The sequence below is a fragment of the Vigna unguiculata genome, chromosome 7, assembly GCF_004118075.2.
Source record: "Vigna unguiculata cultivar IT97K-499-35 chromosome 7, ASM411807v1, whole genome shotgun sequence".
NCBI lineage: Eukaryota > Viridiplantae > Streptophyta > Magnoliopsida > Fabales > Fabaceae > Vigna > Vigna unguiculata.
In genome coordinates, this window is record NC_040285.1 from 35,046,174 (window position 1) to 35,180,340 (window position 134,167).

At 30.4% G+C, this 134,167-nt stretch overlaps 13 protein-coding genes and 1 non-coding gene across 19 annotated transcripts; 4 read left to right on the forward strand and 10 right to left on the reverse strand.

Moving 5' to 3' along the window:
• Positions 1–4,889: 4,889 nt before the first annotated feature.
• On the reverse strand, positions 4,890–11,054 carry LOC114189797 (homeobox-leucine zipper protein ANTHOCYANINLESS 2-like). Of its 4 annotated transcripts, XM_028078489.1 has the most exons (10): positions 9,569–10,516; positions 9,221–9,438; positions 8,985–9,102; positions 8,196–8,885; positions 7,859–7,960; positions 7,568–7,780; positions 6,266–6,440; positions 5,806–6,173; positions 5,305–5,706; positions 4,890–5,208 (listed from the first exon to the last, which is right to left on the reverse strand). In XM_028078489.1, the coding sequence occupies exons 1-9, from the start codon at positions 9,599–9,601 to the stop codon at positions 5,320–5,322; spliced, it is 2,304 nt and encodes a 767-aa protein (XP_027934290.1). In that variant the 5' UTR covers positions 9,602–10,516; the 3' UTR covers positions 4,890–5,208; positions 5,305–5,319. The 4 variants fall into 4 exon arrangements, with proteins under 4 accessions (XP_027934290.1, XP_027934291.1, XP_027934292.1 ...); XM_028078490.1 differs by lacking the exon at positions 9,569–10,516 and adding an exon at positions 10,873–11,054 and having other exon boundaries at positions 4,890–5,706; XM_028078491.1 differs by lacking the exon at positions 9,569–10,516 and adding an exon at positions 10,546–10,590 and having other exon boundaries at positions 4,890–5,706.
• Positions 11,055–21,995: 10,941 nt separating this feature from the next.
• LOC114189597 (RHOMBOID-like protein 2) lies at positions 21,996–25,205 on the forward strand. Its single transcript, XM_028078206.1, has 5 exons — positions 21,996–22,448; positions 23,587–23,750; positions 23,912–24,075; positions 24,234–24,484; positions 24,838–25,205. Exons 1-5 carry the CDS (start codon positions 22,159–22,161, stop codon positions 24,953–24,955), a joined length of 987 nt encoding a protein of 328 aa, XP_027934007.1. The 5' UTR covers positions 21,996–22,158; the 3' UTR covers positions 24,956–25,205.
• Positions 25,206–25,657: 452 nt separating this feature from the next.
• TRNAV-AAC lies at positions 25,658–25,731 on the reverse strand. The gene has a single exon. It is a non-coding gene; the product is annotated as a tRNA-Val (tRNA).
• A 210-nt stretch (positions 25,732–25,941) lies between these two features.
• On the forward strand, positions 25,942–26,564 carry LOC114192814 (putative non-specific lipid-transfer protein 14). The gene has a single exon (XM_028082635.1). The coding sequence runs from the start codon at positions 25,981–25,983 to the stop codon at positions 26,341–26,343; it is 363 nt and encodes a 120-aa protein (XP_027938436.1). The 5' UTR covers positions 25,942–25,980; the 3' UTR covers positions 26,344–26,564.
• A 1,299-nt stretch (positions 26,565–27,863) lies between these two features.
• Positions 27,864–32,542, reverse strand: LOC114190953 (protein IQ-DOMAIN 14). Of its 2 annotated transcripts, XM_028080048.1 has the most exons (4): positions 31,914–32,539; positions 29,709–29,906; positions 29,303–29,371; positions 27,864–28,836 (listed from the first exon to the last, which is right to left on the reverse strand). In XM_028080048.1, the coding sequence occupies exons 1-4, from the start codon at positions 32,307–32,309 to the stop codon at positions 28,111–28,113; spliced, it is 1,389 nt and encodes a 462-aa protein (XP_027935849.1). In that variant the 5' UTR covers positions 32,310–32,539; the 3' UTR covers positions 27,864–28,110. The 2 variants fall into 2 exon arrangements, with proteins under 2 accessions (XP_027935849.1, XP_027935850.1); XM_028080049.1 differs by lacking the exon at positions 29,709–29,906 and having other exon boundaries at positions 31,914–32,542.
• Positions 32,543–40,118: 7,576 nt separating this feature from the next.
• On the reverse strand, positions 40,119–44,201 carry LOC114192087 (protein FAR1-RELATED SEQUENCE 5-like). Its single transcript, XM_028081666.1, has 5 exons — positions 43,822–44,201; positions 41,052–43,416; positions 40,715–40,867; positions 40,566–40,625; positions 40,119–40,443 (listed from the first exon to the last, which is right to left on the reverse strand). Exons 2-5 carry the CDS (start codon positions 43,407–43,409, stop codon positions 40,360–40,362), a joined length of 2,655 nt encoding a protein of 884 aa, XP_027937467.1. The 5' UTR covers positions 43,410–43,416; positions 43,822–44,201; the 3' UTR covers positions 40,119–40,359.
• A 2,427-nt stretch (positions 44,202–46,628) lies between these two features.
• On the reverse strand, positions 46,629–50,352 carry LOC114192438 (probable methyltransferase PMT16). Its single transcript, XM_028082156.1, has 6 exons — positions 49,756–50,352; positions 48,178–48,388; positions 47,795–48,083; positions 47,305–47,694; positions 47,137–47,214; positions 46,629–47,053 (listed from the first exon to the last, which is right to left on the reverse strand). Exons 1-6 carry the CDS (start codon positions 50,347–50,349, stop codon positions 46,819–46,821), a joined length of 1,797 nt encoding a protein of 598 aa, XP_027937957.1. The 5' UTR covers positions 50,350–50,352; the 3' UTR covers positions 46,629–46,818.
• A 4,517-nt stretch (positions 50,353–54,869) lies between these two features.
• LOC114190629 (DNA-directed RNA polymerases II, IV and V subunit 6A-like) lies at positions 54,870–57,302 on the forward strand. The gene is made up of 6 exons (XM_028079589.1): positions 54,870–55,023; positions 55,370–55,403; positions 55,490–55,656; positions 55,736–55,787; positions 56,744–56,811; positions 56,888–57,302. Exons 1-6 carry the CDS (start codon positions 54,989–54,991, stop codon positions 56,955–56,957), a joined length of 426 nt encoding a protein of 141 aa, XP_027935390.1. The 5' UTR covers positions 54,870–54,988; the 3' UTR covers positions 56,958–57,302.
• Positions 57,303–66,982: 9,680 nt separating this feature from the next.
• Positions 66,983–70,050, forward strand: LOC114192065 (F-box protein PP2-A13-like). Its single transcript, XM_028081636.1, has 3 exons — positions 66,983–67,605; positions 67,716–67,834; positions 69,390–70,050. The coding sequence occupies exons 1-3, from the start codon at positions 67,276–67,278 to the stop codon at positions 69,808–69,810; spliced, it is 870 nt and encodes a 289-aa protein (XP_027937437.1). The 5' UTR covers positions 66,983–67,275; the 3' UTR covers positions 69,811–70,050.
• Positions 70,051–70,478: 428 nt separating this feature from the next.
• LOC114192064 (dihydrodipicolinate reductase-like protein CRR1, chloroplastic) lies at positions 70,479–72,767 on the reverse strand. Its single transcript, XM_028081635.1, has 10 exons — positions 72,580–72,767; positions 72,383–72,505; positions 72,215–72,289; positions 72,063–72,128; positions 71,766–71,861; positions 71,453–71,569; positions 71,217–71,309; positions 71,031–71,129; positions 70,849–70,935; positions 70,479–70,759 (listed from the first exon to the last, which is right to left on the reverse strand). Exons 1-10 carry the CDS (start codon positions 72,697–72,699, stop codon positions 70,727–70,729), a joined length of 909 nt encoding a protein of 302 aa, XP_027937436.1. The 5' UTR covers positions 72,700–72,767; the 3' UTR covers positions 70,479–70,726.
• A 17,399-nt stretch (positions 72,768–90,166) lies between these two features.
• Positions 90,167–92,392, reverse strand: LOC114190111 (protein DETOXIFICATION 49-like). Its single transcript, XM_028078881.1, has one exon. It carries the CDS (start codon positions 91,974–91,976, stop codon positions 90,366–90,368), a length of 1,611 nt encoding a protein of 536 aa, XP_027934682.1. The 5' UTR covers positions 91,977–92,392; the 3' UTR covers positions 90,167–90,365.
• A 10,752-nt stretch (positions 92,393–103,144) lies between these two features.
• On the reverse strand, positions 103,145–103,642 carry LOC114191411 (accumulation-associated protein-like). Its single transcript, XM_028080582.1, has one exon. The coding sequence runs from the start codon at positions 103,640–103,642 to the stop codon at positions 103,145–103,147; it is 498 nt and encodes a 165-aa protein (XP_027936383.1).
• Positions 103,643–108,772: 5,130 nt separating this feature from the next.
• Positions 108,773–112,679, reverse strand: LOC114191098 (serine/arginine-rich splicing factor RS40-like). Of its 2 annotated transcripts, XM_028080269.1 has the most exons (8): positions 112,529–112,679; positions 112,313–112,426; positions 111,858–111,968; positions 110,750–111,080; positions 110,417–110,529; positions 110,098–110,333; positions 109,217–109,846; positions 108,773–109,122 (listed from the first exon to the last, which is right to left on the reverse strand). In XM_028080269.1, exons 5-8 carry the CDS (start codon positions 110,510–110,512, stop codon positions 109,098–109,100), a joined length of 987 nt encoding a protein of 328 aa, XP_027936070.1. In that variant the 5' UTR covers positions 110,513–110,529; positions 110,750–111,080; positions 111,858–111,968; positions 112,313–112,426; positions 112,529–112,679; the 3' UTR covers positions 108,773–109,097. The 2 variants fall into 2 exon arrangements, with proteins under 2 accessions (XP_027936070.1, XP_027936069.1); XM_028080268.1 differs by lacking the exon at positions 110,750–111,080.
• Positions 112,680–120,267: 7,588 nt separating this feature from the next.
• On the reverse strand, positions 120,268–124,139 carry LOC114190711 (traB domain-containing protein). The gene is made up of 7 exons (XM_028079691.1): positions 123,680–124,139; positions 122,510–122,625; positions 122,350–122,438; positions 122,199–122,273; positions 121,538–121,645; positions 120,874–120,969; positions 120,268–120,686 (listed from the first exon to the last, which is right to left on the reverse strand). The coding sequence occupies exons 1-7, from the start codon at positions 124,048–124,050 to the stop codon at positions 120,432–120,434; spliced, it is 1,110 nt and encodes a 369-aa protein (XP_027935492.1). The 5' UTR covers positions 124,051–124,139; the 3' UTR covers positions 120,268–120,431.
• Between the last annotated feature and the right edge of the window lie 10,028 nt (positions 124,140–134,167).

Below are 134,167 nucleotides of genomic sequence, written 5' to 3' on the forward strand. Positions count from 1 at the left end.
CCTTTCATGAAACATATATATATATATATATATATATATATATATATATATATATTTGTTCATATTTATTAGCATTATCACTATTATCATTTTTTATACTATTAATAGAAAGAATTTGATTTATAATTATCTTTTTTTATACAAATTCCTACACCTTTATTATTTATTATTGACTATTCCTTTAAACTCAACCAATCACTCACAAAAAGAAAATATTTATAATAAAATTATAGGAATTAATAAAAATATTTTTTCTAATTACTTTTTGTGAACATATTTGAAAATTTTCAATAATACTTTTTATTATCATAAAAAAGTAAAACACATTTGCATTTATAACTATTTTTTATATACAAGCTCTTAAGCGCGTGGAGATATCTTGCAAGTGTATATGATAAAAGAAGATGAGATCTGGTACTCCAAGGACCACACAAGAAAACATGGTCTTTGGATCCCACCGAACACGCCGGTGACATGTGGGACTAAGTTGACCGAGAAAAGAGAAAGTTGAGGTGTTCAGAATTCCTTATCTGCTTTGCTTTTTAACGCACATATTAATTTAAGTGGAGCCTGTTAAAAATAATCCACCACAAAATAACAATAAGTAATTTTCACCATTTTAAATGCTAACATGGTGATAAAATAGTTTGAAATATGTCTAATAAAATGTAAACACAAGACTTTCAATACTATGTCAAAACAAATGTGAACATTTTTAATTCAATTTGATTTTAAGTTCAAACTTAAACATTTTTAATTCAGCTCTATTATTTTTGTTCCACAATAGGTATTGCTCAATTTGATAGCACTGTCACGTTCTATAATATTTTTCCCACAGAAGAACTTCTCTTCAAAGGCGTGAGTCATACCTAAAAAACCTAATCACGATATGGCCTAAATATTTAGTCATGCCTAATCATGTTAATTAATATATAATTAATTAAGCATTAAAGAAATTGAAGATATTTTAGAAATGACTGATTTTGGTGTTGTTGTTAGGTTTGGTGACCTCACCAATTTTCCAAAAGAAGATTCTTGAAAGAAAATATATGGCGTGTTGTTAAGAAAAAACATTCATTGTTTCCCATCAATGAACAAACATGTCACTCCAAACTCGTACCAATCAGATATGTGATCTCTTTTTATTTAACTATAATAGAAAAAAGAAACAGTAATAATCAAACAAACAAAACGCGTGTCCACATGTTCCAATGGTATTAGAGGATTTAATCGGTTAAATAACGACACTTGTTGGATTAGTAAAAAAGACTAATCCTCCTTAATGGCACTTCCTTACGTCTTACAAATTAATTGTGATCTGTGATGATGTTAAACAATGATTTAGAGTTATTATTAAGAGTGGCTTTTACGTTTTATAACAATTATATTAATATTTTAAAAAAGTTATTTTGTTTGATGAACTATTTAAAATAGTTTTCTTTTATTTATATTTTTTTTAATCCACAAGTAAACACAAAGGGAATCGAAATTCAATTTTAGTTTAACTGAGTGATCTTTGAAATGAATGCTGAGTTGAAACTATTTAAAAAAAATGATTTGATATGAATTATTTTAGAAAAATAATTTGAATGTGGTGAAGCTTTAGTTGGGGCAAGACTTTCGAAAAACATACCTACAGGACCCAGTAAAAAGACAAGTGTGAACTATATTCAAGTCAATCATTCACACACATCTTCACTTGGTATGAACACACTTGTGTTGTGATGTCCCTGTAAATTCCTCAACGAGTCTTTTCGTATGAACACAGTAGTTGGTATGAGGGAGTAACAATCACGGAAACGTTAATATTTCCATCCAAAGATCCTATGAACAACGTTTCATCAACGAAATCATGTTGAAACAGTAAATAGTGTCATAAAACGGACTCTAGAAAAAAGACGTAGATTATGATGTCTTAGCAGCAGTAATGTCATTACCTGATATTAAGAGTAGGCAATGAAAGATGATGATGATGATGAAGCGTAAAAGTCTTGCAATGAATTGAAAACACAAAGCACACGAGGTAGCTGGGTTTTAGATGACAGGTAAGTGCATTTAAGGATCATAATATCTCAGCGCCCCAACAAATAAAGCTATGGTTCCATCCTTTGAATGCTAACCTTCAACTTGTTGCTGATTATATGGTCCACATAAAACACATCACACCAGACTTTTCAAACCCCCCCAATAAACCACTCGAACACATTATTTGTTGCAGATGGAAACTTGAAGCCCCTTCCATGCCTTACTATTCACTTCCAACAACATGTCAGTCAGAGTGTGGGAAAACCATTAATACTCTTATCTCAAATGCCAAAAATTATTCACCATCATTGCAAACACTTCACTCTCTCATTCATCTCTCTCTAATTCCACACATTTTTATTTTCTGTACCTGTGAACCCATCTACCATAATCAAATCTTCCACACTTCAATCTCTCACGTCGTCATTGCTTGTACTTTGTTCGCCTGTGTAGTTCAATGGGACATCATCAATGTCAAATCTGCATGTCTGCATCTTTTTGTGATTCTATATCTCTTAATATATCAAGTTGTACATCACAAACACTGTTGGTGTGTTCGGTAGGAATTAAAATAGGCAGATGGTAAAAGGCAATTTATTTTAATTTTGAAGGGAATATACGATCATATTATTCATATCATTGCCATTTTCCACCTCTCGTATTTTTGGCATATACCCAACTCAACCAATATCATTCAAGAGTGTATCAGTCTGCTACTAGTGAGTTCATCAGATGACAGCTAGCTTTTTATGCTTGTTGAATCAATTTTTTGGTACCTCGGCTGGCAAAAGCAGCATGAGTTTGTGTCAACTGAAATAAATATGTCAACCTATCTGGAAGATCGATCAATTTAAACAAGAAAACTATATCTTTTGACATGACCATGTGTGGAATAAACCCTGGTTTTTCTTCACCAAAAAAGTCAATATTTTAAATTGGTTCAGTTATCACTGGGAGGGTTGGTTGTGGTACAGATTTTCCACCCAACATATTTCAGACTTACTTACCAGAGTTCAAATATTACAGATGTGTTGTGTTAAGAATATACAATAACGAGAGAGCATTGAAAAGTCAATTATAACATCTGCACTGAAGAAAAAAACCAGACAGCTACTTCTTTCTATGCCACACTGTTTGCACATTGCATATGATTGCATGAAACTAACAAAATCAAGTTTTTGAGCATTGAAATTAATTACCATTTCTTTTTGCCCAGTAATTGCATATGAATGCATCTATAAAATTTCATCTGAAGAAATATTTATGACATGACATTGGAACCATGTGGAAACAAGATTCGTACTTTGGGTTTGCTGCTAAACTTGGTCGTTGTTTACGCTCTGCAGGAATGAACGAATAATCACATAGAAGGGGGTTTTCGATAAATAAGCACAACTTATGTGCAATTATTAAATTATGTGAATTTTTGTGGTGCATTTGTAAATATATATCATGGGCTTGAGTTTTATTGTATATATTTGGAGGCCTTTGTCAACGAGTAAGAGCAAATACTTGGCCCAAATAAAATGTTGCAAAAGACTCCTATTTAATCGTTTCAAAATATACCATTTTTTGTTTTGAAAATTAATACAACGGTATTCCAATTTTAATCGACGCATCTTATGATTTTTGTTTGTCGAAACCTGAAACCTATAGATATTTATTATTTGGCAAAGAACAAAGTAAAAAGTAGATTGAATGTATAATTTTTAGAAAATTAAAAGTATTAAACACTGTTATAGGACAAGACTTTTAGAATGCATAATTTTGTAAAAAATGGATTATAGAATAATTACCGTGCTTGATTGAGGCGATATCTTGATGCAATTATTTGATTCTTCACAAATCTCCTCGTGAATACTGTTATTCCAAGTCATCGCAAGCATCGTCGTAATAAATTGTTCTAACAAATTGAATGTGAAACAAAGTGCACAAACCTATGATACAATTATATTTTGCATCTTTTCCAAATAGAATGAAGAGCTTGGTTCGAAGCATGTACGAATCTCATGAATTGTAATTTATTGAATCAAGAACAACTTAATATTAGAATTTTCTTCGAGATAAAAACAGTGTGTGCATTAAATGCTTGATCTTAAATATGGAATTCATTCATTATGAAACTAATAGAAAAAGTAAAACAAGATTAGGAAAAAACATAAAAATGAAAGAAAAAGATAGATTTAATAGTGCAACATCTAATAAAACAAAAATAACTAAAAACGTGAAGATATACGAAGTAAAACAAAATTTATTTATCCTCTATATAATGGTATTACAAAGCTTATGTAAAAAAAATAATTGCTAACTGAACAAGTAGTTAATAATATTTAGTTAAAAAAAAAAAAACCGAATATGCTAAGATATATATGTGTGTAGATTCTAATTGTTTGAGAAAGTGTCACATGGACGTCCTATTTATTATTTATTATGCCTTCCATTATTTTCAAAACCATTATGCTAAGATATATATGTGTGTAGATGCTAAGATAAAAAACCGAATAATTCTCAAAACCAAATACTTGCATTTACCTACATCATATTATTTATTATGCCTTCCATTATTTTCCTTGTTTCTCCTTTTATTCCAAGTCGGCAACACGCGTTTTGTGATGAGATCTATTATCTATTACGTAAAATCTTTTTGTAATGTTGATATTTATGATCATGGACTTTTCATACTTATTTGAGAGCATACGACGACACCTTAATATCTAAGTAACATAAAAGTCTGTTCCTGTCCAGTTGATTTTCTACTTATAATAATTCAATCAGAAATAATCTTATATATTAAGTTTATCTATTTTTACTATAATTACGGTGTAATAATTAGATGACAATGAAAAGGCAACGAGAAGCCAAAATATGGAAATGTGAAAATGCATTCCAAAGTAAAATAGATTAGTTCAGCAATTTGCAAGTGTATATGGGAGGACACTGGTAATAATGAAATAGAAACACACGCACATTTTTTTTTTTATCGAAACAAGATACTGAGACTAACTCGCAGGTCAACGAGTCAATACCCGAACCACTATGAGCAGAAAACGCAGAGCGGTTATTCCAGTGCATGCAAAAGCAGCAGAATGAAGTTCCTCCATCGCGGTTCGTTCTTGACTCGAAACCTTCCTTGCGCGACCCTTTGTGCCTCAGCCTCTTCCACTACTCTATATAATTTAAATCCTATACACCCAACCAAATATAAATAATATAACCCCTCCCTCTCCTTAGAACAAAAAAATTACCACAAAATAATAAGGTAAGGTAACGTAACTTAACTTCCTTTATGCAACTTTATGCAACTCTCAGAGCACCTTTGATCTTCTGAATGGTGCATGAAATCAGGTTATTCACAGTGTCCACCGACTCCACTGTGAGCTTTGCGGTTGGGAGACTGTTCACCAGAATTTGGAACCCCACCGTCAGAAGGCTTCCGCCGCGGTCTTCGCCTCCGCCACCCTTCTGCATTGTCCCATTGCAACTGCTGCTGTTGTTGTTGCAGTGACCATCGGGGAGAATGGCGAAGCCTGAAGGCAAGAGTGCAACGTATGCAGAATCTCCACCACTCATCACCACGTTCAGTGATTGCACGTCAACCGGCGCATATACCACCACCGAGCACGACGCGTCCATCCATGTCTCTTGCAGGATCAGCATGCTGCTATCGTTCGCATTAACAGCCTGCAAATGAGACACCATACAGTTATATCAACAACAAAAAACCAAGTGTTTAATGTTTTTGTTAAATGAAACGTGTGTGTGCATAAGAAAACAACTTACGTTGGCACGGAGAAGAGAAACACAGTTTCCGTGTCCTTGTCCTTTGGCAATATGTACCATCTCCTGCATCGGTCCACCGTTGGACAAGATGTCCCACTCACTTCTCAGCCGTTCATCACGCAGAAAATCAAACACCCTTTGCCGTGACACCGGCATCCAAACAGAAGTTGCAGCACTGAGCACGATTCCCGGAGGCTCACCAGGGTCATCCACGTTTTTTCTAGTCATCACCTTCATGTCGTCACCAAGAGTTCCAATGTGAAGCATGTCCCACTTGCGTGCAGACGACGCACAAACCCCCGAACAGAAGTTACTAGTCATGCGTTGTGCCAATTTCAACATGCTCCTCCGACCGGCCTGGCTTAATGCTGCAAAACCATAGTGCCAAAGTTTACACAATGATACTGTGACAACGTTACATGAGATGAAAGGGTGAATAAAATATGGCATGCATGTGCACCTGTGTGATCATCGCTTGAAATGGAAGAGGACATGAGGATGGCCAAGCATTCACACTGCCTCTGGAGAGTGGCGATCCATCTATGAGCACCAAATCCAACACCGGAACTAAGCAATGGGCGATAAAGTTGGTGAACACCACTCTCATCATAATCCCAATGCTCAAGCCAAGTAACCTACAAACAGTGCAACTTATCTTCTATCAAACCAAAACAAAAAAAAAATATTTCAAAACTAGCAGAGGTTCTGTCATGTAGAGATTCCCAAAGCAATGGAGTAAATGCTTGCATGCTAGTTGAGGAGCACAAAATAAAAAAATAACAATTTTTCCTTCCTTTATTTTGTGTTTTAGAATTCAGATGTGCATTGCAACTTTTATCGGAACATAACTATAAGAATCAAACAGTTTTTTGACGTGGTCATGGATAAAATTAGAAGGGTGGGTAGTTGTTGAATTTACGTAAAACTCCACATACATAAAAAATGTTTGACATAAAACCCTAGGCTAATTATAAATTAATACCTCAGGTAAGAAGTGTGTAGAGGATTATGTAAAATATAAAAGTCGGAGCAGATGTCAACGCCATTGGCGAATCCCAACAAAGTTAGCAGATCATGGAATTTTTTTAATATTATAAAACCTATATTAATATATTAAAGGGCACGGATTAACACATCACCTGCAAACATTATAATATATGACTGGATCCAGATCATCAATGTCTCGTATGCAGTAAAAAAATAGTTTGTTCTATATCAAAGGAGATAGGAATAGAAGTATCAAGTGTATTTTTTTATACGACAAGGACTGAACAATCCAAGATTTAAAATTTTCATGCACTTATAAATGGTAAAAGATGCGAAACAGAAACGAAGTTTCAAAATATTGGTAAACAATATAAACCTTGATTCACTATTCTCTAGGAGTATCACTGGACAAATTAAATACAGACAACAAGAACCCCTTCTCTGAAGTTTGGAGATTATAATACAATTTAACAAAGGAAGCATCTCCCAAATTAAAAAACTACTCAACGTGACTGATTTCGCAGGCAAAGTTCAACCTTATTCCATTTTGTATCAGTCAAAACAAAGTTCACTTGACAAAGAAGTCAAGTGAAACTTCTTGCAAAACTAGTATACATCAGATATATCCAAAACACCCCGTTCATTAAAAAAATGGACGAAGATATTATAAACTTTTTTTAAAAATACAAAAGCTAAAAAAAAAAAACAAACAGATTGAAGCACAGATTAAAGAGAAAAGAAAATAGTGTTAAAAAGAACTTAGATCAGCACTTACCTTGGAGTAACCATTGGGCATATCCTGCACAATACAGCCAGAAGGAAGCCTCCTACAGCTCATGAATGGTTGTGCATTAGCAGCATCATGACCAATATCAATAGAAACATCAACCACAGCCCATACACCTTCTGCATGCTGCTTACAGAACCGTATGAATCTCACTTGACGAACGGGGACTAGTGGTGAAAGCAATTGTACCTCAGCATGCATCTGAAATGCATAATCCTAGTCATCAGTCCCACCAACTAATAAGACAAAGTGAAGCAAATATACAGCAAAGAAACGAACCACTTGTAGAGCACCATTTCTTGTTCCACCCACGCCATTGGATATGACATCGAGGTTGATAGCTCTAGCAATCATAGAAGGAAACATCTCTGCCCATCGATTCTATTCAAAGAAATAACCAATTAAAACAAGATATTAAACATACCTGCATCAATTCTAGATTAAATAATAGTCATGGTTCATTAATTAAGATCAGAAGCACCAAATCAAAGTGTTATCCTAACAAGTAATACATTGCTCTGATCCCTGCATCATTGGCAATTCACTCACTACAGAAAAGTAAAATTGGTTAAACTTCACTGAAGCCAAGCTAGGAAGTTGATGATCATAGACATACCGCGTCCATCAAAGTTTCCACAAGGGCTAAACTGTTGATGATTACTATCCCAGTTTCTCTTGTAGCTTCAGTTACATAAGCAGTGGGTTTAGGACCAATACAAGGAGAAAACAACCTTGCATACTCCTCATGGTTAAACACTTCCTTTTCACCATCCAAACTCTTAATCCAAAGAGGGCTCTCTGCCTGAGTCATCTTTAGCAATTCCTCCATAGCAGCCAACGCAAGATCTATAAGCATAGATCTCTCAAGCTGAACTTCGTTTCCCATCAACCCCAGTGATGGTCTAATCCCAGGCATTGCAGTTTGAGTGCCCAACACTCCATCTCCCAAGTCAAGTCCCATTGGCAAGGGAGTGCCAAGAGTGCTTGAACCACCAAGCCCATTCCTTCCGATACCAAGTTCCAGACCAGAATTTGAGGTTGGTAGAGCCATGGGACCGGTCATTGATGAGATTGGCTTGCCGAGGAACTTGTTTGCTAAGGCACATATACGGTTCAACTCATCTTTTAGTCGAGCATTCTCAATTCTAATCTGGTGCTCCTCAAATGAAATTTGGCCAGGAATCGCTGGGCCACCACAGCTGTTACACACTGGATTTGACATTGCTTCCTTCATCAGACTGTTCTCAGCTCTGAGCTTATCATTCTCCTGCCTAAGCATTATGTTCTCGTGGCGTTCCAGTTGGGTCTGATTCAAGGAAAATCACTTCAATTAGCACTATATCTAAATTCAATCACCAAACTGCATTCAAGTGCAATAATTCTACATTACTGTCCTTAAATTCACCTTCATTTGGGTTCGTCGGTTCTGAAACCAGAACTTGACTTGCTTATTCTCCAACCCAAGCCTCTTACTGAGATCCAACCTTTGCTTCTCATCAGGGTGAGGACACTCCTTGAAGAAACTAAAAACCAACAAAAGCAAAACCCAAAAACCACAAACCAACAATCTTACTTAATTACAGAAGAAAATTAGCAAAAAGTAAATAAATTACAAAGCCACTAAGTTTTATAAAGTCATACGACTCAAGCTCCTGAATTTGGTGAGGAGTATGTCTGTGGTATCTTTTCTTCCTCTGTGGCTGATCATCACCACCATCCTGATCATCACCAGATACACCATCGAAGTTATCACTTCCAGAGCGGCTTTCATACTCATCGTCCCTCATCCTCCCCATCAAACCAGCATCAAAATTTTCCCCAATGAGACCCATCTCACTGGGGCCCTCCATTTTCCTTTGCTGTAGAACATAATAATAACTTCATCAGCAACGAGAAGGGGATGAACAATAAGATGCACAAATGAAATTCAATGCCAACAGAGAAATAAACAAAAAATAAGATGTCTAGAGATGGAGACCAAAACCATACATTTGAGTAGGAGAAGGAAGATGAATTTTGCATTGAAGAGGAAACGGATTGAGAAATAATTATCAGTCACAACAACTCTTGCACCCCAACAGCAAACCCTGAAGGCTCAATCCCCACAAAAGGTTTTAAAAAATTGGATTGACCCTCTCCCTTTTATCTCCCAATAAATTCTGTGCTTCTATCCCTCCCTCGCTGACTCTCATGTTCGTCTCTCCTGTTATTTCTATTTTATACCCGAAATTGTCACTATCACTTTTGTCAAGAAGCTTTTTCAGTTTTTTGACTCCTTAATACGCTTACTTTTTGACCTTTAAACCAGATTGAGCTAAGCACTGACAAGATTGAAATTTTTTTTTGTGAAAAAGTAGACAAGGCCAAAAAGTTGTTTCCTTGTCGACACCCCTTTCTCTCTCCAGCAGAAAGCTAAAAGGCTATCCTAAAAGAGATGGAAAGAGCAAGAAGACAAAGAAAAATCCCCCTTCCTTTCTGATCCAAGGTTCACACCTGCATAACATGTCTGCAACCCCAACAGCAGAAAAAACACAAAACAGTGACATGAGAAGGAGAACCCTTGTTTTCCTATATTTCACACTTGACCGATTCTTTGTCAGTATCGAGAATTTTGAAAAAGACCCCAGCAAGAAGAAAATCCAAAGAAGTCTAAGGCCAAAACGTCCCTCAGGAAAAAAAAAAAAGAATAAAAAACAAAGATTGAGAATCTTTTCACACAAATATAAAAAGGACAACAAGAAATAGAAAAACTTCTCTCATAAGTATCTTATCTCAGTCATATTCACACACCACCCTGACTTTTCAAATGCATCACACCAAATCTAAGCTAAAAAAACCGGTTGACACCACCCCCGTCATTCTCTCTCTTCTCTCTCCACCCCGTTACTGATGATATAAGTGAGAAACTGAGAAATGGAGAAAGTTAGATGGTATACAAACCAACCATGGTACGGAGAAAACGATACCTTTTAATTTGACAGTGTGCAAAGTAAAAGAGCCAAAAAAACAAACAGAGCCGCTGGGTTCCACAGCCTAGAAAGTTATGATTTCTCTTTTAAATTAAATAATCCAATTCGTGGTTGATAAATTTGACAGCAAAAACATTAAATCTTAAAAGGTAAAAATCTCTTTCTCTTACTATTTTTATTTCTTTTTTTTTTCTTAAAGATTGAAACATGCTGCGTCTATTGAGATTGGTGGAAGAGAAAGGGACAGATAAAATAAAATAAAATGGTTTATAATTATATGAAATGCTGATTGATTAACAATAAAAAAAGATGGAGCTGACTTACAGTGACTATGGGGGTAATGAGAAAGTCAATGGTTTTCTGCACTAAGATAATTGTGTTTTTCCTAAATGAAACAAACCCTTTCGGCTTTTGCTTTGAAATCGAATCCAAGTTAGATTCCAAACCCCTTTGTGCCTGTTCCTGTTAATAACATAGCTGCTTCTTCAACCAGATCTTTCTCTCTGGTTACTCTCTGCACACACTTATTATTTTTCTATCTTCAATGTATAGCATACGAGTGCGGGGTCCACGCTAGAAAGAGGGGTTCGTGATGTCCGCCACCAATCACAACTCAACATGGAGCGCGTGCACACGCGCATGCTTCCGCTATTACTGTTGTCAACTACAATCTACTCGCATTGTCCTTTTGAATGGTGTTTTTTTCCGATGTGTTCCGCTCCACCGTAAGATCCGACAACAGCCAATAAGAGTGTCTAGGTTTAAGGACTGTAATGTCAATTCAGGATATTAAGGCACTTTCTGGATCCAAGACTTAAAGGTCAGTCTATGAATGTGTTAGGATTCCTTCATTTCTCATGAAAAAAAAAAAGTAATGAATATTTGAGAGGAGTTATATATTTTTATTCTATAAATAAGAAAGGTTATCTCTCTTCCTTTGTAAAAATTTTCCATCTTCTATAAATAAGGAAATTATATTATTTCATATATAGGTTAAGAATCTTCTTTAAAATAAAGAAAAAGTATATTTTCATTACAATTAATTTATGGAAACCGGTAGATAATTGGTAATTTGAGAGATCAAAATAGAGACTATTTGTCTTCTCATTTTCATTGTTTTTACTAAATTAAATATCATAATCAATTTTTCTTATGTGTTAAAATTGTTGATGTTACTGCTGTAATTAATTTATTTCCCATGGTGACTATTTTAGATTCATAAAAAAAAAAGGAATTTGTTATATTAATTTTGAAAGGTGTTATAATAAGTTATCTTGTTAGGAAGACTTTTAATATGTGTAACTCAATTAAAGGAAAAATATTTATAATCCAATTTTTTTTTAGCTAAAAGCATATTCTCATTGGTAGTCAATGATAGAAGATCATCAATTACAAAATGTTAATTATAAATCAAAGCAACTCAACGAAAAATATTGATAAAGATTGGGAATTTTTATATTACAGAATGATTACAAAAATTAACTAATTTATTGATTGAAGGTTGTTCAGATATGTATCAATTTGTGTCATTGTATAAGATTAATTGCAAAATTTGAATATATAATTTAGAAGAATATACTTAGGAATAGAGTTCATATTGTCATAAAGTTATCAACATTAGAGGAATAAAAAGTTGGAATATGATAAAAAATGTATATAGGTTAAGAATCTTCTTTCAAATAAAGAAAAAGTATATTTTCATTACAATTTATGAAAACCGGTAGATAATTGGTAATTTGAGAGTCCAGAATAGAGACTATTTGTATTCTCATTTTCATTGTTTTTACTAAATTAAATATCATAATTAACTTTTTCTTATATGTTAAAATTGTTGATGTTACTGCTGTTATTAATTTAAACAATCTTAACATTTAAAAGATCGACAAACCGGTTGATAGAGATACAAATAAAAATTGAAGATGTTTTCCAAACATGTTTACTCCTTGGTTCTCTTCCTAAAAGGTTAAAAAAAAAATTAGTTATCACCGGTAACAATTTTTCCCATATCGACAACTTAACATCAATGTTGACATGTTATTGCATACTATTTGCTAAATGAAGGAAAAAAAAATATTCAAATAAGTAACAAGACGTTGACAAAATAAGGAATTGTAATTAAGAAACCCAAAAAGATACGTTGGAACCTTTTTCTCAGTTGATGAAATATTTTTCATGAAAAGTGATATTCCTTCGTAAAAAAAGTATCATACGTCTATAAATAGACAAGTATATTAATGAAGAATATCTCTTCATACAAAATTATGTTCCGTTCTACATAAATGATTTTTTTTATCACTTATAAATAAGCAAAACATTTAATTCCATCATGTCTAGTTAAAATCTTCTTTAAAAGAAAGAGGAAAATAAGTAAAAAAATTATACTAATCTTCTCCTAGGAAAAAAAAAGTTATATTTTTCCAACCCTTGATAACAATTGAAAAATAATTCTCTATAATGATTAGGTTATGCAATAAATTCTCTTGAAAAAAAAAATACTTATATTTATCTTTCCAAATTGTTTTACATTGAGCTTTTGCATATTAATACTACTGTTACTATTATTCTGTTCTACTCTTATTATTTTTCTTTTGTGGTATCTATTTTGCGTTAACGAATGAGGTATTATGTTCTCTTAATTCCCAACAGAATGAGATTCGTGACCGAAGGATTTAAGGATTGGATCTTGTGTATGTCACAACAAATCTAACCTTCAATCCATACTTGAAATGGATTTACCTCTTTTCGCTTTTTTCCATAGATCATAATTTAAAAAAAAAAGGACAATTGAATTAAATTGATAATATTCAGTTTGAAGATTTAGTTTGTGTAATATATACTTAGAGAATTTTTTATTTATAAAATCTTCAATATGATTTGTATATAAATAAATAAATAAAATGAATGTGAAAAAGAGAATGGGGCTATGCTTACGTGGCTATTGTTAACTTATTTATGTGGTTGCGTCAAATACAATTTTAGACAATCAGTGCATTAACAAAAATTCAATACTCGGGAATCCAGACTGTATTTATTTTTATTTTTATTTTCATTGCATTTATCCCAACTGCGTTTCTTCACGGGACCATGTCTTCAATGTAAACATAAAAATATATACATTTCTTTGCTATTTCATTTCACTAATTGCAAAATCATAAAAATATGTGAAAAAAGTAATTGAATGTACAAGAATTATATGGCGGTTTTGTATTTTTATTCTCTAAGAATATAAAATTGTTTTTCTTTATATATCGATTCACTTTTAATAAAGTCTCACGGACTCTATTTACTGTGCCAGGAAACTTTTTATGTAATTAGTATTATAGTTAATATTATAGGTGATATGAATTGTCTTATGCTTTAAATAAATTTAGGCTCTGAAATAAATAGTGACTTTAATATTTGATATCTTTTAATTTTCTATCCGGACGTTACAACGTATCTGGACAGAGTTGAAAAAATAAACATATCAAGACAAAAATAATTAAAGTATAAATATTAGAAAACTATTTCTTCTTAAAAGTATACAATATTTGTAACAACAACACATCTGGAGATGATAACAAGTCAGAATGGTTACTTACAATAACTATTATGGGTGATATCTTTGACACTTTTTTATTGTAAATTTTAAAATAAAATTATGTAACATCACTATTTAAATTATAAACTCAGATAGAAAATCTTAAATTGTTAATTAGTGCATGAAAACATATTATTATAAATAAAAATACTTTTCCAAATAAGTTCACAATTTTTCGCAAAAGCTGATTTTTTCCTTTCTAAAAAAATGTGAAAAAAGAGATATCCTAGAACCCCATGAAAATCATTTCCATGAATTTTATTTTTCTTGCGAATTAAGGTATTTTATGCCCAAGTACAAAAAAAGGCAATCTCCATAAAATATATATAAAACAAAATCACAACCAAAATCTGCATCTTTTTATTAAGTGTGTATTTTAACGAGTTTTCTTTTTTGTCTATTTACACAAAAACTTCCATTTTAACTTAAATTTTTATTTTATTCCAATAATATCTTTGAATTATTTAACTTTAAGAGCAAACAACTCATATGATCAAAACATTACATAAGAAACATGCTCATCACCCTTCTGTTTGTTTTCTTTTACTTTTTCACTTTCCAAACATATTTTCGAAATGATGTGTATGAACCAGTTGATGATTAAAAAGTTAACTAAAGAATGAGAATTTTTAGTTAGTAATTATTATTGCACTATATTTAGTGCATTATTTTAAGAGAGGGTTGCATAAGTAGATTGCAGAACTAGAAAATTATTGTCACTTTCCACATTACACAAGTGAGACAATAAGGAATTAAAGTTTGAAGAAAAGGATGCATGATGGAGTTTTTGATGATTAATTAATGGGGTTAAATGATAGATATGTGATGGTTAAATAGCTTTGATTTCACAGGTGAGATATTATTAAGAAAGTAGTACACTATATAATGTAGTTCATGACTCCACAAGACTTTTTAATTTATTTGCACAATCCAACTACAAACATATACATTAATTATTTTTATTCATACATTAATTGACTTTTTTAAAATATTTTATGGCCAACATTAGACATAAATGATTATTATATACATTATAAAAACGTCCATTTTCAGAGATATTATTATACAAATGCAATAAAATATAATTAATATAAATAATAGTTTGTTAAGAATATTGGTGCTGGAACGAGAGTTTGGCAATACCAGAATAAACACAATCTCTACCTATCTAAGATCATGTTTGGACGAGAATTTTCTTAAACAATCCAAGAAATAAATAAGTTTGACGACTTAAAAATACTTTCCTTTTACAGTAAAAAAAATTATTATGAATAATTTTTATTATATATATATATATATATATATATATATATATATATATATATATATATATATTAAATTCCCTTAGTTTAAAGATAGACCAATAGTTATTGATATCAAACAAACATTTACTTTTATTAATTAAAATTTGAGTGTATTTGAGATGATAAATCATTTAATATTCGATTATATTATAAAAATATTAATTTTTAAACTGAATATGATGTCAAATTTATTTTTTAATTTGTCAAAATGGTTCATTCAATAAGTTATGACATATATTGAAACTAAATGTTAACATCTAAAATCACCTTATAATTATAATTTTTTCAAGGAACAAATTTATGTTGGTTTTCTGTCTTCCTTCATGACTGTTATGCAATTTTCTTCAATTAGAAAACCGACTTTGGCCTATTAAGAGTTGTCAAGATTTAATGAAATATTTGCTTTCTTATTCATTGTTAATTTCGATGACAATTTATTTCAAATTATTTTTCAAAACACTTTAAAAAAAATACTGATTATTACAGTTTTGAAATAATTATATATGTTTTAAATCATACATTTATTTATGCAGTCATTTTTTTTCTTCTCTTTAAGTGCTTTTATGTTACTTTATTGGATAAGTAATTGTAATAAATGGTTCATATGTTCATGCACATAGCACTTATATTTGGCATCCACTGAGAAGCTTATAAATGAAATCGTGAAATAATTAGGTGATCTAAAGATTATCTGCGTCACATTCAGCTATGAATTTGGGCCTTCTTGATTTTGGGTCTGCTCAATTTGGGCTTTATTGATTTTGGGCCTGCTCAAATTTGGGCTTTCGGTGATATACATACTGCCTCCTGCAATTTGCATTCCCAAGTTTTTTTGTAATTTCACTTCCTTTTGTTTCTATTATTTAAAATGACATTTATACCTTTACTTTCTCCTTCTTTTATTTCATTTTATAGAAAATAAAAGCTTGTTCTAAAAATGACACTACAAGTGTAAAAAGAGAAAAAAAAAACTGTAGAAAGTACTTTTCGAAGCACTCTCTTTATATTTTGAAATGTGTTATCCAGAAAACTTTTCATTTTCACAAGTGTGCTTCCTAGAATACATTTTTATTTTTTCAAACATTTCAAAAAGCCACTATCTGAAATAGATTTTATTTTTTTAACATTTTGGAAAGTAATTTGCACACAGGAGTGGAGAATGTTAAACATAAAAAATGAAAAAAAAAACGGTTCAAATTCCAAAAGTTATTCATTTAGGCTCTCTCATTTTTTTTTTACACTTTGGTTAGAAAAAACTCTCAATAATCATTTATTAATATCGAGAATCATTTATTAATAGATAAATAAAATAAACATAAGAAAATATATAGACAACTCTCCCATACCTTTTGACTCCAAGTACACTCATATTTTTTAAAGCAAAAATTTAACTACATCTCACAACACTCTATTACAAGAGGAACTTAGATTCTTTGCTGGATTTTTTTGTGTTGTTTCTCTATTGTATCTTTATAATACACTGATTATAACTAATTTTGACGTTTTAAAATATATTAAAATATTAACAAGGTGTATTTTTAATGCTCAGCAGAGAACAACACAAAAAAAAAAGAGTAGAAAATGTGGACTCATTACAAGAGATGATAAGAAAAGTCAAACATTAACTCAAAGTGTCTTTTGGGCAAAGAATATCACAAAAAATATCACGGATTTATAACACATTATATAGTCACTAACAATCACCTCCTTGGTTATCTTAGGCGATGTGAAATTTTTTCAAGACATGTTATTTTCATCATTCCAACCTTCTTCACCCTGATTAAAATAAACACACCTTCATTGTCTATACTAGCAATCATACTTCAACATAAGGAGTATCAATTGAAATCAAGTCATCTTGATAATTTTCACTTGAAATCAAACTATCCCAAGAATTTCCACTTTGAATCAAACCATCTTAAGAATTTTTACTTGGAATCAAACTATCCCAAGAATTTCCACTCGGAATCAAACTATCCCAAAAATGTCCACTTGAAATTAAACAATTCAAAGAATTTCCACTTCGAATCAAGTCATCCCAAGAATTTCCATGCACCCTGCATCAATGTTAACCAATGTCCGTGTATAATCACCACACACCTTGCATAAATATTAGTCAATGTTCGCGCATAAACACTATACACCCTTTGTTGGAACCATGCTGCAACCTACGACGCAAAACTACCGAATATTGTGAAAAGAATTGTCCCGTGGTAGAGACCAAGTGGGTCGGGTCACATTGAATTGTGGTGCTTGAATTGTTACACACTTAAGTAAAAAAAAGTTAACTATTAACTAGTAGTAAGCGTTCGATCCTAACAATTTTAAATTATACTTTCCAGAACATTTTTCTTTTTAACTTTCCATATACATATATTGTTTTCTTAACATTTTTAGAAAGTACATTCTTGAATATAAAAATGAAAAAAAAAAGTGCGTATTTTCTCAAATGTTAAGAAAATAAAAAAACGCGTTCAAAAAACTAAGATAATACGTTTCAGGGTGTAAAGAGATAATGTTGTAAAAAATACTTCCCACGATACTCTTTCTGGTATTTACATTCTACAACTCATTTAAGTTTCTTAAAGAGTACTTCCAAAGAAAAAAAATCAATAATATTTCCTAAAAATACTTATTAAGAGAGTGATAATAGTTTACGGCATTAAAACTGTGTGATTATGGAAACGCAAAGGAAATAAAAGTGTTTTGAAAAGAAGGAAAGTATGGGTGGAGTACATAAAAGTAGAAGTGTGTACTTTTTTCTGATTGAAGGATGATGAGAATTGAGAAGGCACCAACCAAAATTGATGATTTGTGATTATGGGTTTACTATGACTTTTTGAGTTTCTACATTTATTGTTTTATAAGTTTTTGTTGAAGAACATCTGTTTTGGGCAAATGAGGTTTTTGTTTGATGACTGTTTTGGTTACATTTAAGGATTCCACTAACATATTCAATTTCTGTGTGTTTCTTTCCTTTCAGGCAAGATCCAGAAAGCCACCAGATGAGGGTTGCTTCTGCTTAGAGAATAACTTCTTAAACATTATTTTGACTTCTCAACCCCCAAAAAACAAAAAACATTATATCTTTCGTGTTATCTTTGCACACCTGAAAAAGAGGACTTCACTTTTTTAAAACAACATTTAAAGTTCTCACTTATTAGTGATAACCCCACAACGGTAAATACAAAATGTACTAAGACTATACTCTCCAATTAACCTTTTGCAACAGTTGAATACAACTAATTGAAAAGCAAAAATAAATGTTTTCTTTGAACGGTGATTTGGAGTGTGTGGTTCCGAAATCACTTATTTAAGGTTCATTATTGGTTTAATCTTAGAAGCCAATTTTAGAGCACATTTTCCCGAAAGCTTATGCGTCTAATACTTATATGAGTATAGTCGCATTCAACTTATAAACTTGGCATTTAGGCAGATGAATAAAATTAAGGCAAGTACTGAATTTATGAATGCAAGGCCAAATCCTCTTACCATTACTTTGTTTGCTTCATCACTCATTAATTTTAGTTATTTAAGTATTGCCTTTTGTTTGGTTATGGAATATTTGTTTATACATTTGTTAGGTTGTGGTATTTACAATTAAAATTTTGCAATTAAGATGTGGACTTGGACTTTGAACATAGGAGTTGGAGAATGTTAGATCCAATAATAAAAGAGTGGAATTATACTTGTGATTGTTTAATGAGGCACCAATTGCCTACACTTTTTCGGACACTCTTTACACTATAGGGGACAGGGTCCAATGACAATCATGTGGATGCTGTAACTATTATTTATCGCATTATAACAAAAAATAATTATGTTTTTTCCTTGAATAGTGAAATTTTGTAGTATTTTTAATTAGTACTTTCTATGAATTTTATTCAAATAGATATAAAAAATTTAAAAATTAAGCTAAACATTTTTTTCTCCCTCTCTAAGTTTTTGGCTTTAGATTTTGCAACTGAGAATGGTACACCATATATTTTTCAATGATTATTTTCATACTGTCTTTCTATTGTATATTTAAAATACTCTCATTTTAATATATTTTAAAACATTAAAATTTATTTTTGATGCATAAACAGTCCATTTAAAATTTATTAGATGGTTTTGGTTAACAAATATAATATTTATTTAATAAATTTTAAAAAATATATTTAATATCAAAATTTCATAAAGATTTAGGATTATCACAAACGATTTTTATTAAAAATTTATAAATACTTAATGTAAATAGTTCCAGATTAGAAATGATAAAAAAAATCTGAATATCTATAAATAAAATTTCTAATAGTTGTTAAATATATATCTTCAATAATTATAGGTAAATAAAGATACATATATTTAATTATCAAGTGGTAAATTTTATTTGAAATTTTTTTAAATTAAATAATTAAAAATAAAATTATTTGTTAAAAAAATATTAAACATAAATAGTTATTTAAAATTTAATTTGATATATTTGTATTTTTCATCTATATTTATGAAATTTAATTATTTTTTATTTTTTAATTTATATTTTAGTGTAATTCATTTAAATTTACTTTATAAATAAATTAAATTTATTTAGTGTATATGGTACGGTATATATAATATATGATATTTTCAATTGAACAAGAGGATGTCAATCAATATATACACATTGATTTCGTTCCCATTTTTATATCGAGCCCATACATATCTCATCTTTATCCTATCCCTCTTTATATTATCAAAGTACCAATAGTTTATTAAATAACAAAACATATATACTTGTATTATTCTCTTCCTCATCTATTGTAATTGTTTAAATTGTTTTATATTTACACAATTTACTTATATCTCTTATGTATTTTTTTTCTTATCATAATTTTGATTACACAAATTTTATTTTTGGTGTGGTTATGTTGAAATGTATTGTCAATTAAATAGATTTTAGGTCTCACATTTGATACATTTACTCCTTCTTAATATTTTTATTTATAGTGTTTAATAATATACGTAGATTCATTTACTATGTAATATAAAAACTAATATTTTTCATTTTCTTTTATCTTTTTCTTTTTCTGTTTGAAATTTTTTGTTTTGTAGCTCTCAATAGTTTAATTATTTGATATTAGAAAAGCTTTATGTAATCTATGAGATGTTTTTCATCTTATCATACCCCTAACATTACATTTTTTACAATTTTATTCAATAGAATATCAAATTGTTTGATCATTTTTATTTTTATTTAATATTTTTATTTGTTATTTATTTTCTTTATATAGTTATTTTTATTTTCTAAATTATTCTCATTAGTGTAATTTTACAATCGCAATCACATAAAAATATTTCATTTATTATAACTAGTGTAAACATAGGTGTTACTGTGCTTATGTATACATATTTTTTAAATATATATGATATTATATTACTAGGTGATTATATTGTAATATCACTAAAATAATATACAAAGAAAATTTATATTTTATAAAAATAAAGTGGAATAAATGAAGAAAAAAGACAAAATAATTGGTAATTAAACATATTTCCTGTGACGGTCCATGACGACCATTTTTTGGATAGTGGCGGGCAGTGATGGAACAACAACGGGATTACCTGTGTGTGGTTTGGTACTAACCCATTGGACACACTTTTTGTGTACCCTATATCAAAGACATGTATTTGGACAATTAAGTTTAATGTTAATTGTTTGCATGATTATAAACATACAAATGTTTTACACCATGTTTGTAGGTTTTTCATATGATTTAAATATATGTATGAATAATTATTTTGTACAATAGCTTGCCTTATTACGTGTTTTTGTGTCTTCTTATGTTATTTGTCTCTTCTTTTGCGAATATCACTTATTTTGTGGGAACAAATAAATTTACAAATTTAAAAATATCTATGAAGAATAAAGAGTTATCGGTTATAGTAGGTAAATTTTTTTGATAAGCTTCGGTAATGATTAATTTATATATAGAAATTGCTCGTTTAGTTTGAGTATTAAGATGATATATTTTTATTGTCCTATTTTTTATAAAATTATAATAATATATTTTATACACCAATTATCAATTTTAAATATTATAACAAAATATCCATTTTATTAATTTTAAGTTGTTAAAATGAAATATTACGGTAAGCTCGCTCGGGGATTGCTATTCCTAATTGTACCTTACACTTACCGTTCATGCCCTATTTCGTCTATATCGACATAATAGGTTATCAGCGTTTTACACAGAACTCATCCACTGCTCCCACCACCACAATATCTAAACCTATTTACCAACCAAAACCTGCCACATCATCCCAAGTCCAATCAGCGCAAAATCGCGTGGTCGTTTGACTATTTTGTTGACAATATTATAAAAATATCTTCATTACTTGTTAATATTATATTTTAAATATATTTTCTAATCTTTTATATATATATATATATATATATTTATTGTGGAATATTTCTTTTAAAGAAATTATAGAGTCATTATCTAACTAAAATAAAAAAAAAATTGGGACTGATTAGAAACTCAAATAAATAGTTTGATGTGAGTAAGGGGAAGTTCTTACAGTGGCGGTTAGCAACGAATGACAGAGTGAAATGGCTCACCCCACTAACATGTACTTTTTTTTTTTTCTCTCATTCCCCAATTTATACCCATTCACCAACTCCACTTCTTTCTTCTCTCCTATAAAGCATCCTTACAGAATAAAGTTTGAGGCTTGGAAATTGGGTTTGATTGAGAGACAGAAATTATGGCCAGGAGAGATCTTGAGAGTAGCGGTGGGAGAACCAAGAACAGCAGAACAGAGGAAAACTACACTGCGCATGAATCTTCTAATCTTTACGAAGCTGATACCCATTGGACATCATGGCTCGTTCCTATGTTTGTGGTTGCTAATATTGCTGTTTTTGTTATTGCCATGTACATCAACAATTGTCCCAAGAATAATAACCTCCAAGGTGGCTGCGTGGCCAAGTTCCTTGGAAGGTTCTCCTTCCAACCTATGCAGGAGAATCCGTTGCTTGGTCCTTCTTCTTCAACGTAAGTTCAATTGACTTGTTTTTTATTTAATACCATGTGCTATTTATTTGATTGTTTTCGTTTCTGGTTTTAATAGCTCTTATTCTTTTATTTTGGGGGAATTTTGATACGCTTTTATTGGGTGTCTCATTTTCGATAGAACCCAATTTGGGATTTTTTTTCCCGGGTGTTATTGGTTTTAGCTTCTTTGGAAAATTTTGCTCAATTTAGTCAATTGGTTGTGTCCTTTATTATGTTGTGTATGCTAAGCGATTTCTTTATGGTAATTTTTTATGTTTACTCTATGAGATGAATTTCAAATTTCAAACGACTCACTCATCGTTGCCTTTTTTCAACTGTCTGCCTTGGTCGAGATTGGTGAACTCGCATATTTTTCTTGTTTTTGCGACGAATATCCATACTTCTCATTTGATTTTTGATCTTATCGCCGATTATAAAACACTTTATGGACAGAGTAACACTTTCATGGGATATTTTATAATTACTCATGCATTTGAAGGAAAGGAAAGAAAGCCAAGTAGGGTGAAACGTAAACGTTCTTTGCGTGCTTAAGTGCCTCAACTGAACTCAGAAAGTTGGGCGCATTTTGTGACTAACAACCATTTGACTTGGATAGGACTATGTCATTTTTTAGGTCTTAAAAAATTAGCCACAATACACAACGCTATGGAATTATATTCTTTTAAATTTCATTATTTATTATTGTATGATATGGCGGCGGTATAAGTTTTTTTATACCGCTTTCTCCATCACCCTTTATAAGGGCCTAACAATGAAAAGTTCAAGGATTTCTTTAAAACTGGTTTATGTACCTGTACTTTGTTTCAGGTTGAATGCTTCATTCAGAAAAGGCTTTATTTTTCTTTCTTTCTTTTTTTCCTTTTGTATCTCAGTTTGGTTTGTTGACTGGTTTCGTGTTGTCATTCTTAAGAAATGTGAAATGGATTGTACATTATCAACATTTCAATTTTATTGGATACTTATTGAAGCTACAAAAGGGCCAAAGCAAAATATTTATCTATCCAGCAACGAGGGTGTGGGTTTTCCAGTCTTGAAATTGTAACTTGCATGCACATGATAGCCTATTTTTTTCTTGGAGAAAATCTATTGATTTGAGATGTTTCATTGACTTATGAAGATTGACCAAGATGGGAGCCCTTCGGTGGGATAATGTTGTGAACCGGCATCAAGGATGGCGACTTGTCACTTGCATTTGGTTACACGCTGGGATTATTCATTTGCTTGCTAACATGTTGAGTCTGGTATTCATTGGGATTCGTCTGGAACAGCAATTCGGGTTTGGTATGTTTTTCTTGCAGATAAGTAAAATGTCACGTACAATCAGGAAAACAGAACTTCTGAGTTTATCATTTGCGTCCTACGAAACTTAATTTAATTTCTCTTTTGGGCAAATGTTTACGTTGTAAATGGATCTAACATTTTCCTTTTCAAATTCATGGCAGTGAGGATTGGAGTTATATACCTGGTGTCTGGGTTTGGTGGAAGTGTTCTGTCATCTCTGTTTATCAGAGACCATACCTCGGTGGGTGCTTCTGGTGCCCTTTTTGGACTTCTTGGCGCAATGCTATCTGAACTTATCACAAACTGGACTATATATTCCAACAAAGTGAGTGTAGTTAATTCTTTATGGTTTTGTGTATCTTTGTTAGTTTTCTTCTTACGTCGTGGCTCATTGTCATCAATTAGTACCATTCCTTTAAATTAGATTGATATGGGAAATGTAAACTTTTGTTTTTTGACTCATTCCTGTGCATCTTTTTGTAGGCAATGGCATTACTCACCCTTCTAGTGATCATTGTGATTAACCTTGGCATTGGCATTTTGCCGCACGTGGATAACTTTGCCCACATTGGAGGATTGCTGGTGGGATTTCTCCTTGGTTTTATTTTGTTGCCTCGTCCTCAGTTTGGATGGTTAGAGCAGCGTCGACTTCCTGGCGGTGTTCGTGTGAAGTCTAAGTACAAAGCTTATCAATATGTTCTATGGGTCGTGTCTCTTGTTCTGTTGACTGCAGGGTTAGTTCCTTCCTTCCTTAAATCCTCACCAGCAATGTTGTTATTTTCATAAGGATTTTGCTAGAGTTGATAGAATAGAACTAATATATTTTTCTAATTTGGTATGTAAGTGTAGTATAGGGTCTTGTAGGCAATTTTTCTTTGTCTTTGTTACATGTTGATATAGTCTCATGAATTCCAAATAAGCTTATGCTAATGATAAACATCATTGTAAACTTTGACATTTCAGCTAAATTGACACTATATAGTCTATTAATCGTTTGTCATCAATCATGATATAATCTCGTGAATCAATGCATAAAATGTATTAAACAAATTCATGCTAAAATCACTGATTTTTTATTGAATGACAGGTTAACAATTGCATTGGTGATGCTATTCCGGGGTGAGAAAGGGTATGATCGCTGCCATTGGTGTCGCTACCTAACATGTGTTCCGACCTCTAAATGGGAATGCAGCAATGGCAGTTAAATGAGACTGGGAAAATGGTGTTCACTTGCAAGTTCTTTTACGTGTATAGCCATAGCTCTTAGAAACTTGGTTGTTTTGTGCATTTCCTTCTTTCTTTTTCATTTTTGCTTCAAATAATCTGTTTGCCTTTATGGATATATGCTAACTTCTTTCTTTTTTACATAGTATATGATATACAAAGAAACTTGTATATGAACTCAGTTTCCATCTTGTATATGAATATAAAGTAATCATGGACTTGGAATTTAAATTCGAGAATTCTGAAGCAGTTATCATTGTTCACATGGAAGGAGGACACAATTTTGGTACAAGCATCGTGGAATTTAAACTATGGCCAACACTCAATTTGTTATAAGAAGCAATGAGCAGAAAAATTATCCGTCAAACAGATAATGTGTTAAGAAAAAGACAAATTAGGTAGTAAAGCAATTGGTGAGAACAAATAGGTTGACATCTCACCAGAATCACCACTCATTCCTTTAACTATACCCTTTTGGGTTCACCTAATTTGTGTTTGTATTCAAAGACTATCAGCTGTTCATTACTTATACTGTACACTTGGTTGGGCTCACCCATTGCTTTGGTACAAACGGGGATTTCTTAACACCTTCAATTGGGTTCTGAAAAGCACTTATAACTTAGCCCATCCACTTTCTCCATACGTCAGAAGTATAATTAAAAAGTTAAAAAAATTAGGTAAAATGGCGTCGCCCGGACTCGAACCGGAGACCTTCAGTGTGTTAGACTGACGTGATAACCAACTACACCACGACACCGTTTCATGTTCATTGGTTGTGCAAATAAGAAATTATTATATGGCGATGACATCTTTTCAAATGGTAACGTCATGCAGGTCTCAAAGCTCATAGAAAATTCATGTAAAACCACATGCTTCACATTGCACACCAACCCATCATTTTCCTCTGATATATCATATAACTTTATAATGTAATGAAGGGACTCCACTTAACTAAATTTAAAAGTTTCTTTAAGGAAGAGAAAGCCTTCCTTAGAAGCACATTGTGATGGAACTTTGTGTGGGAAGCAACAAGGCTTTAAGGATAATTGGGTTGGCGATGTTGTTGTCCTGGGCTCCAATTGTATCTTCATTTATAGAATGCTCCATAATTACTCAGCTTTTCTCAGCATGCTCCTTGTTCATCACCCATGGCACCCCAGACCCCATTCCAGGGTCCCCTTGTTGTGATGCTATGTCTGGAGTCAACAGTATTGCTAACACCGCTGATAATAGGCAATATGTTTGTAGGTGCTTAATGGATCTCATCGACAATTTCAGTTCAAATGCCTCAGCCATAGGTATCTTACCAGGCTTATGTGGTATCTCTTTCGGATTCAATATTGATCCTAATGCAGACTGTAGTTTATAACTTTATACTTTTATACCATATTTGCTGTATAATAATCTACTTAGAGTTCAACTTTCAATAAGATAGAAGAGGGTCTTCATCTACCACCATTAATATTCACTCAACATATATGAAGATGTTCATAGCCATAGCCATGTTAGTGACCCACACCACTATGTCGGGTGGTGTGGTGGTTGTCGTTGGATATATACTTGAAGCTAAGGTCGCTCCAATGTTTTATTGCACCCATTTTTCTAGTATTTTATGTTTGAGAGTGAAATCAGTTCAACTAATTCATAATGACCGATGTCAACCATAAAACTATATATCTCTCTTGCTTTTAATTCAGGAGAATTCCGCTATCTGACCTCTTTATTGTAAAGGTTCGATTCAATTCAAAGTTGTTACTCCTTTACAACTTTTGCATCAGTGGAAAAAAGCTAATGATTTTGGCATAATGAAGGTGGTCACACTTTATAAAAGCAGGAAAAGGAAAGTGCGTAAGTAGGCATTTGATAAAAGCATCTTATAAAAGGAGTAGGGTGTCTTAGTGAGATTAGTTGTAGATTAATCATTCTCACGAATAGCTCCATATAATCGCTTGATTTCAACTGCATGGCCTAAGGTGAGCATCCAAGGACACAGTTCCAATTCGTAGTCTCATCAAAAACAAAAACTAGACCAGAACAAGATAAGGGAAAGATCCAAAGGTGTGAGTAATGCTGTCATACATGAATTATTTTGTCCTCATGTTTCTTGTCACTGTCTGACAAAATGGACCACCGAAAGACTAAACTACTGAGAAAGCATAGATCTAATCTCCGTGAGTTCACAGTGAATAAATCAAAATGGGAATACTAAGTAAAAATGACAGTTATTCTTTAAATAACCCTCAGGCAAGGTTTTGTAAAATTTATTGTTTTATGCACAATGGTATAGATAGAGAAGAAGGATACGGATTCAAAGTTGCATCCATGCAAATTAGATAGAGAAAATAAGATGGTTGTTAGTTCCATTATGATACATCATCTCATTTTGAAGGGAAGACAAAATTACACTGCAAGTTATATATATTATAAAAAGATGAAGACCTTAACAAGTTGATAGCAAAAACGGTATGTGATCTGAGCCCGTTTTCTGGAACAGAGTGATGAAATCATCAACAGGAGCAAAACCAGATTAGTGGATTTTGATAACAGCTTTAGCGTTCAAAGGAAAAAGTGCATACCCCACAGGCCAACATCTACCCCAAAATTTCTGCGGTATGATCACTTAATGCATTGCGTATAGTAGATATGTTTTAGAGTTTGAAAACTCTTTGATTTTGCAAAATTTTGCAAAATAGTAACATAAATTAAAAACAGTAAAGTTAATGAAAAAGTGTTATTATCGGAACATCAAACTGTACATTTTCCCTTTCTGAATTAAAAAAAACCGAAGTCTTTGTCGTACACATAATGATGTGCCAACTGCCAAGCATTTGTCCCTAACGATAAATGATTGCTAGGATCCATCATTAATTGTTCGCATGAAGGGACTAATTCCATGTAAGTTATGATTCAAAACATGCACTCCACTAAGCAAACAGTCAAACCAAGTCATCATTTACACATCCACACACTGAAAACGTCAACAATGAGAGAATAATGGTGTATGGACTAAATGAATACAGGTAAAATATATAATTACATTCTCAACTGCTGCCACACACAAAAAACTCAAACAAGACCAAATATGTCTCTTCATTTTATGGAAGAAAGTGAAGATTTTCTTATAAAACACTCAACGTCACCTTAAATTACTACTCCCAATTCTGTTGACAGTGTTAGAAGCAGGTAAGACTTTGTTTCTTAAATCTGAATCCTGGTCTGAATTAGGCCCCACCACATGAACAGGCCTCCTAGTGGAACTGTGTCTGTCAAACTCCAGCCTTTGTCTTGGTGCACTTTGTGATCTAACCTTAGCTTGAAAAGATTCAGTATTTGCCATGTAATTGGGGTGACCCGAATAGCCACTGAAGAAACCCCATGAGCACTCACTCCTGGTAGGTGTGAAGGGACCCCTCCTTGCACCACTTCCATTTCTAGAATTGGCTGAAAAAGCTTGTGGACTGTTGTCAGCAGTTCTTGAAGTTGCTTCTTCTTTCCCTTTTTGAAACTTGAGAGAGTTCAGCTGCAACACCTCCCTTGATGAGAAACTTTGGTTCAGAGCCTTTGCCGAACGTTTTGATGGAGACTCATTTGCCATAAAGTTATCATTGTTGTTGTCAGAACTCAAATAATAATGCGCTGTCTGAAAGGAGCTGCTACTGTGGTGAGACTTGAAGTGTGGCCTCCAAGTATCTACTTCCAGAATCTTGTCACTTTTATCATCATCTGGGCGTCCAGTTCTCACTGAAGCATCTCCAGTTTGCTTGCTCTTGTTATCTAATTCCATCCAACGGTTTAACCAATTCGAATCAAACCGGGCTCGTTCCGAGTCAACGTTCCTAAGGTTGGCATTGGAACTACATCTCTGCAAGTTTTAAACAAAGAAAATGCCATTAAAGTTGAGAGAATTAAGAGAGGAACACTTTTCTTCAAGTTATGTCAACACCTAACTGATTCCTCTTTAGGCCGGTCCAATGCGTCAATATAAGCTTAAAGCAAACTTGTTGAAAGTTTTTAATAATTTATGATGATTTTATTTTTAATTCATTTAACATTTCTTTTCGATCCTAAGGAGCATATGATGAAACTTAGTGCCTAACAAACAAAATGAAAGAGAAGAAATACATTTGTGTGTTGATTTAATACTATGAAGGAGAGAAAAATACATCTAGGTGCAAACCTTATTTTACAAATCAGTCTTGTGGGACTGACTTAGACTTAAAGTTTATCTCTTAATAAAATTCATAATAAGATAGAGGCCTTAAAATAGTATTTTCATAAAAGGTCAATATTATTTATCTATGGTGCTTAAATGGGAAAGAATCGTGCACCTTAAGGATAGAGGATCCATCAAATTTTGTATTGAGGACACGAGGTGGGTGCTCACGTTCTTCAGGGACCTACAAGTATAAATAATAATAATAATAATAAATTAATCAATCAGAGAAGTTAATGGTTGATGAGCCATACATAGCTGAGCAATAATAGTACCCAATCTTTTAAACAGATAATCCACATTTAAATGGCAATCAGAATTCAACCTAAAACAGCATACTATACTAAGCACCTTCATATTTTACAATTTCGGCGGAAAGTAATTTCGTAAAGTTAGGTTATAAAAGTGACAGAGAGGTATGAAGAAATACATAGTAGCATTGAAGTTGGTAGTTAAACCAAAAAGTTGGCCTGAGAATAAAAAAGAGTTGTGAAATGGAAAAAGAGAAAGTGTTTGCTTACAGGGTAGTGAGAAAGGGAAGACTTGAAAGAAGGCGTATTATATGACAAGTGCGCACGGCTTGCACGTGCCTGGGCCTGAAGTCTCACCAATGTCTGCATGCGCCTCAGCATATCAGCACTTTGCTTTCTCACAATGTGGCCCCTAACCAATGCTTGCAGCTTCACCAATGCTTTTAGTGCTCTCAATGCTCTCCTTGCCTTCCAATTTCATCCAAACACTTTTTTTTTCTCAAATATTTCCCATCATATTCTTATACACACCATCCTATAACTACCACATTCACCCAATCCCTACTTGAGAGGACCACTAACAAAATCAATTTCCATGAAGGAGAAAATCCAAACCCGAGAAAACATGTTTGCTACATGTTTAGTTTCGGACCTTAGCAAGGAAATCTCACATGCACAATCATTATTAAACAAACACACACCGTCAAAACCCATCCTATAATCATGTTCCTTTCTTTTCCAACAAAAATTTACGCTTGAATTCAATCTAAAGGTCTGTTTTTTTATTTTTATACATCATTTTATATTTTTTGAATTTCCTTCGTCTGAAAACCATCATTTTATATTGTTGCAGATTCATCACTACTCTTTATTCCTTGAACCTTCCTATGCTAAATTTCCCCTTGGGTTTGGTTAGCACAGCCAGCAGCAGAAAAGATAAAAATAGTTAAGTTCATTAGCCCAATGAAAATTGTAACATCATTCTCTCTCTAAATCCTTTTCAGACAAAAGAACGCATTATGGTCGGTTAGTGAGCTTAACTAGAGTTACTTGTTTCTGATTAAAGCTAGAATGAGTTTATCTTAAAGCAAGGTGAAACCCCTTTTTCTTTTCTCACAAAGGAGTGGTATTTTGCTCTTGTGATATGGCAAGACAATGACATGATCACAAATACTACCCTCATAGAAAGGCAAAAACAAGATTAGTGGTTACCAACCTGCTCTTCTCTCTCCTATTACAGTACATTAATGGCTACCCCCACCAATGAGTAGTTAGGGTCATGACCTTAGATGTGGTTGAAAATGGGCTGGCACAGGGCCACTAACCTTTGATGTTTTTTGGGAAGAGGGTCATTCTACTTTGCCTCTTGCAAAGGTAACTATCATAACTCACCATTCACCAACTATGTGGGCCACTCTTATGCTATTCACACACGTCCCATTTTCCTCTTTTCAGTCCCCCCACATACTCCTCCAATTCCCACACACTCAAATCCCAAAAATGGAACTTTTTCTTAAAAAACTTGAACCTTGCTTCCCACTTGCAAATCTTTACCCATAACAAAACTCTCTCAAACGGGTACCCAACTTCATTTCCCTTCCTATGCTATTCCTCATTATAATTTCGTTAACTTTATCTAAAGTGTCGTTCGTTTTTGTCAATCAAACTAATAAATAAGGCAAAAATATATTCAACAGAGAGCAACATTACATTCTCGAGATGTAGAACCAAGTTTATGAGATAAGCACTCAAACGCACATGGAAGATATGACTCAAAGTAATAAATCTAATTAAATGTTGCACAGCACGTGATAAGAAGATGTAATAATATTTGTTATTATTTAAGAGAAAAATCATGTCATGCGAACAGACAAGGAAAAAATGAATTTCTTCATCATATGTAAGGATATAAATTATCATTAGTCAAACATAAACTGTGCATAGAAAAGGTTAGAATAGTAAAATAAAAGGAATCTGCAATTTGAATATGATGAGATAATATATACATATAGCAAATTGTCAGCACTCAGTAGCAGTATCAACTCTGAGAGGACAGAGAGAACAAATACTTTCCAGAATCTTACTATAATAATAAAAAAAGTCATTAATTAATTATATAATAACAATGAATTCATATAGGATTTTGGAAGGAAGTAAAGGTGGGGTGTGGAGGTGGAAGGGGACCAATACCTATGTCCCCGGAACAGGTTGCTTTCAGTGCAAAAATTTATTTAAAGATTAGAAAAACATTTTAATTATTGAAAAATAAGCAATTTTGACCATCGTTTGTTCCCGAGGAAATCCATGGAAAAAATTCCATTTCAATAAAAAAAAATAGTCAAATAAATCGAGTCATATATGACCATGGAAGAATATTTTTCAAAAAAAATATAAACTGAGTCAGATAAACTTCGGAAAAAGGTATGCCCATGAAGAAAACAATTGTCTAGTCTTGGTATTTTTTTTTTAACTTACCAAGTAGCCACGGAACGCCGATTGTATATTAACGGCGGCAGTTTGCTCCGGCAACCGCAACTGGCTAACACGCGCCGCGGTGGCAGCGGGTCTTGTGCTGTTACTGGTACTTGTGGCGGCGGTGGCGCCGCTCGTGAGTCTGACAACCTCGGCTGCGGCGTGTGCAGCGGCCAGCGCGGCCTCGGCGACGGCGGCGGTGGCGGCGGCGACGGCGATGGCATGCTTGTTGGCGTCCAAAGAAGTGGAGGAATCAAAGTGGGTGTTGAAGGCAGAGGGGGGCGGTGGCGGCGGGAGTGACTTGTTCCGGGGCGTGGGCTTGAGGAAGGCCCATCTTTTCTTGGGGGGTTTGGAGTCCGAGGGTTTTTTGGCGCCGAAAATTCGACGGAGAAAGCCCATTGGTGAAGTCAAGTCATGGGTGGAGAGAGAAGTTAAGTGAGTTTAGTTAGAGAAAGAGAGGGAATGATAATGGAAGTTGCTGAAGAAGAGTGGAATACTTGGATTTTGTAGTTAGAGTGTCGGAGATTTGGACGTCTCATTTTGTTCTCCATTAACTTCACGCGCCTCTGCAACACCTTCTTCTTCACTCGCAATTCCCGTTTTGTTTTTTTCACCCACGCTCCTGTCACTGATTGTCTTATAAATTTATTAATTTCCTCGCTCAAACCTTATTGCATACTATGTAGTATACCACCAAATAAAGTTAGTAGAGTTGGTAAGAATTGAATTCTAGATATAGGTTTCGGATTAAAATTTTGTTAGTGCAATATGAGTATTCTCTTAAATTTAACTTGTGTGAATTAATTTTTCTGTATCACTAAATTTTATATTATATTGTTTCCTTTTGAGATCTTTTATGCATATAGATTGTTTGTGTAAGGCCTCCATTTTATTTCTGCTCTAAAGTTGGTGGGCTGCCCTTGTAAGTGGGCCTAAGGCCGGTCCAACGTATAAAGTCCTTAGGTCTGTCCTAATTCTACACTCACTCTCATTATTGCAAAAACTCAGCAACCGTCACCTTCTCCTTCCGCACTAGAGTTCTGCTAGGGTTCCTCCCCAAGTCTTTCGAGCTAGCTCCGAATCAGTTTCTACTCCACGTAAGTACCCTCTAGATCATCGGAGTTCCCTTTTTGCTTTCCCTTGTGTTTTTGCAGTTAGGGTTTGGTACTAATCTGCCCTGGTTCCGTGTACCTTCTGTTTTCAGCTCCTTAGTGCGTTCTAGAACTGCTGTGCTCCTCGGTTACGCGTCGAACGTCCTGTACGAACCCATTTTCAGGTACGGGAAGTTAGGGTTCCAGCTTTTGATGTTGTTTTGGTCGTTCTTGAGTTAGTTACTGATTTTATGAATGAATGCTTCGATTTGATGTGTGAGGATGCCTTGTATGCTTGGTTGGTTCACAAAACATGGTTGTTGCAGGCGAAACAGTGACGAGACCTGTTAATCTCGCCCAAGCGAGCCAGTCTCGCCTAAGCGAGACAATCAGGGATTCGCCCAAACTCCTTTTACGCGAGAGGTCGCCCAGGCGACCCGCTCAAAATTTTGAGCGAGCAGGCAACTCGCCCAGGCGAGAGGGGTCTCGCCTAAGCGAGATCCCGCGTTGTTCATGCCCCTGATCTTGTGCCCTCGCCTAGGCGGAGGGGGAACTCGCCCGAGCAAGACTTTCTCGCCTGAGCGAGACCCCTCAGCCTGAGCGAGGTGCTAAGCGAGACAGGGCTGTGTTTGGATGTCTATTGGTTCCTAAATGATTTGTTTTGGTTGAGTATGATTGTATGATGAGTGATATGTATATAATGGAGCATGAAGTATATTTGCATGATTCATGAATTTTAGATGATGGGTTGGTATGAGAATTGGCATGTGAATTAAATGAAACGGATAATATTAAAGTGGCATGATAACATGATGAGTTGGATCTTACTTACATGGATAAACTATGAGGTGTTGGAATGAGTTGGGTCTGGATCACGAAAGGCATTGGCTTCAAAGGTTGGTACGAGTGATGTATATCTATGCGTGGTAATTATTTTGGTTATATGAATGAGGTCGATCTGTGTCAGTGCATAATTCCTTGGGGTCTCTAGGTGAGACTTTCAGGGTTGCGCTTTAGTGGTCGGGACGTAATCCCATGGCCCCTGTTAGTGGGTGTCCATGGTGGTGCCCCATCTGTATAACTAGGTAAGGATTCAAGGTAAGGTTGTATCCTGACACTCTGAGGAGCCAGTTAGTCTCACCTAGAGTGGACTGACTCCTGTGGTGAGAGTAGCAGGAGGCCTGAAATCCATTAAAGGCTAACCTTGTGGTGAGGGAAATTTGATTCATCATAACACTTGTATTACATGGCTCAGGATCGAGCAGCTCGGGGTTGAGCAGAGGTATCCACCACAAGTGCAAGCATCCGCTGAATCCGCCTAAGTTATACGTATCCGGATGAGTCGAGTCGAGTTGTAGTGTATTGAATAAAGAGTCATAACATGTTTGGTTGTTATATGGATGTGAGATGATGAACATATATTTGACTGTATGATGCATATGTTGTTGGCTCTAGCTTACCCGTTTTGTTACATGGTTATGTTGTATGTGGTTGTTCTTTCTTGCGATGATCATCAACTTGGTTGATGGGAGCAGATAGGCGAGGTTCTCGTGGTCAACAAGGGAACGGCGATTCCGCTACTTAGCCATTTGGGCTGGATCTCATACTTCTTTCCTCCATGCTTTCTTTAGGGTTGTGGCCCCTGTATTCGTGGTTATTAGATTGTAAACTTTTAGATGAATCGTTATCCTGCTTTGTTGACATCGTGTTGTGCCTAGTTTTGTAGGGATGATGTTGAGAACCCTAGGACTGCGTTGTTATACTATTTTATGTGTGGTGTCTCTTTTAATTGCATTTATAAATTAAATGGGACGTTACAGTTTGGACGAATTTATTTGTAACGTCTTCTAAGAAACATATAATTTTTTTTCATAAATTGCTACTATGAACTAATTTTAATTTATAAAAGTAAATTTATTTATTTTACATTTCTATCCTATAAATTGTTAAACTCCTCTAACAATCTTCCTACGAATTGGACGTAATTACTACACTATAGGCAACATTTTCGCACCTGTATTTGTAGAAGAAAAAGATACAGATTTAAAAGAATAAGTCGATAAATAAAACGGATATTCTCAGAAATAAAATATAAGGATCAAGCTACCTCAATTTTAACTTTTACTGCATATTATAACTTTATATACAAAGGTAATTTTTTTGATTAAAATAAATTATGATTATATATATATAATGCATCAGTCTCTAGTATTTTGTTTTCCCAACTTATTAGTTTTTAATAGCGGTAAGAAATATCATAACAAAATTTGCCAAAATTATTATAGTTAAAAAATATTATAGTAAACAATAAATTAAAATTATTATAAAATTGAAACTTTAAATCAAGATAAACGATAGAAAATAGAGTTTAACCCATTATTTGATCCGATAGACTGTATATAAGAATGAATGAATGATATGAATTTAATAAACACTGTGAGACATTTATCTATATTTGTCTATTCAGAGTAGACGCGTGGAATTTAATATCTTAATAATCTGGCGAACTAATTTTGGGGTGACCGTGGAAGAAGATCAAGGATTTGACTGACACGTTGAGACTAAACTCTTTTAGCATTACAAATTAAAAATGTTTTTCAATGTATTTATATTCTTTAAGAAAAAGAAGAGAAATGGATAATAACATTTTCTATAAAAAAAATTGCATTTTTTTTTCCTTTTATCAATCTAGAGTTGCTTTCCTTTTGGTAACGAATGGAGAGAAAAGTGTTGCTATATGCTTCAGAATTTTGCAGTGTCGAACAAAACAAATAAAACATGACTCGTGCTTTGAGAAAAACTGTTGGGCCGGTTGTCAAATGAACTACACGCATTAAGTTACATGTTAAAATGATAATATGAGTCAGTACGGTTTGTTTAAGTCTCTCTGATACTTGATCTTCAAAATGCAAGTTCGATCGACTCGTTTTATTTTGAAAATGCGAACTCAAAAGTCTAACTTATCTCATATAGGTTCTGTGAGCTTACAGGTTGACTTGTTTTTATATTTTTTATTTTCTATAATAAAGTTTTCAGTGTCAATAAATGAAAATCTTCAACAATTCACAAAGTTAAACAAAGATTTTAGGAAGTTGAATAATAAATTGGTAATCCAACATTTTCATCGTATTCATATCCAAATTTTGACATACACGATAAATTCTTCAAATTTTAGCACATTCATAAATACATGACACTTGTTTTTTTCACTCATACAAGAATTTATATTGTTCATGCAAAAGTCAAGAAGGAAAGTAACCAACGTACACGACAAGTACAGTTTTTTTATGCGGGTTGCGTGCCAGTCCACCCCGTCCAGCCACTGGCCTGCGCAGACTGCGAGTTATGCAAGTCGGACTTTTGCGAGCAAACATGCTCAATATCTCGATCCAGGGCAAACTCATGGTAAAGCAAGGAAAGCACTCACTTTAAGCCTCCAAAGAAAGAAGGCCTCAAAATTTTTTTACTACTAGTATCTTTATATTAAATTAATTATAATATTATATTTAAGAAAAAAGGTCTAAAAAAGTTTTTTAGTACTAATATACCTCTATTAAATTAATTATAAAATTATGTCTAAGAAAAAAAAGGCCTAAAAAAGAAATATTGTACTACTAATATAGCTATATTAAATTAATTATAAGTCTATATTTGAGAATAAAATTTAATTAAATTATTATTAGTGTCGGTTAATTTTTATTAATAATAAATATGATATTCAATGAGTTAAAACCTTTTTTTAGTAAATTATAATTTTGTTTAAAAAAATTAATAATTAGTTATCTATAATTATCTATAATCAGTATTTATTAGTGTCGGTTAGTGTATGTTTGAGAATATTGTACTACTAATATAGCTATATTAAATTAATTATAAGTTTATGTTTGAGAATAAAATTTAATTAAATTATTATTAGTGTCGGTTAATTTTTATTAATAATAAAAATGATATTCAATGAGTTAAAACCTTTTTTTAGTAAATTATAATTTTGTTTAAAAAAAATAATAATTAGTTATCTATAATTATTTATAATCAGTATTTATTCTATTTTCTTCTATGTGACTTCTCTTGTCCTTCTTTTGCTATCTTCTAATCTAGAGTTCTTTTGTTATGATTTTGGCAAATTACAATCCTTGAATCAAATGTTGCTCGTGTTTACTAATCTTTTTCATCCTTATTTTCGGTTAGTATGATTTTTCTTTGTATTTGTGTTGCTATGTGTTTTTACTTCGTTTGTTGGATTTGTATTAGAATTAGAAATGTGTTTCTTTTGTCCAGTTTTATTTTTTTGTGTTTTTAGATTTACGAATTTCGAGTGATTTTTTGCGTATATCTTGACGAGGAATTGAAATTTTTCTACAAAACTATTAATTAGATAAGATTTAGTTTTTTTTTGTGTGGATAATAGATTAAGTTAGGAATAATTCAAAGTTGAGTTTTATGTAAAAAATAATTCAAATTTAGGAAAAAAAAAAGACTTGTTATGAGTTGAGAAGAACACTATTTTTTTAAAATTATTTTTATTAATTATTAATCTTAAAAAATGCTTCTAAAACAATTGAGACTTGAGAAGGAAAAGAGACGTGAGACTTCAAGACACTACAATTCTACTATCAAGTTCACTTTCGTAACAACCACCAGAACCAGGTTTTATTGTCTTAACTCATTCATTTTATATACTTGTCTTTAAGAGTGTTTAATATATTATAATTTTTTATTTTATATAAAAATATATACATATGTCAATTAGAAAATTTGAATCAGGCTATTCAAAATTTGAGAAGAAAAAAAAAATTGAGGCTTTAATTACATCATGAAATAATCTATGAATAAATTTATGAAAATAGATAAATAAATGAATTAGAAAATAGAGGTGAATGCTCTTTGAATGAACAGATGATAACAATATATATATAAGTGAAATCAACAATAGAAAAAAAGGAAGGAAAAAGAAGTAGTTAGTGATAAGGTTAATTATGATTCTTAAATCCATGGTAATGAGGAGGAGATTGATTATACTCTTTATAAAGATATATATGATCCAAGCAAATTGAAGAATATTTGATACATATTTGAGAGATTGGTAGAAAAGGGTTCTATTAAGATCAATCAATGATATAGATTATCTTAACGGTATATATTCTAGGAACTTTCCTTTATCAAATTATATTCAAAGGCCTCATTTTTTACATCAAAAAATGTTTGAAAAATAAATTTAAATAAAATGGCTCATTTTTTAAATTTTTTTTAGACCTCTGAAACTCTTGAGTCGTCCGTGTCTCGACCCACCCTATGTTTTTTTGACTTGTCTGCGGACTGATCTGTTGGACTAAGCGCACATTACCACCCTAGTGTTTGTTATGCTCACGTTTATATCTCACCCATTTAAGGTTTTATATTCAAAATAAGAAGAAAAAAAACTAATGTTATTTTATATTTTCTTATGTCTTGTATGTTTTAAACAATATACATGGATAAGAATTATCATTATCTTTCCTCACTCTGAATAAATATTGCCTAAAACTTATTTGTATAACGCTATCGATTGAAAAAAAAATTAAAACAGATAATCTAACCAAAATAGGAAAGGTCCATGTATTACCCTCTACCAGAATAATAAATATAAAGGTGCTTCTGTATTTTATTTTCTATTTTCTACTAGCTAAACATATGTTTTGGGCAATAATTATTCTTTCAGTTCAAGCAAGGAGAGAGGCATGGTACCATCTTGCTTCTCTAAAATTGGCCAATAATTATCATAATTTTTGTTTTATCTTTTTCAGTTCTTTATGGAAGAAAAAACATTCTTTGCAATGCCAATTCAGGCGATCGTGTGGCCCTTTTAGTCGTGATCACTTTATACAAAAAAATAACAAGACATTTTGGTTAATATGGTTGGTATGGAAGTTGAGTTTTGCAAATACCAGTTTACCGTTTAGTTCTGACGTTGGTTAAGCACAATAATGAAAAGTCGGCAAATACAAACGCTATAAAAAGACACAATAAGCAGTCAAGTCAATGAATGTGGCTTGGCTATAGGAAGATTCTGTATCTGGAAAGTCAACAAAATTAAATAAGGTAGTGTACTATATAATAGAACTGTAAAGTAGTCAAATTAGAATAACACATGCGTGGAAGCAGGAAAATACAGCACCCGAAAGGTCATGAATTGATTCGTTAAAATGATATCAAAATTCAAACCACTGTAAAATCATTAAAAAAGAATGACATTTCTATACAATATCAGTATAAAAATATATATATCAACTAATTAACCATAACTTTAAAAATAATTAATATAAAATTAATACACTTTTCATACTACAATTTATAATTAAATATCGGTACAAATTCTTTATATCGCTACACAAATTTATCGAAGAATCATGTTCAAAATACAGTTGGGGCAAACTGACACATGGAGATCCGAGACCCATCAAATTTCTAAAAGATGAAGGGGGAGGGGAGCAAATAATCTGAAAATTGGTGGTTTCCGATAACGAAATATCTCCTTACCAAATTCAGAAAGATATATAATAGACTACAGACACAACACAAGTCAATGATCTAAATGACCAATATTTGGACAGGGTCCCGAGTTTCGGCACAATGTCCCACCTTGAATTTGTATCACTTAATATAACAAAGTCATGTGCTCGTGTCACAAGCGAGAGGATCCAGATCCACTAGTAATGTAACCATATCGTGCTATAGAGTTATCCAATTAAGAACCCTGGATTAGCAAGATAAATAAGAACAAATATAAAGCTATGCAACTTTTTTAAATGATCATTTGATCACAGTTAACTTTTAATATTTTCCATGTGTATATTAATTATATAGTCTAAATTTGTATTTCTCGCATTATGAAAATAATAATTACTCTTACTATACATCAACTTAACAGTGTATGAGAAGTTTCTTAAAAGAAAAATGTATCAAGAATTTTCAGAATCATCAAGCAGAAAATCTCTAGGGCCTCCAAAACTTTTTCTCGTTCAGATTAGCAAGGAAATGTTTTGAATCGTATTCCTTGTAAAAGCAACAGAACAAAAGTAATTCATTTCAAGTAATAAGAGGATAAAAAGGAATGTATTATCTACCAAAAATATGGATGTATTTGTAGATTTTTGTTAACTTTCATTCAAAAAATTTGTGTAGCCATCGCATTCGATTATGTAATGTTCATATGAGCTACACAATATTGTATGATGAATGTTTGGTTATGTACAAAGAGGGAAGAATGATTCTGTTTCAATGCTAACGACTAGATCAATCCGCACTGTACAGAAAAACACACTGGTACAATCAGAAGAGCATTAGAGGAAAATGATTTAACCATTTTATTCCGTTGTACTTCATGCAGACTCAGAACTTCTGTATCTATGGTCATACAGCAAGAACGACGACGAATGAGGATTTTGGATGTCAAGATCCATTCCCTGCAACCAATATGCCCAGAGCAGATTTAAAAAGTTAGCTGACATGAATCTTCCTACCAAAAATCTTTCTATTTTTTCAGGGTGGGGGTGACGCTGATTGGTTTTGACCAAGAAGTGTTTACCTGCCGCATCTGATTATTGCTCGGCATGGACTCAAGATACGTGCTCTGGATTATAGGCTCCTGAGTAAAAATTTCTTAAAATGTTATATTATATACACATGGATGTTCCACGTATGATAAAAACACTGGATGACTACAAAATTGAACACCTGCAATAGTTGAGATTGACCAGGAGAATCCTGTGGGTTAGAAAAGATGTCTTGCGGTTGCATCATGGTAGAATTAGATTGACTGTCCACCATAAGATTAGTCTGCTCACACATGCAGTGCACCACTTGATTGCCTTCAAAACTGTACAAACCCTGTATCACAAATGAAAGAATCAACAAATGTCAGTCTCTTTGGCGCGTGTATGTAGTATATACACAGATATAAAAAGAGACAACTTATTATCTCATAAAGTTGAGCACCGAATATGTTGATAATTGTAAATAAATAATTGATCACAGTATAAACTGTCATATCTGATAAATGATAAAAGATGACCTGCAGAATCGGATTTGGTGCTGCAGGCTGAGATGAAACATATGTAGAGGGGGGCCTCGAAATACAGATATCGGTATTTTGCGGTGATTCTTCTACATTCAAAATCCTGTCAGAATCAGCTCCACTACATGTCACGGTTGTTAAGTGCCCCCTGCCTGACGTGGCTCTCCTGTCTTTTCCACTATTTGCGCTGGTACTTTCATCCTGATCCTCAATAACATGATCATTCGGAAAGATCTTTGCAGGCTCACTTTCTGAAGCATCTGCATCAATATTAAGTGAGGTGACAACTTCACCTTCAGCTTTCGGTGTTAAGATTTTCTCCACTCCTACCATCACTTCATCAAGTTGCCTCATAACAAATTGATAGGCCTCCTCGGATTCAGACGCTCTTGTTGACAACTTGAGCAGTCTGTGGCACAAGTCTTTGTAACAGCTAGCAACAACCCTTTTAGGACTATCTTGCATTTTACATTGCTTAATCTCTCTACGATTTCCCATCCTCGCATCTTCAGTCCATCTCTGCAAGATGTACTGAGGTGGAACTACTTTTATGTTTCTTTGATCAAGAACTTTAAGCGCGTGATCACACAGAAATCCAACACGGTCAAACTTCATACAACTGCAGACAACTGTGTCATCAGAGGAATTGAAGGTGACACTATATTGTCTATTATGCCCAAATGTATTTGCTTTGTACTGAAACAATGATCCATTTCTACTGTGTTGATTAACAATAACATTCAAAGACTTCTCATATGCTCGCTGAAATACTTCAAACGCTCTTGGTGTATAAATATTACTTGCATGCTTCAACAGAACCACATTACCCATTAGCCTTGGCAAAGACCTGCTCATTACATCACTAGCTTCTATTTCTTTATAACGTTGTTCACCTACTACCATTTCAAAATGCTTAAAAAATTGAAAGACATCAAGGTCAGGATTTAGATAACTTCTAAACTTATGAGACAAAATCTCAGCTAAATGAAAGCCTTTGATGTCTACAAAAAATGTATTCCGACCAAAGACAACAGCCCATTTCTCTCTTTCTCTATACATCCATCTCAGCCATTCATTTTGCTGCAGATTATACTTCTCTAGCATAGTTTCCCAAGAATGAGTAAATTCCTCCTCATCCTTGGGGTCATAAATACTGCTCCGCAGATCATTTGCAAAAGATTCCGCATCCTTTACAACATGGTTGAGGTGTTTCAAAGTGTTCTCATACAACTGCCATACACAAGTACAATGGTCTGTGTCAGGTAAAACTGTATTGACTGCTTCAATGATTACAGCTTCTTGTTCTGTGAGAATGGCCTTTGGCTTTTTCCCAGACATAGCATTAATGAAAGTTCGAAATAACCAAGTAAATGATTCAATGGAATCATCATATAGAAAAGCAGCAGCAAATATTAATACTTGTCTATGATGGTTAACACCTAAAAACTGTATAAATGGCCGAAAATCTTCATTTGTTTTGCAAATTGTATCCAAACAAATGACATCTCCAAAGTGATCATAATCCACGACCATACTGTCATCAGCCCAAAAAATATTGCTAACCTTGTCATCAACATCAAGCTGTATGGCATAAAAAAATGTCGGATTTTCAAAGTGCTGCCTTTGGAAGTAACCAAGCAAATGCCCTGCTTCTCCTTCCCTCATATCTCTTTCCCTTGCACAGTGAAGATAGTTGTCATAATTCACTGAAAGTATATCAAGAGATTCACGTGCACTTATTTTTTTATTCAACATATCTAATGCTGACTTTGATTTAGGTCCCAAACTATTGTTTGGTTCAGCTTCCACAGCATGAGCAACACTAAATTCATTTAGCAAGTTTACCACGTTAGCATTGTTAGGGTTTACATTGTCATGATTATGTTGTACTTCAAAATGGGTGACCTGGTACTTTCCATTTGGCTGCCGAGTGACGATCATATGTGCCAAGCAGCCAGTTCTCGTTTCCTTCCTATGCTTCTTCACATTGACATCCCTTTTGTCTTTCCTGCGGTATCCCTCTTTGGAGCAGGTAAACTTCCTAGACACCACCTGACCATGCACCTTACTCCTATTTATCCAATCTTTTCTAACATTGAAACCCACCAATCTGGCATACTTATTATAGAATCGGTATGCATGATCATCAGACTCGAATTCTGTACCAATTCCCAACACAGTATTTGTGCTGAGTACATTTTTTGATGGAGGACAAGATTGATTGTCACTAGCATGAGCAATGTTTGGACTACAATAGTTCTGCTCCACATTCAAGTCCAAGTTATTGGACATCTGAGGTCCAACATCAACACCAACTTCATGCAAAATACCCAACTCATTTCCATCCCCGTCCATTGAAAACCTTCAACCAATTGGGAGACGAGCAAATTAATGATAAACCTTTATAAAAGTCAACTAACTCACCATACTCACTCATACTGATTGAATGATAGTGTAAAAAATGCATACAGAATTTATTTTTAACTCAATTTGCCTAGCTCTTTAAAAAAATATGGATCACGAAATAAACCCAACAATTGTGAGAAGTTCATGCTAAATCAACAAATAATTGTTTCAAAATCCACTTAATTTCACTTTGCAATTTGCACAATGACGTTCCACTGTGAGAATTACAATCAAATGTAGCTTTATCCCGAGTCAAGATCAAAAGGTGGCACTGTAATTTTTTGACTGGATCAAAATTTATCATCAATCGTGCTCATCAAACATTATGCAGCTATTGTTATTCCAGTGCAAGAAACCTTACCAGTAGAGAGACGAACTAAGTAGCCGAGGAACCTAAGATGTTGTAGCACAATTAGGGTTTGAGACGGAGCAAGTGATCCAGGGAAGAAGCAAGATATCATGTAAGGAAGGCACGAGACGGTCCATGACCTTTTTGGGATATGATCGAATCAAAAATTGTTATGTGTTGAATCGAAAGAAAGACGCATTCGAATACACACAATTGCAGAAATATGTGAATTATTGGTGCTTCCATCCCCGAGAGTTGGTGATCGCGAAGAAAGACATGAAATGGCAACCCTGCAAACCCTAACAAGATGAAAATCGGAGAAGACTACTGTTGAAACCCTTCTGATTCTCTTCATAGAAAATTTACAGTTGTGACGGTGAAAATTTTTTAAGAGTAATTAGAACATCTAATGTCCTTATAGTAAATTGTTTTTTCTCTTTTATAAGATATTTTATTAGATTATTCTCCTTCTACTCTCTTCTTATATTAAATGTATATTCTATATAATATATATAATATAATTTCATTATATTTTTTTGGAATATATTTTTCATTTAAAATATATTTTAGGAATTGATTTCTACATAACTCATCAAATAAATATAATATAATATAATAACAATTATATTTTATATGTAATATATAATATAATTTAATAAGGAATTGGTTTATTTATATAAGTATTAGAATAATATAATATGCATCCAAAGAAAATAATATACTAATTCGTTAAAAATTTTGTTAAAAACTTTTTAAATAAAAAAAATATAAATTCTTTCACAGAATTACTACAAATATAATACTATTAGAAAAAAGAGGAATAGAAATGAGAGGAGGATCGGGATGAGCAGAAGATGGCAATAATGGTGCAATGGCAGTGACGACAAAAAGAATTTGTGGGTAACATATTTTATCGATGAATGATACTAACAAATAGAACTTGTGTGTAATTATTAATGATATTTATTGAAAGAAATTTATGAAGAGATTGTATTCATTTTTTAACTTTCTCTAATGATAATTTATATTTAATTAGTCAGATTGTATTCATTTTTTTTTTGGATGTGTCAATTTGATACTCGTTTTTAAAAAAAATGTAAATTGAGTTTTAATTTTTTAAAAAAATATCTATATTAGGTTCCTTTTAGAAAAAAACTAGTAACTATCATTAATGATATTGATATTTAAAATGACTTACAAAATTAAATATTTATATTTATATTAAAATTTAGTGGTAAAAATCATAAATAAAATTAACTGCCTTAATTTTTTTTTTGTTGAAAGGGATATAATTGAGAAATTTTTTCAAAGGTTGAGACTCTAGTGACACCTCTTAAAAAACATACACCGAATTGACACATCATCCGAATTAAACTTAAAATTTAATAATGATTACTTTACTCACGAATTTCTCTAATAATTGATAAATGATTTACCAACATATTTTTGTTATTATTGACAAATTGTGTTTATCAATAATATATTATTTTCTTGTAATGTTTATTAACTAATGTCGAAACAAATTTAAACTCTAAAAAAAATTTATTATAAATTTTTATTAACAATAAAAATTATTTTAAATACTATTTTTTCTTTTATAAAATTGTATTTAATTTAATTAATATAATGACTAATTATATTTATGGCTAAATTTAGTTGTTATTTAATGATTTTATTATAATAATGTGCTTTGCTATTTAGAATTTGTCACAACCAAAATTAAAATTATTACATACAATTAATAATTATTAATTACATATTAATATTAATTTTTGTTTTAATAAACACATGTGATAATTATTAATAAAACATTTAATATTTTAACTGTTATAATATTACAATGAAGTTTAAACAAAATAATCGAATTTAAAAACTATTCAAACAAAATTGACAAAATTAAAAATTTTCTACTAAGTACAAATATTTTTCTTTATCATACTAAAAATTAAATCTATCAATTCTTGTTGTATAGAATAAATTATTTATCTAATATTTTTTATTTAATAGTTGAGAATGGCATATGTAGATTTTTTTTAAAAAATATTGTCTTTCTTATTTATTTTAGCTTGAGAGTAGAATGTTTACTAAAAATAATAATAACATTATTTATATGTTAAATTATTGTAGTAAATTTAAATGTTTTCTTTTATATAACTTTTTTATGAACAAATTTGTTATGCACAAAAATTGTAATTAAATAACATTTTAATTTTGTATTGTTGGGTGAATCTTAAGATAATATATTTATAAGATCTTTTTTAAATTTTTTCATTTTTATTCAATGTGAAACTTAAACTCGCATTTCTGACAATGAAATTCTGATATACATAACATTTTTGTTTCAAATTTAATAGATCGAATGTATTATGAGTTATTAAATTTACCTTTTAAAATAAAACATATGCTTGAAATACAAATGTAGAGTTTTAGTGTATTATTATAGTTTTGTGTGTTACATTTTTTTGTTTATTTTTTAATTATTATTATTCATAAATATTAAATCATATAATATAATTATCATAAGAATATTATACCACTGTAATTTGTTCAATTATGCTCTTTGTTCGGATTTAATTATAGTGAAAAGTTTGAATAGAAGGTTTGATGTTTTTTCATGGGATTTCATTCACAACATACGAGTTGAATTAAAGACAGCTGACTCTACTACTACTACTGCTTTTTGGTTCAATAACCAAATTATAAAAATATTATCCTATTTTCATCTCATTTATTAGTTTTAAATATTTATACGGTGAATGGTCATTAAAATGTTTTTTACATTTTTCTAAAATAAAAAATAGTGAAGATAGAATTATATGTAGTCACTCAATAATTGTATAACACAACCATAACTGCAAGTTGCACTTTTCACAGTTACATTTTGCATAGTAAATAAGTAAGTGTGCTTGCATGTACCCTACCTTCCCGGAAAAAAATATAAGTAAAAAAGGAAAAATAAATAAATTTAAAAAAGGAAACTAAAAGCAAAAAATCAATTAAAAAAAATAGTTAATTTTTGTTGTCGGAAGGTGGTGGTGGAGCCGTCCAATACTTCTTGACCGCAAATAGAAGTTTCTCCCTCTTAAGATTCCCATCTTCATGGTCGACAATTATACTGTCCCATTCCAATCCATTCACAATGTTCTTTACTCTGACCAGCATGTCAACATCATCTCGTATGATAACACATCCTTCAGGTCGAACAATCCTATCCATTTCTAACAGAATGTCTTCCAACTCACATCTACAACACACAATTTTTTGTTAGTTGCATATTTTACGTTGTCAAAACCTCTTCTATGTCTTCTTAACCAACATATTAATTACCTGTTACTGTAAAGACTGAACACTGAATCAGCATGAATTAGATCATAAGTTCTAGGATAAGTAGACATTGCTTCACACCTGCACCACAACCAAACAATTCATTCGTGCATATTATATATAGAGAGACATTCATCAAACATGCGAGGAGATATTTTTTTCTGCTATTACCAGTCATGATATATTCCAATCAAGCCACGTTCGTATATTGATCCAAGTGTGTCAACCTTCGCCTGAACAGGAACCACATTCATGACCCAAACAGGGTCCTCAATTAGTGCAGCAGCAAATCCACCCAAATAAGCATTCATATCCAAAATATTACGGTATCTCCCGGTTCCTAGTAGTTTGTTCACTGTCTTGTAATACGATACCCTTTTCTTCCACAGCTCATAATTTTTTGAAAAGGTTTCTTCTGTAACCCCTTCTATGGTACCCCTGAAAATCCTGGGTGGGGTGGATTTCAATCTCTTCGGCCAATCATCCACCACCCCACCCGAAGTCTCTTCTTTGTTTGACACTTCAGGAAGACGACTCAAACATGTCTGCATATCGGTATACCTGAAGATGACCAAAATAATATTATAAAAGAAAATTCAAAAACACATGGCACCACGATCAACAACGGTAAACAGAAGACATGCAAGGAGGTTGGACTAACCAGGCTTTGTCAGGGTCATTTTGTGCAGTGCAAAAAGAGCGGTTTTGTGCGAGCTTACAATGTAAATGGTTCTTGGGTTTCTGCCAGATAGCTATATCATCCTTCTCCACTAGCTTGTTCCAGCAAAGGCTTTTGGCTACCTCCTCAATCTTGGTCTGCTCTTGGTTCAAATCCTTCTCCGTTCTTTGCCACCCTTTCCAGTATTTCTTCCAGTTGATTGGTGGCCCAGACAGAATCCAATACCCGCCAGGGCGTAGAACTCGATCCACTTCGTTCAGAAAAACTCCATCTATTTCAACAAGTCAAAAATACAACTTAACCCAAGGTCTGAACGAAACATATATCATATAGTTTGTGGTTTGATGATGTAGCATGTATAATACCATATTCAGCCCATGGGATGAGGCAGCGAGAGCAATGGGACATGTCGAAAGCTCTTGAAGGGAAAGGTAGCCTCTTAGAGGCAAGAATTGCAATGAGTGCAGGAACTCCACGCTCAAGGGCAAATTGAACTTGTGCTTCGTGGGTGTCCCTTGGTGCAATTGACAACGTTTGTATATTGCGTGAGAGAAGATACGCTCCCCAACTAGCCACCTGCGTGTACACTATTCATTAGTAAGACTGTAACATTCTCGTCTATCATTTCCAAATGTTTTTAAACAACCAAAATAGGTCAACTACAACCATTGGCTCCAACCCATTTTTTATATGCTTTAAGAAAATCACCAAGCCAAAACAAATTTTGTCCAACACATCCAATTAGTTTCGTCTTCTACTTTCTTACTTCATGGATAATGTGAAGTTTTTTACTTCATTCTTCTCCTATACCTTTATTTTATTGAAAATTACCTTTTTTAATAAAAAATTCAACACGATGACTCTTTAAGTCTTTTAATTTTTAAAAAATATAACAATGAAACTGTTTTTATAAGTTCAAAAAAACTCTTTAATTATATAGATTGTATATTGACTGTAAAATGTATTAGGTATAAATGAAAACTGTCAATGTTTATTTATTTACGATTTTATTGTTAACTAAATATTAATAATTGAAATTTTATAATAAAGTTTTTATTAATATTAAAATAAAAAAAAATCATAAAAATAAAACGGTCGATACATAATAAATATTTTGAGCTGTAACATACTAATGCAGCTTAAAAAACCGAAGTGTGGAAAGTTTGGTCGGAAATTTAGTATTAAATATAAACAGTTGAGGTAAAAGAATAGCAGTTAGAATTAGTTTTAGTTGACTCCATTCTCGAAATAACTTAGAACGTGTGAATGGAACATGCCTTAGTTTTACACAATATCCAACGCGTACTCCGCATATAAACATTAGAAGCAAATGCTATCTCACTTCTTATTTCGGAACCAACTCACTTGTGACGTACACGCTTAAACTTTTTCTTAACTTTCCAAATTATCTCTTATTTACTTTTTTTAGTATAATAATCATAACTATTTTAATATTTTAAATAAATACTCACACAAAATAAATCCTTTTATTATTAATTACATGATGCATACTGTAAAGCTATTACGCAAAAAGAGTTATTATGAGTTCATCAAATAATTATAAAAATATTTATTATTAAGCGTGTCTCTAGAAAAAAAAAATTAATATCTATTTAAACAAACAATAATTACGAAGGATACAATAAAGAAGAGTATAAATACATCCTAATCAATTAAATAGGTTGAATTGTATGACGAAGATAAATCAAATTCAAGATAGGTATTTAAGATTTGAATTGCCAAATTTCCATTAACAAATGTAACCAGTATGAATGTGTGCAACTTTTTACAATATTAAATCTATTGTCCAAAAATAAAACAGATGGCTAATAATCATTAATTTGTATAAGAGTTACTTTGAAAAGTATGAGCAAAGTTAATTTTAATTGATTAATTAAAATTAAAAATAATAAGGGAGAAAACAGTGAGAGAAGGTTTATTACCCCACAGCCAGTGTCCAGAGCAGTTCTAATGGAGCCGTCTCTAAGATTAATCAACTTTCCGATGTCCTCAATGTAAGCATCGGCACCGTTGGGGAAGGTGGTTCCGCCACCGGGAAAAACGAAGCGCTCGCCCTCGAAGCGGATCCAGTTCTGCACGGCCTTCTCCACGGTGAGCTCACGGTGGGGGACGTTAGCGAACCACGCCCGGTCTCTACTCGCGGGCCAGGGAAAGGGATTTCGATATCCGTGAGGGGCAGGAACCCTACATTTCAAGGGCTCCTCGGGGCAGTGCCTCTCTCGGTATATCATTCTGTGCCGCTTGTACCCTAGAGACCGTTGAGGATCCTCGCAGGGCGTGTACTCACTGAAGTTGGCGCTGCAGCGTGGGAACGTTCTAGAAGACTGGGCAGTGTGGTGGTTGCACGATGCGGAGAGGGAGAGGGAAGCGGTGGTGGCGGTGGTGAGGAGGGGCGCTCCTTGGTGGTACGCGGCGAGGAAGTAGGAGGCGATGCAGAGAAGAGCAATGATGATGAAGAAGGTTGGCGTTTTTCTTACGTTGAAAATGGTGGGGGAAGAAGAATCAGTGTTGGCCATGGCTATTTGGATTCTTGTAATAGAAAAGATGGTAATGATGTGCATTTATATATGCAAGCAAGCGCAGTAAAAAACAAGATTTAATTCACTCTTCCTATGTATCTTTCTTTGTAACACAAGACAACTCAGGTCATCTCCTCAGTTATTAAAATTACTTTCTTATGTTATGACTTTTTTTCATATATTCTTGACTAAATTATATACTGTTTTAAAATATATAATTTTTTTATTTTTTTATTCACAATATACCTCTCAAAAAGAAAAAAAATATATACTTTTTAGTTTTATAGCGTTTACTTTTCAATTTTCATATTTTAACTAGTTAAATATTTTTTGTTGTATTTTTCTAATCATATTTATAAAAGAAATTACTAATACCTTTAGAGATTTTTGAATGAACACTGTGTCATAAATTTTTACTTGGGACCACTTGTTTATTCATACTTGAACTGTATACAGAAGATTTATGGTTAATTGCACTAAAATAAAACATAATCAATATTATATTTATTAAAATAATGAATTTTCAAAATTTAAAATAGAAGGATCAGAATCACCGTACATATCAGAGTTTGAAGGGAATTAAAATTAAATTTAATATATATTTTGCAATTGATATTTAAAATAATAATAAAGAAAATATTTACTGAAAATTGGGTTTATTTAATAACTCTTGATTGGTAAATTCAATGGTTAATATATGGGGAGATTGGCTAATACTCTTTTAGATGATTACACAATTGGTATCGCGCTTTCAAATATACACTTTTTTTTTAAGATAGTTTTCTTTTCCAAAATATTTTTCAACAAAAAGAAAATAGAAAAGGAAGAAGAAGAAGAAAGTAATCGAATTGAACATTTATACGGCAAGACATTTTTTTATTAATAACAAATTTTGAAGTGACTAAAAGTTATTAAACAATATCATAATTGATTTAAATATTGACTTATAAAATAAAAAAAATATTATTATTTTATTATGGATAAAAAATTATAAATATTCGTTAAATTTATTATTAATTAATTAAAAATTAATTTAGAAATCAATATTTTTTATATCAATTTTATTTGATAGTTAAATCTTTTAGTTAAATTTTATAAATTAATTTAAAGATTAATTATTTTAATAACTAATAATTTTTTATTTTGTGATTTAGTATCTAAATTTGTGATTACAGTAATTAATATTTTTTAGTCACTAAAATTGATTGTTAATAAAATATTTTCTTGTAGTGTGTATAAATTTGAGTTAAAAAATGTTCTTAGGAAAAAAATTATTATTTATAATTATTCTATTAAAAAAAGTATTGTTGTTTATAAAAAATAAGTTTTTTATTACTTTACGCGTAATATTTGTTTTGGAAAGTTTTTATTTATTAAAATCGTATATATTAAATGTAACTAATTATTTTAACATAAATAAAATATTGTGTAACATCTATCTTAAATGCAAACTGGAAATGTAAATACATTTATTGCATAAGAAAATGAAAATTATTAATGCAAACTCTTACGAAAGAAAATGTACTTTTAATAATTTTGTGAAACATAATTCCAAATTAATGTTAAAGAGAAATATTTATTACTTCACAAGTATAAAAATAGTTAATCGCTTCTTTAATTTCTTTTTAAGTATAGTGTTTATTAAAAAAAATTAACTATCATTTTTTAAAAATAAATTAATTGTTTTTTGTTGATTATATATTTATCATCCACTTCATTTTTAATTAGTTTATATCTATATTATTTATTGTAAAAGTGGAGTGAAAAAAAAAAAGAATTTTACAAGATTTTGTTAACGTAAAAAGAAAAAAAGGTTTTATGTTTTTTGGTCATTACAGTAAACCTTAAACGGCTTTTTGAAAAAAGAGTGAAATGGATGCCTTCGTACTGTCACTGGAATCACTCAAACTCATTCAAGTCCAATTAAATTCAATAGTTTCGTATCAAACGCGTCAATGGCATTGTTTTATGAAAAATTAATGAATTTAATTTGTATCTATCCTCTCATTAAAACCGAACATCATAAGACTGGCTCGTTTTTACGTAAGAGTTGTGAAACGGTAATTGAAAGGGAGTAGTAGATGTTGGATCCATTAGAAAAGTTTAAATGTTGTTTAAGGAAGAAAATTGACGAATTATTACCACAAACGCCACTTTAATCATTTTGTGGATGGTTTAGAATCATATATCGTACAATTTATAGAAGGTATTAGTAGATGGGGAAATCATTTTTAAAATAATAAATAAAAAAAAATACTATCTTTAAAATGGAGAATGTCTTTGAATAAAACCTGAAGTGACCAGAGGATAAAAATGAAAACATAAAAATATATGTAGAGAGATTATTTAACTTTAATGATGAAAATATGTCAAATAATTATAACAAAAATATATTAAAATAATTTTTTCATTTGTGATTATATTTATCGCTCACTTGGTTCTTATTTCTAAATATTTATTTTCGATATACAATGAATAGTGTATCGAAGAGAACGATATGTTTAGTAATCTAAAGCATAAGGCATGTATGGTGTTTTTAAAGTTTTAATTGTTCAAAAAAAAAAAATGGCCTACAAAATCTTATATTGTATGATAGCTGTTTGAATATACTTGACAAATAGATCACAGTCAATAATGATTCTCAATTCTTAACCTGAAACTAAATACATAAATATGACTAATAATAAGTATTATCTTCCATGTGGTCATAAATATCAAAATAGTGTCATCATTATACAACTTTAATAACACAAAATTGATTTTATATATCTAAGTTCAAATATAAACTTATCAACCTTGCACCATATACTAAACCCCTAAAGAAACAATCCTTTATCACTATTTCAACCATCAAATGTTTTGACACCAAAACATAATTTTAGTCAAATTAAATAAGATTTTTGTTTTTTATCTTGATATGGTGACGATTTTATTAATTTTCTTTGACTATCTTAAATATTTACTTAATTAACATTTGTTACTTATATCACACGTTTTTTTTTATTAATTAAAAAGTTAATTTTGACTTATGACATGTCATTTATTATTTATGTCGTGACTAATATATTATAACAGTTACCATCTTTTTACTAAATAAGTTACATTGACTTTTAAAAAAAATATATATAACACATAACACAAATTCTAAATAATTTGACAATGTTGAAGAAAAAACCCATCATAATACTATAATTAAAAAATTACTTAACCTTTTAACTATAAACACATTGTCAAATTAAAAAAAATCATCATATTATTATTAAAGCCTAAGCAAATTTAAAAAAAAATAATCATCAACATAATATGACTAATATATTAAATTATTATTATTCAATTTCATCAAAAACATCACGTAATTGTAACAAAAACATTAGATAATTTAATGACCCAATTAAACCAATAAACTTCTCATTGTTGCATTTATTCCTAGCCCGCATTTGATATCAAAGCCTATTATAAATACTTTTACAAATCGAATGAAATATATCGACTGAAATAATATCATTGGATATGATTTCTCTGGTATCAAATAGAAAAAGAAAAAAACTATGTGTTCGTATTTCAAAAATATTTCTTTTAAATATTTGTAACATTCAAAATACTACATTATATTACATTTTTTATAAATAATAATTTAGTGTGTTGATTAAATATCTTTCACGTTTTTGTATTGATTATATTTCTTTTTGTTTCTCACATCAAATTATTTTAAAATTTAATTTATGTATAATATTTAAAATATTTCAATATCTTTAATATTAAAATCATTTAAGTACGAAAACTTAATTGTCATACTGATATACAGTAGTAATAAAATGTTGATGAATATTTACTATATAAAATGTATACATTACATTTATAACATTTTTTTTTTCAAAACGAATAAAGATAACACTAATAATAAATACAATTAATTCTAATAGAAAATAGAAAAACATGATAGTAAAATACTATTGCAACCTGAAGAACAAAATGCCACTGGGGTGAAAATTACACATGTAGAATAACAATTATTGAAATATAAAAAAATAAAGATAATATTACAAAAAAAATATACTTAAAGATACACCGTTTTCATATTAGAAATAAAAATAAAAATAAAGTAAATTTATCATGACTTACGGAATAGATCTTAAAATTCAAAACACCCAAAACAGAAAATAATTAGATCTTATAACATAATAACGGTAAGAAAGGAATATACATGTAATTTTTCGAGGTTAAATATGTTTTGGTTGTTTTATTTTTTTTAGTAAAAATTACAATTAACGTGTTGATTTAGTTTTTTTAATAAAATTTTATTAAATTTATTTAATATTTTAATTATATTTTATTATATTGTTTATATTATTCAACCCTCGTTTTAATAATAATAAAAAATATATTTAAAATGTTAAATAAATTTTATAAAAACATTAGTTTAAAAAATTGAATATATACTTTTCTAAAATTAAAAAATTAAATTGATTCAAAAGTTTCGTTGAAGTATAAAAACATATTTATCACTTTTTTTTATTACATCGAGACCGATAGTTGAAAGTTCTGGTACATCAGTTACTTCCTGTGAGGGTTTTAGGCAGAAAACACAGGTTTAAGCTTGGAGAAAAAGGGTAGCTTCTATTCTCTGCCTCCCGCCATGGCCGACGAAGACTATGATGACATGGACATGGGGTTCTCTCTCTTTCTCTCTACTTTAATGTCTCACTCATTTGCACTCACGGACTAACTAGGATTTTACCAAATCAATTTGTGTATTGAAATTAGGGTTTATGGAAAGCTGTAGTAGTTTTTTTTTTTTTTTTTTTGTGTGAATATTCAAGCGTGTGTTGTAACCTGCGTATTTCTATTGAATGATTTCAAATGCTCATATGTGGTGTTTGATGATCACATTTGTCTTTTTCTTCCAAGAGTCCGCCAATAAAATATGTTTCATGCTTCAATTGCAGAGATAGAGTTTGTTTTGTAACCTGTTTATTTCTATTGAATGATTTTCATTGATTAAAGTGTGCTCATACAGGTACGAGGATGAGCCACCAGAGCCTGAGATTGAGGTAAATAATTCTGTCTTGTGTCCTTGTTTTTGTTTATTCAGCTGATATATGTTGTTGGATGAATTTATGGAATTATTCATTTGCAGGAAGGTGCGGAGGAGGATTTGGAAAACAAAAATGACGAATTAACTGGAGATCCTATTGACACCGGGGATAAGGACGAGGAACAAGTGGACCGCCCTCGAAAGACGTCGAAATATATGACTAAGTATGAGCGTGCTAGGATTTTGGGCACCCGAGCTCTTCAAATCAGGTTTGGTTCAGGACTTTGTTAGCTTAAGATTTTGCTTATTAGTTATTTCTAACATGTTACCATTCTTCTGGCTGAACAGTATGAATGCACCTGTCATGGTCGAATTGGAGGGGGAAACTGATCCACTTGAGGTATTTTCTTTTTCTCTTTGCAATTGATAACTTGTTTTGGTTAAGTTATTGTTTTTGAGCTCACTGATTATTTCATTGCTAAATTTGTAGTTTTTAATTTTCAAATATACGTCAGTTTGACCTTATTTTCTTGAAATATTTCATTTAACTACTTTGGTGATCACCTGGTTCCTTGATTGAATGGGGTGTTCTTGAAATTTGGTTTAATACGGAACCCCGCAGTTGCACAGATGTGCTGCATGAATAACAGAATAAATTATGCCATTGTAATATATTCTTTGTAATTTATATTTAATAGAGATTCCTAACCTGGGAAGAACAATTTACATAGGAAATATTATAGTTATAACTTTTTAATCTGCTTGTTGATTACTTTCCCCAATTATAGCTTGCCTTTCTTTGCCTCTAGCTCCCTTTAAGAAAAAGTTATCGGTGCTGGGCATAACTGAGATTGGTTTATTATTTAATTTGACAATGACATACTCTTTTTAATATTTGGTTATTTAGTTTAATTATTTATTAAGTCTCTACCTGCACAATATCTACTTCCGGCGCTAAACTATTAACCTAAACTGACTAGTAATACGAACTGATTCAGTCTTAAAATATTGAATCAGTCATATGTTCATTTAGGATTTTACATAATCTCCTTTAGGCGAGACTGTACTGTGGCAGTGAAGTTTTTTATTCTAAAGCTCTTTGGTTCCTGAAGAGTGCATTGTGCACACCATTCCAGGAATAAGTTGATTATATAGTCTCTGATTTTTATTGACCAATAAGAACCTGTGCAATATTGTCTATTTTACGGCTTACTTATTGAGCAATTTACTTGCCATGAATATACATTGAGCTTTTTCTTTTCATGGCAATTATCCCAAATGTTTGATTCATGCGCTATACATGTTTTGTTTGTAAGCTGTTATATAACATGTAACATCGTGTTCTCCATATGTCAGATTGCTATGAAGGAACTCCGTGAGCGTAAAATACCCTTTACAATCCGGCGTTACTTGCCTGATGGAAGGTAGATACTTTCCATTATACAAGTTAGGTAGTTCCTTTTATGCCATACTTACTATTATTGTTCACAATTCCCGCAGCTACGAGGATTGGGGAGTTGATGAACTGATCGTGGAAGACTCCTGGAAGAGGCAAGTAGGTGGTGATTAATGGTTGAACTGACATGCTTAGAGAGGAGTAACGGAGACTATATTTTGTGCCCTCCTAACTTCTATATTTGATTTGTCACGTTTGATAGTTGATACTGATCTAGGATTCCGCCACCTTGAAAACTTGCTTAGTTCCTGCTACTTGTGCTTATAACGACGTATTAGTTTTGGGTTCCTGCTACTTGTGCTTTTGAGCTTAGTTCTAACTTGTATAAGGGACAGTTGTGCTATCGTGTTTTCTTGCTCTGATAAAACAGAGAAGTGTTTGTCTAATCCACTACTAGAACGATTAAGTTGTGGATTTGGATATTTCCATTAACACCTATATGATCAGAAGTAACAGATAGTTGTGCAGGAAAGAGTTTATTTTTCTTAAAGGCTAAAACAGTAATAATCTATGACAGAATATTAAATTTTAGTATGGAAAGCAAATGAGAAATGTAGGCGCTAACGCACTCTGTATGAAGCTGTATTGAGGTTATTGGGGGTAGAAACCAACAACTGATGTAGTTTATTTTGCAGAGGATTTTGGGCTTTTGGGCCGTTATTATGGACTATGCTCTGAATCAGAAATAACAATGGTATTGGCAAACAACACATTATTGTTAGAGATCTCTTCGCTTGACTGTCCTAAGAACAGTGCATGGCTTAGTTTTTCTAGCAAAACCAATGGTGTACTGTTACTCCCCATGCATGGTGCTGATGGATTAGGATGAATTCATCTTAATCCCTATTTATTTAATACACTTTTTAAGATTTTTTTTATTTATTTAGCTATGAACAGAATCTCATCAAAATTTCGATTATATGCAAGATAAGATCGAATTAATATAATTTGTTGTCGCAATATATAATTTATAACATTGCATATAACTAAATAAAAGAATTTAAGGTATCTAAATTAAAAATAAATTATATTGAAAAGAAATAGTATTAATTATAATATCTTATTATGTAATAGATTAAGAAATATTATTAGTGCGTAATTATTTTAAAGTGGATATACATAAACTAATTCTGAAACTTGAATTCATCATGATTAACTTTACACATGCATATTCCATCTTCTACAAGTGGATAGTTAAAGTATGACTACTGTTATGTGAAAATGGTGAAAGCTATGATCTATGGGCGGTAAAAATGCAAACATATCTAGAGGGGCTAGATCTATGGAAAGTTGTGGAGGAAGATGATGTTCCCTTGTCTGAAAATTCCACCATCGCTCAAATGAAAGCGCATAAAGAAAAGAAAACGAGAAAGGCAAAGGCAAAATCATGTTTGTTCGCAGGTGTTTCACAAATGATTATGACCAGGATCATGACTCTAAAGTCTCCCAAAGAAATTTGGGAATACTTGAAAGCAGAATATGAAGGGAACGAGAAGATTCGAGGCATGAAAGTTTTGAACTTGATAAGGGAGTTTGAGATGCAAAGAATGAAAGAGTCAGAGACGATTAAAGAATACTCAAACAAATTGTTGGGTATTGCCAACAAGATAAAATTGTTGGGAAAGGAGTTTTCAGATTCCAGACTCGTTGAGAAAATTCTGATGACGGTGCCGGAAAGATATGAGGCATCTATTGCTTCCTTAGAAAACACAAAAGATTTGTCTACAATCACCTTTACAGAGGTGATACATGCCTTGCAAGCACAAGAACAACGAAGATTGATGAGAGAAGATCATGAGGCGGTTGAAGGTAATTTAAATTACACGGAAGATAATGCTCTCATAGTCAAGAAAAATAGAAGGAGCAAATACAACAACACACAGGTTTTTCCATCTTGTCCCCATTGCAAGAGAAAAGGTCATCAACCCAATTGGTGTTGGTGGAGGCCAGATGTCAAATGTCACAAATGCGGTCAATTGGGACATGTGGAAAAGGTATGCAAATCTAAAGATTCTGAAGAAGATGTTCAAATTGTGGAGAATAAATCAGAGGAAGATCTACTTTTTACAACATCATGTGTTACAACCAACGAATCTTCAAAAGATTGGATTATAGATAGTGGTTGCACAAACCATATGACTCATGATAGAGAAATTTTCAAGGAGCTGAATAAATCAAATATTTCCAAGGTAAGAATTGGGAATGGAGAACAACTTGCTGTGAAAGGTACAGGAACAGTTTCAATTAAAACTCATTCAGGTATTAAATTAATTTTTGATGTCTTATATGTTCCTGAGATTACCCAGAATTTGTTAAGTGTTGCTCAATTGTTAGAGAAAGGTTATAAGGTCTCCTTTGAAAATAAAGTATGTGTGATCAAAAATACTAACAACATAGAGGTATTCAAAGTCCACATGAAAGACAACAGATTTGCGCTGGATTTTATGAAGGAGGAATTTGATAAAAAGAAAGTGAGCATGAAAGAAGGATCAAAATTAGAAGATAAATATCTTTGGAAGAAAGTAGATGTTCAAGTGAAGAAAGTAGATGGAGGTTCACATTTTAATATTCACAAAAGGTCCAATGCCACTCCAATGAAATCCACACCGAACAAAGAAAAAGAAGATGATGATGATATAAGAAGAAATATGAAGGATGATGCCAAATTGAAGAAAGATGTGATGCCATGGAAGAAGAAAAAAAACAAATATTGCAAGCACAAAAAGAGTAGAAAATCAAGCATCAAAAGATGGAGAATCAAATCTGAAGAAATAAAATAAACAAATATTAAGCAAGGAGGAATGTTGAGAATAATACTTAATATCTTTTTTATTTAAATTAGTTTTTAGAAAATATTTCAGTTTTAGAGATATGTGTCAGTTTTAGAAATTTGTTATTATTTTAGATTAGGAGTGATATATTCTGAATATTTTATACTTGATATTTGTTATATTTTGCTCTATATATAGAGTATATCAATAAAATACAAAAACATGTTCCTCCGTATAACATATTACATATATCTCTCATATATTTTATATCTCTCGTACTTTTAAAAGCCCCAAAAATCCCAACACTACTGTTATGTGAAAATGGCATACAGAGAAGGGAATTATGTAAGGTGGTCGTACACCGTCGGTGGTTCACTGTTGATAACGGCTGGATATCATGTTTGGCAAAAAATTATAAATATTAGATAAATATTAAAATAATTAATCGAGTAATTATAATGAATGAGTTGTTTAAAACTGAAGACAAACCCATGAAGAGACACGTGATAAATGTTGAAACATCTTTAATCAAAGCAAATGCTTACTGCCAGGCAACAGTGCAACAGCTATCATACTCACCACCAAAGTCTGAATTTAAGGGGGTTTTCAATTTTCTTCATATTATATTAACATTTATTGTGTATCCGCCACCTCAATATTTATGCAAACAAGAAAAGTACATTGTAATTATTGGCGTTTTAGTATATGATTTAATTTCTTTTTATATATTTAATTACTGTGTCATGCATGGCCTTGAACCTCTCTACCCACAAAGTCATTATGATAAGTCAACTGCAATAATACCCTTTCCCAGTGACAGAATTGTATACAGGGTAGGACAAGGTATAACGAACGGTCACAATTATCTTAATTTCAGTTTTTAGGAATTCAGTCATCAACCCTTTCTCTTCTGTATATGAACAGAGGTAGATATTATTTAAGATACAAAAATGAAGATCATGGAAGAGTAGGTTTTTGGCCCAGAAGCAGAATAAAACATAAGCATCATGCCGGTGAAAGAATGATACTTCAAAGGTTGGAACAATATTACAGGTTTTAGAGTGTAACATAACATTGCTTCTGAATCCAGATATTTATTGTCAGAAACATGCTGCAATGAACTGTTTCTTTAAGTTGAATCCTTTTTCTTCCACATCCTTTTTGTAAATTTTTTATGGACGCAATTTTCAAAGAAACAAATTGAAGATACAAGTTCAATATAATTAAAATTTTAAGCATATGTGTTTCGTACAAGCTATTCCAATCTTTTGATAAGTACGACTAATTAGGTATTATGACCCGATAGCTAATAATTAATAGCAACGGAAATGATATATGCTGATTTATGTTTGTTTGGCTTTTATCGGTTGAATTCGAATTTAATGTGCATCTGTGTATACATGCACTCTTCTATTAATTAAAGAAAATGCAATCCCATAATGCTCAAATGTTATTGTAGAGGAATGCTGAATTTTGAAAACGGCGCATTTTTAGTATTACCAAACCGTCGAGGTTTTGTTGATGTTTTTGTTTATTATTGCTTGAGATGACAATTAACCAGAAGAAAACGAACGAAGTCTAGTAACAGGCATTATGTTACTGTGTGTACACTTTTTTCTTTGTGGTTTGAAAATGAAAAAGAAGCCAAAGTGTCCGAACAGTTGATATTAATGTTGTATTTTGACTCACTAAAAGTGATTGATTTTGTTCATTTGATTTTTTCTAAGCAACATGTGTTACCCAAGTGGGAGTTAACAAACCTGAGTTATTGGGTTCACACGAATTTAATTAAAAAAACTAAAATAAAAGTATATTTTTATGGATTTTTAACTCATTATGTAATTTAAATATGTAACTATTACATCGAGTTTGTTATAAGAGAAAATAGAGTGAGGGACAAAAGTTGTGAGTGTCTATGATAAAAAAATAAAATAACCCATTAGATAGAGTGAAGAAAAAAAAAAGAACAACCAATTTATCCTCTTCAAGTCTCTGCAGAGAAGCTATCTTGGGAAAATGTTTTATTTCTTATGTCATATAAATGTTTCTTCTGTTGTTTATTTAAGTATTTATTGGAGTTTGTTATCCAACTTTTTGGTGAAGAGAATAATGATATGTTAATTATTGGAATCTTGGTATGCTCATTAATTATTATTAGTGGAATATTTGACTGGACTATGTCCCGTAGATTTTTCTACCATATTGATACTTGTTCATGTTAAAAGTTTTAGTGTCTGCAGGTTCCTCACTTATTTGTTTCATGCATTTTATTATTTTACATATTATTTTATATAGGAAAGATTTGATATGGATTTTATTTCAGGTTGTTTATATATTAATTTTGAGATCTTTCCAACACAAACTTCGGATAAACTTTTTTCATAAACTTTTCTGTTATAAAAATTGAGAACAACAAAGATAAATTAATTTTTTTACAAGACAGTTTTCCTTGTCATCTAAGCAGATAATAAGAATTATATGAGAAAGCTTTTTCCAATTACTTGAACAGTAGTCTATAACCTTAATTTATGAAACAATCTTTCTTTCGTCACTCAAATTTGAGAGAAATACGAATTTAGTTTCCGGAAAACCAGAGTCGTGTTTCTAGCCTGATTCTTATTCTCTCATCTATATTCCCTAAATGCATGGAAAACTTTTCTGAGGATTTTCTATTTGGATTGGATTTGCATTGCAGGGATTCTTTCAGGAAACAATTCCAAAATTATCTCTCTTTTTACTTCAAATATTAAGTACTCGATTTTATACCCTAATTATGAAAAGGATGCAACGATATATGTACGACCTACTTGTTTTACCCAAATAATCAATTCTTGTTGTTGTACACATGTTTCAATATAAAATATTTTGTTGACATTATTTTAAACAAACATTCTAATTTTATATTAATTTTATCAAAACTAATAGTCCAAACTATAAAACAAACAAATAATTTTTGTCAAAATCCATCAAACTTTGAAATATGGGAAAGTTACCGGTTGATGTGAGAGAGTAAGTGGGTTAGTGGCACTATAGCATGACAAGAACGGTTCTTTCACATTTGCTTCCGATGGTTAAACGCAGCAGTTATGATTTGGCAATGTCGATGCCAATTCCATGGCCATAGCTACAGATGGTGCTCTTTGATTTGATTAAGGAAACATAATCATCATTTGAGAATGCAAATTAGATTGTGTTGCGGTTTGTTGAAAAAAAATTATGTTTTGTTGGACACAGCTCTTTTACCTTATAAAAGGATTAATATTAAAGATTCCCACTGCGATAAAGCATGAAAAGGATGTTTTGACTCAAGCGACATTATTGATGTTTGAGTTCAATGCTGGTGTTAATTACATGTGTTAGAAAATCAAAAGGAAAATTTAACATGTTGCTCGGACCCACAGTTTCAAATTTTAGTGTATATATTCATAAATAAGTAGTTATGACCACATGTGGAAGGGTCAACATCGATGACTATTCAGTGTCCACTCTTCACTCAGGATCATACCTTGCTATCCTCTAGTTTAAGAATTAAGTGATAGTTTGCTTCCATGTGCATTTTTTATATTATTGATTTGATAACCCATTCTTCTAAATGAAGAAAATTGATGATATAAAATTTATGAAAGAAAATTATATGAATCACGTGGTGCTGGAGCCTTGTAAAATAGTCCCTAATTAGAAAATAAAATGGGTAACCACGTGATTCTCCATTTGCCAGCTACATCACGATCAACATCATCTCAACTTGTAATTTATGTTATGGACAAGACACGAAACCAAATCTTTTTTAAATTGCATAGACTTTAGAAAACAGGGTAAGTGGATCATGCTTCAATCTTTGATCTAAGATCATTAAATGGGTTTTAATATCTCCAACCACTGCACCAGAAGAAAAATTTATGTGGGTCAAGGAAAAGTATCTTGTAACCTTCGTTGGAAACTAAGGAGAGGGAAGAATGTTGTCAAGGTTTAATATTTTTGCTGTTATTCTCGAGAGGGTTTTGGAATTGGAGGTAATAAAATGAATCAGCAATCTTAACCACCATGTTTGCTTATTGACAATTTTTGAAAAGAACATTCATTACCCGAGCGCAATCAATGAAACATTTTGGGTCGGTGCATGCAAGTCTACTTCATTAGCTTTCGGTCATATCACGAGCAATAACATTAAACTTTTCTTTTCCAATGGAAAAGCTTCTAGAGCTTTAACTATCATGTATTTGAATCTTTCAAATCTTAAACCTGATACATAGCCGTAGTATCTGATTCAAGAAACTTTGTTATTTTAATATATAAGAATGCAAGAATGTAAAGAAATTTGGTTTATTGAAATATTATGGAACGTTGACATTAAATTTCATTCCATACGGTTAAAAATTAGATTTTAAGTCTAACTCTATTATATAAAATCTAACTTTTAAAGTGAAGTTTTTATCCATTTATATATATTAAATTGGTTTTATGTTTAGTTCATGTAAAACTTTCAACACATCTATCACATTAACATAGACTATAAACCAAGACTCTAATATTATATTAAAAAGTAAATTTTAAACCTAATTCAATCCTACTAAACCAACTTAAAATGGAAGTTTCTACCCATTTATATACTTTAAATTTATCTTATTCCTAATCGATGCTAAACTTACAATATATTTTATATAGAAATTTTATTTTAATTTTACTTTTTTCACTGAATTGGCGAATTTTCTAATTTTTTAAAAGTTAAGCATTTATTCTCAATCAACAACATTAATTCATTAGGTGAATTTAAATGCAAATTACACATTAACATTAAATTCCTTAGGACACGGAACATTCAATAGCCCTTCTTTGTTAGGTTTGTACTTTTTTCTTATTTTTGTATGAAATTAATCAAATCACACCTCTTCAATTTTTTTTTCTATTTTATTTTATCAACAATTAAATAATTTATTTTATTTGTTTTTTTTTATCATTTGTATAACTTTTCTCTAAATCAAGCAAATCCTTGGTTTAAGCAGAGTTTGTATGGCATAATTAATAGAGATGACAACAAGCCCTGACGCTAAATGGAAAAATATTCTTAAAGTATAATTTAAATAAAATTATATCATGAAATTAGTTTTCATAAAACCAGATTTAATAACTTGTACAATACAATATAAATCAAAATAAAGTTAATTTGTCTTTAAATAAATTTAATTTCATAAGTTCAAATAAAAATCTAAGTCCATAAAAAAAATGTAAGTTCTTTTCATCCATACGTTTATTTTAATATCTTTATTTAAAAATTAATAACAATCAATAACATAATACCTGCATGTAAGTTAATACTATAATATGTATCCATTTTATTAACAAATAAAGAATTTATATATATATATATATATATATATATATATATATATATATATTTACTATTAGCATATATTTATTAAAAACAACCCTTTAATATATCCTTACAAGTTTTATCTATAAATATCCGTAGAGACAAAATATTTATCGATCAAACGTTACCTCAAAACAATTTAGTTTTATTTCATCCATTCGTATAATTGCAAATAACATTCGTAGCCCCACTGTAGGTACCCACACACAGAGGAAAAAAAAACGTTTACAATTAGGAGAACTAATAATTAAATAAATAATAATAGTTATGCATTAATATAGAAAACGAAAGAGAGAAAAAGGGTCAAGGTTATTTTCAATGTTCATATTACTTTTAGTTTTTAATATATATATATATATAAAATTCATTTTAGGTATGCATAAGCAATTTATACATGTAATATATAATTTTATTGTGTCACATCGTTATTAAATATTTTACACTAATTTTACTCCGATAAAATAAATTCTAATAAATTTTAAACAATTCGCAATTTTATATTTTAATTTAGACTTAATTATAATAAAATTTATTGTTCCAATGATTGGAATTTTTGTTTTCTTTAAAATTGAGTTGCTTGGAAAAGAAATTGAAAAAATTTTAAAACAACTTTGTAGTGTTACATAGGACCACTGTAATGGAAGAGTGGCTTAAAACAACCCAAAAGCATCTCTCACATTACGATTTCTTTGTTTGGTTATAAAAGATTGTATAACAATCTCTCATTTTGTCCCCTTTATTCTGTTAATGTAACACCCAGGAATTATATTATTTATATATATATATTTTTTTTAAATTGTTCCTATTAGACATATAAAACTGGACATGAGGGTTAATTACAGTTTTTTTTTTCTTGTAATCAACATGGACACTTATTTTGTATCAAATGCATAAAGGACACAATAAAGTGTATTTCTAAGAAACCGTACATTCATTCATGATTGGATGCTGACATCGTTTATATTTGAATATTTTATAAAAATAAATAAAATATTTTTCCCTAAAAATAGCTTATATTTGTGCAGTTACAAAAATAAATCTTACTTTCTTAAAAAGAAGTGTCTATACCTTAAAAAAAGATAGATGCAATAGGTAAGGAAATAAAACAAGTAATAATAAAGATATGGAATGAATGATACGATAGATAAAAATAAAAGTCAAATATAAATAAAAAATATCCGATTAGATAATTATTACATAATATTTATGACTAGTATTACTAGGAATTATTGATGGAAATAATAATTAATAGTTGCGGATTGTAACATAATGAAATACTGTTTTTAAGCCACTTGTATAATTATATATGCATATGAAAGGACGAATATTTGACATTTATGGAAGATCATGCTTCATTTGTATCCATGTGAATTAGTGGAATTGAAGAGCTACGATGATGATACGATATTTTGATAAACAAGATTAGAGATATATGTGTTTGTGAGTATTTGAATATAAAATTTATTTATAGTACATAATTGGTACATGTAAATATATATTTTAATATTTACTTATAAATGAGTTAGGTGCGATATCATATCATTATATTAACAAACAAGTTAATCACATTAAAAATTAAAATTTATTTTTTATTTCATTAAATTAATTTAATTAAAATTAATATTTATTTTATATTTTATTAAATTAAATTTATTTAAAATTAAAATTTAATTTATATTTAATTTTAAAATTTTATAAAATATATTTTTTATTAAATATCGGTGATCTACAAATACTCTGCAAATTTAAGAAACTCACATAAATTTTTTTATTATAAATTAAATAATAAATAAATACAAGATTTTAAAAATACAAAAAGTGTGAAGAAAATGAAGAGTAGACGTGGAAGCAAATTATAGGCGCGTGATCCCACACGTGACAAAAAGAAGCGAGAAAATTGAAAGAAAAAAAAAAAAAAGTTGTCGAAACAATGTCCATGCACACTCTTTCCACGTCCCCTTCGTTAGAAATTCCTTTCTTAGTTGGAACGCTGAAGATTTAAGGGACACGAAGAATTTCACTTTATCCTTTTTCCTTCACACGCACACACGCGCACCATTTTTAAAAGCAGAAACCTAATGGTGCCTTTGCCACTCCCTTCTCCTTAATCCACACCATCAAAATGGAAGAATTTGCACCTTCTCCTTCATCATCATCACTCTTTTCTCCTTCAATCTCCCACCTACTTTATCTCCTCCTTCTCTACCTGTAAACAACACAACAATAAACCCTCTTCCTTTTCACTTTTTTTTTTCTTTTCAAACTTGTCTATTTATTTTCCTTTACTGTGATGGGGGCTGGTGTTTCTTCACCTAATAGAGCTGAAGATGAAGAAGGGTGTGGTTCTCAATCATCAAGACCGAGTCTTGGTGATATCCCAGAGAGTTGCATCTCCTCCTTGCTCATGAATCTTGATCCACCAGATATATGCAAATTGGCTATGGTCAATAGGGCCTTTCACCGAGCTTCCTCTGCTGATTTTGTGTGGGAATCAAAGCTGCCAACAAGTTACAACTTTCTTGCTAATAAAGTTCTTGGTGAACAAAATATTGCTGCCATCACAAAGAAAGAGATTTATGCAAAACTCACCCGACCCAATCGTTTTGATGGCGGCGCCAAAGTAAGTTGATTACTTATTAATCTCATGCTATGGATCCATATTCTTCATTAGTAACTATTACTTTTGAGTTTATCATTCTTGATGGGTTTTTGTTCTTATGATTGTTGTAGGAAGTTTGGTTGGAGAAATGTAGTGGGCTAGTTTGTTTGTTCATGTCATCCAAGTCGTTGAAGATTACAGGAATAGATGACAGAAGATACTGGAATTATATTCCGACCGAAGAATCCAGGTGAGGGATAAATGGATATTTATTTTAATTGCTTCGATGTTTCTTTGACTTTTACATGATTTTGGACCTCTTCTTTTCTCTCTCTTCTGTTTGTTCTTCATTTATGTTGAAACATGGATTGAAAATTGAGGTCTTGAAATGTTTGTGGTCAAATCGTGTGTCCTGACCCGGGCACCGTTTTAGGTTTCTGCTTTCCCCTATAATTGCTTCTGTTTTCAGAAAAATTATTAGCTCGTTGAGAAGTCTTTTGTTTATTTTGCCTGTTTAATTTAGTGGAGAAATTGGGTTTAAATATTTTGTTTCTTATTTTCATGACACGACCAAGTTTTATAGCTTCAGGAGATTTTTTTTTTTAATAAAAACAAAGCACTTACTACATTAAAATATAAATCCCAGTTAATATTTGTTTTGTTAAACCAGTCATTGATATTTCAATTATGCTAAATTCTCTTCGCAAACTAACTATGGTTAGATTAGTGTAGTTTGAAGGTATTAAGTTTATTAAGTGTGACCACTCATTATAAATAAGACGTCTTTTACTACCGTGGAAAAATAACTCTTCTGTCATAAGAAGTAAAAGTCGTTTTTGAACAAAAGAAATATCGGGGAGGAATATATCACTTTATGAAAAGTTCCTAACTAAAAAAACTTTTCTTAATTCAGAAAATCTGCTTACGACGCCACAAGAAATGTAAAGAGTAAAATATATAAAAAATATGCATAGTTAGTTGAATAATTTATTTCTAAAAATCAAGAACAATGTCAACTTATTTTAAAATAAATCCCTGAAGAAAAGTTCAACTACTTAATATTTTACGAAGGTAAATAATAATTATTTAATGTAAAACGTGTTGAAGACATTTAACCAGAAAGAAAAATCAATGCTTGGCGTGTTGAACAAGTTCTTTGTCACCGTTGTGCTTAGTTAATAATTATGCAGCTTAAAAAATTCCATAATTAGTTACAGAGATGAAATTTTGAGGAATTACGAGGGCAACAATCAGCTCATGGTTAGATTCTCTTAGATTGGAATATTTAAAGAATGGAAAAGGTTATGGGTAATGCCATATTCTTGCAGACAAAACCTTTCGTGTTCAGACATTAATATCTTATTATAGGTAATTGAAGTGAAGAAAAAATGTGGCTAAGAAAAATACTACCCTAATCACTGAAAGTGACTTGTGTTGAAGTGAAAGTGATGTTAAATAATATAGATCTATTATGTCTAAGTCAGAGAAGCAATGTGGTATTCGTCATTAGCTTCATTGCTTCAAACAAAAGCTTTCTTTTCACATTTTTATTTATTTATTTATTGCCTCAGTAGCTTTTCCTCATAAATTAAACAACTTGGGATGGGATATATGCTTGTTTTTTCATTATGCGAATTTTTGGTGGCATAGGAAACTCCACTCAGTTACATTATGCTATTCTTAAAAAACTTATATTCACTTTTACTGGAATCTATGCAAAATCTAACACGTGCTTTTTTAAACATTTTAGAAATTATTTTTTGATAAATGTAAATTAAACATGGTGATTGTGTTTGCACGTGCAGGTTCAAGAGTGTTGCATATCTACAACAAATGTGGTGGGTTGAAGTGGTGGGGGAGCTAGAGTTTGAATTCCCTGTGGGGAGTTACAGCTTAGTTTTCAGACTCCAATTGGGCAAGGCCTCAAAGAGATTGGGCCGGCGAGTCTGCAACGTTGATCAAGTTCATGGTTGGGACATCAAACCCGTTCGATTCCAACTCTCCACATCGGACGGCCAGCACTCACTCTCAGAGTGTTACTTGCATGGACCTGGGGAATGGGTCCACTATCATGTCGGAGATTTCGTGGTCGAAAAGCCCAATGAACCAACAATTATGAAGTTCTCCTTGGCCCAAATTGATTGTACTCACACCAAAGGTGGGCTCTGCGTAGATGCTGCTATCATCTGCCCAACGCGGTTGAGAGAAAGACTAGAAAAAAGTTAGTTAATTATTATAGTTATAATTTACACAGTTTAATTATACACTTGTGTAAAAGAAAAAAAAGGCATTGTTTTATTTATTTTTTAACAGAAATTTGGTATTAGATGAAAGTACTCAAGTATAGCCCTCGTTTTTAGGTGGGTTTGAGTGTTGTTTTGGAAATTACGTGTAGGAATGACTAACTAACGTGAAATAATAATGCTAACTAGTGCAGTCACAGGGACTTCCTTGTGTTAGTTGTAATACAATTTAATTTGAGTGCATTAATAGTATAACTATTTTTTTAATATTTTTATTTAGTTATTATAGGTTGTCACTGTTTATTGATTTTCTTAACAATTATTTTAAAAGTGATGTTTAATATGATTTTTGTGATTACTTGAATTCAAGTCAAATTATCGATTTAAAATTTGGACAGATTATGGATTACGAAGTATTCAATGTGAATATATTTAGTGACTTATCTCTTGAAATATTAAGTTATTCAAGAGATTCACCAAACATTTTTCTATACCCATATTTAAGATTAAAGTTCTAATCATACTCTTTAGGAATGAGATTTTACGTTAACTACGTGGATTTACAGTATTTTAGATAACTTATTTTTTATATCCGTAGGTGGGATGATTATTTATTTATTTATTTAAAAAAGTAATGCAGATTAAAATGGGTAGATCGTTTTGACATAGAAGCCATGAATACATCTGAATTATAATCGGGTGTACAAAAATATTTCCAACAGGAAAATTCATCAAATGATGTGACGGAATAATTGGGTTCCTAGAAAACAATCTGGGAACAAGGTCCTGTATCTATTTTGTTACTTATTTTCAAACCTTCTATGTGATGTTTGTGAACATGCTGGAGTGGAAGGGCCCTTGAGTTGGACCAGGTTAAGGTTTTGGCAAGGAGATTGAGTTCATATAAACTTCTCCAGACCATATACCAAATTCTGCAAGGTTCATAAAGTGACAATAAAAAAGCTTGAGCCAGATGAAGCTGAAATGATGCAAAAAATTCATGTGATTAGGTAGGTTGTACCTTGAGACGCACTACTTTTCTAATGGCTAATAGCAAGCCTGGCATGAGACACTGCACATCTGTGATATCATGCTTCACAGAGTAAACCTGCAACAACAAGGGACTTGATGGTCAAACAAATGAAAAAATAGTGCTTCATGGCCAAGATTGAATGGAATGAGTTCAATTTATATAGAACATACATCTCCTGGACCAGAAAAGTGAACTGCTGTACTAGAAGGAAGTCCTGGAAGGACCAAGCTGTGAACACGAACTCCATCTCCAAGGACTTGACCCCTTGCCTAGCCTCACAAATAAAAGTAACATGTTACCTATGTATTTGATTTTGTATAAGTTGGAGCATGAACTGAAGCTGTTTTTATCCTTACCAGAACATCTGTTGAAGAGTCTTCTCTGTTATAGATTTGACCTATGTTGGAGAGATTGTTGGCAATTTGGTTTGCATCTGCCGATGGAAGATCCTGTTCACCAAGACCAATTCAGTATACAAAAGCTTTTAAACCTTTTACAAAAAAGCACTCTTAATTACTCGTATATGCCTTGTTTTCCCACTCATACAAAAACTCAACATTGTTACAACTGTAAACATAAAAAGAAATCTTACTTTTGCATTAGCCCTGGACTCCACAATTTCCACGTTGCTGTAATGGAAAGAAGCTGAAATCGCAGCTTGTTGCAGTAATATTGATCCTATGGAAAGGGTTGGTGCAACCAAAACACCCTGACATCAAAGTTAATCATACATAACCCACATATGAACAAATGGCTTAGGAAAAAGTTTAGACTAATGCTGCAACATTTGCTATTCATCAAATACGGAGTGTGCAATAACTAAAGACATCATACAACAGAAAAGAGTAAAGAAACAATGTCAAGTAAATATAATGTTGTTCTTATATGTCTCACCCCGTGCTCACCATGGTGGCCTTCTCGCAGAGTGCAGATAATGCAGCTACCGTGTCTAATTCGATTCGAGGCACGTAAACTATGCTTTTCATGCCAAATGCTGTTGCCTAATGAAGAAGGAATCAATGTTAAGTTCAGCACTTGGCACATGTGGAGTGGAATCAGTATCAAAATATAAATTCTCATGTTACAAGTCATGACGAATTTAGCCGAAACATACCAAATAAGCATTTGGTTCACAATTTACAAAATAACACAAGCATATTTGTAAATCGAATTTAGCTTCTATAGCTAGCCACAAATCAAACCTGTTTTACGTTGTCATATACTGATGAAGGGTCAGTGAAATCAACTACAACTCCCGGTGCCTTGGACTGCAAAGTGCTAATCAAAACATAATTCAAGCAGAAGACGTAAAGGAGAAAAAAAAAGAAGGAAATGTGTTATTGCTTCACATTACCTGAGATATAGAGCCCAAAATCAAAGTAAGGTCATTTATTATAGGTATTTCAAGGGGCTCTTCCATGCCACAGACCTAGAAGAATTGAAAACTATCTAAAAAAGGTAAAAGAAAAACTCAAAAAGTTGAGTTGGTTTGGCTAATAACACCAAAGGCAAAAAAAAAAACCTTTCCAATATCTTCCCCAACATGACAAGTATCCACAGCTCCTGCAACCTCCATTCCTCGAGCCTTAGTCACTGCAACTACCGCGGCCCTTCCTATATCCTTGGTTGCTCCATTAATCACAACCTGTTACAACAGAGGGTGTGTTGCATCGAATCAAAAAGTTGAATCTTTATATTGCATTACATTTCAGCTTATACCTTAATATTGCTTTGTGTGGGCTGCGCTGAGCAAAATATGAAACGTTTCTTCTTTCTGCTATTGACATTCTTAGAATTCAACAAGTTAGTTGTATGAAAGTGGCAGTTTAAGGAGGCCATGGCTACTGAAAAGAAGATAAGAGTATATATTTGAGGAGTAGAGTATAATCATGGCAATGTTTTGATAGATAAGGTGTTTGGGTGTTTTATGACCCTTAATTGGAAGGGATATAGTGACAAATGTTTGTCAGATAGCGGGCCCATCTATGAATGAAATGAAAAATCCAAATTTCATACTATACTAGACTTTACCTTCAAAAAGAAAAACCAGATAAATATGCTCTCCCATTTTATTCATAACAGTTCATCTTTCTAATTAAATAATTTTTACCGTACTTCTAAAGTTTGATTTAAATTTTAGTAACTTAAATTTCGTTAAATTTAATGTTGCAATGTTGGGTGGCTTGATACTGGTCAATTCAATCATGGCCCACAACGACAAGGAAATACAAAATATAACATTTTTTTAAGCAAAGTTCAATAGCCTTTTTTTTTTTAAATAAATACTACTACATGTATGTTATCTTTTAATATATGTTTCTTCATAATTAATCTTTAATGTACATTTTTCTTATATTAAATTGTACAAATCACACACGAGTTTTTACTTCATCGAGATTCGGTGACATCGAAGCGCAAAAGTCCATTGAGCCCATGTTGAAAGGAAAGGGTTTTACATTTGTAAGAAAGGCCAAGACAAAAAACTCATAAATGTTTTTTTTTTCTCTTGGGCCTATTATGTTTATAAGGCAATTTATTTTTACACCTCCGTGACCTTTTCTTGCATCTGCCGGATAAATTACGTTAGAAATATTCTTAATTGTATAATTTAAAAATTTATTTTAGATTGTATAATCTAAAATTTAAAATAAATTTTTAACTACAAAATTTGAAAATATATATTAAACTGTACAATTTAAAATATATTTTCAGATTTAAAAATATTTTTTAAATTACACAATTTAGAAAGGTACTTATATTTGGATTACATAATGTAAAACTATATTTTAAAGTATAATCAAGAAATGCATTCTGCATTATATAATACAAAATATATTTCAAGATCAAGACTCAGATATGAAAAGTCATTATAAATTGTAGAATCCAAAAATTTAAATACATTTAGATTTAAAAAACTATTTTAAATTGCTTAATTCAGAATGTATATGTGGATCAAAAATATATTTCAGATTTTGCAACATGGAATATCTTTTCTACATTATTTTACTTTTCCAACACCCAGGAGAGGTGCGGAAGGAACTATCGGGTGTAAGAAGCAATCGCCTTGTTCTAAGACAAGAGCCCAAGAACATCGGTTCATGAACAAGATTTTACACATTACGAAAGCAAACTGTAGAGCTAGTGTCATAATATTTTTTTCAAAAAGGAGAACCATATAAGAATCTAACCTACAACTTTAATTTTATTTTAAACATAATTCATCTTTATCTGGAGAAGCAATATAAAAAAGAAAAAAAAAGTGACCGACTTATTTGATTTTAAGAAAAAACTTGCAGGCACTTTTCATATCTGAGTCTTCTTGATCCGATCCAAATCCATCGTGTTAACACACAAGAAAGTAGAATTGGAATTTGAAGTTCTTGAGTAGATATTTTGATTTTTAAAAAATGGTGTTGCCTTTATTCTAACATATATTGTGATCGTTGTGAACAAGTTGGTGCACGTTGATTCGATTACCATCACATCTCTTCCTTTCGGCCTCAGCACACACATATACACACTTTTTGCCGCCGGTATCGCAGACATGCATGTATCAATGGATAACTCTATGCTTCAAAGTCTTAGGACGTTATCAACAACTATTTACACGCAGCACTGCTTTAATTGAATCTTTCAAAGAAGATAAACACCGTGCATAGTTTCTCATTTGATGTCACGTACACAAGAATATATAAGATAGATAAATAAATAACTAACACATGTTATGCTGACCCATTTGACTCAAAAGGTAAAAGGGACCAAATACACGCACACACATACTGATTCATAAAGTTAAAAGATATAAAGAAGGCTAATTCAATACAACTTCCAACTGCTGATCCTTTCTCTATATAATAATGTGGATGGATATATTTATAAGAGAAGTGTGCACATGTGGAACGTGAATATTCTTAATTTTAGTCATAAAGGAAAAATATATTGCATGCATCATGTTCAGCCGACACTAAAATATAGTGAAGCTTTGGTTGAATGTGCGGGAACACTCAGCATGTTTGATAGGGAAAATACATTCCATCCACTCCACAATGCTCTCGAGTTATATATTTATTCTAATTGGAACCTTCTAATATATGTGTATGTATATGCGTGAGTAAGATCAAATTCTGCAACCATTCATTCAACCAAAAGTCTAATACATATCCTTATCTCTTATGTGTATGCATGAAATAAATTATGAAAACTATAATGTCATGATCACTGTTTCTGCTTTCTTTGCTCAGCGACTATTTTAATCATCATGCTTTTAAACCCAATAAGTTGAAGAGAAGTCAAATGAAACTTATCCTTAGTCTCACTTTCTGGCCCAAGTTTTTTGTTTCTACTACCAGTTTCTGATAACAAGAATATAGTTTATCCAATGAACTCTAATTGATGACGTTGGATCTCTATGGATAAGCATATAGTTTATCCAATAAACTCTGGTTGATGACACCACAACACATTTTTTATTACTGCTAATATAGTATTCCATGATGGTTAAAAAGGATAATCTCCGTAAGTTCAAGCTTCTACCCTTCTATTATTCTCGTATCCATAATTTCTAAGAAAAACTAAATGCAAAACTTCCAAGTATGCCTCTTCAAAAGTCATCAAAAAGATAGAGAAGGATTTTTGATTATTTTATGTATAACCTAACTTACATAAAGAAAGCAGAAAAAGGTGTTTGTTATATGTGGCTCCCTTTGAGGAGGGAAAGGGAAAGGGAAAGGGAAAGGGAAAGGGAAAGGGCATCTGTCTCACATTGAAAGGCCACTCGTTCCTTATCTTATCGACCACCATTGATAGTTGGGCATGTTGGTTCCAAGGTTCCAACCTTGTCTGCATCAAAGGAAGCCACTACCTACGTTGTTGCCACTTATCCCGTAATGCTCCTGTCTCCTTTCCGCTCCTCACAACATGCATCGTATCTTCTTCTAATTCTACAACCATCCATTCATTATTTCAACTCTCTCAAAAACTTTCCCCCAGAATCAATACTTAAATCAAACCCTACACTGCTATAACTAACTGTCTACGTTTTCTTACCAAATCACATATCACTAATGCTGCCTAAATATTTAGGTACATTTTGGCTTATTAGGTTTTAGTGCTTTTCAAATATCACTTTTTCTTTTAATACAATACGCTTCTAGATTAATACAATTAAGAAATCATAACTAGCTTGCTAAATGTAATTGTGCCTACATATTTAGGTACATTTTGGCTTATTTGGCTTTCTGCTGCCATGCACAAACTCTAACATATTACTTTTTTCTTTTCTTTTTAATCATAGAATAATTATGATTTTATCTAATTATTTTTTTAAATAAATACTAAAATAAAACGAAATAAGTTTCACCTTACCCATACATTAAAATCAGTTTATATACTCAAGCTATCTTTTCCAAATTTTTTTGAGTTCAATAGGTTAACTTAAATTATAGTAAAAACTTGATTTATTATTATTTTTTTCTCATTTTCTATAAGTTATTGAAAACCTTACGTAAACTGGATTCATATTACACATATTTGAAGGAATATGAGTGTTCAATGAGTTTAACTTCAATTTTTTATCTTCGAATTTTTTTATCATGTTCATTTTTTTAAGATTGGAATTTTTTCTTTATATTTTAGTGATTGATTAGAGAATAAGTTTTAACTCTTATGCTTTGATTTTATTTTTAATATTGTACTTTTGTTTTTATTTGAAAAATAAATATGGATGGATTTTCCCCTTTTAAGTTAAAGAAAAGTTATCTTTCGATAACTAATTCTTCACCCACATTTACTTTACGATCATTATAAAAAAATAATAGATTTATTGACAAACAAAATCGGTTGGTAATCATAAAAGTTTATCAATAAAATCAAAATAATTGACAACATACCAAAGATCAAAATTTGTCAGTATAATTTCATCGATAAATTTTTTCAACGAATAAAAGAATTCGTTGATAATTACCGATTATCAAAATTTGATGATAATTTTATATTAAAAGTAAGGTGATTGAGTCTTCTTTCTCTTCTACTACTTCTTCTCTTATTCTTCTCATTCATTTACAATTAATTTATAATAAATATTTCACTGAATTTAGTAGAAAATTTAACACTTGTTTTACTAACGAAATTAATGATGATTAAAAAAATTACAATTATAAACTAATTTATTGATGAATTAAAAAAATGAGATATCGATGAATTTTACCACGACTAAATCAAAGGTCAAAATGACAACTTTGACATCTGTTTTATCAATAAATTTTATTGATAAAAATATTCATCGATAATATATATTGTAAATTATCAACATATTTTCTAAAAGATGTTGTGTATTAACATATACATTGTTAGTGAATATTTAATAAAATTTTAATTCTCAGATCAATCTTGCCGATCAATTTGTTGCTGACAAGTATTTTTATTGATAACTAAAATTTTAAAATTTATTGGTAAAATTTGACTGGTACACCTAATAAGTTTAACCTTACTTAAGAATTGAGATCAAATACAGTTTAAATATTCTTTCCTCCTTCCACCCTCTCAGATGTCTTTTAAAGAACTTCACGTTCCAAAGCGGACAATACATCGGAAATGCAGTGTTTGTCACTATAGATTCAAGATATTTTCTGCCTTACTCAAGGTAATTAGTAAAAGATAATTATATCGATAATTTAACAATTTTTTTAGAATTAAAGTAATAATAGTAATAAAAAAAGTAAATGAAATAATACGGTAAAATGATAATTTCTAAAATTGTATAGTTCTAAGAAGAAGAAAAACGTTAAAGTATCTCTTAGTAGAAGAACTTTCACGCTTATGCTTTTTTCAGTCTAATTATGTGAATGTTACAAAAAATAGTGTGATTGACCTGAACGTTTTTAATTTGAGAGACAAAGTAAAGGGAGATCCAACACAGGATGATATAAATTACGTAAAGTACTCACACTGTTATAAAAAAAATGTAAAACTTTGTTATAATTTTGGTTAAAATATCCTTTTGGTCTCTCTATTCGTCATGAAATTTCATTTTGGTCTTAACGTTTTTCGTTGTCTTAATTTGGTCCTCATTTTCTTAAAAATGACTCAATTTGGTCCTCACCGTTAACTTTGACCAGAAGGGATTAAAGTCAATGTCACGTGTCAATTTATGGTTATTTTGAATTTTTTTAATATTTTTTGAATTTTTTTTTTGGATTTTTTTTCTTTTTAACACGTGTCACTTCACGGTTGTGCCACGTGTCAAAGTGACTCAATTTGATCCATATATTTGTTTTTAATATCAATTTAGTCCCAATTTTTGTAAAAATGAAGCAATATTGTCCTTGCTCAAATTGACACTAAATTTACTTTTTTATAAATTTTATGGTGATATTCTTACTAAAATTAACGTTTTTATTAAATATTTCTATAAATATTTTAAATTAACTTTAAATTCTACACAAAACATTCGACTTTGATTTTGTTTTGAACTTGAAATTTAGTTCCTAAATTTATGTGTGACAAGTTATTTGATTTTTAATCTTTACCAAGTTTGTATAATATGATACACTTGATGTCTTTATATATGATGACAAAATTGTTGATTTTTGAAATTAAGTTTGGGGTTTAACTTTGTTTAATAATAAAACAAAAAAAATTATTTAAAAATATTTCTATAAATATTTAATAAAAATGTCAATTTTATTAAGAATATCATCATAAGTTGTATACAAAGATTAAATTAAGTCTCAATCTAAGGAGGGACAATATTGCTCCATTTTTACAAAAATTGTAACTAAATTGAAACTAAAAACAAATATAGGGACCAAATTGAGTCACTTTGACACGTGGCACAATTGTGAAATGACATGTGTCAAAAAAAAAATTCAAAAAAAAATTCAAAAAAATCAAAAAAAAAATTCAAAAAATATTAAAAAAATTCAAAAAACCAGAAATTGACACGTGACATTGACTTTAACACCGTCTGGTCAAAGTTGACGGTGAGTAGGGATGGCAACGGGGCGGGGCGGGGACGGGTTTCGCTATCCCATACCCATCGCCGCATAAAAAATTCATCCCCATCCCCATACCCAAACCCAACGGGTATCAAACTTTTTTCCCATCCCCATCCCCACCGGGTAACGGGTATAATCTCGTACCCATACCCGTACCCGTGTTCTAACTACTTCAATATTAATTTTTATAAAAGAAAAAAAATTACAGTAAAGAAAACATAATATTATGAAATATTCAATATTAGGAGGATTTTCTTCGATGCCAAATACCTTAAAATAAATTATAATTGTTTACATTTTATATTAGAATACCAAATAAAATTTCATGTGAACCAAAACATTTATTAAATTTGCAAACTACAACATTGATGAACTTAGTTGATAAAATTAAAAAATATTTCAAAAAAATATAAAAGGAAAACAAATATTCAAATTAAAATATATTTTAAATGTTTGTTTACTTCAATTTTTTTAATTCTAATGAATCTATTTTTTATACACTAATAAAAGTTATAATATATCACTTGATCAAAATGACACAAAGAACAAATAATAAACATAATAATAAAAGGAAAACAAATATTCAAATTAAAATATATTTTAAATGTTTGTTTACTTCAATTTTTTAAATCATAATGAATCTCTTTTTTATACACTAATAAAAGTTATAATACATCACTTGATCAAAATGACACAAAGAACAAATAATAAACATAATAATAAAATTTTGACATAGATTTTGTATCTTTTGAACTTCAATATATGTTGGATAGTGACAAAAAAATATTCATAGCAATTACATTAAATTTTTATATTGTAGTAAATAAAAGTTATTTATACAATTAAAGTGAAAAAAATTATAGTATGATTAATAGTGAGTTATAAAATAACAAATAATTAGATAGAATATATCGAAATATTATTATACATGATGAAAATAAACAATAAATAAAAATATTAAAAAACTAACAAATGTGTGTTTTAGAAATAATTTGAGAGATTATCGAAAGAAATCGTACAAAGGAAATCAAATGTATAATTAAGGTATGATAAAATGAAAAATACCTTCGAGAACTAATTATTAAATTATGTTTGAAGTGGTTAAAATTAAATAGAAATATCATTAGTGACCAAAAAATTTGTCATTAAATTACAAATAAATTAGTAATTAAATTAGTCACTAAATCAAGTACCGATTCGATCATTGAATCGGTCACTAATTTAGTCATTGATTCAGACAATAAATCAACTACTACCACCAATGACGAAAAATAAAATAGTGACTGATATGGGTTACTGACTAAATCAGTCACCATTTCATGTTTTTCTTGTAGTGAATTATCATATACTATTCCTAAATATCATTATATATATATATATATATATATATATATATATATATATAATTTTAACCACTTCAAACAGAATTTAAAGTGAAAAAATTATATTATGATTAATAATAAGTTATAAAATAAAAAATAATTAGATAGAATATATCAAAATATTATTCTACATGATGAAAATAAAAACAATAAATAAAAATATTAAAAAACTAACAAATGTGTGTTTTAGAAATAATTTGAGAGACTATCCAAAAAAAACAAATCAAATGTATAACTAAGGTATAATAAGACGAAAAATATCTTAGAGAATTAAGAAAACTTTTCAAATATCAACATATATACTTAATGGTTGAAAAATAACGAAAATTATTTTAATGAAACAAAAGAGTTCTTCAAATTAAACAAAAATTAATAATAATAATAAGTAAATAATTTTTTTTATATTACCCTAAATTGAGAGTATAAACATTCTCATGTGAAAGGAAAATTTATAATAAATAAAAATATTAAAAAATAATATAAATATTCGAATGTGAAGCATAATTTTTTTTAATTAACATACATCATTTTAACATAATTACATAAAGGTTATGATAAGATAAAAAATATATTGGAGATGAGAATGAGTTTCATGACAAATGAAATAATTAAAAGAAAAAAAAATAGAAAAAAAAAAAAATATATATATATATATAGGGGTTACTTGATTAATTGTGAATATTTTAATAATTTAAACGAGAATGGAGATATGGCGGGGACGGGTATTATGGCGGGTATATGTACATCCCCATACCCATCCCCATACCCAACTGAAAAAGTCGGGGATTCCCCATACCCATACCCATACCCAGTCAATGCGGGGATTCCCCGTCAAAACGGGGACGGGTTCGGGCAATACCCACGGGGACGAGTTTATTTGCCATCTCTAACGGTGAGGACCAAATTGAGTCATTTTTAAGAAAATGAGGACCAAATTGAGACAACAAAAAACATGAGGATCAAAATAAAATTTCATGATAAATAGAGGGACCAAAAGGATAATTTAATCTATAATTTTCAATTTTTCAATTGGTTGGTTATACTGAACCTTCAATAGATATAAAACATCAATTTTTGGATCCTTTAAACATCATTTTTCGCTGAGAACTAATAAGGTTGTATGAGGTTAAGAAAATCAAATTCAAAATCCACAATTTTAGTAGTGATTGATGTTAAAAACAAAGTAACATGTAGGTTGTTACATGAACAATTGACGAAACTAAATCCTAGCACTCTTCCATCATTTATGAAAGTAATTATGAGAGTTGAAACGTAAATAATGCCATCTAACTATAATAAGTTTCTAATTAACTTAATCTTATTATTCATCGTATTTAAGAATAGTTTTATGTTTAAATTAAACATTATTTAAAATAAATGTTATTGCAGGTAGTTTAACAAATATATTTCTTAAAATTAAAAAAAAATCAATTTTCTTAATTATTGTGAAATTGTTTTTTTTATTAATTATTTGACTTCATCAAAAAGTGTACATGTGGCTCTTATTTCATGGTGGTGTGATGGAACTAGAAGACTTAGAAAGTTGTTCATATGGGGAATTCCAATATCAGTTTTTCTTCTTATTTTTAATATATATATGTGTGTACCTATATATTAGGTGCCTAAGACCTATAAAGCTATAGCACATAGCATGTGTCCCAGGAATAAAGCAGAAGCAAAAATATGATTATTATAATTCATGGTAATCAGTATTGATAACTTGATATTTGCAATCTAGTATGTGTCAATTTGGCTCATTTAATGATGATGGCTTCAATATGTTTTGCTGTAATCATATGCTTATGTTCTCCGCAAGATAAGCATGAATTCGCAAACAATTAATGTACGCAAAAGTATAAGTATTTTGCTCTAATAACCCCAATGTTCTTAAACCCTTAAACAAAAATGTGGTATTTCATAAATTAGTTTAATTTGCATTACTGTATACTACTTTTAACCATTAAGAAAAGTTATTGTTGATTGACTTTTAAATTATTCATTATGAACGGATAATTATTTGTTTTCATTATATAATAGTTTATAATTCATTATAAACTCAATGATAAAGAATTGGAGAAAGAGAGGTGGTTACAGTTGTGATAATTTAGTTTTGTGTAAAGTTTATCCGATGGATCATTATTACTTTAACATCTCAATTAGATTCACATCCATAAAACATATTTATCATTTGTTATCATGAAAATGTATTAACTTACACAATTATATAATTTCAATAATTTTTTTTCCATTCTTAACTTCTAAGTTAAATTTACAAACCTAATAAATATTAATAAATACTAATAAATTAATTTTCTCTATTTTTTCTATCCATTTTTAAAATATAATATACTTAAATATATATTAATAAATTAATTTTAAGATTTTCAATCATCAAAATTTCAAACTATACAAATAAAAATTGTTAAACATATAACACATTAAACAAAAACTAAATAGGACATTCATCTATAACTGTAATGAGTTTCCCAAAAATAATCGCAACAATTTGAACAAAACAACCTCAATAATCGGATGAAAAATTGACCCACGAAAAATTCACCACAAAAGATGAAGAAAATCTTTGTTTTGGTCAGTAATGCAACCTCCACCACGCATAGCTTTGTTGCCAAGAAAGAAAATCTACGACACAACAATTTTCTTATACATAGATAAATAAGAAGGAGGTTATCTTGAAATTTAAAAGAGATTTATGTCATATTTGTCATAATCTTATGTAAAAGAACTTTATGTCCGATGAGTATAAACTTTGATATAAAATACCTTTTTTATGTCTCACGAAATTTTTTATTTTTATTTATTAAAATAACATCATATATATATATATATATATATATATATATATATATATATATATATATATATATATATATATATATATATATATTACTTTTGGATAGAGATAATTAAGTTATGCAAATAATTATTTGCATAGTAATATCATCTAAAAGTATTTTCATTTAATTTATTAGTCATATTACTATACTTGACTTTCTTACCTTATTTAATGGCAATGCTATGACACTATTAATAAATTGATACCCAAGTTACTGACTACTTCTTTTTGTTTTATCGGAATAAAAATAGCCTAAAAATATAAAGAATTACCGACTAATTTATTTTTATTCAAATCAATCATATCAATATAAATCTTTTCATTAATTGTTTTTTTCAATTTTTTAAGTATCTTTCGCTAAATTTAAACAATGCCGTTTTTTTCTAATTTACTTTTTTATATTATTTTTATTTACTCATCCAAACAAAATAAAACACTTAAAGCTAAGTAAAAAAAATGTAATTTAAAATATAACACATATTCTACTTTTCATAGGTGTCCATATATACTACATCAGTATTAATAACTAATAAAACATATATCATTTAAATATTCAGATAATAAAATTTGTAAAATTAAATACTAATCCTAATTTTATAAAAGTATAAAATTTAGCAATAAAAGATGTAGATACGATTTTTTTTTTATTTGAACAAATTATTTCTGATTATGGTCGTGAAGAACATTGGTGACAGGTTGCTCCTTTATTTTACACATAACTGACTGACACTGTGTATGGAACAGTTAACACACCAATCAGTAATCAGCATGTGCTTGCGCACATACCTGCATTCTGCACGTGTGTTGCTTTAATGCAATAATAACTGTGAGGTGTACGGTCTCGTATAAGAAACAAAATCATAATATTATTTCCTAAATACGGGGCATTATGTTTGGGATTCCTTCACATGCACAACGTACCCCTCCATCTTTATATAATTTATCTCCACAAACTATCTCTAATTATTTATTCTTCATTCCATTATATGGCTTTTATAATTATTAATTTTAATCGATACTTAACATATTATAAGATATAGTGAAATATTTTATAATTTCAACCGTACAAATAGTAATGCTTAAAATAATTTTAAAGTTAGAATTTCAAGAGTTGACTATTCAGAGTTAAGTGGTTAAATATTACTAATGAATGTAATATTAACCACATTTCGAAAACGCATAAATTCACCTTTTTTCTTTATCTTAAAGACAAATGTTTACCCCATATTTTTTTACAGAATAGATTCACTTATGCAAAATGGTGAAAGGATAAAGAAATGACCATTTGTATGAGAAACATAATGAAAGCTCAAGATAATAGTAAAGGGATTCTAAGATGAGAGACAGAAATAAAAGAGATGAAGGGACAGTGGTGTTGTGTTGTGTCTAGCTAGCAGGGACACATCCACCATATGACGAGGAACTACAATTTAAACTCTGTTTTTTTCTTTTTTATGTTTGACAATAAGGAAGTTATGTCGAAAAATTGAGAGATGAGAGAGTAATTTGGAGATTATATATAGATACAAATGTTGGCTTTTGATGAGTACCAAGAGGTCGAAGTTGACAATGCAATTGCGGCTATTCGAGGTGTCAAAAAGAAGTCAAAACATCACGTTTTGTTTTCAGCTTTAAAGGGTACCCACAGATCCTCATCTACGTACACATTTGCGTCTTCTACCACTTTTCACTTTATCTCTACCTCCCCAATCTTACATCCAAACAAAATAGTACATGCAAGGGTAATCAATTATGAAATCATAATTTTATTGACTTCTTATGATAATCATTAATTATAAAAGTCAATGTTTAATATGATAATTGATTAATTAATTCATCTTATAGAAACAGTCTGCAATAAAATAGGGGTCAAAGAATTAAAATTTATGGATAATTAACAATCAAGATTGCTCCTAAGTTTGTTCCGGTATTGAATTGATGACATACATAAATTGACATTAGTGCAATAATAAATTGTATTGAAAGTCAACGTTGATTGCTTATTTTCTGTTTCTGGATAATTAGAATTATTATATATTTTCTTTATAAAAAAATAAACTTTGGGCCTACATGGAGCTAATTCATTTATATATTTCTGTTTCTGAAAAAATAGAATTATTATATTTTTGTTTTGATAAAAAAATAAACTTTGGGCCTACATAGAGCTAATTCATTTATATAAGGTTAAATTATATTTTTAATCTCAATTTTCATAAAAAAATATCAATTTATTTTATTTATTTCAATTTAATTTTTATTTTAAAAAAATTTGATACAATCAAGTTTTTTTTTATTAATATTTTACAAATACCATTAAATATGTCAATTCGTACTATTAGAATAATAAACTATTAATCTCGATTTTAAATTAAACGAGAATAAACTTCTGAAATGAACATAAAAAGGAATAATAAATAATTTAATATCAATATATTGGGTCCTTTATATTTTTGTTCGTTTATCTTATGGTACAAGAGAGAGTGAAATGAAGGGAATAGGTGGATAATTTTTATGAGTCGAAATGTGAATTAATTCACTTGGATGTGATAGTAGGATTTGTACAATTGGGTGAGGTTGTACTTTTTTCTTCTTCTTTACACTGTTCTACATTTTATGCATGTTATCCGAAGGGAGTCTTCAAATTGGTACTTGTTATTTACTTTTTCATTTTTTTTAGTTTAATATTTTTCTTTAACTTTTATTTTCAAAATTCGAAAAATAGTAATTACTTTTTGTTATTTATATTGTTGTCTTTCATTCATCTTTAACTAATCTATTTAGCGATGTAAAAATAAAAATTATAAATATTTTTTTAAAATGAATTTTTTATTATATTTCCAAGTTTATGAAAAAAAAATCTCAAACTATAATAAGAATAACAAACAATCTTAAAAAATACATAAAAAAAATAAAAGGAATATTATATTATATTATATTAATTTAATGATATTTTATTTATTGGACCATTGTTAGGATGAATAAATATATTAGAGAAATGAATATAGAAACAAATGAATCTAAAGGTTGGATGTCTTATTTTTGGCAGCTGGAAAACAGCCAAAGCCGTTCTGCCGTTCATGGAAACACTAAAAAATTGCTGTTTCATCAGAATATCTTTCTCTACATATTATATATATATATATATATATATATATTAGTAGGACGGTAACAAAATAAAAATATAATATGTTATAGCTTTTATATTGTTAAATCTTCAATTTTAAATCTGTCTATTCACAACATGGTACTAAAGGATGTCATAAGTATCCGTCTTTAATTATATCTATGTATATTTATGTGTATATCATGTATGGATAATATGTGTGTTTGGAAGTTTAAAATATTTATGTGTATAATAACTATCATATAATTATATATTTAATGATTTTTAATTACCTCGCAATTATAAGCTCTACGTAGATAGTGATGAAAACTAATCTCTTGCCGTTGTCATTGACTTTGAACTGAATAAAAATTCCTTTGTCACTTCAACGACTCCAGTATGTTTTTCCCCTTACTTGAATATAGGAGTGCATAATTAGATCATCTCCGCAATGGTCAAAAACATTAAAGTACTAAATTTCTTTTGAAAGTAATTAATTGTTGCATTTCTTCAAAGAGTTACAAAAGTTGTATCCATAAAAAATATTTAAAACTTTTAGGTATGATTTTTTTTAATATTATAATTAATATGTTCGAAATATAAATATAAGTTTATAAAATTCTTTATTTATGCATGAGTTAGATTCGTATTTATTAATATTGTGTAACGATCTTTCATTAAAAGTTTTATCCTTGATATCAAAATCTCAAATAACTCTCTCTGAAAAGAATTTTTTTTTTCTTTATTAGGGTTTGGTTCATCCATTTTTTTATTATGAATGGAAGTAGTATTTGACCTTCCATTGTTGGGTTTGTTGTCAGGGTCAAAAATGAAATCTAGAATGTCACAGTACTCCTAATTTCAGTTAGAAGGCTTTTAATTTCAACACAAGCATGCTGAATGACTAAGATTATTTGTATTCATCGCCATAAAACAAATAATCCAAGAGTCAATCTGTAATTTTTCAACCACTTCGAAGCAATCATTGGACCGAATTTCTTTGTCGTTTATATCTGATAAATATATTATATAAGTCTATATTTAATTGACTCTTTTATTTACAGGCACCGCATATTATTTTTGTACCAGTAGTTATAGTATATTAAATTGGAACGAAAATAAGTCAACAAATAAACTATTTCTACGTGTTTCTTAATCTTCCCAAGCAGCAACTGGTTTCTTACACTCTAGTAGACTCTTTTCATTTATATTGTTTGTTATTAATAGTTAAATTTTGTTTTAAATCATAAAGTTAAATCTTATTTCTTACTTAATGCTTTCACTCATAATTTCTATAGCTAATAAAAAAAACACATTAACAATTTTCTGTTTCTGATAAGATTTAGGAAGTTTAAAAAATGAGAAAAATTCCACGTCATTACCTTATCAGTCTCATGTGACTGATAACCTTGTGATTAAAACAGGCTAGTGTTGTCGTTTGATGGCGGACAAAGTCCATAAATATAATATGAAAGAAAATTAATAACTGTTTTTATCGCACATGGTCCAGAACCACCACTTACACCAAACTTTAGCCAATTTACCTTACTAAAGTTTCGTTATTTATATAATTGAGATGCTTTGTAAATACTTGGTGCACAAAAAACTTTACAAAAGGGACAACAAACCAAACCGAACCAAATGATTAGGATCATATAACATGCCAATGTATATCGAAAGCATATATACTTGTCCTTTCGCATGAGCTCCGTAGAAAAGGAATTAGCATAATCGATCATCCACTACTTCAAAATCTTCAGTGTCTTTTCGAGAAAGTAACAGATAAAAGAAAGCAATTGTTAAATTTGATTCCCATATTCCAACACTACATATTATGTAGATGGCTAGATCTCCAACAACAGAAAAGGCCTCTTCATCATAGTTTTTCTGTCTTAGTTTTGCAGCAGATTTAGCTTAATTAATCTTCTATCAGAATCTGTTGCTATATATATCCACAAAGTTTGACATCTCATTTTGTGTACAATCCCTGGTTTTGTGATGCATCTTATTCTATATTTTAATAATATAAAAACAGCAAATCATGTCTATCTTATTCTATACATTAATAATAGTATAACACATGATCACACACATAAGGCACATTAACCATAGATTATAGATAGGAAAGTAAGTCATGAGAGGTCACTTTACCAGCCGGCGTCCGGCAATGGTTACCCAATTTTGTGCTTAGAATACTCTGCTGGTTGCTGACCTAACCATGAGGAAGAGTTGAATTTGAAGTTTTCTAAACATGTTCTACAAAAACAACCTTATCTTTCTCAAATGACTCTGGGAGACTAGTTGGACTTGTTAACTTGGCGACAAAAATTTTCCCCTTGAGCTTTGAAGCACACATTTTCATATTGTACTTCATTTAATGTCATTTTCATGGCGAGCCTTGAACAAATACAAAATTCTTACATCAACTGGTCAAACTCTCTGCCCCAAGACTCTACCTTGTCCGTGATCCCACTTCTGCTATGACCACCATCTTATTTTTCCCAACAAGATTCGGCAGATGAGATATTTCTGGCTGCAATGCCAAATGGCCCAAATCTGAAATCACTCACTGTATATCCCTCATAATTTATTTCACTCCCATCTCTGTTGGGTTAAAAGCAACCAATATGTCCAAATAGTATGTACAAGGAGGATATATATTCTTGTCTTTTTCGTTTTATACAAATATATTATATTAATATTTGTGGTTATTTCTTGTAATAGAAATACTTTCGGTTTTTTAATGAAGAGGTGTCAATTTTCTAATGTCTTCAAAATTCGAAGGTTAATTAATTTCCCTCAAGGAGCTTGTAAAGAATGTGCTTTGGTTTATAACCTTTATTTGAGTAATAAATCTTTGTTTTTGATTATTTTTGTGGTAGTGAACGTGAGGTACCGTATCATGTGAATTCGATGTCTATCATTTCTCTTTTGACGTGCTTTCTATGTGATTCTGTCATCAACCATGTGTTGAGGTGCAAAGTTTTCTCAGCAGTTTCTTACACGTAATAATGCACTAATCTGTATCAGCTTAAAGTTTCGTGGCATTGTGATGGTAGGACCAAAGATTTTTAGTCTGAGTTCTTATTCTTTCACACTTATCACACTCACTTTATACTTTTTCTTATCTCCTCTTTCAAAATTGTAATCACAAATCACATCGACACATTGTCATAGCTCTAATACACAGTCATTTATATAAATGAAAATGGAGTGAAACGTAGAAAGATGAAAGATTCATTTTTCCTTTAGTCTTTTGCAGAAACAAATCAGCAGTTGAATGGGTGACAAACTGAAAAAAGTGAAAAAAAAAAAAAAAGGTTGTACTTTCCATTGGTAAGATAATGTCCTATTTCATATCCTGTGACGTGCAGGGTTACCATAATGAGTGATTCATGCCTTAAAAGTGGCTGCTAGTGTTGAGAATAAATTAAAATAGAGAAACGCGTTTGCACGGTGGCGTAGATTACATGGATATAATTAATATTACTCCTTTCTTAACCTTGGATCTCCGAGTCGGAAATCAAGACTAATTCATCGAAGGAATGAACTTGAGTTTGCTCTTGACGCTACCAAACATATACAGAAAGCTGTGCTTGAGCTTGCGCTTATCAAATTGATAAAACAAGTGGAAAATTCCAAATCAGCTTTAGGGCATTAAGAAATTCCTATTGGGTGAAGCGAAAGACATATTTTAAGTATGGGTTTTGTTGAAATCTTTATTGTTGTACTTTGCTCATTAGAAAACAGAAGAGCATAGAATAGGTTGGTGAAGCAACAAGTATGTGTAGTGTACTTGTAGCTGTCAGTACAGTGCCATTTTTACCCCAAACATAGGAAAGAAGACAAAACATTTAGGAAACACCTCGAGTTAAATAAGCAATATTAGTTGTATATAACGTGCAAGTTAATTAACTGAAACAGCTGCTTGTAAGTGATTTGAATTGACGAATAAAAGAGGTAGCGACGATAATTACGTGAAAAATTTTAACATTATTGTCCCATGTGATCTAAAATTATATAAAAACAAAAAAGTCATCCTCTGTCACTAACCTCTCCTTCCCTATACAGCTAAAGACAAATCGCTTATAGATCTCTTTCTCTCTCCCTGTCTTCTTTGATTTTTCCATTTTGGTTTTTGTTTCTGTCCAAAAAACCGAGATTACTAAAAGTTAAACCCACGATTGTTTATCTTCATCTGATTCCGCTAATGATGATAAAGAATCTTCCTTGATTTCAGCTTTGGGTGGCTTCTCTGCACCAAACTTCTTGCTGTCATCATCATCGACAACAACAACACTGGTTAGTTTGTTGGCTCTTTGAGCTTCAGCATCCCAATCCGTTCGACTCAGAACCACTAACATGGTCACCGCACAAGACCCCTGAGCCGCAAGTAACCCAAGCCACAACCCTTGAAAATCAAACCCAGCAAAGAAACCAAGCCAAACGGCCACAGGCATTCCTACAAGATAGAAACAACCTAAGTTAATGTTAGCACCAACTTTAGGCCTTGCTGTGCCTCTCAGCACCCCGCACCCCGTTGTTTGAGGACAGTTTCCAAGCTCGCAAAGTCCTATAATCGGTAACACCAATGAGGTCAAAGTTATTATTTCCTTGTCTTGGGTGAACATGCTGGCCCATATGTTCCTAACCACAATGGTAAAAACCAAAGCTAAAACCCCCAACACGAAGCTGCAAGAGAGGCCAACTATGGCAGAAAGTCTCGCCTTTGAGGGCTTTTGCGCGCCCAGTTTGTTGCCAACTCTCGTAGACACGCTGAAGCTTATCGACGACGGAAAAATGTAGAGCAAGGAAGTGGTTTGGATCAAAATCCCCATGGAGGCGACGGTTGCTCTGGGATTCACGAGCAACCCGCATAACAAAATCATGATCTCATACCACCACCATTCGAGGCACACGGAAATGCAGCTCGGGATGGCCAGATTGAGAAGCGACTTCCATTGCGTGAAGCACTCCACAGAAAAACCTCCCCATGTTTTCTTATGCGTGCCGGAGAAGACTACGTAGAGAATCAAGGAAACAACTAGGTTGAGGTTGGTCCACACCCCGCTGAGAGCCACGCCTTTGATTCCCAGATTGAGGTGGAAAACGAGGAGGTAGTTGATGGGGACGTGGAGGAGAATTGAGAGAGTGGCGCAAAGGGTGAGAGGCAGAGTAATGGATTGGGTTCGAAGGTAAATTCGTAAAGGGTGAAGAAATGATTGTGTTATGAGGTCGGGGATGGAGTAGAGAAGATAGAATTGTGCTTGTGTGGCTATGTCCTCGTCCTGGCCGCACAAGAGAAGGATACGCTTCATGTAGAGCCAAAGAAGAGAGATAGGAAGAGAAGTGAAGAGGAGGAGGAGAATGGTTCTTTGAAGGCAGAGACCGAGGAGGGTGAACTTTTTGGCACCGTAAGCCTGTCCGCAAATGGGTTCCATTCCGACCGCTAGGCCGGAGAGGATTGAGTATCCGGTGATGTTTGCGAAGCCAACGGCGAGTGAGCCGCCGGCTAAGGCAAGCTCTCCGAGGTGGCCGAGGAAGAGCATGGAGATCATTGAGCGGCAATAGAGTAAGAGACCGGTGAGGATCATGGGGAGAGCAATTTTGGCTATGGAAATGACTTCTTTGAAAACATGGGTTTGCATTGGTGCCGAGTCCTTGTGGATCAAGGGGCTGGTGATCGTCATGCCCGGTTGCTCTGTCTCTTGGAGTTTCATTGAAACTAGATACTCTTGGTTTGAATTGGCTTTGCAGGGGAGGTGGGGAGTTAGATGACACATAGTATCTCCTTTTTGTGTCAAGAGAAGAGTGGTGGTTTAGGGAACACGTGAAGGTTGAATTCGATATATATATATAGAGAGAGGTTTTTGAAGGGTTGGGCAAAGGCTTCTCAGGCAGGTTTTATAGGTGATTTTCGGTGGGAAAGGGAATATATAGCTGTAGATAATTACGTACCTTTTTTTAAGAACGTAACCAGGTATTCTATTTCTATATTATTTACTTGTTTGCTGAAAAAAAGGGAAACTCATAAAAGATACCTCAACGCGCTTTTGGGGAGCGGTGTGAAGAGAGGCCATGCCCACATCAGAAGGTCAAAATCTAAAGATCATACATATGCACCTATTTTTCATTCTTGAAAGATCAAAATCAAATGCTAAAAGACATGGTGTGCATTTTTGTTGTGTTAAGGGCTAGTGTTGTTGTTCCAGACAAAGGTTGTCCTTGGACAGTTTAGTTATGCATCCTTGAGATATAAGAAATCATATCATCGTGCCTATTTTCTTTTTGTTCAACTTTCTTTTGTAAATCAAACAAACATAATTGGAGGGAGAAGGAAACCTTGGCTCAAGGTGGGAAGGTGTACAATTGATTTCCATTATCTTCAGAGGGTCCACATAATTAGAAACAGGAAAGGAAAATTTAATTTCACGTTTTGGGAATGATTTCGCCCTCAATATCTTTGCAAAAACTATTTATAATGTTTATGTAAAGTCTTCTTTAACACTTGTTTTAAATATTGTATACCAGGTTTCCTATTCCCAATTCCAGATAAGATTGCTGAGATTATATGTATATATACACATATAGCACGAAAATTAGAACAAGTGGATGAACCTAGTGGCTTTCCACAAGTAAAAGGAAGGTCTTTCTTCACAACTAATCCTCCGACCATAATCTAAGGAACAATTAATGTATGTATTAGAAAACTTTTGAAAAATTCGATAATGTTTAAAAAAGCAAATTGGATTAGCAAATAAGGTTTTCTAAGAATGACTAGGTGTTTGTTTACGTTAGTTGAAATAGTTGGCCATGATTTCAAGTGTCCCGACGCATGAGGTTGAGAGAGAAAAGCATGCATGCATCATGTTCCAATGCATGGATCAGATGTTATTTTGTATGTAAGAAGCATTCCGTTTTCTATCCCTCGGATTAATTTTACTTTTTTGGCGTTATTAGATAATACAAAAGTATAAATATGTTTACATATATATAGTATACAAAAGTATACTATACAAAATAAAAATCGTTTACATATAAACCAAAACTCCATTAATGCAGATTGGTCTTTAGCAAAGGTGAAAGAAAGCTTGTTCCCAGGTTCGGAGCTGGTTAGTAATATGCCAACCACCTTATCTATGGAAGGAAAAATAATGTCAAATGAGGTTCGTTGGTCCAGTTTTTTATTAATATCTTTACTTCAGTTTCCATGCTTGGTATATCGTTGTCAAAAATAAAAATAATATTTTATCAGAATTCTTTATTTGACTTTTAAAACTATTTTGTAACATCTATTAGAAGTGTTTTTAACTTATTACATGCTTCGCAAGGCAGGTTGTTGTCAGTGGGTATCGAACCCCAAACCTGGCCTTTAACACCCTCTCAACAAGAGAGATGTCACCAGTTGTGCTGCACTTTTTTGTAACACCCCTCTTAATCAATTGAGAGGGTGTTAAAGGTCAGGTCTGGGGTTCGACCCCGACTGGCAACAACCTACCTGGTGGTCCTTGTGTGGTCTGAGGGGTGAGGGGTTGGGGTGTATTGGGCTGCAGACCTAACATGTCCCTCTTGATTAAAAGGGGTGTTACATTATACATATCCCACAACGATAAATAAAATACATACTAACTTAATATATCTTGCAAAGATTTTTATGGATAATTTCACACTTTCAAGTCTATATATCCTAGATATAAGTCTCTCCAAAGTTGAAAGTGGGTGTACTTGAGAAGACATTTTTGACGTTCAAGTAAATAATATACATCAGTATGTAATAAATACAGTAATAATATGACACAATTAATTTAACTTTGAATGGTACTATTATTGTTATTGTGTTTGTAGACATTTACCTAGATGAATATGGTTCACATGATTCATTACTTTAACTTGTTTAGTAGTCTACTTAAGGAGTTTAATTATTACCTTAATTTAATCATGCTTAAGAGTGTTATTATGTCTTGATCGAAATATTGTCCGAATAGATGCAAACCAAAATGATCTAAGATCAAGCCACTCAAGACGTTCTCTATTATGTATAATATATATTTACTAAAAGCCTTGCAACATTCTAATTAGACCAAAGAAGAATTCAACACCTCCTTAAGTCTAAAGAAATTGCAATGTTGTTAAATTGAGAAGAAAAAGAATTCCAATATTAAATTTTGAATTTATTTTTTGATTATTTTTCTTTAAACTCTTTTATCTTTTTTTATTATTTTTAAAAAATGATAATTTTTAAAGTAAGATGTGTTCTATAGTCGTCTCAAATTCATTTTTCCGTGAACTAAATTCTGAGAGAGTTAGAAATAAACACATTATAAATAAAATAAAAGTAAAATTGTTGACAGGGTTACGATCAAAGTTGCCGATGTATTTACTGAGAATATTTATACATTAGTATTGGTTAATTTATATATATATATATATATATATATATATATATATAATTACATTAAAAATATTGACTCATATAAAACTACCCATCAATAATTAAACCAAAAATCAAGAGGCGATTCCAAATTTGTTGGAGGAATTTTTTTTTTTTTTTCATTATTAGACCTTTATGTGCGTAGATTTTTCTAAAATGTGACTTTTAGTTTACATATAAAATTATTTTGGCTTATAAAGAGTTGATATCATTATTTTAATTTTTCACATCTAAAAAATCGACATAAGTATGTAAAGAATCTTGCTTTTTGTATGATAATCTTAATTAGAGCTTAAGACGTACGTCATCGCACTTAAAAAGCTGATTGAATTCTCATATCTAAAGGATAAAGTTTAAAATGTAGTTAATTTATAGAGTTGGAAAAATAATTGAGTTTTTTTATTTCCTTTCTTTCAACCACATGTGTGAGCCATAAAATCTTATCCTTAGTGTTAAACGTTGAAAGGGGATAAAAATGAAAAGACATATCCAAGGGTTTCCTAGGAAGATGATAAACTTAACGAAAGTTTTGCCCATTATTACAAAGTTGTTGTTCACACATTTCTAATCCTCGAGAAAATCAAAGATAGAATGATATAAAAATATTAGTTGGGATCTTATATGTCACAAATTCATTGGTCGAACTAAGGGATGTTATCCAAGATTTTCACTTCTCAAAATTTCAATATTGTTATTAATAATGTTTTTATTTAATTAAGTTTTAAACTTTTTTTAAAATTTATATTTTTTTAATTAAGTTATTGTTAATCACTATTATTATTATTGAGTATTATAAATCTTATATTTAAATTTTGTTGTTTGAGAGACTAAATATTATTTTATTTTGTCATCTTATTATAATTATCATAATGGAAGGAGTATGTTACAAATCTAACACGTGAGATAAAAAAATTAAAATATATAAGTGAATAAATTAGAATATATAAATAAATATAAATATCACCTTACAATTTAATTTTATAAGATAAATTTAAATTTGAAATTCCCTTCTTAACCCTTTATATATTAAAACATTTAAAAAATACAATTTATTGATTAATATATAACTTTTGTATCATCATTATCTAGACATCCATACAATTATTATTGTCCACACTTTTGATATAGGTGATGGCAAAAATCTTAAATTAACTATTAAATTTTATATTTTTTTAATATGTAAAAATAAGTAAGTAAAATAACGAATAGAATAAAAAAATGAACTAAAGAGTTAAACCATGAAAATACATTTAAAAATATGAAATATTTAAATATCTAATAGTCTAAACAAATTTATTACACACTTCATAAAAAATAATCAAATTTACAGTAAATTTAAAACTTAATTAAAAAATTTGTTTTTACATCATTGAATTTTCTGGAGTGTAGATCTTAAAATTACATTGATTCGGTCATCATAATTAAAGGCATTTTTGTTGCCACTTTTTTGTCTCTTAGTTTCATTAGAAAAAGCCATTCCCATTTCGTTCTGAAAGGTTTGCGAGTCTGACTCAGATGTGATGTTAGGTCATCACTTCAGCAAATGTTGCGTTTGTTAGGTAAATACCATATTAAAAATTATAGATGATGGAACTATTGTAACATATGCTTCTGAAGTAGATAACGTGAGAACTTTATGGTAATTATAGAAAATAGTAGTATTAATTAGAGATTGTGAGATTATATTTACACAGTTAAGATTAAAATCTAAATATTATGGTTAATTATTGTTTATAACTAGTTATGAGTACTTGATTAACTTTGTACTACCTTTCATCGAACTTCTATTAATAAAAACTTCAATTAGTATAGAATTATGTTTTGTGTAATACCCGGTTTTATGTTCAAAATCCAATATTTAAAAATATAAGAATTAAAATTTAAGATACGTTTGATATGGGTATTTTAAAATTTTAATCACTTGTTTTTATTTATAAAACTCTATCATATCTCCAAGAAAAATTTTCTTAAATTTTGTCTAACTTTCTTAGGAGTTATGGTATCATTTTACATCATTCTCTAATAAAAGTCAAATTTAACAGATGATAGAGATTGAATCAATGTGAACCCATTAAATTATATTTTTGAGTTAGTTATTTTCTTGGAATCTGTAGAGTTTAACTCTACACTGATATGTTTTTATTGCGAATTAAAATATATAATAATGAGTTATGACAGAAGTTAATAAGTTTGATTAAATGCAATTATACTTTATTTTAGTTGTAGTAGGATTTTGGAGTTGAATTTAAATAAGATTGTTTTTGCTTTTAAAAATGTTGTTACTTTAATCCTGAAGAACGGATAATTTAATTGGATGGGATGTTATATTGAAGGTTTTAATTGAAAAAGCTTCATTGAACTATATTTTGAATGATTTAAAAAGTTGTTGATTTTTTGGTTTAAACTTGTTAATAGTAATTGGAGTTGGTGAGAAATGGCTCTGTTCAATGTTGGGCAAGTTTTATATTTGTAGCATCTTTTGGATTTTTGTCTGATTTTGACTTATATTCAAACAAAAAATTTGAATAAAAAAGAACTCTCATTTGAAATATTTTATTGAAGTGAAAGTTTGGTCTCTGAAACAAAAACCTAAATAATGCAAGATTCTCTTTTGATAGTGACTTTCTCAAGCAAATTCTTTTTACATGAATTTTAATTTTAATTAAAGGAAATTTCAGTTATGAATTATTTATATCATTAAAGTTTACATTTATTTTAGCATTGATAATACTAGTATATAGACATTCGGCTTAGATTTTGATTTTAGATTGACTTAAATTCACTCTATGTATAATCAATTTAGGTTGATTTTTGGCTTGGATCGACTTAACTTGTTCTTCTATTCAGACTGATACACCTCATCCTTCGATATGAGTTAGACCTAACATGAACGACCTATTTGACTATTTGTGACCTTTTGGGTCATGTAGACATTTTTTATCTTGACCTATATTAAAAAGTAAATTTTAAGTCTAATACAACTTCATAAAATCAATGTATAAGGTGTGATTTGCATATTATATATTGTAAACTCATCTTATCTATTCCAACACACTTCCTCACAAGGTATATATATATTGAATGTGAAACTAAACATTAATAGTGTTTCATAGTAACTCGATAATAAGTGACATGATAGGTCAAATAAATAACAAATATTTTGACAATAACGAAATAATAGTTGCAATAATAATAACAATTTTTTTAAAATACACTTTGAATGACTTTAATATCATCTTAATAAATATACTTTTAAGTGTGATATATGAGATTTCTACCGACCCATGTGAAACATAGCCAAATTTCAACCCATGTAAACAAGAGTCAAATTCCATGAAGTGAACAAAATTCCAAGTCTATGTGACGAGTGGTGGTGAGTGGCGGAAACTCACCCGATAGAAGTTGATTCCAAAAAATTGAATAAATTCCCAACTGTGAATAGTAGAATCCACCATGAATTCATGCATTAGAGAGATGACAATTTCAATCATATATTTGATTATTATTTTTACAAAAAATTAATGAGAAAAGAGATAAAAAGTTCAGAAGAAAAAATACAAAACAAATTCCAACTGAATCTGTTATATTATTTCACCATGTGAATTTGACTCTCTCTAGTAAACCTGTATATTTTGGTAAATAATATTGATAATGTTTATTTGAAAAGAAATAAATAAATGGATTTATTGAAGAAGAAAAAATTGTATTTTTGCATGGAAATATGTGGTACTTATTTTCTTTATTTCCTCCCATTCCATTGACGATATACGATGATGGACGTAAAATAAGGAGGGGGGAGCGGTTTCATGTGGCTCTTCCTTTTCGTATGCAAATACAAAACAGTGAAAAACAAAAGGAGGTGGTAGGGCTTATCCCAAATCTAGTGCAATCCATATTTTAGAATTGCATTTTTTCTCTTTCGGTAAAAGAAACAGCGACAATCACGCATAGTCGTCAACGAATTTTCAGTTACACTTTCTTTTGGGAAACCATGTTGCCAACACGTACGTGTCATAGACCCCCACTCTACACAATCCTCATCAACCAAGATCACTTTCTGCAACCACGGGAATCACAATCTAGAAGCTCTTAATTCTAAATTATTTTGAAAACCAAAAGCAAAAAAGAATCTAAAAAACTAACGTTAAACTTTCATATTTCCGCAAAGTATGGTAGAAGTGGCAGGGTCCAAATATGCGATGAAGTGGGTATCTACCATGGTGGCGTTGCTCAATACAAATCATTGCACACTTGAAATGAAAATCACTTTCATTTGTTTATTTATTTATTTTTCATTTCGCCAACTCTCTTTCCATGCAAATAATTGTTTTTGGAGAATGTCACCTTACAATGTCTTGTCAAAAATACTTTTCTTTTCTTAAAATTTAATCCACAAATATCATTCATGCATATTTTTTATAAAATATATTTTAATTATTGATAAACTTATATACATATTTTCTAAAATGTTTGTTATAAATACATTTTAATCATTTATGGGACTCAATATTTTCGGAATTCATAGTGTAAAACTAATTAAGGATCTTTAAAATTTATGATTCTCACACGATAAAACATAATAAAGCATTAATCTTGATCCAGTGAATATGCGTTCTTCAATATATTAATTGTTAAGATTTTAGCTACCAAATGAATCAATATCTAAATTGGTCACTATTAGATATAAATTTTTTTAATAGCCAAAATCTAATGTAATGACCAATTTATATATTAATTTAGAAACTATTTTAGTTATCAATAATGCTATAGTTTATAAATTGGTATATAAATTGATCACTGATTGTTAACTATTTTTTATCATTAAAATTATTCATTTATCTAAAAATTTTCTTAGATATCACAAACTTAAAAGAAGTGAAATTAATCTGATAGACATGCAAGAATGTAACTAGTATCTTTTTCACCTTAATAATTGACTTTTCACTCATCATTTCAAACTTTAAAAAGTAAACATATAGTTAGAACTTTCCCTACTTTGTTTCTGTTAACCTTTACCATTTTATGTGGTTTATTTTTCATGAGTAATCATGATTAAGCTGTATTCTCCTCATTGTTGATTTGATGGTCAATAAGATAAAATAGAATAATTATTCTGTTATGCAGTAATTAGTGGTTTGAAACACTGACATATATAATCTTTCATCAGGTTATGCAGTTATTGTGTTCATTTCTTATCCTAAGCTGAATTACAAGAACGGGCAGAGTTTCTTAGGGCTATATGCCACCACGATTTTTTTCTACTTACACACATAAATTTCTAAAGTTTTTTCTTTTGTAAACATAATATCAAAATATTCATATTTTTCTTTTATCAAATCTATCATTTATTGGAAGTAATAAAATAAAACTTCAAAATAAATCATGTTAGATATTACTATATACTCCAAGAAAACATAATAAAATAAGACATTCAATCCTCTCTTTGTACTTCTATCATTATTATTGTTATTTTTACTCCCGTATGCATTTTCTTTTCATTTTTTCCTACTGATAACCACAACTATTATATATAATTGTAAAAAAAAAAATTTATAAAAAAGTTAAACAGTTTATAATAAAAAATTGTCAAGTAAAAGTTGTTTTCAAATTTTTATATTATTATAATATTTATAACTTTGACTTTTTCTTGTATTTATAAATGTATTTTATTGCTAAAATTGAAATATAAATGCGTTAGGATATTTAACAAATATAAATATATTATAAATAAAATACAATCAATAAATAGTTTTAACTAAACAATTTATGTATATTTCTCATTTCTTAATTGGTTTTAAATATATAATATTATATTTAAATAAGATTTCTTGATCTTCAACTATTATATAATTAATGACTTGTTCATATTTTCCTTTGCGATTTTCTTTCTTTTCTGTAAAGAAAAAAAATGTAAAAAGGAAGATATTGCCTAGGGTTAGACCAACACTGAGTAATGGTTATTTATTCCATCGGAAAAATAAAATTCCTTTTCCTCTCAAATACATGTTTAAAATATACTCAAATAAAATAACAATCTGAATAAAATTAAATTCGAAAAATAATTAAAAATAAAGTCAATCTCTTAAAAATATAATTTGACGTAAATTTGGAGCATAAATTTTATAAAAATTAATCTTTATAAATCCGTTTTAATCTCACAAGTCTCTAAATAAGAATACACAAATCAGTAAAAATAACTCTAACCCAGTTCTTAAATTATTGAAATTTGCCTTGTGAACTTCACTTTGATCAATTGATCGTTGAAAAAACATAGAAAAAAAATGAAATTATTGAATTTTTCCTATGCAACAACTTCCTCTGATCAATTGATCCTTAAGAAAATGTTACAAAAAATGCTAACAATCAATATAATAATATTATTGTCAAAAACTATAATGAAATACTAAAGAATAAAATTTAGAGTTGATTTAGAGGATAATATGTGTGTTTATTTTTATATTAACAATTCACAGATTCCATAGATACGAATAATATCGTATTCATTTTCATTATTTAACAACCAGACAATAAAAATACTGATGTGCGTTGTATGACTAACATTAAATATGTTTATTTTATATAATTACAAAAGTTTTCCATAAACATCCATCTAATGGTCTCTCTTTTCCACAAGTTATTATTATTATTATTTGATCATAATCTTCCGTGCATTGGTCAGAAAAAAAAAATCATGGGTAAAAGCCGAAAACAATGGACCGTGAAGATTCATCGTGGGCCAAAGTTGACTGATCCAGATTCGTTACTACCACCATACTATGTAATTTGGAGCCCACCCAAATCCTAACCGAAAACGCCGAAATACCACAAAATAATATTTTTTTCTTATTATATGATATATCAATGTATATCGAAACTAAGCACTTTCATTATTTTTTTTTAAAGGTATAAATATAAGCTTCATGGTTAAAGAGTTTGATCTACACTTATAAAAATCGTATTTAAAATTTTCGAACGACTTCTAAAATAATTAATGTAAAGTTAACCATGATTCTTTATCAGATAATCATGTCAATTTGTTAGATTAGCATGAGTTTTTCACGTGTTCTTGACTTCTCACGATAATGATATCTCCATTTTGGTCTTGATGGGATTCATATATAACACGTCAGTTTTAAAGTTAATATTTACATCAACTTTCTGTGACAAATTTGAATACGATAAAGAAAGCAACTTTATTGCGATTCTAGTTCACATAACAACGAATCAGTTGTTAAAATAGCAGTCAACACCATAAGTTTCATACTCATACCTAAAAGTAATTTTCACATTTTCACATTGTTGAAAATAAATAATATTCTACTCCTTTAGTTTAATGTATCATGCACTATTTCAAAGATAAGTAAATAACTAATGTTCGATGATATCACATGTGAAATAAGTTAAATAACTTCATTAATATCACATGTGAAATAAGTTAAATAACTTCATTACAAGTTAATCGACCTATCAAAGAAAAAAGTATATCCCATTAAAATCAACTCAAGTAAGACATGTAACGCTTCAATTACTAAAATATTAACATAATTATATGTTAAATGTTAATATCAATCTTCTTTATAAAGTACCCGTCACAAAAGTCTACAGTCTTAACCTACTTGGGAAAAAAAAGTAATCGCTAAAAGTTTTCTATTAAAAAAATATTATAAATATCACTTTATCATGTTCACACCTAGTGGTACTCAACCCTCTACCTTTATTATTTACATATTCTCTAGAATAATTGGAAGTTTTCACAAACTTTCATTCTACCATCATGGAAAATCATCATTAGCAATCTAGTGGTAACATTTTTTCCTTGGTACTCTTATGACAGACATAATTGTTATTAGGGTAAAATGTGTCATGCAAAACTTTAAATATATTATATATGTTGGTTGGAAAGATTCATGTGTTTTAAATTAATTATAATTATTTGTTATTTACTATGTATATAGAAACTTAAACATACAACTTTTATAATTAAAAGTAATTTTACTTAAATGTATAATTTAGAATTAAAAATAATCATAGATTAATTTACATATTAATTTATTAGTAACAAAAATCTTGATAATATTACCATTACTTTACCTTGTGTTTGGATGGAGCATTTCAACAATGCTTAGAAATTGAAATGCTTTGTATTTGAATTGCTTGTAATTAAATTCCATTCATTTTTTAAATAACTTATTTGGATAAGGAAATTAAAATACTTGACATTTCAATTTCTTGTTTGAAAAAAAAATTGAATTTATTGTGAGATAAAATTTAATTTTAACAATATTTATTTTACGCTTAATTATGTTTTTAGTTCATGATAAATTTGGAAACATGCTCGACAACCCAGATGGGTCAGGCATACCCAACTACGCAACCGGATTGGTTAGACCCGATGACCCACCTGAGCTGGACCGACTGGGAAGCCCAGACAGGCTGGATGGCCCGATGATCTAGAGGCCTGACGGCCCATATTGCACGATTGTGTCGTCAAGTTCGTCAATATGGCCCGGTCCAACCCGTCTAGGTCATTGGCCCAATACTCCAAACGGGTTCGACGACCCGAACAGGCTTGACAATTAAGACGGGCCCGACGACCTGGACGAGCCCGAGACATGGACGGGCCCGACAAGCTGGACGAGCCCGATAATCCGGACGGAGCCAAATACCAGGACGGGTTTGACGACCCGGACGAGCCCGTACACCCAGACGGGCCCGAAGACCTGGACGGGTCCGACTGCTAGGATGGGCTCGAGGACCCAGACGGGCTCGACAACTCGAATGGGCCCAACGACTTGGACACATCTGACGACCCGGAAAGGCTCGACGACCTAGACGGGCCCGACGACCTGGACGGGCCCGACAATCCGGACAGGGTCGAATACTCGGACGGGTTTGACGACCCGAACGAGCCCGTACACCCAGACGGGCCCGAAGACCTGGACGGGTTCGACGGCTAGGATGGGCTCGAGGACCCGGACGGGCCCGACAACTCGGTTGGGCCCAACGACTTGGACACATCTGACGACCCGGACAGGCCCAACGACCTAGACGGACCTGACAACTCGTACGGGCCCATTCAAAACATCAGGTTCGTCCGGGTCATCGGGACTGTCCGGATAGTCTGGCCCGTACGAGTCGTCAGGACCGTTCGGGTCATCGGGCTTGTCCGAGTCATCGTTCTCGTCCGGGTCGTCGGGCCCGTCCGAGTCGTTGGGGTCGTCCGGGTTTTCTGGCCCGTTTAGGTCAGACTTGTTTGAGTCATCCGGCCCGTCTGGATCGTCGGGCCAGTTTGGGTCGTCAGACCTGTCTAGGTCATCAGGCCCATTTGGGTCGTCGGACCCGTCCGGTTCGTTGGGCCCGTCTGGGTTGTCGGGCATGTCCGGGTCGTTGGGCCCGTCCGGGTCGTCGGGCCTGTCCGGGTCGTCGGGCCCGTTCGAGTCGTCGGGTACGTCCGAGTTGTCATGCCCGTTTGGATCGTCTAGAATGTGAGGTTGAGTGAGAAGAATTTCAAATTTCACCTATTTTGAGGGTATTTGAATTTCTACTAATTTAGCTCATTGAAATCCTTCAAAAAAATGCTTGCATTTGAAATGCTTTTTAATTTCTCTATCCAAATAAAGCATTTCATTACAAAAAAATTTAAATTCTTCAAAAAAATGAATTGCTTCATTAAAATACTCTATCCAAACACACTCTTAAGGTTTTGGGTTAAGAGTGGTGTCAATCCTTATGTGTGAGTTAAATTCATATCTCATTGGTGTTGTGTCTCACAGTGATCCTTGCAAGATCCAACATTTATCAATAAATTAATTATAGATTTTATTTACAATGAAGACTATTTTAGATATGTATAATTTTTAATTTATAAAATATATCTAAATTAATAAATATAATAACTAATTATTTTAATTTTTAAAATTAGTTATTATTTAATAATTTTTAGTTGTGTATTAATAAAAATTTAAAGTCATGTGTAAATTTTGAAGAAATCTAAATAAAAGTATTTAAATTTTGAAAGAAGTAAAAGTAATATGATTTTTTAAAGATATTTTTTGTTAATTTTATCCTAATAGAGTCCATATAAAATATAGAAGTTATGAATATAATAAGTATCATGTTATGAATGAATTCACATATAAGAAACCCAACATTATTCTTTATTACAAAATCTTAAAACAATTTTTTTTTAGTTTTTTTTTATATATTACCCATTTCATGTAACACCTAATTAATTAGATTTAACTTCTCAACTACATAAGATATAAAACATATATATCCTTTTATATATTAATATATATATATAATTAAAATCCAATTTAAATCACCACAAGAAAATTTTTGAATAATTAGTATGTATAGTGACTAATTTATAAATTAAAATTTATTAGCAACTAAAATAATTTCAAAAATTTATAATTGGTCTCTAAATTGGTAACTAAGAAAGTTTCTATTATTAATTGGTAGCTAATATTTTTAGTTATCAAGATTTTTGCTTCAAAAATAAAAATATCTCTAATTAAGAAATTGATTTCTAAATTAGGCTTTAAACATATTTTTATCATTAAAATTAATCATTATTTAAGAGTTTTCTTATAGTAGATAAGCATTCAAATTTTTAATACATATGATCATTCAATTAAAACAAATACTTTGCGAGATAATAAACACAATCTAAACTCAATTTTCAGAATAACAAATATTCTAACGGAGTACACTTCACTCATGCACCTGTCATACTAATCTCTACAATGGATTCGAGCGTTATAACATTAACTCCACTTGGCTCACATGTACAATAGAGTTAATCTTATATATCCTAGTTATAATGATTATATTTCAAATTAATATGTTTCTATAAAGATTTCCTTCTATTCTTATCACCTAAACTTCGTTCTCTATATGAATTATGAATATATGAGGTTGGTATAATGACTTATACTCAAGACTCAAACTTAATACTTACACTATACTTACAATTGAAACAATTTTCCTTAGAATCACTTTGATTAATATCACAAGATAATATTCATATTTTTTATCTTAACACTTAAAAATATTACCAATATACTTATGAAAAGAAAATAAACAAGCATCAATTTTTTGCTGCATAAAAAGTAAAGGACAACAATTTGAAAGATGAGAAATAGGAAAACATTAGAAGATAATAAGAAGATGATGATTTGAAAGACGAGAAATAAGAAACATTACAAAAGTGTTGGATCGTTAATTCTTTCAGGTTTATAATGGATCTGTTAAAAAAGTATTGCAAAAGACTTGTTTAAGAAAAACAACTTATTAAAACCTAATATTGAGGGAAGTAATTATTGTGAGTTAAACTGACTCCAAAAAGGAGAATCTGGTGCAAATGCAGGTGGATACTGGTGGTTAGGAGACACAAGGGACGGTGCAACCACAAGCCGACACGTGTCCTGTTATACCGCACTTTCATCTGGCGGCTCTGTCATATCCAACCGTGGGACCAACCTGTCAATGTTACTACTCTTTACTTTTCTGTGACAGCTTTTTATATGTCTTTTCATTGCTTACATCTCACATTCAAAAACAATGGTACATTGAATTGGTCGCATTTTTACTCCATAATTTTGTAGTTTAAATCTTATACTGAATCACAAAGATTGTCTATGATCTGACTTTTCTTTTTAAGAAAAAAAAAATGTTGACCTTAAATTTGTATTTTATTGAGTAGAGGTAATTCTCATTAAATTGGTGAGAAAGTGTCCATAAATAGGGTGTAAACCCTTACGCATGTGTTGTCTATTTAGTTGCTATATGTCTGTACCATCCATGTGTTGTTGGTTTTGAATTCTCCTCCACCGCCTCTCAGCTGCTGCTAAAACAAATATTAATGGCCAGACATATATACTTTTGTGCAATATATATACATATAAGTTATACTTTATATATACTTTATTGTAGTATTCATAGATTATTTTTGGGAAGTAATGTCGGATAATATACTGATCTTTTCGACCTTAAAATCGAAAACTTTTTAGTTAACGGTCGGATAACACAGCAACATTATGTAATCTAAGACTAACAATGATACTTAACAAATAAAGACAATTATGATAATATAATTAGCGCGTTAATTATACGATCACAAAGTAATGTTTTTAATAACGATAAAGGAATAAATGAGTTTGCATGTCAAGCCAAGCCTAATAGTCTAATTATGTAAAAGCCCATGAAAGATTAGATAAATAAGCTAATAATCTCAATGCTTGGCTTTGGAAATATATATAATTTCCTCTAAGATCATAAACTCACACTCTCTCAAGACCATCAAATACTATCCCGATTCTCCAAAAATAGAATACATTAAACACTCAAAAATTAAGATATAGCAAACCCTCTTAAGATTACCGAATACTACTTGAATTATAAAGATCAAAACTAGAAAAAGAAGATGATACTTTGACAAAGTTTGACAAACTACTTATTTAAGTAAAAAAGTACTACTTTATTATTTCATTTTAATTAAAAAATAAAAAATTAATCTATTTTAATTTTGTTTATAGAAAATTTGTTAAGTTTGTCAAAAAAAAATGTCAAAAACTCATTTTTTACTAAAAATCAAGAGTATAAAATAGTTCTGAGACCACCTGAGCTGATGATAAAGTAGACGAGCTTTCATGTGAAAGATCACGTAGATGAAAGATGATAAGGTTAAAATTGTAAAACACTTTTTATATTTGTAAATCTTCACTTATGAAATCACTTGAGTTGAGATGTACTCGACCTAAATATACTCGACTAAAACGACATCATATTGGTCAAATTATTAATAGTGGAAGAATGTGAGACAATGGCTAAAGCACATTATAGTATTAGTCACTTGCATCGGGTTTAATCATGTAAAAGCCCATAAACATGATGTAATTTAACTATTTTATATTGTTTAATAATATATGACGCACTTGGTTGACTTGAGCTCAAAGTATCTTCAGTAAATATATTTCATTTGATTTTGGAGAGGCGAGTCAATTTTCTTAAAATATAATAAAATTTAAAAAAAAAGTATTTTTATTCATACACTAATATATATATATATATATATATATATATATATATATATATATATATATATATATATATATATAAACTATACGTAACAAAAATATTTAAAATATTGGAGTATTAAACAAAATTTAAGTTGTTTGTTTTTGGCATCTGTGGGTAGTAACTCTCTTCTTTTAAGCGTTTAAGTGAAAATTTATTTTGCTAAGAGAAATTTGGTAACCTAATTGGTTTTTGTTGAGCAAAAATATCACTAGATACTACTTATTAATATTGCCTACGATCCATTAGGCATATTTAAATTGCTAAGCGATTAATGCAGAAATTATGCTAGCAAAACTCAACATTATTAGTAAAAACTTGATCTTTTTCTTTCCGTTTCAAAACAGTACTAGGCTTTATTTTTAATTGAATAAAAAACAAGTTTTCTCCTAATTCAAAAAACTTTATTCTCAATATTACTCAAAATATATTTGTTTTAAATCAATTGGATTCAAACATTCAACTTGTTAAATAACAACACATGCAACTTCTTAACAGAGTGATTGCTTATTTATGTCGTTTCTAAACCATAATCTCCTGTTAAATTTGTATAAGTTCACTGGTTGTCACAATCTTCACACCAATAAATTGACAAGTCCGATTTTAAACACAATAGACTTCTCTTCGAAAATAAACAGAGACACCCAAAATAAAGAACTACCTCAATGGTTCTATGATCTACTTTGCAATTCTTATCTTACAGCGCGTTGGGATGCAAAACCGCGACATCGTTAAAGTTTGATGCTCTAATTGGGTAGAAGCACTGTATTTGTTAGTCCAAACTAGTACAGGACTTTATTCATCTCCTAAATATACAAAAGAATAAAAACTTAGTTACTCAATAATATGGACTTAAAATTGTAAGACATACCGACTCAGTTAAATACTTTCCTAAATATGTCATGGTCCCACTTAGTTATTAAAAAGATTCAGCCAAACATACCCCTGCCCCAAAACAAAATACCAGTTCTACATGTTTCTAGTCGCATCCACCATTAACTGGATTTCAGGGTGATAGCGAAGTTCGACCACCCTCAGCTGATTCAACTGAAAGAATAATACCAGGAATGAGCAATACAAAGGAATAGCAGTCAATTATTTAGGAGTGCTTGAAGGGCACACAAGGATTATAGCGACGTTACTCGCCGATGTTGTTGATCAAAGATATAGTACCATTTTTAACTGTAACCAAAGATTCTACAATACTAAGTTGATTTAGAAATATTAAACTAACCAAATAAATAAAGAACTAGGAAGTTGTCACAACAACACAAGTTTCAGAGCTTTATCACTACTGCACTAAAATAATTTGCTGAAATTAAATTTAGTCCAGCCATGAAAAGGAACTACAATCAGTTTGCCCTTCCATCAGCTTTTCCATCAAAGACTGAAATCATTCGTCCGCAGGGGGAGATTGGCTGTATTATAAAAAATGAACACATAAACGATGAAGATACCAAACAGGAGAAAATAAGCAGTAATAACAAACTCTCAGAATATATGTTTACAAACCTGCGATATCTTTCATGCATGGGACTTTCAGGACCACCATAGTTAGGACTGTCCCTAGCATCAGGCACAGCATTTGGGCTCCTTCCATAACCATTGTAAGGGCTGGCATTCCCTTTTTCATTGGGACTTCCAGAGCCATGTCCATTTTCAGGGCTAGTCTTCCCAGTATCACGAGGACTACGGCTAGAACCACGACCATTTTGAGGACTTGTCCTCCCTCTTTCTTCAGGACTATGAGAAGGAGAAATGGCATGGTCAGTTCTCCCTCGCTCTTTGTGATAAGGACTGCGGCTGGAGTCCCGAACAGGATCAGAATCCTCCCTTTCTCTTCTATATGGACTGGGGCTTCTGCGCCCATATGCAGGGCTAGCTCGCTCCCTCCTAGGGGGGCTTCTGCTACGGCTTCGGTCACGGCCATAGTCAGGGCTGCCCCTCTCTCTCTGATATGGACTGGGCCCACGACCGTAATCAGGACTACCTCTTTCTCTCCTATAAGGACTAGGGGATCGTCTTCCATCACGGCTTCTATCACGTTGACGATCACGTCCTCTCTCAGGGCTATATCCATTTCTCCTATCATCATCATCTTTTACAGCAAATTCAACAGAAATAACTCGATCCAGTAACTTACTGTTTAGAAAAAGAAAAACTTTTATTAACAATGTTAATAAGCCAATTATAAAATATACTGGGAAGTTAAAATTAACAAGATAAACATCATTTATTCGTTAAACTAACTTGCTAAAGTATACAGATAAACAGAAAGACCGAGAAAAAATGTCAAATATCTTGTCAGTAATCATGCATTCACTAGAGGCTAATGACAGATTTGAAAGCAGAATTCTGCAACAAAAATGATTTTACCAAATACATTAAATTACCTCATATTTGTAGCTTCCAGTGCTCTGCTAGCATCATCTTCCGATTCATACTGAACAAAAGCAAAATTCCTTCTGATCCTAACACTGACTATCTTACCATATGGTTCAAAGTGCCTCTCCAAGTCCCTTGTTCTGGTATGGTATGTATCAAAATTAATTACAAACAAGGTCTTTGATGGCCTCCCATTAGCTGAGGGTCTTCTTGAACTAGATGGCCTTCTAACACCACGTTCATGCTGCAATACATTATGTGAATTGGTCATGAAAACATAATGGATCAAAACAACACTCTAACCCAAAGAGACTAATTATGTGTTACCTTTGTCCATTCCACACGGAGTCTTCGTCCCTTCCGACCAAATTCCACTCTATCAAGAGCACGAATAGCAGCCTCAGCATCTCTTTCATCTTCCATATAGATAAAAGCAAATCCTACAGATCATGTAAACTTTTCTCATTTAGGTACTAAATTAAACTTATCAAAAAACTGAAATGAGACGTTTCTGTCCATTACACCAATCAACAAACACTTGACGTCTGATGTGATAAAACGGCCTTTCTGCCATGCACAATCAACACTGCTCGGAAATTAAAATTTTGGCAAACCTCCTTATTTTATAAACTAATTTGACCAATAGAATTAGCAACAGACCTTGATAAGTAAACAAATTGATGTCAAGAACAAGAACCCAAAAGTGTATGTCTCATGAGGGTCAATGGAAAATGAGTGCCTTCTCCATCATTCTGCTGCCTCTCCTGTGAGGTTGGCAATATTTCAACCTCGAAACATGTCCAAAAGAGGGCTGGGCAAAGGCACAAAAATTGAAAGGCAAATGTGACTGATGAATACGTGGAACAGGTGTGTCATTGCGGATCAAATTGAAGAATTCTTCATTAAAAGAAGATGTGCATCACAGGCAGGAAATGGATTTCGGACAAGCCCATCCATTAGCTTGGGAGAAAATGGATATGCCAAGATAATCCTGCGTCAAAGAAAACGTTGAGTATGGGGGTCGATGCTACCAAAAAAGATGATTTTTTTACTCAAAAATATCTTGATCCCCCACAAATGCTCAACCAGAAGCTGTACACCAAGGTCCAACTCCTGAAACAGAATCACCAGCAGACACCATGTAGTGTCTGAACCACAGGTTGTCAAAAGTGCTGCTCCCATGCTGCTGAGTGTCTTAAAGGTCTGATTGCAAAGGTGCAACTTGCGGATGTTTACTTACTCCCGTCTTGAACTTAATGTTAAGGTTGACAAATGATTGAGATACTTCTCCACTTGGCAAGTTAAACGTTTGAATTATAAATCAACCAATTGGTTATTATAAACATTTACTACCAGATAACAGGACAGTTTTCATTCTAGACCAAGTTACTCTTCCTGAGTTTGAATTTCTCTGGGGAATGTATAAATATAACACAATTTACGTTTAATAACTGAATTGGAAAAATATAGTTATTAATTCACTACACAGTTCCCAACCACACGAAGCCACAATCAAATCTAAAACTCACGAAAAATAAATAGCTATCACACAATAAACTCAATGTTTAAAATTGCAATCTGCTCAAAGAAAATCCGTCTTCAAAACTTTCAAGATTTTATGCTATATATACACCTAAATATTCATGTTTAACCTCAAATATTGACTCCAGGATAATCCCCATCCAATCCCAACGACAAAAAGAAATGGAAACTAATAACTCGTCCACCCTAACATATACAAAAGAGAATTAAAAAAGAAAAAACTTACCAGACTTCATATCCACCCTGTCAACCTTCCCATATCGTCTAAAAAGCCGCTCCAACTCTGACTGCCGGGCATCATATTCAAAATTTCCACAGAAAATAGGCTTCATTTTCCCTGAACGCAGGTTAAAAAAACACTCAAAGTCACCATGTGCAAACATGAATATGCATAAATAACAAAAAAACAAACAAAAATTACATGAATAATATTGTTATGCTGCAAGGGATGCAAGGCAATAATGAACCTAAACATTAGAACTTTCCACACCACCACATCCATCACTAAACCACGTGAATAATGAAAAGAAAACTTATGAAAATATAGACACATAGAAAAGAACCTTCCGAAAATTTGAAACATAGGCTATTACATCTAAAATCTAAAAAGAAAATTCAAAGGGATTAAATTTAATTAATGGAGAGAAAATGGACATACAAAGAGATAGAAAAGAAGCTTACTTTGTACAACAGAAAGGATTCAAACCCGATTGGTTGGCAAGAATCTCAAAGAACAGAGTGTAACAGTGGATCGAGAACTTGAATTTGGTTCCAGATCTCAGATCTTGGTTTTTCCTAAAAATTGAAAAAACCAAAAGAAATAACCTTGAGTGAGAGACGCAGAGGAAACATAAAAATTGGAGATGGAATCGAATGAATCGGAAAACAATGGATCACCTTGCATGAGAAAGATAAGTATTGGGCTGGAACCCTAAGCAGAGCAGAGAGTAACAGATATTTTTTTGGTTGACCAAGACAAAGATGCGGATCTCAGGAAAATACCTATATATAGAATCAATTTTTTTATTTCTGCCTAAATGCCCCTTATCTTTCTATGTTTTGCAAACTATTCCCTAATTTTACCCCTTTTATTCCCCCGACCACATAATAACTACGGGAAATTTGCAAATATTATTTTATGTCTACATAGATTAGTTTTTTAAAATTTGATAAAGAAAAACAATTTACTTTAAAATTAAAAGCATAAATTATGCATTTGTTATTAAACTCTAAAAATATATCCCTTATGAAAGAATACTATTATTAAACATGTTTACTAAAATTGATTGCTTAAATAATTAGCCAGATAGACTTTAGTATTCATACACATCTTTCATGTAATATTGATACATAGACTAGATTTTTTTACCCCAGTAGGACGGTTGTGCTTTTTAATTTCCCAAACAGCTCATTGTTCCTAATATATACCTCAATAGTATGGTTTTAATTGTAGGTGAAAATTCGGTTTCCTGGAACACGAATTTTACCTTACAAAATGTAATTTTTTTTTCTGTATCCCAGTCAGAATTCAGTCCCAAGGACCCGAATTCTGAACTGGGTTTTTTATTTTTTTTTTCATTTTCTTTAAATAAATAAGAATTAAGATTTTTGATTTTTTTGAATAAAATATTTTTAAGAGTTAATTTTTCTTTTGTGAAAAATATTACATTAGAGGTTAAAATTATTTTAAAAATAAAATATATTTAATAATGTGTTTTTAGTTATTTTAGGTATTATTTGAAACAATGAAAAAATAAATAATTTTTTTGTCTTTTTGTTTGTTGATTTTAAAATAGATTTTGTATTGTGTAGTAAGTTATTTTATGTGTAATTTGAAAATATTAAAGTAAATTTAATTTAATTTTTTTATAATTTGTGTAGTATTAATTATTTTTAATGGATGTTTATAAATATTGAAATTATAGTTATGTTTTAGTTTTGGATAATTTTTAAAATTTGTATATTATAAACATTGAAAATTTGTAAAAAATAATTTATAACCATTTCATTATTGGAATTTAAATAATTTTGTTACTTGTTTTTTGTTTATGTAAAATAAGTAACAATAAAAGATAATAAGAAAATATGTAGCATTGAATTGAATCAAGTATAAATTTATTGAACACAATTAAAAGTACAACATAAACTAAGTGGTTGATATGGATCATCTAAGTGCAGGATTATTAGGACAATGATTTCTTGTGTGTTATTCAGTTCTACAATAGGAACACTTTCTAGATTGTCTTCCTTCCTTAATGTTCATCTCAGTCCTAATTCTACTTGATTTAGGATGACCCCTCTCGCTTCTTTCTGTGGCAGGATGAGGCCAAACCTGTGACCCTTGTTTTCATATACTTTCATGACGACATCCAACCTATAATGGGGACTTATGTACAAAAGTCGTGATGTGCATGCTTGCAAGCTGCAATAACATGTGAACATGGTAGATGTATTTTTTTAAACTTTCCACAATCGCACCACCTTTCATCTAATCTGACTACAAATTTTCCTGCAGGACGTATTTCTCTAGGATTCACCATCTCCTCCACTCTGAATCTTGTGGTATTTCTATCAAATTCAACGACGTGGTGCGTGTTTGACTTGGAGTCCGCATCTTGTAGGAAGTTGGTCGCATATTCAGAGTACACATGACCAGCATTGACCATTGCAGTTATTTGCCTACCTCTTTTCGTGAAGTATGTGTTGCACTTGGTGTACGTGGCCAATACTATGGATGAAATTGGCAAATTCCTTGTCTTCTTCAGGACAAAATTTATTGCTTCCAATGAGTAGTTCCTCTAATGTAACATTTTTCACAAAAGAAAAATTAACTCTTAAAAATATTTTATTCAAAAAAATAAAAAATGTTAATTCTTATTTATTTTAAAAAATGAAAAAAAAACCTACTTTAGAACTGACCGGGATACAAAAAAAAATTACATTTTGTAAGGTAGAATTCGTGTCCCAGGAGACCGAATTTTTACCTACAAATAAAACCATGCTATTGAGGTATATATTAGGAGTGATGTCTGGGAAATTAAAAAGCAAAAGCGTACTACTGCGGTAAAAAAATCAAATAGATTATAGATTATATATATATATATATATATATATATATATGTAGTTGAAGTTTTAATAAGTTCTAAAAGATTATTAATAAATACACATATTTGCTTCTTGTATAAGCATGTAAATTAGTAGTTCACAATGAAAATCGAGTTTAAATTACACAGCTCAGTCAAATAATATTAAATATATTAATTTCAAACTTACAAAGTAAAATGAAATATATGTATCATTTTGGAATAAACATATCAAATAAGGAAAATAAATATGATAATTAATTTTAATGAAAAAATTATTCAAATTATATTTAATTTCACTGAGACTTATATTAAAACTCATAATTTAAAATTGAGTATTTAGGTTTACACAAAATATGAAATAAATTTAACAACTAAAATATTTGATGAGAATTCAAGTTTGACATGCACAATCATAATAAACTAGAATTCAATAAATTGGTTTTAAAATATAAATTGAAAGAAATATTCAATATATTGGTTTGTAATAAAAAAAAAAGAAAACAAATATTTAAACTAATTTGTATGCAAAACTCATTTCTATTGTACTTACTAACATTTATAAATAAATTAATACTTTACAACTAAATTGTTACTTATGAAATATTTTTATAATTTGTAACAACTAAAATGTTTGCATGATAAATTAAGAGCTAAAGATGAGAATTTAAATTTGTCTTTGTTACCAATAAATAACTTTAATTGTTCTGAATGAAACTCAATTTTAAACCTCCGATTTAAATAAAATTCACACTGAATTGAAAATCCAGATTCTAGCGAGCAATTATAAGATGGGAATAAAAAATGTTTTATAAGTGTAAAAATCTATATAATAATATTATAAATTATAAGATATTAAAAAAGTTATTATTAAAAATACTTAAAAATTAATAAAATTGTATGAATTTTTAGAAAATATTTAAAATTATAAGAGTTACTAAAAAATGAAAATATTTGAATAAAAATAAGTAAATTTAACATCTTAATAACTAAGTTTTAATTTAACTTCATGTATTCCTGTTTCTTACTTAGTATTTCTAGTTCTACATGTGAATTTAAAAAACAAGTTCAAAACTAAATTTTGTTTATTAGTAAACAAAATATGAAGATTCGTTTATTAATTTAACTGATTATTTGATAACACATTTATATGTTTGTTTAAATTAAAGTAAAATACCTTAAATATTCTCTTACACACAACAATTTCGTTTATCATGATTAAAATTTGTGTTTTTTATGTGATAAACAAACTCAATTAAATGTATAAAACTTTGTTGTTTATTTAGATAAATCCCATTTATCATAATAAAAGACAGTAAGATTTATTTATATAATTTAAAAGCCTAATATATCTTATTTTTCTTACAAAATTATATTTTTATGTTTTTCTACCATCTACTCTAACCTTTGTTATTTTGTTTTACTAGATTTTGAACTAAAGTGTGCGTAAATATATATCTATTTATTTTATTATTAAAAATATATAATATAATATAATTTTCCGTACAAGAAAAAATATTTTAACAAAGTTTATTTTTACATTACTCAATGATAAAATTTCTGCTGAGTTATTTTCTTAGGTCCTAATTTCCCACCCTAAATCATTATTAGAAGATGTATTTGTTGGAATTTTACGAATCTTCAAAAATGACAATAGTATTTAATGAAGTTTTTAAAACTTTTATCAAGTTGTACGACTTTAAAACTCTGATTTATTACCGTAAGTTTTGAAACTTTCTTTAACATATCACGAGTTTTAGAACATCCGTAAAATGATTACTTTTCAAACTTTCATTAACGTGTACATGCTAGAATTAATTTAAAAATAATAACTTTATAAATTTAAATATAACATTTTAAAACAATTTTATAAAAAAGTAAATAAATATTTTTATTTAAAATTAAAAAAAATAAATTTCAATGTAAAATAAAAATTTAAATAAATTTAATCTTGTTAAAAATTTCAATTTTAATAAAAATATCATAATAACATTTATATAAAATTTAAATTTGATCTCAATTTGAAAAGAGATGAAATTGTTAAAGTTTAAAAAAATAAAAAGATTGTGACTCAAGTGAGACAAAATAATAAATACAGAGACTAAATATAGATTTTTCACATGACATTTGTGTCAGCAATAACACCTAACATTGTCAGTGTCATGTCATTCTGTCTTTGCCATGTGATCGAACCTCTCATTTAATACTTGACAATTTTTAAAAACAATAAAAGAAAATCATGAAGTTTTGATACTAACACGTTACACATCAATTAATGTTGTTAGTAATATATCAACAAAAGTATCAAATTACAACACATTTTAAAATATGACTACCAAATTGAGACTAAAAATAATTTGATGACTTAATTAACATTTTTGGACAAAAAGACCAAGAGATAGTTTAAACCTTTCATTTATAATAACACAATGTCCTTTTCATTATTATCTTTTTATTTTTATTATTTATTTTTCTCTCAATGATATATATTTTTTATTTTTTTATTTACGTTTAATAATATATTAATTTTTTTATAATTACTTATACCTATATATGAGAGATTTTTTTTTCCGGTGTCATATTTGTTTTCCAATTTTATACTTTAAATACATTTTTCTTTTAAATTGAAAGAACTATTTTACCAATTTTATTATTTGAGTCTTTAATATAAATAAAAGGTTAGGGGTTTTGCTCTTTGGCTAGTGTTTGTTTTATTGTGAAATAGTACTCAGGTGATATTTCTTTTTTAATTATTTTGTTTGTAATTTTCTTGATTATATTGTAGTTCATTTAAGATGTTAAAGTGAGTTAACTTGACCTATCACTGTTTGAACTAAAAAAATGTTAGCTCAAATTGGTTCACTTTCTAGTGAGTCAAAAAATTTTAATCTAGCTCGACTCACCACGAGTTACTGGTTAGTGGGTTAACTTATTTACAAATATTTTACTTTTCAAATTTATTTATATATGAATGATTTACGTAAACTCATGAGAGCCTAGTCAACTTGGATTATAAACTCGTAAGAGTTCAATTTAGATAAATAAATATTAAAATATTTATAAAAATTACAATAATTTATTATTATATGATATCATAAATAATTTTTATATTTTTATTGAAATATTATTATTATTAGTTGATCATATTATATTTTTTTTATATTTTCTTAACTGTTTTTCTTATAATAATTTTAATTATATATATATATATATATATATATATATGTATATGCCATTCCGAAGTGATCTATTAATCTGCTAATAAGTCGTTTAATGGCAGTTTCACCTATCACTTTATTGTGAAACATTAGATTGGTCCGTTCTGCCATAAGTACCTCCCTATTCCACTCAGTGGGATTCATTCAGTTCAACAATGGATTTGAGTCAATGATTGAAAAACTGCCTTTTCTTTATCTTAATTTGTGTAGAAATTGAGAAATTAAAAAACTAAGATCCTTGTTAAATGTTAAATCATGAAGATTTGAATTTACACCAGTATCATAAATTTGTTTATCTTAGATACAACCATCTATATGATTAGATACCATATGAATAGGCTCGGCAAAAACCTTGTACAGCTTCTTCGATTTCTCGATAAAAAGAAATATGACCTACGTTGGTTCGAATGTAAATAGAACGAATTTGTTTTTTTGTACTTCTTACTACTAGATAATGCCCATAAATTTCATGATAGGTGCCTAAAGATTCATAGTGAACTTCGATAGGAACTTCTCTTGACGAAATAATGCGTAGATCTAGTCGCCAACATATAACATATAACATATTTAATATTTTACAAAAAAAATGTATAAACGTTGACATCCACAAACTAACTTTAAGGCCCAAATGGTCAGCAACATAAATCTTAAACTCAAACACAAAGACTATCTATCCTTAGTCACCGCAGTAGGAAGGCAACACATGAAGATCCATAAAACAAACCACCAACACAACAATGACGATGATTGACAGTGACATTGGCACCAAATGAGAGACAAAGACAATACAATAACGAGATGAATTCACAAAAGGCGAAGGAAGCAAAAACCAGGAAAACCAAGTTTATAACCCTAATATGATAAGTGAGCCATAACATGATTTTGTTTTATGGAAAAAACAAATCTTGTCAAAACTCACCAAATCGAAAGCAAACCCATAAGTTCAATAGATTCCACCTTCGATCCCACAATTCTATTCCAAGATTGAGTTTGCTTTCGAGTAAACTTAGAAGCATTGGGTGAACACGTAAACTTGTCCAAGTTAACGAGTTAATTCGCGAGTTTATTATACTACAATAAAAGTGGATTGACTCAATCAAGTTTTTTAGTAGTATAATCAAAGTCTTTACCAAATCAATATTCTCTAAATATTATTATAAAAATAATAGTTAAAAATTAAAGTATTAACATATATAATCAGACAAACAAGTAAATAAACATCAAAACTATTCAAAATATTATTGATTGTAGTACTTAAAAATATCAAATTGTAAATCTATATAATTAGAAGTATTAAGTATTTTTGATGAAAAACTTATAAAAATGACAAAAATACTACAAAATGTTGTTGTTGGTGGGTTATAGGTGAACATACCTTCAACCCAACTCAAATCCGTTTATGTGACGATCAAAATTAAAGGTTTTTGGAGATAATATTATTTTTTTTTTATGTGTGAATTAAAGTGGTCTCTTATTAATAATACATAGCTCCGTTAATCCTTCCTTAAAGTATCCATCACTTGCACAATAATTTGTAATTTATTTACTTATATTTAGTCTTTAAAAAAATATTCGGTTAATTAGCCCAGCTATAGTAAATTAAATGTAAATAATTATAACCATATTCTTATTTATTATGATGTAAATTTACATTGATATTTTTAATTGTTTTAATTTATGTAATAATTTTATGAGATAATCTCTGTTTCATTAATACATTCTAAATCACTTAGTTTATTATAAAAATGCCAATAAATTTATGTAACTTATTATGTTTTCAAATATTTCATATAATTGAAAAGATTTACTCCTTCACAAAATGTCTATTTGAAAAAAAAAAACAATTAATCCGACACAATCTTCCGTTTCCTTTTTTAACAAATTGGAAAAAGTTAGATAAAAAGATGCTAAAAATTGAAAAATGATGCTTTTGACAAAACTAAACAAAAGTTCAAAATGATAAATAAAAACATAATTCATTATTGAATAATTTTTAATATTATGCAGTTAAATATTTTATATACTTATAACTTTCTATTTTTTAATTTTTTTATACACTAATTTTTTTATAAATTTCAAGTAATATTTCATTGTTCACTGTAATTTAAAACAGTTATCCTTTCTAGACAAACAAATACTTATTGAAAAAAAAAACAATTGAATAATTAAAACAATAATAAATGTTGTGTAATATTAAATCAATAATTTAAAAAAACGTGTAACAATAAAAACACAATGGAAAAACTTTAAGTAATATGTTCAAAAAGTATAAGTAGACAAAAAAACACCTTATCAAACACAAATAAAATAACTTTATCAAATAATTTCATTGATAATATAAACTAACTGCTTTACCATATACGCCCATAAAAGATATGATGTACAACCATGGTCTTTTTATACCTATAGTTTTTTTTTTTTGTTTCTAAATTGTCCAAAGTGGTTTGCTTTTGAAACTTGGACAATCCAGTAAAAATGAAAAATATAAATGGGCTTGCTCTATGTTCCTCCATTTATGAATTCATATAAGGCCCATAAGAAGATACCAATGATTGTATCCCTCACTAAACTCTTGACTAGGCCACTGATCCAGTCACCAGAAGAATCTTTCCCTACAAGGTCCCTAAACCTCAAATTTCCTGTGTCGCATAACAATGCATATATCACACCCTTCATGTGACCTTTTCCTATCACACCCACAACCCTTTTACTGTTATTCACAGCTTTGCTTCTCTTCAATGACCATGCAAGATACTGCACCAAAAATAATACACCATTCATACTTGCATTTGCATATGAAAGGATACTAAAAGTGTAACATAACATCTTAGTTAAGCGCATGAAACCAATTTTTCGGATATGACATTTAAAAAACAAACATATTTATGTTAGTCTTTGAAGGAAAAAACATGCAAGTGAAACAGGAAAAAGAAACACTTACTGTATCTCGTTCGTGTATCAGAGGTGACAATAAGGAAGGATATGAAAAACTCAACTGCTCATAAAGTTGTAATTTATCATCATCCGAACTTGCTTCCTGCAACTACCATTATTTCAGTCTATAGTTTTTCAAATAATTTCTATATGGCAAACCTTGACGTATATTTGTGTGATTGAATATCATAATGAATCATGCATATTTCTCTCTTACAGACATATACATACACACTTTTTTTTTTTCTCTTTTTCCTAGTTCTGTACAATTTTTTTTTTCGCATGAATTGTACACTTCCCACTCTACAAAATCTTGCTCATAATCATCATTGCTCATATATCAATCCAATCATAAGATGAGCAATGACTCAGTTTTTCATTTAAATTGAAGAAATGAAATAATGCATAAACGATTCACCACATGTCTGTGAATCCCTCGACAAACTATAAAACCAAAATCAAAGGAATACATAGATCATTTAGACATTCCTAAAATAGCTTGTTCTTACATCAAATATTATTTCAATAAGATGGTTAGCTATCTGCAAGAACAATGTCAAAGTCCCTTTTTTTCTCCCATTCCTTAATATTCATTATATAGAAGCTAGAGATTTAGCATGGAAAAAAATAATATAAACTAAACTTGTAGTATCTTGATCAAACAAACTAACCTTTAGCTTATTTACAGAAATGTTTGATGAAAATGCTATCCCACGAAAAATTGATAACACTAAACTTAGTTTCTCATTCCATTTCATAGCCTTCCATGCTCTTTGAAGCTGCAAAACAGATAATAAACAAGGAAAAATGATTTTTTAATCATAAATTCCATCATATAAATCTGTCTAACTCCTTTTTTTTTACGTGGTTTGAAATCAATACATCAAGTTTAATTGAGGGAGAGGATGAGTGTATACACATAACACTTAGTTGTATCATTAAAGAATTATCTTTCACTAATTATCAAGTTAGCCTCATTGTGAAGATAACTTTTTGATGGGTTTATATATATTTTCATATATAATATGGTTATGGTCATAAGCATGTTTATGGATATTGAGAGATTGTGGTTCTATATGGTTATATGACATTAGTCTTACACATATAAAACCTTAGACACCACTTTTACACCAAAACCTTAAGGCAATGTTGTTATGGGTCTTTATTCTTATATAGTGTTTAACTTTGTCTATTATATCCAATGTGAGACTTTTTGACTCACACTTGGACTATTCCCAACACTTTTGCACCCAACCCAACTAACATAAATACTTATCAAGCTTTCATGTGTTAATGCAAGTTATGACCGATAGAAAATCTGAAGTTACATACCGTTATTTCAATTGGTCGATCTCCTAAAACTATTTGTGCACCAACTTCTTCGGAAACCTTTCGGGCTGCACGAAACTACATTATAGATATTACATTTATTAAAAGACTTTCTACTTCCATGTACTAGAAATCTATAGTACTTTGAAACTACCTCATCACCGAAAGGGCGATTAATATCCGAAGAAATCTTTGATGAAAAGGCAGCCAAAAGTAATCGCAACGCTAATGCAGTTTGACCACCTGATATTTAGATAAACAGTAAATAAGTTTTTTTTTATAGATATTATAAGAGATAAAAATTGTGAAGTTACCTAGGTTTATGCTACGACCAACAGCTCCAAAAAAACCGGTGCCACTCAAGGAAAACATGTTAGAACGCAATTGTTTCCTAGGCTCTTCATCGTCAGAAACATACATGATCCCAGCTCTGGAAATGAGATCTGTAACAATTGAAGTTAAGATGTGGAATAAACAATGTGGATAGTATAAGTTGAAAAAGAAAACCCTGTACATTCGATTTTGGAAAAAGATAAGAAAGGGAAAAGGAAAAATATGAGATACAATATTATATTTGTCAAGTTAAGTTTTACATCAGTACAGTTCCAGTAATAACCAATATAGTGTATACTCATGGTATCTCTGAGAAATTATTTGCAAATTCATTTGTGACCTTTTATTATTCATTTTCATTCCATCTTCTCTTTGCACTTGCAATTTTGTCATTCTTTTCTAGTACATGTAATGTTGTCACGTTTCACGTTTTCTTCCGGTTGTAGTATACATTTTCCACTCATGTTTTTGTCTTTCTTACTTCACATCCGATTCATCGATCACAATATTAGATTCTCACTCCCCAACTACTTTGAGAGGATTTATACTTCATTCATAGTTCACTCTTCATTTCTTACAAATTGATCTTTGCTTCATATGTTGTCAATCTTTTACGGATACTCTCATTATTAACTCTTAATTTTCTTAAATTTCCCTACACCATGTTTCAAGATCTAAGCCATTTTTGTGTGTTATTATTATAGAGAGTTTGATTCTCATAAATATGAACATATGTAGATACTAATTTTTCAACATAATTTCTCCATCCATGGAGAATTTAAAAAACATGATATTTTTTAAAATCTTTATTAATTGTGTTGTGATCTTTCAACTTTCGAACAGTTAACATTTTCTTTTAAAATAATGAATTTGAACATAACAATTAAAAGTTGTTACAGTGTTTAAATTAATTACATGTTATAAGATAACCAACACGCCACTATGTTATTAACTTAAAAAAACTACACACAAAACAAGACTATGATTAATTCGCCACTAGAAACGGTTCCCGGAGCTGTGGAACTACAGGCCCACAGAGTCACGCATACACCATTCCCCATCAAGAGATGCCTTAATTGTTGAGACACGATGAATGATTTCCATGAAAGATAATGAAGCAGGAATATGATAACAGCAGTGGTTGTAGTTACCTGCTTCTGCAGAGCTCTACAACAACATTATCAGGCCTCAAAGCGCGCACCACGCGTTGTACCTCCATAGCCGAATCCTTGGAAACATGGGAAGTTCCTATCAGCCAAATGAATTCAGGTTCCACGAATTCGGTCCTCCAAGAAGGGACTGGGCCAAACCTCTTCTTCTGGACCAAGACCAAGCTCCCATTGTCGGCTAAGTCCAGCAACTCGGGGTGAGATTCGGCTATGGCGGCTCTGGACTCCTCCGAAATCTCTCGCCTGTAATCAAAATCTGGGGGTGGGGGTTTCACGGAAACCTTGAAGGGTTTCAGAGGTGTTGTTGAGAGGGAAAATGGGTTGCTCCTGAAAACTGGGAAGATTGACTTCATCGCAGTTGAGGAGTGGAGTTCGTGGAAGAGAAGCAATTTCCAAGTGATGACGATAAGAGCAGCTTGTGGAGGTGAATTTCGATGAAGGCTATTGATATGTATTCCCCATTTTGCTTCTTAATTTTTTTTTTTTTACTTTAATTTATGAAATATAAAATTTTATTATTTTTGTTTTAGTTGAACAAAATTTGATATAAATTCATACACACATCATTAGAACAACATATATGATATATAACAACTTTATGTTATATACTTTTTATGTTACTTGTCATTTAAAAATAAACTTCAATATTAAGGATTAAAATGATGAAATAAATACATTATACAGATAATTTAATTATTTATTATCAAACTATTTTTATTATATTTTAAATAAGTTAGAACATTTATAAACAAGAATTTTAACAAATACATAATTTATAATTTATTAATTTATTCCGAATTATAAATTAATTAAAAATTGTAAAATTAGTTAAATTTACTTTATGGTTGATTTCATCAAATAAAGAGTTGTAGTTTTTAAATTATACTATATTGTAATTATAATATACTATGCAAAGATTTAAATATAATTTGAAGTAATAACATTAAACAAGATTGATATGATAAGATCCACTCTCTGTCTTAAAAGTTTTGGGTCTAGTTTATTAGAGGGACAAAGGTCAATCCACTTGTTTTTTCAGGACCCCTCTCAACTGTCCACATACTTCCGATTTTGTGTCATCCACCCAAACAGTTTACTTACCTTTCTCCTCTTCTGAGACATGAGTTCAGCTAGGACTTAAGTTTCTTCTTCCTCTGAACTTACTGAACGTTCTTCTTCCTCCGAGGAAGTAGAGCTCTAAATATCTATCCTTTCGTTTCTTTTCTGTTTGGTTGCTCTGGTGCCACGTGAGTCTCAATTATGGTCTCATTTTCGTCTCCCTTGGTTCTGTTTTTCAGCTCCTTAAGTTGTTCCTGGTCATGGTGCTCCTTCCGCTACGAGATTCTTTCTCTTTAAGTTGTCTTTCAGTCAAGAGCTAAGGGAAGCTAGAATTCAAAAGCTTTTACATTGGTGTTTTTGCTGATTTTTGCTTGATATTGGGTGTTGATTTATACTAAACTGATGATAGCATGGAATGAAATCAATTGCATGTTTGTTTTCCATTGGTTTTTGGGCTTTGCATGTGTTAGTGCAGGTGGGAATCTGTTGTTCTCGCCTAAGCGAGGGATTTTTTTTCCAAACGAGAAGTTTTCGCCTAAGCGAGAATAGTAGAAACTCGTCCCTGCTCTCCGCCTCGAGTTGTCGCCTAAGGGAAGGCCTTTCGCCTGAGCGAGAGTAATCTCGCCTGAGTGAGATGAGTTAGCTTAAGCGAAAACTCGTGGTGCTCTCTGTTTGCAATCTCCCCTAGACGAGAGTTTCTGACTTGAGCGAGAGACTCTTGTCGTTTGAGCGAGAGAATCTTGTCGCTTGAGTGAAATACTCTTGTCGCTTGAGCGAGGGCTCTTTAGCTTAAGCGAGATTGACAACAAAATAATTTCAATTACTTGGTTGCTTCCATGATTTTGAGTGATTTACCTTAAAGCATGAAGTACAATGCCATGTATGTTTTATGTGATATAATGGGACTGAGATTTTTATTGTGCTTGGTATGAAATAAATCATGAATTGGTTGGTTGGTTGGTTGTGCATTGGCATGAGATTTTGATGTTTTGAGATAACATGTGGATTTGGTGTGAGAAACATGGATATGGTATGAGTTAGACGTAATTCCATGAGACTCTTGGCAAGATTTCATAGTGGTGTTGTAGTATATATAATCACATAAGGATTCAAGTAAAGTTGCATCTTGAAACTCTAAAGAACCGGTCATACTCACATAGAGTAGACTAATTTAAGTGGTGAGAGTAGCAAAAGGTCCTAGTCTTTGGCAGGATAATGGCCTTACATGATTATGGACTAACCTTGTGCATGGTAGGGTGAGACCCATCGATAATGGTTTTGCAAAGCATTACAAGTCACCACAAGTACAAATATCCAATGAATCCGATCTTTTTATATTTATCCGGATAATTGAGTCAGAGGGTCTTTATTGTTTGCCATCACATCACATGTCTTGTGTGCTTACTGAAATATCTGTTTAAAATATGCTTGTTTATATATATGATGAAAAATTATTTGTATCACTAGCTTACCCTTTCTTATTGTGTTTATTTCTTGTTTGGTTTACCTTTTTGTGATGATCACCACATCTTTGGTGTGAGCAGATTTGGAAATTCCTGTTGATAACCATGGTGATGAAGAACATGTTGAGTCTATTGAAGAACATTTCTTTTTTAATTGTAATTCCTTTCTTTAGGAGCGGTTTCATGTTCAACTGTTTATGTTTAAGGTGTTTGATGACATTGTTTTGTGCCTTAGTACCCACTCCTAATTTAGTATATATGGGATAATTGTAATAACTAATCCTCTATAATTCATGTCTCGTGTTATGATTATCTATAATTGTGTGATGCTTCATCTACTATAATTATTTTATTAAACTGGGATCTCACATATATAAATGGAATTTGTAAATATTTATTATTTTCATATATTTTAGTCGAGACACATACATAAGTGCATTTTAACCACCACAAAAAATAATTAAATAACAATTAAATTTAAAAATACAAAATAATTAATCATTATGTGGACTAAATTAAATATCGTTTTATAAACTAAAAATTATTAGTATGTAAAATAATCTTTATTATTTAAAAAAATTGTAATTAGTTTGTGAATTATAATCTAAATTGATATATAATATTAGCTAAGTTTTAGTTATAACTAGTTACTTTTGTTTTTCTTATTAAAAGTGTGTTGAGTAAAGATATCATGAATTGTGGTGATGAAAATAGTTTCTTAATCATTTTACTTGATGACAATGAAATTATCGAAGAAGATGAGAAACCCTTTATTCAAAATGTTGTTAATAAAAGTAATAAAAGTCATCCATCATTTTAAATTGTCTCTAATATCATTTTGTATAAACAAAAAAACTCACATGTTTTAATTTGTGAAGACAAGTAAACAAGATGATAAGACAAAATAACATTCATGCCATCTAGTTAATAGAAGAAATAAGCAACGAAAACTCATATGAAAAATATAAACATTTTGAGTACTTAATGGACTAAAATATTTATTAAGAACTCAAATAAATATACCTAAATTTATCATATACTTAAAACTCAAATAAACCTTTTGAAAAAACTTAGATCATCCAAAATGAAAGTACTTGTTAAATACACAATACTAGTGTGTTTGGATAGCATGGCGGAAACACAATCTGCACTTATTTGCAAAGGAAGTTAGATTTTCAATGTTAAAATGCATGTAAAACAAGATGTTTTTGTTTAAAAAACATTATTCATTTTGCATGTGTACGAAGGTTTACGTTGTGTTTATTTGAAGGGATTTACTAAAGGATTAGAGAGACATGATTTGAGGGTAAGTTAGGTGGTCACTTATAAGGATTTGAGAGAGAGTGAAAGGAAAGAATAAGGGAATTTCCTTATTTTTGCATCTATACTCATGTGAGATGATTTGAGGAATATTACAACTATGCTCTCAATTCATTTCCCCTTTCCTTAATTCACTAATAATATTGCATAATTATGATAATAATATAAAAATATAGCTTTTAAAATTACGCTTACAACAATCACTATAAGAAATATTACTATAATTTAAACAAATAATTCGTAGATAATAGACAATTTTCGTAGATAATTTGATGTTATTTATGAATTACGTACGAAACAGATTTCGTAAGTAATTAACTTGTAGGTAACTTTATCTAAGAAATGTGTATTCATAGGTAATTCTATCTACGAAAATAGTTGTAGGAAATAACTCAAGTTACCTACGTAAACCTTCATAGGTAAGTTAAAGAAGTAAATATATTGTGTTTTATTACTTTTATTAAAAAAAAGTTCTTAATTTATTCATTTAAATAAGTTTTATAAAATAAATCTAACTCATTTAAACATAATTTTAGACTACTTTCAATGTCAAGGGTAATTTGGTAATCTTCCATTAAATTTAATTTTTAATCTATCAGATCAATCAAATCACTCACCAACTTTCACAAACTTTACTTTTAAATTCACTCACTTTCACATCTAAACCCCTTAAAAAGAACAATCCAAATTGCATCCTCTAATCTACTCAAATTCATCGTCTCCCTCTCTCCCAAATAAAATATTCACAAGTGAACACACCCTTATGCTATGTCTAGATTGGAGTGTGGATTTGAGGGAGTGAATTTACGTTGATTTGTAGGTAAAGATGAGATTGTTTGAACTAAGGGAGAGATAATATGATTTCAGTGGATATGAGTGAAAAGTTTATAAAAATTTGTATATTATGTGATTGATAAAATTTAATAAATTATAAATTTTAATAGAATAAATTGTATAATTACCATTTTACCCTTCAATGGAAATAGAAAAAAATGATATTAAAATAAAATTAAAAATGTTATTTAAAATTAAAAAAATATAATTTATTGATATTATAATTAATAACCTGAAATAATTTATAATATAGACTATTTAATTTATATCTCCACATTTATTTAAATTTATTTTATTTAATATAAAATGCATTTATTTGAATAATAATAATAATATTGTTATTATTATTATATAATACTAATTATTATAATTATTATTAATATTAAAAGAAATAATAATTATATATATATATATATATATATATATATATATATATATAAATTATATGTTTGACTGTTTAGCAATTATAAAAGTTAAATGTTTGTTTATCTATATATATTATCATTATTATAATCGTTATTATATATATATATATATATATATATATATATATATATTTGTATATATAAATTATACGTTTCATCAAAGGGATGAGCTTGTATGGTATTTATATACATATTTTTTCAATGGAGCATAAAAGATTTTCATATTTCATTTTCATAAATCATTGGATTGTGACTATCCACCGGTGCGAACAAAGCTTTAATCCAAACAATTTTATTTTCACTCTCTCTGATCCATTCAAATTCAGTATTTCAAATTCATCATTTCTTCAACAAAGACTACATAATCAAGAAGCCATTAGTTGAAATAACTAAATTCAAAGATACAGTTTTAGATTGAAATTTCACAAATGAAAAATACATATTAGGAGAAAAAAATATTAAATATGATCAATCAAAGTTTTCAATAAAAATTAATCATTTGTGAAAGACTCGCACTAAATAATATGTATATATTATCTAGTTTTCAAAAGACTTCGGTTCATGCATAATAGTTTGAAGAAACAAAGCCCAATGAGCACAGTGCTCTTTGCATTGGCATAACATGTGGATCCATGAAAAGTGCAAGTCTGATCCAATAGCAGTTAACGACAAAGTAAGGGAAGCGAGAGAAAGGGTTAGCCAAATATTGAGAAACATGTCATAAAACTTATTAAATGTGAGACATATCTGTACAAATAGATTTCATGAATGTGTGAGGATATTCTCTTTGAACATACCGTTTGGTTTGTAAACAAGATGAAATCTAAGTAATTTTATCTAAACATAGTTAACTTTAAATTGACCATAGATTCCGAATAAGTAATAGAATACAGACGAAGATATCGAAGTTGCAGGAATCATGGGTATCAAAACTCAACTTGTTTCAGCATAAAAATTCAGACCCATATATTAAAAATTCGATTTAAAGTATCATGGTTGCTACAAGTGAGGTTATAATATTCCATACCATATACAATATTGTTGCTGTTACTGAAAACGCATGCCTCTCTAAGCCGAAAATGCATGCATCGCTTACCCTAATCTGTAAATTCTAACACCATTTTTGTAATTTGTTGAGAAAAATCACAGAATGAATCCTCTGCTGCGACGACCTACTCTGTAATATCATTCTTTTTCTGCATTATCTAAATGTACTGTATAGCGTGTTTTTAGGCCTTAATCGTATCAACTAGGCCCATGCTGGAAATCATTGTTTTTTTTTCCTACGTCACATTCTTACACTGGAGGACACACACTTCTCAATGTTAATATTGGTTTAATATCTCTTATTAATCCGTCTTTTAAATTTTGATATCTTTTAGTTACATTAATCATATTCAAGTTGTATTAAACTTTGTTTTAGTGGTTTTACTGTGTCTTTCACACACAGAAAAATCTTCTCGCTAATCTTTCTTCGTATGTTAAGTCATTTTGTTGTTTGATTGAGTTGTGCAAATAACAGAAAAAGATCGATGTTTATATTTAGAAGAACAACAGATACCGTCCACAGTGATGATACTACAAAACTATGTGATAGACATGCTTAAGATTCGGAGGGGGTGTTGTTACATTGAACATGTTCCGATTCTATAACTATTCACATAATTTAAATATTTTACCTACCATCACATGGTTCCAGCAAAATGAGTACACAAGTTTTCCCGAAATGTGACTTTCTACCAACAACGTACTCTCTGTGCTTCCTTTTAGCATCACACGCGGACATATAGCATGTTGAAAGAAAACATAAGACAAAGCATTGGACAAGGTAGAGCAGAAACCTGGAATAAAAATAGTTTAGCTTTGAGAATCTGAGAGTGAGAAAAGAAGCAATATTTAAGAGTATTTTTCTTATCTTTTGATTGAGAATCAAAGTTTGAAAGATAGTGACTACGGTTACAGTCTTACAGATAGACAAAAGTTTATGCTTGAAAGATGATGGTCTTGGTTGTAATAATTGTTTTGAAAAGCACTATGACATGACCCAAAAAAAGAAAGAAATGCACAAAGAAAAGAATGATGTTAAAGACCGTGACAAGGACGATTATTTCCTTATTGGTTGTGCCAAAGGAAGCATCATTTCATGGTTGAAGATGTGAGGTGCTGTAACCGGTGTTTGGATTTTATGACTCCCAACTATAATTTTATGCTTCTTTTTTTGGAACTTAGCTAACTTCATATTGGTGCCATAAGCTCTATTTTTCTTTTCCAAGATAAAGGATGTTATTCATTTTGAAAGGTTCTTATTGCTTCTCTACTTTCTTCTATCTTTTTCTTATTCAGTTATGGATTCATTACTATAAGTTGTTGTATTTTCATAAAAAAATTTCTTCTGTTATGAAATTTTTGTAATTTTTTATTATTATTTTTCTTAAGAATTTCATAATTATTTTTACAAAATTATAAAATTCGTAAGTATTTTTTATAAATTTTGTTGTAAAAAAATATTATTTTAAAATTAATAGTAAATTCTTGCAAATATTTATTTATAATAAAATTTGTTAATATTTTCTTAGAAAAATTTTCAAATACTCTTATTTGTTGATTCGCATATTGTATGGTATGATATTTTAAATTTATCATCCTGATAAAATGACTTCTAACTCTGACATATAGTGTAATATTACACCATTTTTTATTTTAGATCATACTGAATTAGCTTATATGTATAAAAGTGTTATCTAAACATAAAAATGGCCACAAATATATAAGTGTGACTTAAAACTACTAAAGGCCACATTTTATAAAATGTTGATTATTTAAGCAACATTTTTTTAAAAGTTGTCCATAAAAAATATGGACAAAACAAATAAAGTGTGGTATCTTCTTTGTGTATACATTATGAATCTTCTTCATACATATAGATTAGGCAACACCATTGCGTAAAATAGGAATAATTTTTTTTATTGTTGCTTATATAATGAGTTTTATTTGCCTCAAACCTAGAGAACATACAAAAAAATGTTGTTTATTTGTTTTGAGCAATATGGTAGAAAAAGTTAATAGTTATAGACAACAATGATTAAAATGTGGATAGTTTAGATCACACTTTTAAAATTGTGATAATTTAATTTTAGATATTTTTAAATTAACATTATGTGACCTAATTAAATCATTGTAAGATGATAAGATGAATTAATTGTCTTGTGGTGGAGGGTAGTTGGGTCAAGTCTCAATCAAATCATAAATCATAACACTTTGGTTGCTATAATCTTAAGAATAAATAGTTGAACTGTAATTATTAGTTAAAGCTTTTGGTTCAATGATAAGTGCTTAATTGGTATCAAAATAAAGGTCACAAATTCAATTCTTAGTGAAAAATTGTTCAAGGAAAGATGAGAAATAAAATATATTTAAAATGAAAATATATCTATTTAAAGAACAAACACCAAAACTTTGGTAAAAGTGAATACAAAAAGCACAAAAAACTTATATAACTAATTATTAACTATATATAATGGATTATAATTTAAATAGTTTATCAAAATGTTTGCATGAGAATGAGAAAATATGATCGATTATATCACAGGTATTTTATTAATATTTATGTTAATTTTGAATTTACATAATTAATTATGAATTTTTATTATAATAGTTAATAATTATTAAAAATAGTAGATAATTTTTTTTATTTTTCATTTTCCTTCTTTTCAATTAAATAACTATATATTTTTTCCTTTTTATATCCTCTCATTCCTTATCACGTTATCCAATAAAAAAATATTACATAATTTTATTACAAAAGGAAAATAATTTCTAAGTTGTTGAAAAATATGGAATATAACATGATCATATGATAGAAAAAATGTGTAATATTATTGTTAAAATTATTGAAACCAATGTTTTTATTCTTGATGTCCTAATGCATTATGTCGACATTGTCAAATCATATTTTTGTCGATGATTTATTTTATTTGTAAATTTGATTATTCTATATATTAAATAAATCAAGTTAAATTCGATTTATATTTATAATATTTTTTTCTAACTTAACAACTTAAACTTTTGATGGCATGAGTCGTGTCATCATACATTAAGACAGTTAATAATCTCAATAAACAAGCATGACATTAAATCAAATAAGTAAATAAATGACGCTGTAAAATTCTACATGTACACAAAGTTCCCATGATTATACAGGCTTTCACAGTTACACACAGATGGCAAAGTTAATTAGAGAGATTTGTATGAGTTTTTCACTAAATAATGACCATTCAAATCAATATATATACACTATATGCGGTTACTTTTTGTTGGGTTTATATATATATATATATATATATATATATATATATATATATATATATATATATATATATATATATATATATATATATATATATATAATTTAATACTATTTTTATCCCAAAATTTGAAGATAATGTGATTTAGGGTTATTGATAATTTTAAAACAATATGATTATGGACCTTTGATTTTATATAATATTTAAATTTATCTAATCTATCCAATATGAGACTTTTGATTCACACGTAAACTATTCTCAATAATTTTAAATTTAATATAAAATATAAACTAAATTCAATTGATGAATGCACTTCTGAATTTTGTTTTTCTAAAATTATTAAACTTTTTTCAAAAGAATGTAAAACTTTTATACTAAAATATGGCAAAAGAATATAATGTGAATTATTTTTATTAATTACCAGTAAAAAATATAAATATAAATAATTTTTATAATTTTATTTTAAATGTAAATGTTTTTTATAATTTTATTGTGAATAGTTTTTATTTATTTATTTTATAATTAAAAAATGATTAAATTTTAAAAAAATTAATTAAATTTTTAAAAAAGTTAAATTATTCAAATAATTATTTTAATTTAAAAAAATATTTAAAGAGTAAAATTGGAAAATGAATGTAGATAAAAAAAAGAATTCACTTCGTATAACTGTATATATCAGCATTGATTTTTTTATTTTTTATATTTATATATAAATTACGTAATTTTATAATTAAAAGTCACAAAACAATTTTCATCTTATTTTAATAAATATAAATATATTAAAATAACATAAAATTAGACTATAAAACAATCCTACAAAAATGCAGTCCCTTCATATTTGTTAGTAATTAGTTAATTCCAAAATATATTTATATTTATATCTATATATATATATATATATATATATGGTTTTATTTGATTTGATTGAATTTTTAGTTTTAAAGCATTACTAAATAGAATTTTGAGAAACTAAAATAAAATAAAATTCTTTAGCTATTATTTTTTGAATCGGTTGTAATTAATTAACTAATTAGATCATGGTCGAGATGTGAATTTGTGTTTATT

Bases quoted from the DNA above. Each gene is read 5' to 3' on its own strand.
- LOC114192064 (XM_028081635.1), bottom strand. From the start codon at position 72,699: ATGGCCTCCTTAAACTGCCACTTTCATACAACTAACTTGTTGAATTCT. The intron at 72,129-72,214 runs GTAATGTGAAGC...AGCACTTTGCAG, and splicing joins TTTTGGGCTCTATATCTCAG to TCCAAGGCACCGGGAGTTGT. The intron at 70,760-70,848 runs GTACAACCTACC...TGAACCTTGCAG, and splicing joins GAAAAGTAGTGCGTCTCAAG to AATTTGGTATATGGTCTGGA.
- LOC114191411 (XM_028080582.1), bottom strand. From the start codon at position 103,642: ATGTGTCCAAGTCGTTGGGCCCAACCGAGTTGTCGGGCCCGTCCGGGT.
- LOC114190629 (XM_028079589.1), top strand. From the start codon at position 54,989: ATGGCCGACGAAGACTATGATGACATGGACATGGG. The intron at 55,657-55,735 runs GTTTGGTTCAGG...CTGGCTGAACAG, and splicing joins ACCCGAGCTCTTCAAATCAG to TATGAATGCACCTGTCATGG. The intron at 56,812-56,887 runs GTAGATACTTTC...CAATTCCCGCAG, and splicing joins CGTTACTTGCCTGATGGAAG to CTACGAGGATTGGGGAGTTG.
- LOC114189797 (XM_028078489.1), bottom strand. From the start codon at position 9,601: ATGCAAAATTCATCTTCCTTCTCCTACTCAAAT. The intron at 9,439-9,568 runs GTATGGTTTTGG...TATGTTCTACAG, and splicing joins CTTCCTTCTCCTACTCAAAT to CAAAGGAAAATGGAGGGCCC. The intron at 9,103-9,220 runs GTATGACTTTAT...GTTGGTTTTTAG, and splicing joins CAAATTCAGGAGCTTGAGTC to TTTCTTCAAGGAGTGTCCTC.
- LOC114190111 (XM_028078881.1), bottom strand. From the start codon at position 91,976: ATGTGTCATCTAACTCCCCACCTCCCCTGCAAAGCCAATTCAAACCAA.
- LOC114189597 (XM_028078206.1), top strand. From the start codon at position 22,159: ATGGCCAGGAGAGATCTTGAGAGTAGCGGTGGGAGAACCAAGAACAGC. The intron at 24,076-24,233 runs GTGAGTGTAGTT...ATCTTTTTGTAG, and splicing joins GGACTATATATTCCAACAAA to GCAATGGCATTACTCACCCT. The intron at 24,485-24,837 runs GTTAGTTCCTTC...ATTGAATGACAG, and splicing joins CTTGTTCTGTTGACTGCAGG to GTTAACAATTGCATTGGTGA.
- LOC114190953 (XM_028080048.1), bottom strand. From the start codon at position 32,309: ATGGGCTTTCTCCGTCGAATTTTCGGCGCCAAAAAACCCTCGGACTCC. The intron at 29,907-31,913 runs GTAAGTTAAAAA...TGAAATTGGAAG, and splicing joins CGGCGTTCCGTGGCTACTTG to GCAAGGAGAGCATTGAGAGC. The intron at 28,837-29,302 runs GTGCACGATTCT...TAAAACTTGCAG, and splicing joins ATGGATCCTCTATCCTTAAG to AGATGTAGTTCCAATGCCAA.
- LOC114192065 (XM_028081636.1), top strand. From the start codon at position 67,276: ATGGGGGCTGGTGTTTCTTCACCTAATAGAGCTGAAGATGAAGAAGGG. The intron at 67,606-67,715 runs GTAAGTTGATTA...TGATTGTTGTAG, and splicing joins GTTTTGATGGCGGCGCCAAA to GAAGTTTGGTTGGAGAAATG. The intron at 67,835-69,389 runs GTGAGGGATAAA...TTGCACGTGCAG, and splicing joins ATTCCGACCGAAGAATCCAG to GTTCAAGAGTGTTGCATATC.
- LOC114190711 (XM_028079691.1), bottom strand. From the start codon at position 124,050: ATGAAGTCAATCTTCCCAGTTTTCAGGAGCAACCCATTTTCCCTCTCA. The intron at 122,626-123,679 runs GTAACTACAACC...TCTCATTTCCAG, and splicing joins GTAGAGCTCTGCAGAAGCAG to AGCTGGGATCATGTATGTTT. The intron at 122,439-122,509 runs GTAACTTCACAA...TCTAAATATCAG, and splicing joins TGGTCGTAGCATAAACCTAG to GTGGTCAAACTGCATTAGCG.
- LOC114191098 (XM_028080268.1), bottom strand. From the start codon at position 111,963: ATGAAGCCTATTTTCTGTGGAAATTTTGAATATGATGCCCGGCAGTCA. The intron at 110,334-110,416 runs GTAACACATAAT...AATGTATTGCAG, and splicing joins TCCGTGTGGAATGGACAAAG to CATGAACGTGGTGTTAGAAG. The intron at 109,847-110,097 runs GTAATTTAATGT...TTTTCTAAACAG, and splicing joins CTGGAAGCTACAAATATGAG to TAAGTTACTGGATCGAGTTA.
- LOC114192087 (XM_028081666.1), bottom strand. From the start codon at position 43,409: ATGGACGGGGATGGAAATGAGTTGGGTATTTTGCATGAAGTTGGTGTT. The intron at 40,868-41,051 runs GTCATCTTTTAT...TTTGTGATACAG, and splicing joins CACCAAATCCGATTCTGCAG to GGTTTGTACAGTTTTGAAGG. The intron at 40,626-40,714 runs GTGTTCAATTTT...ATTTTTACTCAG, and splicing joins GTCAATCTCAACTATTGCAG to GAGCCTATAATCCAGAGCAC.
- LOC114192814 (XM_028082635.1), top strand. From the start codon at position 25,981: ATGGAACTTTGTGTGGGAAGCAACAAGGCTTTAAGGATAATTGGGTTG.
- LOC114192438 (XM_028082156.1), bottom strand. From the start codon at position 50,349: ATGGCCAACACTGATTCTTCTTCCCCCACCATTTTCAACGTAAGAAAA. The intron at 48,389-49,755 runs GTAATAAACCTT...GTGTACACGCAG, and splicing joins CTCTGGACACTGGCTGTGGG to GTGGCTAGTTGGGGAGCGTA. The intron at 47,054-47,136 runs GTAATTAATATG...TGTGTGTTGTAG, and splicing joins TTCAGTCTTTACAGTAACAG to ATGTGAGTTGGAAGACATTC.